The following is a 144,179-nucleotide window of genomic DNA, read 5'->3' as shown; positions in this document are numbered from 1 at the left end:
TCTGTGGCAGGGAGACCACGGCAGCCTCCCACACTCCCCAACTACTGGCGGCAGCTGAGAAGTACAGCTTGTTAGCCCTGAAGGCCATATCTATGGCAGGGAGACCACGGCAGCCTCCCCCACTCCCCAACTACTGTCGGCAGCTGACAAGTACAGCTTGTTAGCCCAATAGGCCACATCTGTGGCAAAGAGAACAAGGCAGCCTCCCCCACTCCCCAACTACTGTCGGCAGCTGACAAGTCCAGCTTGTTAGCCCTGAAGGCCGCATCTGTGGCAGGTAGAACAGGGCAGCATCCCCCACTCCCCAACTACTGTCGGCAGCTGACAAGTACAGCTTGTTAGCCCAATAGGCCGCATCTGTGGCAAAGAGAACACGGCAGCCTCCCCCACTCCCCAACTACTGTCGGCAGCTGACAAGTACAGCTTGTTAGCCCAATAGGCCGCATCTGTGGCAAAGAGAACAAGTCAGCCTCCCCCACTCCCCAACTACTGTCGGCAGCTGACAAGTACAGCTTATTAGCCCTGAAGGATGCATCGGTGGCAGGGAGAACAAGGCAGCATCCCCCACTCCCCAACTACTGGCGGCAGCTGACAAGTACAGCTTGTTAACCCTGAAGGCTGCATCGGTGGCATTGAGAACACGGCAGCCTCCCCCAGTCCCTAATACTGGCAGCAGCTGACAATTTGTTAGCCCTGAAGGCCGCATCTGTGGCAGGGAGAACAAGGCAGCCTCCCCACTCCCCAACTACTGTCGGCAGCTGACAAGTACAGCTTGTTAGCCCTGAAGGCCGCAGCTGTTGCTGGGAGACCACGGCAGCCTCCCCCCACTCCCCAACTACTGTCGGCAGCTGACAAGTACAGCTTGTTAGCCCTGAAGGCCGCTTTGGTGGCAGGGAGAACATGCCAGCCTCCCCCACTCCCCAATACTGGCGGCAGCTGACAAGTACAGCTTGTTAACCCTGAAGGCCGCATCGGTGGCAGGGAGACCACGGCAGCCTCCCCCACTCTCCAACTACTTTCTTCAGCTGACAAGTACAGCTTGTTATTCCTGAAGGCCGCATATGTGGCAGGGAGACCAGGGCAGCCTCCCCTACTCCCCAACTACTGGTGGCAGCAGACAAGTACAGCTTGTTAGCCCTGAAGGCTGCATCTGTGGCAGGGAGAACAAGGCAGCCTCCCCTACTCCCCAACTACTGTCGGCAGCTGACAAGTACAGCTTGTTAACCCTGAAGGCCGCATCGGTGGCAGGGAGACCACGGCAGCCTCCCCCACTCTCCAACTACTTTCTTCAGCTGACAAGTACAGCTTGTTATTCCTGAAGGCCGCATATGTGGCAGGGAGACCAGGGCAGCCTCCCCTACTCCCCAACTACTGGTGGCAGCAGACAAGTACAGCTTGTTAGCCCTGAAGGCTGCATCTGTGGCAGGGAGAACAAGGCAGCCTCCCCTACTCCCCAACTACTGTCGGCAGGTGAGAAGTACAGCTTGTTAAGCCCTGATGGCCGCATCTGTGGCAGGGAGACCACGGCAGCCTCCCCCACTCCCCAACTACTGTCGGCGGCTGACAAGTACAGCTTGTTAGCCCTATAGGCCGCATCTGTGGCTGGGAGTAAAAGGCAGTCTCCCCCATTCCCCAACTACCGTCGGCAGCTGACAAGTACCCTGAAGGCCGCATCGGTGTCAGGGAGAACATGGCTGCCTCCCCCACACCCCAACTACTGGCAGCAGCTGAGAAGTACAGCTTGTTAGCGCTGAAGGCCGCATCTGTGGCAGGGAGACCACGTCCGCCACAGCTGTCCTCGTTGGGAGACACACGTGACCGAACCTCACTGTTTCTGCTATTACCTTCACATTGTCGATGTGGTGACTACACAGGGAAGTGCAGGTGCTGTGCATAGCCACACTCAAGATAGGGTTCAAGTCAGCAGGCTGCTCCGTTGTGAGCTACCACCAGAGGCCAGGTGAGCATGAAAAAACTTGCCTGCATTTACCAGTTCTGTTCTGCCTCGATTGTGTGTGTGTGTGTGTGTGTGTGTGTGTGTGTGTGTGTGTGTGTGTGTAAGCCAGTAGTGGATACCACCGAGTTTCCTTAAATGCTGGTAGTTCACAATGCTTTCATTATCGCAAGAGGTTTATCGACTCCCTATATTGAACTGTGGTTATTAGCAGTTTAGGTAATGTAAAAAAATCAGCGAAGAACCAAGATTTACATAGCTTCATGAACTGTTGTACCTTAAGCAATTCATTCTTTTTTGCAGTCACTAGCTCTATTATACTGCGTATGTTGCAATGTAGACGGCAGGCAGTCTGTTGCTCAGCACAGAAATACACATAAAAGCTTGTACCACTTCTGCCCCCCCCCCCCTTCAGCTCTCTTCTCTCTCCACATCACCCTCTCAACCCCCCCCCCTCTCCTTTTTCCTATACACCCCCCACCCCCACCCCCCACCCCCCCACCGCCAACTCCTTTTCCACACCCTTTCAAGTACCAGCATTACTTATTATTTCAAGTTAACCATCAACCTCTCATCCCAGACATCATATGCCAAGATCAGCCAATGGAAGGAGCAAGAAATTAGCTGTCATAATACTCTCAATACCAATAATCTTAAATGTAACTGAAATATAATGTAAAAAATCTAGTTTTATATACCTGTTAAAATTGCACAGTTAATTTATAAATAAACATTTTACTAGTTTAAGCTAATTTACATTTATTTTCTATGTAATAAAGACAAATCTCTTGTCAGTGTGTGTGATGACTAATAATGCCTCTGGTCAACTTGAAATCTTTGATACTGTAGTTATATTGCAATCTTTGGCTTGTTTATAATGTGTAAATCCTGTATTCGTATCTGTGGCTAAGTGTGTTCAGCGATGTTTACGAAAAACAAGATATATGTTTCCAACAGTGCCTCATAAAAGTAATATACATCTAGTGAAAGTTTTAACTTGTGAAATTGTGAAAAACAAGACACAATGGTTTCAAAAATACGTCCTAAAAGAGATATATATACCTGCAGAAAGATTTATCTGTAAGTAACACCTCAAAACGTTAATTAAACTGTAAATATTTCATGTAACTTACCACATGTAGTGATTATTTGCTCTTATACGTTAAACATAAATTATGCTGTAAATATTTCGTGTTACTGTACCACATGTAGCGATTATTTGTTCTCGTTTCTGTCTAGCCACAGATACTCAACCACCCACACAATGGGTACAAAAAAGCACTAAATGTATATACCATCTGATGAGGAGTTGCTAGGCAGCTCGAAACCGGTCATGGTTAAATAAAATACATCTACATAAAAGGCGACTGGTTGCAGTAATTTCTGAAAACCTTTACACATAGTGATGTTCGCAGTTTGGGTCAACATAAGAGTCGATGTACACCTTGTTACAGAAAGTAGCCTTTAGTTATTCAGTCAGTTGGTAACAACAAAAAGAGAAGTGTAAAAGATAAAATTGCAGCACCAAGAAAAGTTGAAGATAAGGAATACGAACATTGTTCATTTCTGGCACTGAGATCACTGTAGTATGCTGCAACACGAGTCATGAAGGGCAACAAGTATTCACAATTTTCTGTCCCTCATGTTGCCTCATGACCTGTCAAAATGTTCAGATGTAATTAAGCATATTGCTAGTGCCACATGAGTCCAATATTTGTGTCTGACTGTACACATTCTGTGGCCGAGATGACACCTCTGAGTCTGGCTAGAGTTGTGGTACTACAAATCTAATTGCGTGGAACAGTTAAGTTTGTCTAGAGAGAGCTGCAGAGGCTTCAGATTAATGACCAATGGTTGTAGATGCCTTAATAGGTACTTTGATTGCAGGAAAGACAGACACATGTGTCTGCGGTGTAATTATTATTAGAAGCCCAACAGCCCAAAAAATGAAGTCTGGAGGCATAACGAAGCAAATGCAGAACATGTACTTATAGGTAGTGAGGTCTCCTAATCGTGGTGCAAATTACATATTTACATATGACAGAGGAAGAAGCAGATATTCTTTAGTACCAGCATGTTTCGAGAAGAAGAAATATCACTTGAGTTACTCGCCAGCATGTCGTTATAAGAACATACATCCCGTTCCTTACTTCAATGTTGTACGGTCATTATAAAATGTATCTAATCCTTGTGCCCTAGAAGAAAAAAATTTCTATGCAATCTCGATCTAGTCAAAGTTAATATGTAGCTCACTTTAATACTTTTTAGGCTTTTGAAAAGTTGTAATGAAACCTTTTTGGCAACACAACAATCTATCACCAACTTGTCTTGCTGAACTAACGTCTAGCAATCTCTTTAGAGCGTTCTCCTGAATAGTGAGATTCATTCCAGCTCCACTACTCAGAGGTGAACATTCGTCATTTGGAACTCTTAGAATTCAAGTCAACAAAGATGTCATTAACGAGTCCAATAAAATTACTTTCAATGTCTTTGTGAAGAACATACAGAAAGGACAGGCGTTTTTAGAACAGCTAGTATTCAGGCTCAGGCGGTCAGAGGGGGAGGGGGGAAGGGGTGATGGTAACGTGATTGGTAGCTCCTGCCATTTCGTTTAGTCAAGGTCATCAAGCTGCGGATCGTGCAACATCGTGTGTTTAGCTACGATAGTTTTGTGCACAATAGTGACTCTATTGTTGCAGTGCAGCACGAGTTTCGTCGTCATTTCAATCTCGCCAGATATGATAGTGTTCCCACGCGTAACACCATTTTATGTTGCGTAGCATCGTTTCGAACAAGAGGAACATTTATGAACAAAAAAACCATCAGGAGCTCCTCGCTCAGTTTGGACACAAGAAAATGTGGAAAGACCTCGGCAAGCCATACTTCGTAATCCTGGTCGATTTACAAGAAGACACTCGGCTGAGCTGCATATCAGAAATCGCTCGGTAAGATGTATTTTGCATACTAACCTAAAATTTCATCCCTAAAAAATGACCATTGAGCAAAAGTTAAACCCAAGAGATAATGAACAGCGGCTAAATTTTGCCAGAGAAATGGAAGCCATATTTGAGCAAAATGACAACATTATTTTGCTTACAAGTGATAAAGCTCACTTCCATTTGAATGGAACGGTAAATCAGCAGAACTGTCATTATTGGGCCAGTAAAAATCCAAAACTATTGCAGGAGAAACATTACATAGTTCGAAGGTGACTAGTGTGCTGTGACAGGTACAGATGTTATTGGTCCATAGTTTTTCTGAGAAGAGAACGGGGACACTGTAACCGTAACCTTTGAACGACATAGAGACATGAGCACTGAATTCTTCCTACCCGAGTTAAGAAGAAAACGTATTCCTATTCGGCGAGTGTGGTTTCAGCAGGATGGAGCTACAGCTTACACAGCAAGATTGACTATGGAAGCAATTAAGACTGTTTTTCGTGGTAGAGGTATTTCCCAGTTTGGGGACATTCATTTACCTCCTCGTTCCCCTGACGTGTGACTACTTTCTGTGGAGAAACCTCAAATCACGTGTGTACGTGCATAAACCACGTACACTTGAAAAATCGAAGGAAGCTGTTCGTGTGGAAATCGTCCAAAGAGACAGAGGCATGTTGTAGAGAGTTGAAGCTAACTTCCGAGGGCGCCTTGATAAGTGGATCACTGAAAACTGCTGTCGCTATGGAGATGATGTAATCAAGCATTAATTTTGTTAAAGGGCAACATTATTGTTCATTTGAAAACCGTTAATCCTTTAGGCCTCACCCTGTACTTCTAGATCTGAGCTGTTTGTTGTAAATAGGAGTGCTGGCAACCTTACATCCTAGCTTGACTGTCCAGTTAAATTGAAGTGCGCTTTGGTAATGCTGTTTGTTATCGTTTGGACACATTTTTTGTTTTTAAAAGTTGCTGTTCAGCTGCTTTAGTTATTTTGGGCCCATTAGCTACTGTAATGCCTCTATCTTTGAAGCGGTTCTTTAGTAATTTCTAACAGACGTCATACATCAAACAAAACTCATACATCACTGTTATCGTCGGCTGGCCGTACAAAATATGTTTCATCTGTACTGACACAAAGTTACTTACAACCTTCTGTAACTTTTCCTTACATGGCCCATGAATCGTGCCAACTTGGACATTGGAATGTGAACCTACTGGCTTGCCCTCTGCCAAATCTCAACATAATCGACCATCAGCACTCTCTTCATCAAACGTTTGGGCCGTGACTTCAAAGAAGAATCTAACATTACGGTCACAATGCGAAAAAGAGGTTGAAGATGGCGATATTGTTAGAAAGAAAGCAGAAACATTTGTGGCAGATCTAAACATGTGCATAAGAGACAAGAACATTGCTAAGGCACACATGTGAAATAGTAATCAGAGCCAGTATTTTATGAACTGTTGTCTTCTTTAACCCTAACATACAGAGTTGAAATTTCAACAGCTGGTATAATCTGTTCGTAGAGTCACACAAAGTTACCGATAAATGTGGCTGTGTCACTGGACAATAGGTTAGCGAATTAGTTTTACATCTGTTTGCTGGAAAAACGGGGAACATTTGGTCTGTAGAATGCAAAGGAACTAGCAGTAATGTGTCCACGGAACATCCATATCGACAGGTGTAGAAGTGGAATATGGCCAAAGAACACGTGAAAAACTTTCTCAATTTGGTTTTCCGTGAACACTTTGTTGAAAACAGTGTAGTATTTTGTGTGATTCATGGTCAGGACACAAAGACTTTCGTCTGATAAAAGAATGTTTTTCCAACGAGAATACGTTACAGATACTGCCAAACTCTGGATGTATATTTATTTAGACAGTCAAGATTGTTGATTTTGTAGGCTTGCAAACTCACAAATCACAGGTCGCATTACCCGTGAATATTTTGGAAAGTGCCTTCACTCTCTTGTCTACAACCAACATTCCGCACAGATGTAAGACATTTGTGATTATTTGCATTGCCAAGGTCCAGATACGACATTGATACTGTCGTCACTGTGCTTTTGGTATTGGACTATTGCAGTGTGGACACAACGAAGAGAATGTAGTATGTCTACACGTTGCGCTAGTCAAATGTGCATACTGTTCTGTTCTATTGCGTTTTAATCACTTCACTGCACTTTCACATTTGCACTCTGATGACAAATTTTGGAACAACATTACACAACACAGCATCTACTAGTTTGGAAAATATGGACAGGTATACAGTATGGACAGGTATACAGTATGGAGAAAAATGGTGTCACGAAATTTTAACCCTGGACAGCTGATGCCATTAGTAACCAAAATTACTGATGATGTGTAGGTCGACAATGCACCATTTTTAATCTACGGAAACTTGGCGCCACGTGCTCTGTTCGGCCGTGGGATTGCACTGTTGCCGTTCGTCGGTTGACGGGCAGTGCTACGGTTGTCTGTTCACACACAGAAACATCCCTCACCCCGTCACTGCCCCAATGTGAGAGGCACACGTGTCGAATAAGTCTTGCTGTTTGTCTCCACCTCACGTCAGAGGCATTCAAACGTAAGCTTCGCTTTGGAGCACACACACACACGTCATCTGCGATTTAGTCATACAGCAAGCATGGCGGCACAGTATTTGTTTATGCACTAGCGGACGGTAATGTGCTTGAAGCTCAACGGTTGTCTGAGAAACTGTACCCAGCAAGAGGCCACCCACACCCGCAATCATTTACAGCAATTAACAGTGACTTGACGAAACAGGCTCCTCAACGGGATATCGTGGTCATGCTGTAAGACATCGAACGTGACGGGATGCTACATTTGAAGAGAGTGTTCTGGAGTGCTTCGAGGAAACACCTACGACAAATACTAGAGAGGTTGGACACGGCATGGGGGTCACTCATCGGTTAGTCTGGGAGGTTTTGAGGGTGATGGCCAGCTTCCATTTAGTTTCCATCGTGTCCAAAACCTAAATTCTGTGGCAGCCTACGAACACAGGCTATGGCTTTGCCGGTGGTTTCTGCACCGTGTTGTACGAGATCCAGACTTCTGTGCCATTGTGTTGCTTACCGACTAGTGCACCTTCCGACGGGATGGTCTTTACACCACTTGAAACGTTCACTAGTGGACAAGGGGAAATCCTCACGTCATGTACATCCACAGACACCAGCAATGATTTTCGCTGAACTTTTGGACAGGCAACCATCTGCTTGGGCTGGCACGTCTACCTCCTCAACTTACCAGGGAAAATTACCTTCACTATTTGCAAGAAACTCTGTCCCCCCCTCCCTCCCCCGCTGCTGGAAGATGTTCCCTTGACATACGGCTACTCATGTGGTTGCAGCACGGTGAGGCGCCTGCAAATTAGACATGCTGTGCGCGGATGTTTAAATGCACTCTTACGCAGCCGGGTAATTGGCAGAGGTGCTCATAGGAAACGGCCGCCGCAATCACCAGACCTCACACCACCGCACTTATTCTGGTGGGGATTCTTGAGGGTTCTAGTTCACCCACCTGGACACGAACCACCTAGAAATGAAGAGGAACTAATGGATCTCATTCGGCATGCCACCAATCACATCAGGGCAATACCAGGAATCTCTGAAAGAGTTCTGCAAAAGACCTTTCAACGTTACCAAGCTCGTGTCGCATCAGAGGGTCGCCAGTTTGAGTACCTGCTTTAAATAAACAATGTCCTAGCTACAAAAAAGGCCCATTTCAGGCCTGACACAATTTGTAAAAGACACTCTGTATGCGAACTAACAGTTGTCGATGGGTTTGTTCACAGTTCGTATTATCATAAAACTGCAACGTATGTGTCGGCACCCCCGGTGGATTCGCCCTCCGAGTGGAAGACTGGCGCACTATCACCTAGCCAGAAATTGTACATAAATAGTATGTGAGTTAAAATGTAAAGTTGGACACAGGGCGTGACAGAGGGGTCACAAAGACACAGGACACAGCTGGATAGCTGAGGCAGAAGTCCGAACTACAGGGCAGCTGCACCAGAAAAGAAAGCAAATAGCCATAAGCTATAAAGGCAACTGTCTGTTACACAGTATTATCTTATCAACAACTTCTGCGTCTCTACTCTTTAGATTAGCTATCCTTCAAAGAAGATTAATTGTATGCAACTGTGGAGCTTTCCAAGTACGAGGGCGGTTCAGAAAGTAACCTCCGATTGGTCACAGTGCGGGTTGTGGGGGGAGTAGCGACCCCATCTGTGCGTTCACGCACTCAACAGGTCAGTCGGCATCAAGCCGTGGTCGAGTGAATGTCGTACCTGCGCTAGTTTAGTTTTTGTGGCAGTTTGAAATGTGTGCTGCAATAGAAAACCCCGCCAAATGTGAAGTGCGTGCTGTCATAAGGTTTTTTACAGCCAAAGGATATTCTGCAGCAGCTATTCATCGTGAGCTTTGTGCCGTGTACGGACCAAGAGTTATGAGTGAAGGAGTTGTCCGTGAATGGGTACGTTTATTTAAAAGTGGACGAGAAAACGTTCATGATGAAGAGAGGAGTGGTAGACCATCATTGGTGACTGACGAACTCGTTCAGACAGTTGATGCAAAAGTTCGTGAAAATCGACGTTTCTCAATGTCGGAGTTGTCTACTGGTTTTCCACAGATTTCTAAGACTCTCTTGTATGAGATAGTGACAGCAAGATTGGGTTACCGTAAGTTCTGTGCACGATGGGTGCCCAAAATTCTTAGCGACCACCACAAAACTCAAAGAATGGCCTCTGCATTAGACTTTCTGTCACGTTATGAGGACGAAGGAGAACCATTGTTAAACAGAATCGTGACCTGTGACGAAACCTGGATTAAGTACGTGAACCCTGAGACAAAAGAACAATCAAAGATGTGGGCACATTCAAATTCGCCTACCAAACCAAGAAAAGCCTCGCAAGATTTTTCTGCCAGAAAACTGATGGCAACGGTGTTTTGGGATGCCAAAGGGGTGTTGTTGGTTGAATTCATGGAACGTGGTACGACCATTAATCAAGACGTGTACTGTGAAACAATAAAGTTACGACGGGCTATACAGAACAAACGCCGTGGTATGCTGACTTCCGGTATCGTTTTTTTGCACGATAACGCCCGTCCTCACTCTGCTCACAGAACAACGGCCCTTCTTGAGTCCTTCAAGTGGGACGTTATCAACCATCCACCTTACAGCCCAGACCTGGCGCCAAGTGATTATCACCTCTTCATGCATTTGAAGAAATGGCTCGGGTCACAGCGGTTTGATGACGACGAAGAGCTCAAAGATGCGGTCACAGGCTGGCTCCAGGCACAAGCGGGTGATTTTTATGCAGAAGGAATTTCAAAGCTTGTGAAGAGATACGATAAGTGCCTCAATCGCTATGGAGACTGTGTAGAAAAATAGTGCAAAGATGTAGTTGTAAGATGTATATATTAAAATATTTTTATTTAACTTGGTGCATTTTTTAAATCAACCGGAGGTTACTTTCTGAACGGCCCTCGTAAATGTAACAGGCACAACTTTGTATTGTAAACACATTTGCACTCAGTTTTAGCCGTTTAAGCTGGGGTACTCCCATTATAAGTACTGTGCAACTAAATTAATATCTCATTCATCAAATAAATAACAAACAAAAATCATAAAATATCAGTGACATAAATCGCTACCATGACGATTCATGTTTGTGAACTGCAGAGTCACAAAGCAGGCCACGGAGAGTAAGGCGGTCGCATCTGTCCTCACTGTGAGGCTCTCGTGTCCAAACCAAACTGTGGCACCCGTCAATTCCATAAGGGGTCACACCCACCAGGTGATGAACACGCAGAGCTGAGCTGATGGTATGCGTAATTAGCATGAAGACATTGTAGACATCAGCAGGATACTCGCAGAGGCACCACCAGAAACCAGTTGCGCACATGTCAAGACACTTGGTTTCAAGCCTATAGTATTTGCCACCATAAATCGCTAACATGACGATTCGTGTTTGTGAACTGCAGAGTCACAAAGCAGGCCATGGAGAGTAAGGCGGTCGCATCTGTCCTCACTGTGAGGCTCTCATGTCCAAACCAAACTGTGGCACCCGTCAATTCCATAAGGGGTCACACCCACCAGGTGATGAACCCGCAGACCTGGGCTGATGGTATGCATAATTAGCAGGAAGACGTCGTCGAGATCAGCAGGGTACTCGCTGAGCCACCACCAGGAACCAGTTGCGCACATGTCAAGACACTTGGTTTCAAGCCTATAGTATTTGCCACCATAAATCGCTAACATGACGATTCGTGTTTGTGAACTGCAGACAGTCACAAAGCAGGCCATGGAGAGTAAGGCGGTCACATCTGTCCCCACTGTGAGGCTCTCGTGTCCAAACCAAACTGTGGCACCCGTCAATTCCATAAGGGGTCACACCCACCAGGTGATGAACCCGCAGACCTGGGCTGATGGTATGCATAATTAGCAGGAAGACGTCGTCGAGATCAGCAGGGTACTCGCTGAGCCACCACCAGGAACCAGTTGCGCACATGTCAAGACACTTGGTTTCAAGCCTATAGTATTTGCCACCATAAATCGCTACCATGACGATTCGTGTTTGTGAACTGCAGAGTCACAAAGCAGGCCATGGAGAGTAAGGCGGTCACATCTGTCCCCACTGTGAGGCTCTAGTGTCCAAACCAAACTGTGGCACCCGTCAATTCCATAAGGGGTCACACCCACCAGGTGATGAACCCGCAGACCTGGGCTGATGGTATGCATAATTAGCATGAAGACGTCATTGAGATCAGCAGGATACTCGCTGAGCCACCACCAGGAACCAGTTGCGCACATGTCAAGACACTTGGTTTCAAGCCTATAGTATTTGCCACCATAAATCGCTAACATGACGATTCGTGTTTGTGAACTGCAGACAGTCACAAAGCAGGCCACGGAGAGTAAGGTGGTCGCATCTGTCCCCACTGTGAGGCTCTCGTGTCCAAACCAAACTGTGGCAACCGTCAATTCCATAAGGGGTCACACCCACCAGGTGATGAACACGCAGAGCTGAGCCGACCATATGCATAATTAGCATGAAGACGTCATTGAGATCAGCAGGATACTCGCTGAGCCACCACCAGGAACCAGTTGCGCACATGTCAAGACACTTGGTTTCAAGCCTATAGTATTTGCCACCATAAATCGCTAACATGACGATTCGTGTTTGTGAACTGCAGACAGTCACAAAGCAGGCCACGGAGAGTAAGGCGGTCGCATCTGTCCCCACTGTGAGGCTCTCGTGTCCAAACCAAACTGTGGCAACCGTCAATTCCATAAGGGGTCACGCCCACCAGGTGATGAACCCGCAGACCTGGGCTGATGGTATGCATAATTAGCATGAAGACGTCGTCGAGATCAGCAGGATACTCGCTGAGCCACCACCAGGAACCAGTTGCGCACATGTCAAGACACTTGGTTTCAAGCCTATAGTATTTGCCACCATAAATCGCTAACATGACGATTCGTGTTTGTGCACTGCAGACAGTCACAAAGCAGGCCACGGAGAGTAAGGCGGTCGCATCTGTCCCCACTGTGAGGCTCTCGTGTCCAAACCAAACTGTGGCAACCGTCAATTCCATAAGGGGTCACGCCCACCAGGTGATGAACATGCAGAGCTGAGCCGACAGTATGCATAATTAGCACGAAGACGTCGTCGAAATCAGCAGGATACTCGCAGAGGCACCACCAAAAACCAGTTGCTCACATGTCAAGACACTTGGTTTGAAGCCTATAGTATTTGCCACCATAAATCGCTAACATGACGATTCGTGTTTGTGAACTGCAGACAGTCACAAAGCAGGCCACGGAGAGTAAGGCGGTCACATCTGTCCCCACTGTGAGGCTCTCATGTCCAAACCAAACTGTGGCAACCGTCAATTCCATAAGGGGTCACACCCACCAGGTGATGAACACGCAGAGCTGAGCCGACCATATGCATAATTAGCACGAAGACGTCGTCGAAATCAGCAGGATACTCGCAGAGGCACCACCAAAAACCAGTTGCTCACATGTCGAGACACTTGGTTTCAAGCCTATAGTATTTGCCATCATAAATCGCTAACATGACGATTCGTGTTTGTGAACTGCAGACAGTCACAAAGCAGGCCACGGAGAGTAATGTGGTAGCATCTGTCCTCACTGTGAGGCTCTAGTGTCCAAACCAAACTGTGGCACCCGTCACCTCCATAAGGGGTCACACCCACCAGGTGATGAACACGCAGACCTGGGCTGATGGTATGCATAATTAGCATGAAGATGTCGTCGAGGTCAGCAGGATACTCGCAGAGCCACCACCAGAAACCAGTTGAGCACATGTCGAGACACTTGGTTTCAAGCCTATAGTGTTTGCCACTGAGTTTCCTGATATGTGTCTGTGCTGTAAAATACATCATCACTGACAGCCATTTGCTCATATCTCAATGCTTTCAGTACCTTCTCGTAACAGGTTTATCAGATTCCTAGAAGTAACTGTCTATTAGCATCTTGAGACTGAAGCTCTGTTGTCCTTCTTATGGATAAGAAACAGAGCCCAACAGACATCAATACTGGCTTGAAAATTCCCAAATGCAGCAACTGCTCTCCCCCCCCCCCCCCTCCCCCCCCCAAACAGGAAATAATAATCGAAGAAAACTATCGAATACAAAAAGCTATAGTTGAAGGAAGACAAGTAATAAATGAATGCACAGTTCTCTGTAATAGAACACTGTTTCTCTGCCCTCTTAAGTGTTACACTGGGGAACAATTTGTAACTTAATTTCTGTTGACTTCGATTCTTAGGCTGTTTAAGAGGTAAATGGACATGCTGATTCCAAAACTATAATTAGTTTTTTTCCTATCGCGTCCAGTTTTGTTTCTACAGTTGTTCGCATCTGACAGGTAACTTGTTGGTTACAGAAAGCAGTGCTGCACTCTGTCGGCGAACCTTAAACCAGTGACGACTGGAGTGGATAGTGACGCCGCACGACAGGTTTAGATTCACATTGTGCAGACCAGCGTTGCCAACCACACGATAAATTATCGCAATATACAATAATTACAACGTGAACACGATATACGATAGTACATTGCTGATAATCGCGGAATCTACGATAATTTTTGTGAAGATTTAAAATGAAAATAAATTGATACTTGTAGTAGTTTCATACGTTAATAATCTGTTTTCAGGCCCCATTTTTTTTATCAGTTGCTGACCCTCGAATCATGAAACGACGCAGTCATGTTTTCGATTCATGAGGGCAAAGAACGTGACAATCCCAAAAACTACAGGCCGATCTCTCTGCTATGCCATATGTACCAGGTTTTGGAAAGGATGATACTGCACAGAATCACGGACGCCATCGAGCCCCTCCTGATCCCACAACAAGCAGGCTTCAGACAGGGCAAATGCTGCACGTCACAGGTACTAAAATTAACGCAACACACAGAGGATGGGTTCGAGAACAGGAAGATCACCGGGGCTGTCTTCCTAGACCTATCAGCAGCCTACGACACAGCGAACCACCGACTGCTCCTGGGGAAAATATACGCAATGAATAGGGACTACAGACTAACCTCACTGATTGGAAACCTACTCCAGAATCGAAGATTCTTCGTGGATTTCCAGGGACAGAGAAGCCGGTGGAGGATGCAGAAAAATGGCCTCCCCAAGGATGCGTACTGGCCCCAACACTTTTTAATATACAGGGTGATTCAAAAAGAATACCACAACTTTAGGAATTTAAAACTCTGCAACGACAAAAGGCAGAGCTAAGCACTATCTGTCGACGAATTAAGGGAGCTATAAAGTTTCATTTAGTTGTACATTTGTTCGCTTGAGGCGCTGTTGACTAGGCCTCAGCGTCAGTTGATGCTAAGATGGCGACCGCTCAACAGAAAGCTTTTTGTGTTATTGAGTACGGCAGAAGTGGATCGACGACAGTTGTTCAGCATGCATTTCGAACGAAGTATGGTGTTAAACCTCCTGATAGGTGGTGTATTAAACGTCGGTATAAACAGTTTACAGAGAATGGGTGTTTGTGCAAAGGGAAAAGTTCTGGACGGCTGAGAACGAGTGATGAAAATGTAGCACGCATCCAGCAAGCATTTGTTCGCAGCCCAGGAAAATCGACTCGCAGAGCTAGCAGAGAGCTGCAAATTCCACAATCAACTGTATGGAGAGTCCTACGAAAAAGGTTAGTTATGAAACCTTATCGTCTGAAATTGGTTCAAGCACTGTCTGCAGCTGATAAGATTAAAAGAATCGCTTTCTGTGATTTTATCCTTGCTCAAATGGAAACAGATGAATCTTTCATTTCAAAGATTGTGTTTAGTGATGAAGCAACTTTCCACACTAACGGGAAAGTCAACCGTCACAATGTCTATATATGGGGCACTGAGAATCCGAGGGAAACAACTCAGTATGAACGTGACTCGCCTAAGGTGAACGTTTTCTGTGCCATTTCAGCCAATATAGTTTTTGGTCCCTTTTTCTTCCAAGGTGCTACTGTAACTGGACTACAGTATCTGGAGATGTTAGAGAATTGGCTGTTCCCTCAGCTCGAACAAGAAGCACAACAATTCATATTTCAGTAGGATGGAGCGCCACCACATTGGCACTTATCTGTCCGTAACTACCTGAACGTCAACTACCTGAGGCGATGGATCGGCCGCCAGGCAGCCCGTGACAGAGCACTTCATCACTGGCCTCCAAGAAGCCCCGATCTTACCCCCTGCGATTTTTTCTTATGGGGGTATGTTAAGGATATGGTGTTTCGGTCACCTCTCCCAGCCACCATTGATGATTTGAAACGAGAAATAACAGCAGCTATTCAAACTGTTACGCCTGATATGCTACAGAGTGTGGAACGAGTTGGAGTATCGGGTTGATATTGCTCGAGGGGGCCATATTGAACATCTCTGAACTTGTTTTTGAGTGAAAAAAAAAAAAACCTTTTTAAATACTCTTTGTAATGATGTATAACAGAAGGTTATATTATGTTTCTTTCATTAAATACACATTTTTAAAGTTGTGGTATTCTTTTTGAATCACCCTGTACATACTAATGACCAGCCCCTCCCCCAAGGCACCGGAAGCTTCATATATGCAGATGATTGCGCTCTTACTGCTCAAGCAGACAGCTTTGAAACTGTTGAACAGAATCTGTTAGAACCCCTCGAACAGCTTGCCACCTACTATAAGGGGAACCATCTCAAACCCAACCCAGGGAAAACCCAAACCAGCGCCTTCCACCTAAAGAACAGACAATCTGTGAGAAGACTACAACTTAACTGGGAAGGAGTGCCCCTGGAACATTGCAAAACACCAAAATACTTAGGCGTCACCTCGGCTAGAGCACTCACCTATAAAAAGCACTGCACGAACACTAAACACAAAGCAGCCGTGAGAAACAACATTGTGCGCAAACTAACGGGCACTACATGGGAGGCACAGACTGGAATAGTGGGAACCACAGCTCCCACTTTGTGCTATTCAACAGCGGAGCACGCGTGCCCAGTGTGGTACAATTCTAGCCACACCAAGCAAGTGGACACACAGCTTAATGAATCCTGCCGCATCATCAAGGGTGTCCGAGACGAACCCCGAATGGTAAATTGTACTGCCTGGTAGGCGTGGCCCCACCAGATATTAGAATGAAAGTAGCGACCAGGAAGGAAAAGACAAAGGCGTCGACCTCACCTGCCCACCCGCCGTACAAACACCAGCCAGCCCGCCGCCAACTAAAATCTAGAAAAAGCTTCCTGCAAAAAACATCGTCGGGACACCGCAGTAAGTGAGGCTGGCAATGTGGTGAGAAGAAAACGCGCACCTCGGGGAATGGTTAGTCCCAAACAAAGAACTCCCTCCTGGCCATATGGAAGGATGGACGACATGGAAATCTCTTAACAGGCTGCGCTCTGGTGTCACACGATCCAAAGAGAATATGCGCAAATGGGGCCTCTCAAATGAACCGGCGCTGTGTGACTGTGGACACACTCGAACCACCACCCACCTCACGCAGTGTGTGCTGTGCCCAAGCACCTGCACCGTGAAGGATTTGATGAGTGCCACCCCGGAAGTGCTGGACCCTGCTTACATATCTGTATACTTTTATACTCTTTTTGTATTTGTTATATACTTGATATGTATGTGTTAATCATTTTGACCTTATGTACGATGCTTCTGACACGATTAAATAAATAAATAGTGGCATCAATCAAGATGGCGGATTTTGAGGGGAAGCTTGAATTTTGGCGGGAAGAAGGTCAATTGGGCTACCTCCACTAACCCAACACCTCCCCTCCCCTGCCCTGCCCTGCCCTGCCCTGCCCTCCCCTCCCCCTCCCCCCCCCCCCCCACCAAAAATGGCTGGAAGTTCAAATTCCAACATCATAATGCGTCACACCTAGGAAAATGGCGGGAAAAATGGACTTGTGTTTATTATTTAACCAATTTCAAGCAGGTGTTAGTTCATATTGTGGCCTCCAGAGAGCGCCACTGTGACGTCAGATCATGACGCAACTACCGTTATTCAAGAGGGCTGCACCTAGTGTATCCACCACGTGGCTTGGTACACAGAGGACGCTGTCTTGACGTCAGCTGATGACGCGAGTACCGCTAATCAAGAGTGCTTTGACATCCCGAACACGCCACGCCGTCCACCTCGGTCCTGGCATGCTGCTCCAGCGTAACTGTACATCACCTTTTGACTCACGCTATGATTGTAAATTTAGCGGACCACTCGCGCCTACTACCCATCCTGAATACAGAGAACTGTCTACAGCAGCGTAAGATTCTATTCCACATATACAACCGCAATTATACATATATTTTCAGAGCACTACAGGGTGTGGTAGATAAGTAATGAGACTGGCCGCCGTGCGGCGCCCCAGTCGCTCGCAGGGCGGTCGCCACCTGTACGTCACGTGGTGGGGGATCTGAGTTAACAATAGAACCGGTTCGCAGTCGCGTCGGAGCTCTGGTGCAGTGAGGGTCGAGCTTCGCGTATTACGTTGTTTGTGTGCCCGTGACACTTGTGAAAACGCTGAAGATGGATCGCTCGATAGAACAGCGGTATGCAATCAAATGTTGCTTTCGCTTGGGCAAATCTGCTTCGGAAACTTTTGCTATGATTACAGAGGCCTACAAAGAAGACTCCCTATCAAGAGCTCAAGTGTTCCGGTGGTTTAATGAATTTAAAAACGGGAGGGAATCCGTTGAAGACATGGAACGATCTGGACGCCCTTCAACGAGTCGTGTGGATGAAACGGTGGCCAAAGTGAAAGAACTCCTGGACTCTGACCGTCGTTTAAGTCTCAAAATGATCGCCGATGAGGTCTCCGTGAATAAATTTACGGTTCACCAAATTGTTACGCAAGATTTGATGATCCCCCACCCCGCCCCGCAAATCGCACACTGCCTACGAGTGTTGTGAGGCTCCCATTTGCCCCCACTGCAAACAGGCGCACTTCTTCCGGCAGTGTCCTAACCTGGAATCTCCCCCCCCCCCCCATCCTGCAGCATCTGTAGCCTTCCCCACCCTGCCTACTCCCAAAAATGCACAAGGCCCCCCCCCCCCCACCTCTCCTGAATTTACAGTCCCTAGCCGTCCAATAGATGATCCCCTCCTCCCGAAAACACCCTTCGCCCCCTCCCCCCAGATGCAGACGCCATCAGGTTTGTAACCATTGTCCTTCAGAACATCCACCCCTTCCAACGCCCCCATACCCTCCAACAGATCTCCCTAGCTTCCGTCTGTCACCAGTCTTGCAACTGTGTTTTCTTCATTTCTGTGCGTCAGTGTTATCTTCAGTATGCTGCTTTGTTCGAGTGTAAAACTGATTGCCTTCATTTGTGTGCACTTTTGACCTTGTTTACGAAACCAGTGCCTTCCGATGAACGCCTTCATTACTGTTCTTGTGTGTGTCTTCTGTTTTTAACATTCATGTATTTCTGTTTCTATGTCTCCAGGTTCGCTGTACGTTTTATCTGTTGGCCAAAGAGCGGCATCTGTACGCCAATGCCGGCCCATCTTTATGTAAGGAGCAGACAGGTACACCAACGAAGAAAAGTTAGATATGCAGTAAACTGGAGTGAATAGGGACAGCAGTTCAAGAAAAAGTTGTGTGTGTTACTGACGCAACAAAAACTCATTTGTCTATAGTGAGATCTGATGTCCAAAACACCTTAAGAGTTCGTTTCTATAAAATACTTGGTTATCATCAACTTTGACTTATTTCAGAAGTTGGCAGCCTTGTTCAACCCGTCATCTGCTTGTGTTGTTTTTGTTTTCGACGCCACGGGAGAGAATTAATTTGAGGAACAATTGGACCTGGAGACATTTACAAGAATTCTTTCCAAATGATCATAGTGTTTGGCCTACTTGTATAAAGAAAATCATATTATGTTCAACATTTACGTCATCTGAGTGTACTACATTAGCTGCTTTCTTGTATGGTCATGGTGTACATCCTACAGCTGTTTGGAATAATATACAGGGCTATTACAAATGACTGATGCAATTTCATAAATTCACTGTAGCTCCATTCATTGACACACTACAGATATATAGAAAAACTCAAACTTTTGTTCGGCTGAAGCCGCACTTCAGGTTTCTGCCGCCAGAGCGCTCGAGAGCGCAGCGAGACAAAATGGCGACAGGAGCCGAGAAAGCGTATGTCGTGCTTGAAATGCACTCACTTCAGTCAGTCATAACAGTGCAACGACATTTCAGGACGAAGTTCAACAAAGATCCGCCAACTGCTAACTCCATTCGGCGATGGTATGCACAGTTTAAGGCTTCTGGATGCCTCTGTAAGGGGAAATCAACGGGTCGGCCTGCACCGAGCGAAGAAACAGTTGAATGCGCGCGGGCAAGTTTCACGCGTAGCCCGCGGAAGTCGACGAATAAAGCCAGCAGGGCGCTAAACGTACCACAGCCGACGGTTTGGAAAATCTTATGGAAAAGGCTAAAGCAGAAGCCTTACCGTTTACAATTGCTACAAGCCCTGACACCCGATGACAAAGTCAAACGCTTTGAATTTTCGGCGCGGTTGCAACAGCTCCTGGAAGAGGATGCATTCAGTGCGAAACTTGTTTTCGGTGATGAAGCAACATTTTTTCTTAATGGTGAAGTGAACAGACACAATGTGCGAATCTGGGCGGTAGAGAATCCTCACGCATTCGTGCAGCAAATTCGCAATTCACCAAAAGTTAACGTGTTTTGTGCAATCTCACGGTTTAAAGTTTACGGCCCCTTTTTCTTCTGCGAAAAAAACATTACAGGACACGTGTATCTGGACATGCTGGAAAATTGGCTCATGCCACAACTGGAGACCGACAGCGCCGACTTCATCTTTCAACAGGATGGTGGTTGGTTGGTTTGGGGAAGAAGACCAGACAGCGTGGTCATCGGTCTCATCGGATTAGGGAGGGATTGGGAAGGAAGTCGGCCGTGCCCTTTCAGAGGAACCATCCCGGCATTTGCCTGGAGTGATTTAGGGAAATCACGGAAAACCTAAATCAGGATGGCCGGACGCGGGATTGAACCGTCGTCCTCCCGAATGCGAGTCCAGTGTCTAACCACTGCGCCACCCCGCTCGGTAGACAGGATGGTGCTCCACCACACTTCCATCATGATGTTCGACATTTCTTGAACAGGAGATTGGAAAACCGATGGATCGGTCGTGGTGGAGATCACGATCGGCAATTCATGTCACGGCCTCCACGCTCTCCCGACTTAACCCCATGTGATTTCTTTCTGTGGGGTTATGTGAAAGATTCAGTGTTTAAACCTCCTCTACCGAGAAACGTGCCAGAACTGCGAGCTCGCATCAACGATGCTTTCGAACTCATTGATGGGGACATGCTGCGCCGAGTCTGGGAGGAACTTGATTATCGGCTTGATGTCTGCCGAATCACTAAAGGGGCACATATCGAACATTTGTGAATGCCTAAAAAAACTTTTTGAGTTTTTGTATGTGTGTGCAAAGCATTGTGAAAATATCTCAAATAATAAAGTTATTGTAGAGCTGTGAAATCGCTTCAATCATTTGTAATAACCCTGTACATTTCATTCTCCAAATGAATGACGCCAAGAATTACGCTTTGCTTCCTCAGTATGCTACATTTTATCCAGGGACCACTCCAGAAACTCGTTGAAACTCTACCTCAGGGCGAAATGAATATCATATGAGCTGCAGTTCCTGACGAGGAAAAAGGTTTCAACTTTTGACTAGAAAGGGGGTTTTTCCCATATGAGTATGTGGATATTACGGCGAAAACTCAACGAAACCACTGTTGCAACATCAGCCCCATATTCAAACATCACACTACATATTAAGTGGTCAGGGCACTGAATCAGAACTGAGAGGAGCTCCACAGACATCAGCAGTCACTGCTCCTGCAAGCATCCCACAAAGTGCCGACACAAGTGCTGACTGGAAAATATTAAAACTCAGTCTTTTCATCCTTACTATTACTCTAATTACTGAATAAAACTGGTCTGCAATTTTGGAACGAAATATCAGGAAATTGGCAGTGACTTGTGGGTTAAGGGGAGACCCGGGGCAAAAAAATGGATATAAATTCTTTTTATTTTTTGTTTCATTAAAATCTAGAGAATCTCCTGATCATTCTGATATATTATTTATTTGGTGGAAATACTATCTTGTTGGTATTATCGTCCTTTACTGCGCATCTGCATTGTCAGTTTTCCTCCTCGCGACTTACATTGAGTCATTTGAATGGTCATGTTTCCGAAACTATTTACTATAGAGGGCTGTGGTTTTGTTGTTTTGTAGTTGACAGTCTGCTCTACACAGTGTATTGTTTCCGTAGCTCTTTGTTAGAATGGCGCAAAGTGTTTCGTGAATAACTTTCTATTTGGTGGGTTTTAGTTCGCAAGCAGCCATTGACAGCATTTTTCAGAAGAAAAATGACAAAGCCACGCAGAATTTTCAAGAAGCGAAAAAACAAAGGTAACAGGTTTTACCGAAAATGTGTAGCTGATGAAGTTAGTTTGAGTATATAACAAGGAACTACAAGCGACAGCAGTGACAAGAAAAGTGCAGTTGACTTTAGAGTTTTATGAAGAGCTCATTGTAGAAAAAGACAGATACGAATATAACTGTGGAGTTCGGTATTTTGGCTCATGTTCTAAGTGAAGCAGTGAGGTGTTCTCTTTGTGGTGGTGCAGTAACACTGAAGATGAATCAGATAGGAAAGGAATTGTTTGTCATTTATGTATTTCCTGCCACAACTACAAATTCTCTAAATGGTTTTGCACATCAAGCAAGTGCAAAAACAACTTGTATACTAATAACGTAAAATTGGTATATCCTCTTCAGTCCCTAGGTATCACATACAATACCTCCAGGTATTATTTTTTTCTGGGGCGCGTACGCAGCAGAATCTTTTTCGGCCTGTGGTATCGTACAATAATTTGACACTTTTGCTATGGTAATTTTGTTTATATATTTTTAATTGTTTAAATAATATAGTTAAAAATTTTGATACAAAATTTCTGTTTTTACCTATCATGGTATCTACAAAAAAAATGAACAATGTGTGTAATATTTCTGACTGGAATTTTTTTCGAATAAACCATAATGAAACTGCATAGTTGTGTGTATAAATGGCCTGCTCGAGTCCCAGGGTATCATATGTGATACCAAAAAGTGTATCTGTTGAGACACTACAGTTAGGAACATATGACACTGTAATCGTATTTAATAAAGGATGTATGGCAGACAGAGTACTTGAGAAGATGGGAGTGATTTTGGGGAAGCATACAGTGGAAGGTCTTCACAAAGTGGACATCGGAAGAGTGAAAAACCTGAGGTTTCCGTAAAATGTGTGACCAAAGAGGCAAGGAAAAGAAGAAGCCAGCTGTTGCTTGATAGAACTGGTGGTGAAGATGACCTAGAATATGGAGCAGGGTGTTTTTAATAACATCATGTAACAATAAAGGTAAGAAATTTCATATGAAAACTTTAAGCATCTTTTTCTCAGTTTATACGTTTTTCACAACGAATGCCCCATTTTCTCAGAAACTATTCACCCTATTGTACTGAAACTTTTACAGGGTCCTGCACAACTATCCAGTAAGCCACGGATCTACAACCAAGAATATATGTTCAGCTCAGCTATTTTTATGCCGGTCCCAAGCCCGGATGAGAAAGGAGGAGGGTTAGAGGATGGGCCAACCCCCCATCCTCTGTAAAAAAAAGATTCTGGTTAAAGAAAAAGACAAAAGGAAAAACTGGACGGATCAAAATGGTGACGAAACTGGATACGTAAATGGATTTTCTGGATTTAGAATTGGAACATGGAATGTAAGGTCAATCATGACGGGGGGAATGAAACAACTTGGAGGAGAACTGAGTAAATATCAATGCATAGTGGCAGCAATTCAAGAAACAAGACTTCCTCAGGGTGTTATGAAGATTGGAGATACTCACACGCTCTTTAACAGCAATGAGCTAAGCCCAGCCTGGACTTCTGGAGTTGGTTTTGCTGTACACAATAAAATGATATCGGCTGTCAACAAATGGTCTCCTGTAAACGACCGAATCTGTTGGATGATTTTACACGCTAAACCATATAAGATCTGCCTAGTCAACTGTCATGCCCCATCAGAGGATGCCGATGAAGAAACAAAGAATAACTTCTATCTAGAACTAGAGAATGTAGTAGACAAACTCCCAAGACACTCAATTCAGTTGATAATGGGAGACTTCAATGCCCAAGTGGGAAGAGAAGTGCAGTATCGTCCAACGATAGGGCCTGATAGTATCCATGAAACAAGCAACGAGAATGGTATCAAATTAATTAACCTTGCCGATACAAGGAGAATGATCGTTAGAAGCACATACTTCCCCCGCAAAGCAGTGCATAAAGTAACCTGGATATCCCCAGATGGAAGTACGATGAACCAGATCGATCACGTTCTTGTTGACCGAAGACATCATTGTAGTGTCGAGCATGTAAGATCCTTTCGCGGGGCAGATATGAATTCAGACCATTTCTTAGTGGTAGTCAAACTACGTCTGAAACTTTCAACCATGTGGAGAAGAAATTCTGAAATGATGGTCCGCTTCGACAAGAATAAGTTGAAAGATGTAGAAGTGAGACAGAGCTATCAAGAAAAAATTGCAGAACATCTCACAATAACAGAGAACCCTACCAGTGTGGAGAACGCATGGATGCTGCTGAGGAATGCAGTGTTAGAAAGTGCAAATGAAGAACTAGTTTGCGATGCAAAACGAAGAAGTAAACCTTGGTTCGATGAACAATGTCGAGAATCTGTTGAGATTAGATCAGCGAAGAGGATAAAATGGCTACAGCAACTCTCGGAAGAAGCAAGGGTAGCTTACTACGAAGCGAGGCGTAACACGGACCAACTCATGAGAAAGAAGAAACGGGACCACCACAAAAGTCTGTTGATTGCAGTCGAAGAAGCAAAGTCGTCACGCTCGTTTTTCCAGGCCTCAAGATTCGCCAGAGGCGCATACAGACAACGTACATTGGTCCTAACGAATGAGACGGGTGAAGTTGTACCGCCAGAAGAGCAAGCAACCCTATTTAAAAAACATTTTGAAAACCTATTGAATCCCGACAACCCACCAGTAGGGACAACACAGACGGATGCCCGTTTTGACAGAGTTGAAGTCCCTGAACCATCTGAGGAAGAAATCAGTGTTGCCCTAAAAGCACTCAAGAACAACAAGGCTCCAGGAGGTAGTGGTATCACAGCTGAGATGCTTCGCTTGGGAGGGGAAACACTGGTGGGTGCTTTGAAACGATTAATTTCTACCATCTGGGAAGCAGAAGTTATTCCTGAGGAATGGAAGGGAGCAATCATATGTCCCATATTCAAGAAGGGAGATGCTACTCATGTATCCAACTACCGAGGGATTTCGTTACTTGAAATTGGCTACAAAGTTTTTACAACACTGCTACTAAACCGCATGAAACCACTGGCTGAAGGAATTGTAGGGACCTATCAATGTGGGTTCGTTGCTGGACGATCGACAATTGATCACATATTTACTCTGAGGCAGTTGATAGAAAAATTCTACGAATTCAATAAGGATCTACACCTCATCTTCATCGATTTTCGACAAGCTTATGACAGCATTGACCGCGCCACGTTATGGGAAACGTTAGAGGAACTTGGCATCCCATCAAAATACATCCGCTTAATTGCTGCTTGCTACTCTCAGTCTACGGCCCAAGTGCGGTTTGGTAATCAACTATCACCATCATTCAGTATACAAAATGGATTGAGACAAGGAGATCCATTGGCGCCAATATTATTCAATTTGGCCCTGGAAAAAGTAAGCCGTGACACTTGTCGAACCAGAGAGATGGAGATGGTGGGAGCAGACACAATCTTGGCATTTGCTGATGATGTTGTGATCCTTGGCGACACTCTAGAGCAAGTACGCAGGGATACTTCCCGATTCCTCCACAATGCAGAGAAAATTGGGCTGGTGGTGAACGAGGAAAAAACTAAATATCTTGTTGTATCACGCCGCCGAGATCTCCCTCCTTCCATTGATGTCGACAGGCATACCTTCGAACGAGTTGAAGAGTTCAAGTACCTGGGCTCCATACTAACAAATAGAAGTGAAGTAACGAAAGAAGTACAGCAACGTATAACAAATGCTAATCGCATGTTCTTTAGCCTGAACAATCTTTTCAGATCTCGGCTGATATCGCAGAAGAACAAGATCCACCTATACACGACACTGGTGAGACCAGTACTTTTATACGGCTGTGAAACTTGGGCAACATCAGCAACAGCAGAAGAAGCAATATGTGCGTTTGAAAGGAAGGTACTTCGGAAGATATATGGACCCATCTACAATGCCATGGAAGGTAAATGGGAACGAAGAAAAAAAGAAGATTTATACCAGCGGTATGGAAAGCCACACATTGGACGAATATTGGCGCAGAAGAGACTCCAATGGTTTGGCCACATCCTACGGGCAGACGGATCCCTTCCAAACAGAGTCCTCCACTCTCAACCCACAGGAAAACGCCCTAGAGGACGCCCAAGAACTCGATGGAAGGATAGGATAACAACGATCCTGAAAGAAGTGGAACCAGCAGCCGTGGAGGAGGACGCCAACGACCGGATGAGATGGACTGCCATCTGCAACAGCTCCCTCCTCTCGTGTAATTGACAGACACTGCGTGTGTGTTTTTTTTTTTGTTTTTTTTGTTTCTGTAATGTATCCCTCTTGCCTTTTAAACCTTTGATTGAATGCCCTGTTTATTTTTTCGTTTTTCTTTAAGCTGTAATGTACATATGTAACTTTTACTACTGTATAGAGTACTTTTGTAAGTCTTTTTGTCTTTACTTTTCCTTTTGTTCTTCTTGCTGTAGGCCTTAAAGGCCCGATAAGGCAATAAATGATGATGATGATGATGATTTATGTTAACAAAATTTTGTTTTGATGCAAAACCTTCCATCGTAGATCAGTAGAATAAAGAGTTGGTAGTTAATATATGGCAGAAATTTCAAATCCATATCTACAACAGTCTCCGAGATAATGGGTCATTAACATTGGTGAATTAACATGGGCGAGATGGGGGCCCAGGTCTCTCCCTAAGATCTAAAAGTTACCCCCCCCCCCTCAACTTGCTGGAGGTCACGTGTAGTATCATTTGATGTCCCCCTTTGAGCTTACGAACTTGTCTTACTCACTATCGTTACCCAGTGTATAGTTTTCGAGATAATCTCATCCGAAATTCAGATGGACCTTCCTGTGCACTGCACCTACTATAAAATTATATTGTTTACAACAAATGTCGTGTAGCTTTTTGGCAGATAATATCTCATTTGCAGCATTTCTGGATATGCCAGACAATTGTCTGTTACATGGTATTATTTCACCATCAATGTGTACTTCTCTACTCTTTAGGTTACACTTCAAACGTCTATCGGAAGCAACTGTACAACTTTCCAGGTGATGAACACGTGGAGCTGGGCTGATGGTATGCACGATTAGCGTGAAGACTTGACTGAAGTCAGTCGGTTGCTCCACCACCAGAAACCAGGTGAGCACAGGACAACACACATCTGAATTTACCAGGTGTGTGTGTGTGTGTGTGTGTGTGTGTGTGTGTGTGTGTGTTCAAGCCTATAGTGTTTGCCACCGAGTTTCTTGACACGTCTGTCCTGTAAAATACATCATCACTGACAGCCATTTGCTGATATCTCAGATTGCTTTCATTGCCTTCTCATAAAAGGTTTATCAGATCCCCTAGAAATGCCACTGTGTATTAGCATTTATATCCATTAAAAAAAGAAGGACATTGACAAGGTAAGGTTTTTTTTCTTTTTTTTTTCTTTTTTTTTTTTTTTTACACCATTTTGTTCTCTGTGCCTACTGATGATAAAATGGCACCAAAGAAAACAGAACCTACGATCCTGGCAACCAATGAATTGGCCACAGAGAACGTCCACAGAGCGGTCTCGTGCTGTGTGTATTAGAAACAGCCTCTGGTGACCGATGCGTGAAGGCAAGGCAGCTGCAGAGTGACTTCAGTTGTGTATTTGCTAGTGTGGAATAGTTAAAAACCAATTTTTTTATGAACCATCCTCTTTAAATTTCAACAGCCGCAAATGTCACGGCACTTTCATCCTGGGTCCGTACGAGCACACCTTCTTTCCTAACAGAGGCCAGTCCGACTTGCTCGACGTCGCCATCCTGAAAGGCGTCGGGCACTTTACGTCGGCTACCGTCCGATGCGCCCTGTCATCCGACGACATTCCGGTGATCTACGACGTGGACGTCGTCGGCGACTCCCTGCCGCCCGACCGCCGCACCTTCCACGACATTAATGAGGCTCGATTTTGGGCTGAACTGCTCAATCGCTTCGACGGTGCTCCCAACCCTGCCCTGGAGGGGGCCGATGCTGCGCTGGCCTTCTTCACGCGGCACACTCTCAGCGCTGCTGCAGCTGCATCTCCCAGACAGCCGCGGAGGCCTCGCGAGATGTCACGGAAGCTTCCGACGCACATCTTGGAGGCTATCACGGCCAAGAACCGTCTTTTCCACGAGTGGCAGCTCACTCGCCAGCCTGAGACTAAGTGCCAGCTCAATAGGGCACGGCACAAAATCTGGGCCGCTATCAATGAACACCGGAACCGTGACTGGGCTGGGCTCATGGCCACCCTGGACACGACCGACAGGAATGCCTGGTGGACCGCCAAGTGGTTCCTCCGCCGCCATCAGCGGGTTCCTCCGCTCCGCGTCAGCGGTGAGGTTGTCTGTGCTCCGGACGCCAAGGCCAACGCCCTCGCCGACACGTTCGCCGACAACTTCCGCCCCATCGCGGACGTCTTCAATGCCGACCACATTCGTCTCGTGGAAGACCGCCTGCCAGTTTTCCTCGCACCTATCACAGCCTCTGAGGTTGGACTCCAGCTCCGCCATCTCCAACTCCAGGAAAGTGGGTGGCTCCGATGGTGTCACAAACTGCCTCCTGAAGTTACTGCCTCCTGAAGTTACTGCCACCGGAACTACATCAATCGCTGGCGGACACCTTCAACTACGTTCTCCGCTCTGGGACCTTCCATTCTGCGTGGAAACACGCGGAAGTGGTGGCTATCCCCAAGGCTGGCAAGGATCCGCACCGGGCAGAGCACTACCGGCCGATCAGCCTGCTCCCGTCTCTCTCCAAGATCTTCGAGAGGCTGTACGTGGAGCGGCTGTTGCGCCATGTCACTGTCGAAGGGCTCATTCCGGAGGAGCAGTTCGGGTTCCGGAGGGGCCACTCGACAACACAACAGCTACTACGCCTGGTGGAACAGGCGATGCGGGCACTGGAGACACGGGAGTACCTCGGGGCGGTGCTCCTCGACATCTCCGAGGTGTTCGACTGCGTGTGGCACGAGGGCCTCGTGTACAAGGTCCTTGTACACAGGGTCCCATCGTCATACGCCATTCTGCTGCAGTCCTACCTCGCGGGCCCCACCTTCCACATCCGGGCTGCCGGAGGCACCTCCACCGACCGGCCGATTCGTGCACGGGTACCGCAGGGGTCGGTTCTCGGCCCCCTGTTGTACACCTTGTACACCGCTGACGCACCGCGGGTGACGCGCGTGGAGTTGGCTCTTTATGCCGACGACACTGCGCTGTTCACCTGCAGCACTAACGCGGTCGCGATATGCCGCCGACTACAACTAGCGTGCGATGTCCTGGGGGCGTAGTCCACCGAGTGGAGACTCGAGTTTACCGCCGCCAAGAGCCAGGCGGGCGTCTTCACTCGGAGACGACTGCCTCCTGCCCTGCCGCCTGTCACGATCTCGGGAGGCCCCATCCCGTGGCCACTGTCTGGCAAATACCTCAGTGTGACGCTGGACAGGCATCTCACCCGGTTGCCGCACATCCGAGACATCAGGGGGCGAGCGATTGGGCATCTCCGGGCACTCTACCCGCTGCTGGATCCCGAATCCACCCTCCCACCTAGTCACGGCCTGACTGTATACTTGGCCCTCGTCCGGCCGGTGCTCGAGTACGCCGCCATAGTGTAGGGGAATGCAGCCCCGTCGCACGTCGCGATGCTCCAGTGCGTCCAGAATCGGGTGCTCCGACTCACTCTATACGAGCCGCCTCGTTACTCGACGAGGCTCCTTCACGAGGAAGCAGGCGTCCCGCTACTGTGGGATCGCTTCAGGCAGTCCGCCAGGGTGTTTTATGCCTCCGCCAAACACTCTGGCAGTTGTCTTATTCGTGGACTGGGACAACAAGTGCACTACAGGCCGACCACACGCTGGCCTGATCTGCTGCGGGAGTAGTTTCTTCCACAGTCCTGATGATTTCGACGAAGCGCCCGCTCACATAGGCCAATCCCACCCGTGAGGCCAGAAATCATTATTGAGGTCCACACAGGAACAGCAGCTTCGCTGCTTAGCCTGTTTCACTCCTGGTTGACATCACCAGAGATTTGTAGTGCAGTGTACAATATGTTTGTAGTGCTACGCACGGTTACACAATACATGTCACTGTGCTGATAAGACAGTAGATTAGCAAACAAGCTTTACATTTGTTCACAGGAAACACAAGAAACCTTGGGTCAAAAAACTGGCCGGAATGTGTCCACGGAGCAAGCATATTGATGGGATAAAAAATTAAATATGACCAAAGAGCCACGAGGGCTGTGTGTTAGATAGTCACAAAGGTGGCCGTGAGAGTAAGGTGACCGAATCTGCCCTCACTGTGAGGCACTCTCGTCAGAAGCTGGTTATGTCCCTCATCACCTCCATAAAGGCTCACACCCACCAGGTGACAGATATGCAGAGCTGGGCTGATGCTGTGCGTAATTGGCGTAAAGACTCGATTGAAGTCAGTCGGGTGCTCACGAGCCACCACCAGTAACCAGGTGAGCACAAGACAGGACACTGTGTTTATCAGTTCAGTCTGTGTGTTTTCAAGCCTACAGTGCTTGCCACTGACTTGCCTTAGATGTGTGTGTGTGTGTGTGTGTGTGTGTGTGTGTGTGAAGCCATTTGTTGATGTCTCTCAATGCTTTCATTGCCTTCTCTTACAAGCTTTATCAAATGCCTAAATGTAACTATATTAGCAGAGTATTAGCAGTTATGTCAGTTAAAAAATAAAAATATAAACATTGAAGAGCTGTTTAAAATCATGGAAGAATTTGGGATCGACCGAAAGACACGAAAAATCACAGAACAGACACTTACAGGAACAACGGCCAAAGTGAAATTCATGGGCGAAGTATCAGAACCCTTCGAAATCAAATCTGGAGTCCGACAGGGGGACGGACTATCCCCAGTCCTTTTCAATATTGTTCTAGAAAAGATGATCAGGGAATGGGAACCTCATGTAAAGGGTATCCAAATTAGTATCAAGAAAGAGAACCGAATTAAAGTCAAGTGCCTTGCTTTCGCTGACGATATTGCAATTATCACCATTAACAGAACAGAAGCGATTCACGCAGTGGAAAAACTACATGAAATTTCACAAAAAACAGGACTACAGATATCTTATGAAAAAACCCAATATATGGAAAGGCAGCCAGAAAATAAATCCCCTTTAATAACAAAATATGGTAAAATTGCACAAGTCTTCCATTTTAAATACCTCGGTGAAACTATACAGTCCTCAGGATTAAACCTAATTGCCAATGAACAAAGAATCACCAAGCTCCAGAAGGCCTACAAGCTAACATGGACACATTACAACAAGAAGTGCATTTCGACAGACGCAGAATTAAGGCACTATACAACAGTGATTCTTCCAGAAGCAATCTATGCAGCTGAAACAATGGTGACTGATGGTCATTCAAAAATTAAGGAAATAGAAAAGCAGGTAAGAAAAATTCTCAGGAAGATTTACGGTCCAATCAACAAAACTGGCATTTGGATGAAGAGACCACAAAACGAACTCTATAGAAAGATCAACATAGTAACAGAAGAAATCAGAAAGTGCCGAGGCAAATTTTATACACACATCTACAGGATGGAAGACTCCAGAACAGCAAAGAAATTATTCAATATTATAACAAGGAGTAAATGTGGCACAGAATGGCTGAAAGAAGTCCAGAGGGATCTACAGCAGATCATCATAAAAAATCTCTAAGATCACACAGAGTGCCGGCATAAAATCACAAGTGTGAAGTTTGGGAAAGAACATCGCATCAGCCTGGTAAAAAATGGACAGAGGAACGGAAGGAGGAGCGTTTTGAGAGGATGAGGAGGTTTTGGGAAGCAAAGAAGAAAAACATCCGAAGATGAAATTATGAATTCAAGTTCAATCGCTCTGCTAAAGGGGAACAATCGTTATAATAATAATAATAATAATAATAATAATTGAAGTGCTAAGGTGTTCACACCATTCTGTTATCTGTGCCTGCTGATAATGAAATGGTGTCCAAGGACATGGAACCGATGATGCTGGCAGCCAGTGAACTTGCCACGGTGCAAGGTGTGAGAGTAAGGCAGCCGCAGACTGACTTCAGTTGTCTGTTTGATAGTTTAGAATATTCTGCCACATATATACGGTTGCTCGGTTAGCAGTATCTACTTCTGTTTGGTTTCTTGATATACATCACGTGTTGTTGAAGTTTTCGGTTAGCGAGTGGTTTCGACTAGTTTAGTTCTACAGGCATCAGAACACACACTGCTGAGAACCTGGTACAGCCTCTGTGGTATTTTGTTTATGCCCCAGTTTGCCAGTTTTATTCTTTAAATCCACACACTGGGAATTAGTTGCAAACAGCACTATAAATTATTTTAAACTTTAAGCAATCTCTACTTAATTGCAGTCATTATTGTGTGTGTGAACACAATGGCAGATGTGAACATGTTCACAAAAGGCAAAAAACATTATTAAGGGACAAACCAGAGCCATTTTTTTTAACAATCGTCTTCTTTAACACTGTCACACTGAGGCTGTCAATTTCAACAGTCGGTGCAGTAGAGTACATTTGTAGCACCACAGAAGCCCGTGCGGCTCTGTCGACGGACAGTAGATTAGCAAACGAGCATTATATTCGTCAGCAGGAAACACAAGGAACATTTTGTCTGCAGAATGTGAAAAAACTGGCAGCAAATCTCCACAGAACAAGCATACTGATGGGAGTAGAAGTGGAATATGACCAAAGAGCCCCGAGGGCTGTACGTGAACACCACGTAGTGACAAAGGCGGCCATGGAATGTACGGTGGCCGAATCTGTCCTCACAGTTAGACACTAGTACCCAAACGAAATTATGACCACCACACCAACATAAAGGCTCACACCCACCGGGTGACGGACATGCAGAGCTGGGCGGATGTAACGCATAACCAGCCTGAAGACATTGAAGTTGTTGAGTGGTAAATAAATTAGTGAATTCAATGTGAAGTGAAGTAGAAATTAGAAAATAAATGAAAAACTTAATTTAGTTTAGAAGAGTTAAGACGCTGGCAAACAGCGGGCAGAGCAGCAGTGACAACGGCCGGCGCTTGCAAGTCAGCACGTTCAGGAGAAGCCATCGCCGTCCCCACATAAGCGGAAGCTGTCGATTCTGCCGTCAGGGCATCGCCCGACCGGCTCACGTGTTTCTCAATCGTCACACGTGATCACAGGCCCTCACCTACATCCCAAGGAGCCAATGACCGACATTAAGAAGATTCTTCGAGAAGCTTTTCGACTTGACAGAAGAGGCAATGACCGTGAAGTCGTTCACCTCCAGTGAACTGAAGTGAATAAATACGCGAGATGCAGTGGGCCCGAAAGTAGTTTCCAGTTCAGTTACGGTTCGAGTTCAGTTCCAGTACAGTTCAGTCGGTGCTGAAGCCCATCATGCAGGAAGAGACTACATCGTACACAGAAGCACAAAGTCCGCCGCTGTAATGGAACAGCAAGCAGCAGCCTCACCGCCAGAAGATAGAAGTTAGAAGGTATTTGAAGACTGATTTTTACGTACCCGGGTGACTCGAGAGGACGGGAAGGAGACGGCCTCACATCAGCAGTCACCTGTGCGCTGGGATGAAGATCTGACAGCCGAAGACTGGCAAGCTGGAGTCCGTTGTTCAAGTCCGGTACACTGGCCTTCCTCCGCCGCGTCGTTCCGCTGGCCCACGCACTACAGTGACACACACGACCGCATAGAGAAGAGAAACACTGGGACACCACATTCGAAGTATCACCATCCGATTCACGACTTCGTTCTCAATAATTAAACGGGCCGCCTCACGATGCGCGTCTCCAGTCAACTGGGCGAAACGGCGACACGAGATACACACCGCCAGGCGTAATCAGACGCCGCCTCTCACGCAGCAGAAGGCTTCGCAAACGACACAGCTGCTGCTCTCCCAGCCAGAACAGTCCAGTAAGGAAACCGTTGTACAAATCTTTCAATAAAAGTTATCTTAATGTAAAAATGCTGTTTCATTCTAGCTCATACCCGAGCCAAGGAAGAACCCACCCTGCCCACATGTTGTTAAGAGAGAAAAAGTAATTTATTTAGTGTTTTTTACCCTGACATAATGCTTTAGAATCAAATGCCCTTTGCAGTAATGCTCACCCTGACAACTGACTAGCATCGAAAGAGGTTACACAGTTACAAAGTCAATCAGCTGCCTGCTGAGCCACCACCGGAAAGCAGGTGAGTGTAAGACAAGACACTCATCTTCGTTTACCAGTTCTGTCTGTGTGTGTTTTCAAGCCTACAGAGTTTAGCACTGTTGTTTCCTTAGATGTGCCTGAGCTGTAAAATACACCATCAGGGACAACCATTTGCTGTTTTCACTGCCTCCTCATAACAGGTTTTTAAAATCCCTAAATGTAACTGTGTATTAGCAGTTATGTCAGTTAAAAAAGAAAAGAAAAAAGTTGAAGAGCTAAGGTTTTCACACCATTTTGTTATCTGTGCCCGCCGACAGTGAAAAGGCCGCCACGGCGACTGCCGACAGGGCGCTCTCACACTGTGTGTCCAAGCGCAGATAGACTTCAGTTATGTGTTTGCTAGTTTAGGAGCCAAACCTGTTAATATTCTGCCACACGTAACACAGTTTCTTTTTTAGGGATATCTATCTCGTTTTGATTTCTCGTCATATTACACGTGCTGCGGACATTTCTGGCTAGTATACGGTTACGACAGGTTCAGTTCTTGCGGCATCGGAACACTCGCCACTGACAACAGTAGTGTTTTGTTTATCCCCGCAGTTTTCTAGATTTATTTTTTTAAATCCACACACTGGGAATGAGTTACAAAAACTTATCTCTACTTATTTGCAGTCATTAGTTGTATTCCACTGTTTACAAACACATTCTTATTTCAGTTTTGGCATCGAGCATCTAAACAAAGGATATGTCGGAGAGTACAAAGCAGTGAGCACTCTTGCTGTCGTCGTGAAACTGTGCTGGTCAGCACAGAAAGAGAAACAGACACAGAGGTGTGTGCAGTTTGTTCCCTTGTCGCAGTACACGTCGTGACAGAAAGTAGCCCTCAGTTGTTTGGTCAGCTAGTGCTGACAACAAGACAGCTGCAAATGATGTCAACACAACACAGCAGAAGGAGAAGCTGAAGATGAGGAATAAGGATGTCACCGTTTACCGGCACCGGGAACACTACGTAGTACGCTCCTCCACGAGTCACAAAGGGCAGCAGTGTATTCACTATTTCCACTTTCTCGTACTTCCATTCTGTACAAGTTTACTCGTCAAAAATTCCACGTGTAGTCAAAAATTACAGTGTTGCAACATTAGCCACATATTCTGTCGCCACGGTGGTGCCTCAGAACTGACAGGAGCTCCGCAGACATCGGCAGCCTGGAACCTGGCAATCCCTGCTCTCACAAGCGCGCCACAGGTGATCACACTGGAGAATATTACAACTCGTCAAGTTTCTTTTCCATTTATAACGTTGAACCCTATTTCCACATTTCCTGCATTACTTACGTTGAACACCAATTAAAAATCAGTTCCAACATTTTTCTTGTTCCAACAGTTTTCTTGTTACATTCCTACAATTCTACGCCAACAACTACTCTAATTACTGAATAAAAATTACCTGCAATTTTGGACCAGCAATCAGACAATTGTTAGCGGTTTGAGTGTTGAGATCAAAAATAACTCAGTAGTTTATTGTAAGAGTAGATGTTAATACAGCTGGTTCAGGATTTCTATTGCTGCTTCTTCCTTCTGGCACATTTCTTCAAGCTTTTCAAATTACTTTCTCGATTCAGATACCTAACGCTTAAGAATGTACTCATTCTTACGTAAAGAGCAATAACTGGTCATGAATCTGAGGTAACTTTCATTTAAAAATAGAGCACAGCCTCTAGGACTTTTGTTAGTACACTCCAGTTACAGGTAACGTAGGAAACTCTCCTTCAAACTGCAGTACCCTATTTCTCCAAGCTGACATTGGAGAGTAATGTCCACCACAAGATATAACCCGTATCCAATCTGCTTTACACTCTCCCACTCCAATTTTTACTACTGGAAAACCTAACTATTTATGAATGCTTTTGCACTTAAATAAATAGCATGCACAGTATCTGGAAACACTTCCAAGAACACACTTATTGTACTCTGTTACCACAACTGTTAATAAATTTGCCTTAACATACACAGCTTCCGGTATTTCTCGTACAGGCAATTTGTCGACAATTTTTACACAGAGTTCACTGAAAATGAAGCTTAGGGATGCAGAATCCGAGTCGACGTCACCCTGTAAAGACTCTGCATTTAATTCGTCAGTAACCGGCGCGAGCTTACGAACGGGATCTGCGGCTGTGCTCTAATCGAGTTTTTTCTCCAGAGTTTCTATCATAAAGCCGTCGTGGCTCATTTCTGCCAGCTTCTTACTTTGCAGCAATGTGCACGACTTCCAGTTATCTAAGGATGTAATATATTTGTGTTATTCCTGGAATTATTTACTAACAAGGAAAATACCCAGTTCGAATGACTACATTGACTGGAAACGCATTTAAAAATGGGTTCATTACGATAACCCTAAATGCAAAACATCGTGGGTATATCCCGGCCATGCTTCCATGTCGACGGCCAAACCGAATATTCACGGTTCCAAGATTGTGCTCTGCATTTGGTGGGACCAGCTCGGTATTGTGTACTATGAGGGGTTAAAACCAAGTGACACAGTCACAGTTGCTTATCGAACGCAATTAATGGATTTGAGCAGAGCATTAAAAGACAAATGGCCACAATACAGCGAGAGGCATAATAAAGTGATTTTGCGGCACGACAACGCTCAACCCCACATTGCAAAAGAGGTCAAAACGTACTTGGAAACGTTAAAATAGTAAGTACTACCCCACCTGCCACATTCTCCAGACATTGCTCTCTCCATCAGCTGTTTAGATCAATGGCGCATGGCCTGGCTGACCATCTCTTCCAATGTCATGAGGAAGTCACAAATTGGATCGATTCGTGGATCGCTTCAAAAGATGAACAATTTTTCCAATGTGGGATTCGTACACTGCCCAAAAGATGGGCGAAAGTAGTGGCCGGCGACGGAGAATACTTCGAATGATAAATGTGGAACCAATTTGTTTCATTAAAGCCTCAAATGTTGGCGAAAAAACGGCGGAAGCAAAGTTTTACACCTCGTACATCCTGTCAAGAGCAATGTTTTCTGATGAGGCCACATTCCATGTCTCTGCAACTGCGAACAAGCATAACGCTCGAATCTGGGGGTAGCAGAATCCACACAGTGTCGTGGAAAAGGTACGAGATAGCCCAAAAGTAAACTTCGGTGTGGCCTCGTGTGTGAAAGATAATTGTACCATTCTTATTTGCAGCAACAACTGTCACAGGAACAACGTACCAAGAGTTCTTTGTCTTTTCCCAGTTGAAGACATGTAATAAAACCTTTGGTTTGACAAAAGTGATAAAATACCAGTGACATAAACAGCTACCAAAATGATTTGTCAGGCCTCAGGGCCACGAGTGAGCAGCAGATAGTCACAAAGCTGGCAACGGAGAGAAAGGCGACCGCATCGGTCCTCACTGATAGGCACGGTGGGCCCCATCATCTCCATAAGGGGTCACACCCACCAGGTGATGGACACACAGACCTAGGCTGATGCTATGCATAATTAAGGTTAAGACTTGATTGAAGTCATTCGGCTGCTCACTGAGCCACCACAACAAACGGTGGGCATAGGACAAGACACTCATCTGTGTTTACCAGTTCAGTATGTGTTTTCAAGCCTACAGTGTTTGCCACTGAGTTCCCTTAGATGATTGTCTGCTGTAAAATACACCATCACTAAAGCCATTTGCTCGTGACTCACAATGCTTTCATTGCCTCCTGTTGCTGTAACTGTGTTATTAGCAGTTATGTCAGTTAAAAAAAATAAAAAAATAAATACATAAATAAAAGGAGGGAGAGAGAGAAAAAAAAACACTGAAGAGCTAAGGTGTTCACACCATTCTGTTATCTGTGCCTGCCGATAATGACATATTACAGGTGTTGTTGACATTATTGGTTAGTGAATGGTTTCGACTAGTTTAGTTCTTCAGGCGTCAGAACACACACTGCTGAGAACCTGGTACAGCGTATGTGGTATTTTGTTTATGCCCCAGTTTGCTAGTTTTACTCTTTAAATCCACACAGTGGGAAAGAGTTGCAAAAAGCATCATAAATTATTTTAAACTTTAAGCAACCTCTACTCATTGGCAGTCATATTGTGTGTGTGTGTGTGTGTGTGTGTGTGTGTGTGTGTGTGAGAGAGAGAGAGAGAGAGAGAGAGAGAGAGAGAGAGAGAGAGAGAAAACATGTGTCCGTAAAAGGTAAAGGCACCCATGTCAAATAGTAACCAGAACAAATTATTATTATTATTAATATTTTTTGATCAACTATCATCTTCTTGAACACTTACACAGAGGTGAAATATCAACATCTGGTGGATACAATATGTTTGTAGTGCCACACACGGTTAAACAATAGATGTCGCTGTGTCGATGGACAGCAGATTAGCCAACGATCCTTAGATTTTTTTTGCAGGAAACACAGGGAATGTTCCGCAGGGTGAGAAGACACTAGCAGCAACGTGCCCACAGAACATCCATATTGAAGGGAATAAAAGTGGAATATGATCGAACAGCAAATCAAAAGCTTTCTCAATTTGGTCCTTCGAGAACACGTTTGTGAAAATGGTCTGTTATTTTGCACGATTCACGGTCGGGACGCAAAGACTACCATCTGACAGAAGAACGTTTTCCGACAAGAATATTAAGTGACAGACACTGGCAACCTTTTGATTTATATTTCTTTAGACAGTAAAGAGGTCTCGTCGATTTGTGCGCTTGCAAACTGACAAATCACAGGTCACACCACACCGTCAATATTTTATCAAGTGCCTTCGCTCTCTTGTCTAGAACCAACTTTCTGCACCTACATAGACTTTTGTGGACGTATAGACCTTTGTGAATATTTGAATGGCGAAGGTCACTAAACGATGTTGATACTGTGCTTTTGATTCTTGACTACTGGAGCGTGGATACACCAAAGAGAACGTAGTATGTCTAAATGTTGCCCTTGTCAAATGTGCACACTGTTGCATTCTGTTGTGTTTTAATCGCTTCACTGAAACTCCACATTTGTACTCCGATGACAAATTTAGGAAAAACGTTAAACAACACAGCAACTACCAGTTTGGAAAATACAGACAGGTATGAACAGCACGTATTATAAAATCATACAGGGCGATTCATAAAGATATTCCAATATTTTAATACGCTATTCTACAAGTAAACTAAAGAACAAAGTTCATATAAACATAGGTCCACAGATGCTTAGTTACAGCTAATAAAACATTTTGCCTGAAATTTAGCAACTTTGCTAATATGAAGACGTCGCAAAACTGTACGAGGTTAAAGTAAAGCACGATTTCAATTTATTTTGTTGTTATTGGTCTGGTGAATCTAATAAATCATGCCCCAGAAGTGTATCAGCAGTAGTTTTACAGAACATCCAGAGAAGCAAAGATTTTTATACAAGTAAATTTGTTTACTTTCCGTTAAGAATGTAGAAACATTTATTTCATTGTTGGCAACCGTTAGAGAGTTGTTTCAGTTGTTTCCCAACCTCGAAACGAGTTAGTTTTCTGTACTGCTCAGTGAAAGAACATAACAACAACAACATTGTTGTCAAGTAAAACCACATAGTAACTGTTTTAGTTTGTAGATTATTTAAGAAATAGAGATGCCTTTCAAATTTACGACAGAGCAATACGACAATATGGTGTTTATTCGTGGCAATGTGATGGTAATGCTACGGCTGCAGTTGACGAATATCATATATGTTATCCAACTCAGAGGATTCCGAATACATGAACCATTAGCGGAGTATTTCGAATGTTACAGGAGACAGGTTCTCTACCTAGCATTCATAATCAGTACAAGCGCTAGATACATGAAGACGACAATTAGTATATTACGGATGCTGTTCAATGTAGCCTGGGTACCAGTACAAGAAGTACCTCAACGATTAGGCATTTCACAATCTAAGGTATGGCGTACACTGAAGTACAATAATCTGTATCCTTACCATAAACATAAAGTGCATCATTTACAGCCGGGAGATCCTGCCCTTCACTTGCAGTTGTGCAACTGGTCAAATACTGATCGGTAGTTACACAAATACATTATATTTACTGACGAGGCACAGTTAATTCGAGACGTATAAACAATTTACGTAACGAGCACGTACGGTCTGAAGCAAACCCATATGCAACAGTGCAACCCAATTTCCAGCAGCAAATTAGCATAAATGTGTGGTGTGGTATAAGCAACACACACTTTATTGGACCATATATCTTCCCAGTACTTCTAACTGATGAGGCGTACTTACAATTCCTTCACGAAAAAATGGCCCGCTCGTTCAAAGACGTTCCACTCGCTACGCAATTAAAAACGTATTTTCATCTCGACGGCGCGCCTCCACTTTTCACCGGTGCCGTTCCTACACATTTAAATGAACATTTTCCCGTGAAATGGATCGGTCGTGGTGCTACACGTATGGCCACACAAATCGCCTAATTTAACACTGATGGATTTTTGTGTATGCGAATAGTTGAAAGACATAGTTTGTGAGGACAAACTCAACACACGTGAGCATTACTTGCTTGCATTATGAATGTAACAGACAAAATTAAGAACAACCCTGTGAAACTGAAATGAGCAACAAAATCTGTTCATACCCCTGCAGCTAAATGCATTGATCTCTGTGGAGATATTTTTGACATTTATTGTAAATTGTATGTACACTGTGCAACTTCCTTAACACTAAGCTTTGCTTTTTCCAGTTCAACACAAATTCAGGTGTGCTGCGGTATTAATAAAAGCAGTTTATCTGACACCTTCATACAGTTTCACGAGGAGAGGATGCCTACTCGGCATGGCCGAATTTGTCCGAGTTCACGGTACGTGTAGGGCGTGACGAGACACGAAAGTGCCCCAAGTGGGAACTTCAGATGGCCAAGCGTTTAGGAAATAACAGGAATTACGATACAGATCTATCACCACATGCTCCTTATCAATTGTCCCTGTGACAACGTGTTTAGGACGCGGTGTTTGGCTCAGCGGCCCCCTGGAGATGAAAATTTACGTGTACTACAGTGTGACGCTTTGCGTAACTGGCAAGGGACAGTAGTCCTAGGTCAGGAACCCACTATATCACCTGCATCCAAACCAGCAGGCGGTAGAGCCAGAAGCAGCTCCCACTGCACCTGGAAACGTGACCAGAGGTAGAGGAGGACGAAGACGGTGCGGCTGAGGCCCGTCTCGAACCCGATGCGGTGGCAAATCCGGTCAGTCAGTGCCCACCGAACCGAATCGGCCCGTCGTGTCCGAGCTACTGCCGCCACCCCGTGCGGCAGAACGTCGAGCCGCGGAGAAAGCGGCCCCCACCGAGGAGGAATTGCTCTTCGCAGAGACTGCATTCTCTACAGAACGCACACTAAAGCTGACGAGACGTGAAGTTAACTTTCGACCGAGCTTCACCGGTTTCGCCGCTGTGGCGAATGATTCGTGTGCAGTACTGGAGGGAGATAAAATAGTTGTCTGAGGACCTTCCGATCGACTGTATCGATATTATGCAGCCGGCATGTTCCGGTTACGCGTGATTGGGCTCGGACGAGATTTGGGTCACGGCCCAACTGACGTCGAAGTGAAAGTCAGTCAGTTTTATATCGACAAAATGTTCACAATTCCCGAACCTATTTTGCTAGCATTAAAGGCAATCGGGCAAGTCGCGTCCGAGACAGGCGAAGTATTAACTCCTACATTCCTGGCCTCGCCCGACGAGGTGAGTAACACTCGAGGTGTACGACATCCCGCAACTCTGGGTGTTGTCAGTGCTCAAAATCACTGTCGGTATGAAGAGTTGCCAATTCTTGCCACCTTTGTAGAGGCAATGTGACGACGGGGGAGCACGAATGAAGCACGCACATCTTATCAATCCGTGCTAGTGCCAAAAGGTATGACAGTCAACTGGATGTTACAAGGCTTCTCACGACTATCAAGTTGCAGACACGAAGCTGTATCCCAGTTAGATGTAACACTGGATATACCTTTTAGATCAGACCGTCAGACATGTCTGAACTTCAACACGCTCGCGTATATTTCAGAGTTCCTCTCCACACGTGAGAAGTTCGAGATGCACAGTGTGAATCCCAGTACGATACCACCCACCGGGTCCACAGTACAGCTAATCGCAGGTAGACCTGCATCAGATGGACTAGATGTGAAACCTACTGCTGTAGACATGTCCATCGTGCAAAGCGTGTCTAGTGAAAAGGTGCACCGAAAGGGTGTCAGAGAAACGGTCACTGCCAGTGCAAAGAAAATGTACCAGGGGAAGAACATCCTTGGCAAGTTGTACGACCACGGTTGTATATCACATTCACAGAACGAGTACCACCACCTAATGGCTACGTAGAAAACCGTAATGCCAGACGTAACTTACCACCACATTACGCTGACAAAGTTTACTTCGCAACTAGTGACCATGAGGCCCCATACTGTCATATGGTGATCCACAATCTAGCCAAAACCTCAGTTAAACAGGTAGAAGGGTGGTACTTCGAGCAGCAGGCCACGAGCCTTAAGACTTGCACTGGTGCTAGCTATTGCATCTGTAGATCTCGGTTTAGACTGTCTCACTCCCTGTAGAAAGCGAGTACTATTGTTAATACTAAGAATTTTGTTTGTAAATATATTAGAATTAGGGAAAAAGAAAGAAAAAATAAAGAGGAAACAGTTGGCCATCAGCGACCGAGTGGCTAGGACGCGCGCTTGCTGTTCCGCCAATCTAGTGCCGTACGCGAGTTTGCTTACTTTGTGCGAGTGCAAGACACTTATTACGAGCTCACTGCAGTGACGTGGCGAACTCCTTTAGGAAGAACACTATCGAGATTTCATTCCGTGCTGAATACCCAAGATGGCGAGCATACGAAGTAGAAAACTTCTAGTGTGATGAACTCTGTCTAAATCCACAGGTCATAATTGGTATTCACTTTTCGATCACAGCCATTGTAGTCAACGTTAAGATGATTAACGAAGAAGCACGCACAAAGGTGGTTACCGGTGCTGTGGCAAACCAGTGCTGCGGCAAACCACAGTTTGTGCACCGAGACGGACATATCGGCGATGTTACCACTTAACAAGCGGGACTAGGCACGAGGGCCCTTCGGGTATTCGAGCTACCTTTTGAGGTACCTGCCGAGTCAGTTATCTCCGCTCTTAAGCTGTACGGGACTGTCATTAGCCACGTGGCTAAGAAGTTGCAGAGTTTTACAACATATCCCGTACTCAAAGGAGTAAGACAGGTCAAAATCGAACTGACAAAGCACATTGCTTCATACTTAAACACTGCCGATTGTCGTGCAATTATCATGTACGACGGACGACCACACACGTGCTCAGGATGTGGACAGGAAGGTCACGTTCGTTCCGATTGTTTACAGTGACCCATCATCCAGATTCCAACAGGAGAAGTGGTACAACATGTTCCTCAATCGATTTTACCCATTACTTATGCAGAAGTGATGACACCTACGATGTCTGGCGCACAAGTGGAGGCACCTGCAACGTTGGGCAGTGAAGATCGGGATCGGTTACTACTGCAGACAGACAGACACATTACTGGGAAGGCACATACTGTCCACTCTATGCAGACTGAGCCGACAGATAAACCCGAACAGCAACTACCGCCGCACAACGAGCAGACGAATGTTAATAAGTGAGTCGTGCCAAATCGAGCTTTCCTCTCTGAAGGCACAGAGGAGCCAGTTCTACACTCACATTTTGACACAGAGACACACGTCCGGAAGAAGCATTCACCTCGCAAGCACGAGAAACGGCGACAGGTACCGTCTGACGACGGTCTCTTGCGGTCAGATACAGACGATTGTACTAATATCGACAGTGTCGTGGATGCCCGTGCTCCGGAGACATCGATCGACACTACTCACTCTTTAGGAACTGAGACGATGGATTTTTCTTCTCCTGGACAGCCGTGTGGAGATGGAAGGGGCGATGGAACATCATCGCAGGGGCGAGGAATCACGAGGGCCTCTTTGGTAGCTGATGAACCACTCCGACAGCCTCTCACTAGTAACTCGTGGGCGGACAAAGACGAGTCTTTGGGGTACACGTCACATACAGAAGAGGGGGGGGGGGAGGGGTTACATAATCCTCCCCATCTCCTGCAGACAGCACGATAATGGAAATGTCAGGGTGGTGTGGGGGTGACCAAATCTGTCGCCACTGCGTACACCGATGACTGCAGCTGCCTTCGAGGGCGAACGACAGTCGTACCGATTTGCGACTATTAACATAAATACCGTCTGATCACGCGAGAAGCTGTCATTACTAAGCGACACACTATATGCGGCAGATACTGACACGGCCTTATTGCAGGACGTATACGTTCTCGGCTTCCGGGACATCGCCGGGTAGACAAAATGCATATCACATGTCACATATGGGCAGTGGTGTAGCAATACTTCTCAAAGAAGGGTTAATAGCCACCGATATACGTTACCTACCGAATGCCAAGTACATGGCGCTTACTGTTCGAGGGATACACCTCGTCAACGTTTACGCACCGTCCAGTAACTGCAAGTGTGTGAACGTTCACTGTTCTTTACTGAGGAATTAACACAATTATGCCAAAGTAGGCTAGATGACATGGTTATCAGGGATGATTTTAATTTTACACAATCTCCCAAGGACCAAATTCCTCAGCATTCACCACGCCCTGCAATCGGCTCTGTCATTCGCGAGCTCAGTTCGGTAGACACTTGGAATATCATCTATGCTATTAGACAGGGTTTCACCCACTTTTCGGAACATTCATCTAGTAGAACTGATTGGATACGCACATCACACACTCTCAGAAATGTGGTCACAGCAGCCGAGCTGTGGCCAACAGCATTTACTGACCACACTGCTTACATCTGTACCATCACAGTTCGATGCAAACACGTGTGGCGAAGCCGCAGCCCGTGAAAACTTAACGCCACTCATCTGGCTACACCAGAATGTCAAGCAGCAGTGGAACATACATGGAGACTGTGTCAATGACGAAGAGGAGTGTATACATCTGCTTTACAGTGGTGGCTGGCCTTTGCCGAGCCACGCCTCCGATGTACCTCGAAGACTTAGCTCGAAAGCTGCAGCACTACAGAGGTCTACTACGCCATCCCCAGGGAGTGTGCAGTGATGCCCCCATCACCGGAACGCCAGATGACTGTCAACTGAGCAGAAGCAAAGATACTGACATTCACGCATCAACACCTGGAAGAGACCATTATTCGTACACGACAAATGGTCAGAATCGCCAATGAACGGCCCTCCGTGTACCGTATAGCTGTGGAAAGAAAGCGCAGACACAGGACACTGATCCACGAGGTGACGACAGATGGTGACGTCCGTCACGTCACTCAAAAGAGACACAAGCAATGCATACTTTACCCATTGAGATCATTACTGCTGTTGCCGGTTTGACGTACACAACGCTTACTCTGGAATGCCAACAGGAACTGCTAGAACCTGTGACTGAAGAAGTGTTAGAAGCAGACAAAAAGTGGCACCCAATAAATCACAAGGATTGGATGGGTTACCCGCGGAGTTTTATAGGACATTCCAGAGACTATTGGTGTCCTATTGGACTACTATACGTCAAGAGCTCATGACACCAGACGTACAACTTCTGGCTACATTTGTGGAAGGTCTCATCATTCCAATACACTGAACTGTGATCTGAAAATCTTCATACGTCTACCGGCAGCTCGAATTCGCAGTACGACATCCCGTGCCTCACCAGTGGATCAGAAATCGACGGTAGGGACACACAATATGCGCTCTGCCCCGTGCGCCGCTACAGGGACCCGAGTGCCCTCGCTAAGGCGCGTCGCGTACTGGGAGCTCTGGCTGCAATAGGCTCGTCACACATTTGATCGCGTCAGTCATACGTGCTTAACTGCCGTTCTTCGGAATATGCATTACGCAGGAGCTTTTGTCGAGGCGGTACCCCATCTCCGTGTGGCGCGGCATCGAAAAAGCTCGTCAACGGTAGATTATCAAACACCTCGCAAATTCGCCGCTCTGTAAGACAAGTTGCCCATTATCAACAACAGCCTAAGTTTTAGCATTAGAACCTTTGTCGGACTGGCTGTGACAACGCCTCACAGGTTTGCCACTCGGTTGCTTTGTTTTTAGTTGCACCGAATATGCCGACGATCTGACGTTCGCAAAGTTTCGGAATGGTTAGCAACTTACGGTGAAGCTTTGGTAAGCAGTATAAATGTCCATAAATGGACGGCTCTGAATATTGGTAATGGGATGACATCTGCAAGTGTCGCCCCACTCAGATTGTGTGACAAAATCTGCTGTCTCGGTATCAACTTCACGGAAGACATCTCGTGCGCACCGATCACTAATTATCGGAGCCTCCTGCAACAAATCCTGGCCGGACTTGTGGATCGTCGTCTTCGCACATCGGACTTCATCGACTGACCGAATTTGTTAACGTCTATCGGGCATCACAAATTCCAGATATAGCACAAACACTACCGATGCCTAAACACACAGCTCGGAGCATCGTGGCAGCATTGGGTTCCCCTATCAGCACTGGAATGATATTTAAGGTTCGATACGACTTCCACACTCTTCCTAAAGAACGAGGCGGACTTGGCCTCGTCAATGTTCACGATCGAGCAGTACATCTATACGTTACTGTGCACCTCGAGCTCCGGCGAAGATGCTCGACCAGCCTGACTGGCCTACTGATGGAGGCTCTGGCACCGTACTCCCTTCACCCTCTGGTGGCACTTACCGAGGCACCAGTGCCCTTTTCCTACTTTGGGATGTTTTATCTAGAGAACAGCTACGGACGGACATTTTCCCTGCCTCTCACTTACCAACAACCAGTGACATCTAGCGCACACTTATTCGCCTCCAGTCGCCTAATGTCGTCGAACTGACACGCCCTGACTTGCATTGGAACATGGTATGGCACACTGTCGACGCGGTAACGCTCGATTAGGTTGTACGTTCGCCCCGGTACTTGACGGTGAACAGGAAACATATTACTTGAGGGAGACTCCGTAGGATCCATCTCGCAGATTCACCTTTATGTGTGAACTGCAACATCCAGGATACAGATGAACACCGGCTACATTGTGGGCCGGCAGAAGAGAACTAGTATTTTGTGCGTCAAATTTCGGCTCTTTTTACGAATATTGTCCTCTCGGGTCGATCCCTGCACTTTACTCTACCCGGACGATGTTTATTACCTGAGGACAAAACAACTCTGTCACACGGATCAGAGGTCACGCGATTCATTATTTATTTGGAGGTGGTGTCATAGAACTCGTGGACTTTTGGAACTATTAAACGATTGTCACTGTAATTTTGAAGAACTAAAGTACAGTCAATACTTTTCGAACTTCTTGCGGGGCATCTCAACGATTCACCCTGTGCTGGATTATTCATCGCAGGAGATAAATTTGCCACATACACAAAGGAGATGAACAGACAAGTACCTACACACAATTACAGGAAGACGTGCCACGAAAACAGACCGGCGGTGACCGTGGAGTATCGACATCACGTGTGCGTGTTACAGAAGTGTATCCTTTTGTTTATTTTCTTTCTTTCAGAGAAAAGTCACAGGAAAAGTGGATTTATTTTTTGGCAAGGAATATTCTCCTATGGCTATTTACCTTCCCATAAGATCCTTTTTGGTGACGGAGACATCGTGGCGAGGCCTCGTACAATGACCCCTGCCCACTTTGCTTCCGAGACCATTCCTTCTAGTCCTAAAAAAAGGTAAGAATAGATTCGTATTGAAAGGGTCCTGGGTTCGACTCCACCCAGCAGAAAATTTGTTTGTGCTCCTTGGCAAATATTTAAGAAACTGTTACAAGATGAAGACTGATTGCCAAAGTGCAGTATCAAAGTAATTTCCCCCAAATGTATGCCACTAGTGCAACCCTGCAAAGAATATTTTTATAGTCAGGTAAAAATCCTAAAAAAGTCAAAACTGCACTTACCTCATCGAGAAAGAAGAAGACATCACTTCCCGAGAAGCTTGCATCAAACTACGGGTATCACGGCCGGGTAGCGCGCAATAAATTTTGGGTCAGTGAACAGAATCGAAAGAAACATTTTCATTTTGTGATGAAACATAAATTCAAAGAGGAAGACTTCTGGAATAGAGTAATATTTTCTGATGAGAGTAAATATAGCGTATTCAGGTCATATGGCAGGCGAATGGTGTGGCGTAAGAAGAATGCAGAGATGTTGCCACGCAATCTTGTGCCAACTGTTAAACACAGTGATGGCTCCCTGATGGTGTGAGGCTGTATAAGTGCTGCAGGTGTTGGAAAATTACATTTCATAGCAGGTACAATGGATCACCATATGTATATCACCATTTTAAAGGTGAATCTGAATCCTAGAGTCAAAAAATTGGGTCTGCAAGGAAATTACATTATTCAACAAGATAATGACCCAAAGCATACAGCTCTAAATACAAGGTTGTGGCTCCTGTACAACTTGACAACCCTCCTGAGAGCCCAGACATTAATCCTATTGAACACATTTGGACAGTACTGGAAGATAGCATCAGGAGAAGACATTTCTAACAAGAGAGACCTAAAAGAAGCACTTCAAGAGAAATGGGACAAAATTCCAGCCTCTCTGAAGGCAAACTTGGTCAAGTCGATACCCGGACGACTACAAGCAGTAATAGCTGCAACGGGAAACCCCACTATTTTTGTAACAGAAATTATATTTTCAGATTGTAAATTTAAAAAAAAAAAGAAATGAGTGGACAAATACTTTTTGAAGTAGCCCTGGAATAAGTTCTCCATTTTGTCAAATTTGTTACCGCTATGGACGTATTTATTTCTTGTCCATCAGTTAAAATGACTTACCAAGGTTCGTTGCATATGACTGGATGTTCCATTTTATGTTCCCTTCCTTTCACGAGATATACTTAGTTTTTTTTAAATAGACAAATACTTTTTGGACTCACTGTATATGATGTTGCGGTTCACTGTGATGTCAGTAGTGTACGCATTGCCAAGGCGTATAAAAATATTTGCCTCCGGGCGGAATCGAACCTGTGACCCTTTCAATACGAATCCGATCTCTTACTGCTGAGCCTAACACTGCTTCCGAAGCACACTGTCACAGGGACAATTGATGGTGCACATGGTGATAGATCCGTATCAAAATTCCTTTTATTTCCTAAATGCTTGGCCACCTGGAGTTTCCAATTGGGGCACTTTCTAGTCTCACCACGCCCTAAAGGTACCACAAATTCTGACGAATTCTGCGATGACGAGTGGGCGTCCTCTTCTTGTCAGTTAAAGTAATTAAATTCTCTATAACTTCTGTTGAAACCTTTGTGCAATTGTCTGGAAAATAGAAAACAAATTGAACCAAGCATTTAATGAATTATTTTATGAAATTACTTCTTTGCTTCTCTGGATCTTCTGGAAAACTCCTACACGTACACATCTGGGACAGGTTTTATTTGATTAACCAGATCAATAACAACAAAATAAATGGAAATTGTGCATTATTTTTACCTCATACAGTTTTGAGATGGCTTCATGTTAGAGAAGTTGCTAAATTTCAGGCAAAATTTTATGTAAGCCATAACTCCGTAACTAAACATTTGTGGACCTAGGTTTATATGAACCTTTTTTTTAGCTTTACTTGTAGAATAACGTATTAAAATATTTGCATATCTTCTTGAATCACCCTGTATTTTTTTACAGCAAAGTTCGTGTAGCTTTTTGCCAGATAATACCTCATTTACGTCTTTTGTGGATCTGGCAGTTACAACTGCCTGTAACACAGATTTTTTCACAAACAACTTCTGCTTCTCTACTCTTTAGATTACATATCCTTCAAACATCAATTCTAAGCAACTGTGCAGATTTCCAAGTAAATATAACAGGCACAGCTTTGTACTGTAAATGCATCTGCACTCTGTTTTAGCTGTTCCCGCTGGGGTACTTCCCTCTCACGTACTGTGCAACTACACCAATTTCTCATTACTCAAATAACAACAAAAGTGATAAAATATCAGTGACATAAATCACTGCCATAATGGTTCGTCAGCTCTAAAGACTGTGCCTGAACAGCAGTCGGTCACAAAACTGGCCTTGGAGAGTAAGGTGACCCCATCTGCCCTCCGTGTTAGGCACTCGTGTCCAAAGATAACTGAGGCCCCCATCGCCTGCATAAAGGCTCACACCCACCAGGTGATGGACATGCAGAGCTGGGTGTATGCAACACATAACGTACCTAAAGTCATAATTGAAGTGACCCGTTTGCTGTCAGAGCACCACCAGCAAGCAGGTGAGCACAAGACAAATGTATTTACCAGTTCTGTGTGTGTGTGTGTGTGTGTGTGTGTGTGTGTGTGTGTGTGTGTGTGTGTGTGTGTTTTTCAAGCCTATAGTGTTTGCCACTGAGTTTCCTTAGATGCGTCTGTGCAGTAAAATACACCATCAGTGGCAGCCACTAGCTGATGTCTCACAATGCTTTCATTGCCTTCTCTTAACAAGTTTATCAAACCCCTAAATGCAACTGTGTATCAGCAATCATAAAATCGTTGAAGGGCTAAGTTATTCACACCAGTTTCTTATCTGTGCCTGCCAATACTGCAACGGCATCAAAGGACACGGAACCGACGATGCTCGCAGCCAGTGAACTGACCATGGCGGCCGCTGACAGGGTGCTCTTGTGTGTTGTGTTGTGTTGTGTTGTGTGTGTGTGTGTGTGTGTGTGTGTGGAGGGGGGGGGGGGGGGGGGGGGGAACAGCATTGGTGACCACAGGTGTGAAGGTAAGGCAGCTGCAAACTGACTTCAGTTGTGTATTCCCTAGTTTAAAAGTCAGTTCTGTTAATTCCAAACAGCATTTGGGTCCACTGCGCATACTGTGACAGTTAGGCGGGAGGTGAGAAAACTTGAATTACACGGTCGAGCAGCTGCTCGTAAGCCACACATCACACCTGTAAATGCCAAAGGCTTCCTCGGTCGGTGTAAGGAGCCTAAACAATGGATGATTGAACAGTGGAGAAACATTGTGTGGAGTGACAAATCACGGTACACAATGAGGCGATCCAATGGCAGAGTGCGGGTATGGCGAATGCCCTTCGTCTGCCAGCAATTGTAGTGCCAACAGTAAAATTTGGAGGCTGCTGTCGAGTTATGGTGTGGTAATGTTTTCCATGGAGGGGGCTTGCACCCCTCGTTTTGCATGCCACTACCACAGCACCGGCTTACACTGATGCACCTTCTCGCTTCCCACAGCTGAAGAGCAATTCAGAGATGGCAATCACATCTTTCAACACGATCGAGCAGCTGTTTGTAATGCACAGCCTGTGGCAGAGCGGTTACACAGAATAACATCCTGTAATGGACAGGCCTGCAGAGTCCTGACCCGAGTCCTGTAGAACACCTTCGGGATGTTTTGGAGCGCTGACTACACGCCAGGCGTCACCGACACATTGATACCTCTCCACATTGCAACACTCCATGATGAATAGGCTGCCATTCCCCAAGAAACCTTACAGCATCTGACGGGACATATGCCTGCGAGAGTGGAATCTGTCATCAAGGCTAAGGGTGGACTAACACCGTATTGAATCCCAGCATTACCGATGCAGGGCACCACCAACTTCTATGTCATTTTCAACCAGGTGTCCGGATACTTTTGATCAAATAGTGTGTGTATTTTTTATAAATAAAAGTAATTTTTCTCTAGCATATTGATTTTTTCTGTAACATCCCACTCAAATGACTGAGGTTTTATTGCCATTCCCTGTACAACAGGTACACCTTCGTATCGTAAATGCATTTGCACTCTGTTTTAATTGCTCAAGCTGGTGTACTTATCTCATAAGTACTATCCAACTTCTTGTTATTAATAAACTAAATACATAAAAAACGATAAAATATCGCTACCATAACGGTTTGTCAGCCCCCAGGACTGTGTGTGAACAGCAGGCAGTAACAAAACTAACCGTGGAGAGCAAAGTGATCACATTTGCCCTCACTATCAGGCAAATGTGTCCAAACCTAACTGAGGCCCCCATCGCCTGCATAAAAGCTCACACCCACCAGGTGATGGACATGCAGAGCTGGGTGGATGCAACACATAACGCACCTAAAGTCGTAATTGAAGTGACCCGTTTGCTGTCAGAGCACCACCAGGAAGCAGGTGAGCACAAGACAAGACATTTGTATTTACCAGTTCTGTGTGTGTTTGTGTGTGTGTGCGTGTGTGTTTTTCAAGACTATAATGCTTGCCACTGAGTTTCCTTAGATGTGTCTGTGCAGTAAAATACAGGGTGATTCAAAAAGAATACCACAACTTTAGGAATTTAAAACTCTGCAACGACAAAAGGCAGGGCTAAGCACTATCTGTCGGCGAATTAAGGGAGCTTTAAAGTTTCATTTAGTTGTACATTTGTTCACTTGAGGCGCTGTTGACTAGGCCTCAGCGTCAGTTGATGCTAAGATGGCGACCACTCAACAGAAAGCTTTTTGTGTTATTGAGTATGGCAGAAGTGAATCGACGACAGTTGTTCAGCGTGCATTTCGAACGAAGTATGGTGTTAAACCTCCTGATAGGTGGTGTATTAAACGTTGGTATAAACAGTTTACAGAAATGGGTGTTTGTGCAAAGGGAAAAGTTCTGGATGGCCGAGAACGAGTGATGAAAATGTAGCACGCATCCAGCAAGCATTTGTTCGCAGCCCAGGAAAATCGACTCGCAGAGCTAGCAGAGAGCTGCGAATTCCACAATCAACTGTATGGAGAGCCCTACGAAAAAGGTTAGTTATGAAACCTTATCGTCTGAAATTGGTTCAAGCACTGTCTGCAGCTGATAAGATTAAAAGAATCGCTTTCTGTGATTTTATCCTTGCTCAAATGGAAACAGATGAATCTTTCGTTTCAAAGATTGTGTTTAGTGATGAAGCAACTTTCCACACTAACGGGAAAGTCAACCGTCACAATGTCTGTATATGGGGCACTGAGAATCCGTGGGAAACAACTCAGTATGAACGTGATTCGCCTAAGGTGAACGTTTTCTGTGCAATTTCAGCCAATATAGTTTTTGGTCCCTTTTTCTTCCAAGGTGCTACTGTAACTGGACTACAGTATCTGGAGATGTTAGAGAATTGGCTGTTCCCTCAGCTCCAACAAGAAGCACAACAATTCATATTTCAGCAGGATGGAGCGCCACCACATTGGCACTTATCTGTCTATAACTACCTGAACGTCAACTACCCGAGGCGATGGATCAGCCGCCAGGCAGCCCGTGACTGAGCACTTCATCACTGGCCTCCAAGAAGCCCCGATCTTACCCCCATAAGAAAAAATCGCAGGGGGTATGTTAAGGATGTGGTGTTTCGGCCACCTCTCCCAGCCACCATTGATGATTTGAAACGAGAAATAACAGCAGCTATCCAAACTGTTACGCCTGATATGCTACAGAGAGTGTGGAACGAGTTGGAGTATCGGGTTGATATTGCTCGAGTGTCTGGGGGGGGCCATATTGAACATCTCTGAACTTGTTTTTGATTGAAAAAAAAACCTTTTTAAATACTCTTTGTAATGATGTATAACAGAAGGTTATATTATGTTTCTTTCATTAAATACACATTTTTAAAGTTGTGGTATTCTTTTTGAATCACCCTGTACACCATCAGTGGCAGCCACTAGCTGATGTCTCATAATGCTTTCATTGCCTTCGCTTAACAAGTTTATCAAACCCCTAAATGCAACTGTGTATCAGCAATCATAAAATCGTTGAAGGGCTAAGTTATTCACACCAATTTCTTATCTGTGCCTGCCGATAATGCAATGGCATCCGACATGTAACCGATGATGCTTGCAGCCAGTGAACTGGCCATGGCGGCCAATGACAGGGTGCTCTCATGTGTGTGCGAAACAGCATTGGTGACCATGGCTGTGAAGTTAAGGCAGCTGCAAACTGACTTCAGTTGTGTGTTCCCTAGTTTAAAAGCCAGTTTTGTTAATGCTCTGGCACAAATATAGGGTTGCCACAGGAGTATGCAAAATAATGTTAATAGTGGTAGTAATGTGATGGTTATGTTTGACAGTCAACAATGCAGTTAAGGTATGTTTCTTGCTTATTCAGAACGGACTACCATCAGCGCAGGCTGTTAACGAGTAGTGCACACTTCATATTTGCATACAGAGGCTGAGGTCGACATGCAATGAAAGACCTAAAAGAGTTATAAAGAGGGCAGATTGTGGGGGGCCAATTAGCTGGAGCATCAGTAACCAAGACAGCCAATTTCTTAAATGTTTCAAGAGCAACTGTTTCGACAGCCTACACAAAACACGGAAAGAAATCATCGTGTAAATTTAATAGTGGGTGCAAATCAAAACTAAATGACAGTTGAGAACTTTGAGGAGACGGCGTCAATGACAAAGAAGAAAACTGGGAGACCAAAAACTGTGCACACACCTGGAAACATCAAACATGTCACAGTTACCACTGAGGGAAGCCCTCGTCACTCAGCTTGCCGACACAGCGCTACACTTGAGATTTTAAACAATTAGCACTTTCAACCCTACAAAATCCAAATGGTTCAGACCCTTTAAGGAAACTATGTGAGCCGAAGCCAATTCTGCTTAGAATTTTTGGACACGATTAAGCTAGACGAGCACATTGTAGCCTGTTTGTGGATGAGTGATGAAGCTCAGTTCCATTTCTCAGGTTATGTGAAAAGGAGAACTTTTGATTTTGGAGTGACGTTAATCCTAGAGAACTGCACCAATAACCACTGCACTCTGCAAAAGTTACTGTGTGGTGTGCCATGTCTTCATACGCACACATGTTGGAAAACTTTTTTTACTCCACAACTTGCACACTACGAGGTGAACGACGAGACGGTTTCCGGCAGGATGGAGCAACCACCCACATTGCTCGAGTATGCACGAATATTGTCAATTTTTTGTTTCCAAATCGTGTGATCTCCCAAAATGGGGGTATCGCACGGCCCTCTCGTTCACCGGACCTCACAGCACGTGGCTTTTTCTTGTGAGGTTATCTGAAAAGCAAAGTTTATCGAGATAATCCTCCGCGAATAATTGAAGCCCTGACAGGACGGATCCGACAGGAAGTTGTTCAAATCCCACTGGCAATGCTGCGCAATGTGACGAGTCACTTCACGGTCCAGGTGGACAAATGTGTGTGTCGAAACGAATGCCATCTTACCGGAATTATCCTTAAAAAATAACCAATGTTTTAGTATTGCAGAAAATACTTGACGTATTTTAATATTATGAAATAAGAAAGTATTGAAGTGTTTTTACTTAACTGCCTTTTAAAAATTGCTCTTTATTATGCCTCACCCTGTGTAACAGGCACAGCTTCATATTGTAAACGCATTTGCACTTGTTTTAGCTGCTCAAGCCGGTGTACTTCTCTCACGAGACCTGTTTAATCTCTCATTATCAATCAATTAAAAACAAACGAAAGCGATAAAATGCCAGTGACACAAATCGCTACCACAACGGTTTGTCAGCCCTCAGGGCTGTGTGTGAACAGTGGGCAGTCACAAAGTAGGCCACAACAAGTAAGGTGACCGCATCTGCCCTCACTGTTACACACTCGCGTCCAAACCTAACTGAGGTCCCCATCGCCTCCATAAGGGGTCACACCCACCAGGTGATGAACACACAGAGCTAGGCCAAAGGTATGCATAATTAGTGTGAAGACGTGATCGAAGTCAGTAGGATGCTCGCTGAGCCACCACCAGGAAGCAGGTGAGCACACGGCAAGACACTCGTCTGTATTTATCAGTTAGCAACTAGTATTCGTACTTGTGTCGAAATCGTAATAAACTGGTTGCTGCCAGTGCTTGCACACCAAAGTATCATTCAAAATGTAACATTAGTATGTGGACCGACAACTACATCCTCCGATTAACCGTATCGTACGGAACCGTCAACTTTCATTTTGTCGAATGTCGAGACTGCTAGTCCCACTCGGGTAACAAAATCGGGACAGAGTCTTCAATAAATAAGGGATATCTTCGAGAATGTTTCAATTGCTTCATTCATTTCTGAAGTGTTGCCCTGCTCAATGAAGGCATTGCTTGCTTTCGCAAATCAGCAAATGCTTTTGGAATGGAGATCTTAAGGTCAACGCATTGGCAAGGTCCTCTGAATTCTTCCACTTACTCCTTTTGTTTTCATCCAACAGGCATAGCATTTGCACCAGTGTAAAACATCTCGACAAGGTATCCCCAACACTTCCGTGTAATTTGGTTCTCTGTTTCGCAACAGATTACGTTTTTGCTTGCTTTAACAAAACGACACGTTGAAGAGCTTTTGTAACACTTTGTAAGTTCATTTTTGCAAACTTCTTGCTTTGTAGTACAGTGCCCAATGTAATACATTGCTACTGTAGTGTTATCTCGAGGCTGTGAGAAAGGATAACAGGCGTTCCTAGGTGCGGAAGCACTGACAATGCTGAGGACAGACGAAACTAGGAGGGATACTGTTACGTGAAGTAAACAGTAAGTTTGTAAAAATGCAGACGCCCCCAGACGCGGTCCCAGAGCATTAGTTACTCTTCGAGGAATTAACATGTAACTTCATTCGTTGTCTAGACACTGTAGTAGGTTGTCACCATAGAACTTTGTAACCGACAGGCACGTACTAGTGTATAAAGCCAGCTCGATACCAGCCCTGCGAATAGCAACATCAGTAGACCCACAAAGGTTACAAAGAGAGAAGCATGGCAAAAACTGTTGACCTAGCAGTCCCTACTCCGAGGAGTCCGAGGGGCGGGGCTAAATGACGTATAACAATAATGTTGTAAGCCTTATTTGGCAGGGCAGTTACGTTTAGCTTTCCACTGAATGATACCAAATACGGACTTAGTGCAACTACATTAACATCCCCATCTTAGGAGCAGTAGAGGGGACCTAACTAAACCACGATTGGCAGGGACCTGCAAGAGACCTACGGGATTGGCTGGGTGGCTTTAAGTGGCAAAAACAGTGCCCCCATGCGAATCTTTAAAACCCCCAGGCAGAGTTGTCAGTTCAGATGACTTGGGTGCCGAATCTGTGTCCGTCGACTCCAGCCTCGGTCCAGCTCGGCGTAAGTCTGCTCTCTCTCTCTCTCTCTCTCTCTCTCTCTCTCTCTCTCTCTCTCTCTCTCTCTCTCTCTGAGTGCCTCAGTGAACAGTGTCACATGCATTATGTCTTGTTTTGCAACTAAGTTGGTGCCTGCAGATGCTGCTAGTGTTTGCTACTGTGGTTAGCATCCACTCCTGGGACTTCTGCACTGGCTTCTGTTGTATCAGCGCTATTCATGCTTTTTCTAACTCGAACTAGCCTCCAGTGTATTAGTTAGTCCTGTATGGAATAAACAAGTATTTCAAAATCCTGTTTGTCCAAGAGTCTCCACGAGTTCCCTACCGAGTCTCACCACCTGCATTCTAGTAAATGCCTGTACCAGCGTTGGCTCAGATAGAAGAAACAATCAAATGCCTTCACTGTGAATTGTCCTTCCACCTTCTGTTCTGTACCGCTCGGGAGTGCAGACTGACCAGTAACCCCTTTTGCCCTCTCCCACCTATGTCAGGACACGACAACAACAACTTCTGAGATTTCTAAGGAATAAATCTACTTTTTTTATTTCAACAATTATTTACTGAGCACTACAGAACCAAACTGATTTCTAATCATTAATCAAATAAATAACAAAAGCGACAATTTCGATCAAATTTAAAAAGAAAAATTCGAGAAGTCGACAGGATTCGAACCCACAGCATTAAGCATCTCGGGCACAGATCTCACGCACTGGGCTACCCAGTTACGGTGACTAACACAGTTACCACTGAAGGTCCAGAGCACTACAAAAATGTGCAGGTGTAAGAGTTCAGTCGCAAGTTGCACTACATTCTTACACTGAAATAGTTAATGCATCTTGAGAATATGAAAAAAGCAGCTATTACTACAAGAAATAAAGTCACAATATCCAGGAGTAAAAGCTAATAAATCTGAGGATCGATATTTATACCCTATACGAGATAGCAAGTCAGTGTCTTCGATAAAGCCAGTAATAAGTGGAAAAAATGTTGAATTTGTGTAAATGAATTTATTTTAAGGTAATTTTGAGTCAATTTTTGAATTGTAACTTTTTAGTGTTATTTATGTACTGACTTCTTATCTTTTTCGCTTTCATCCCGGCCTTCTCAAATTTTTCCCCACGCCAGTTTCGAATGCTTACACTGGGAACTGCTGTCAGAAGTAGCTTCTTTCTTTATGTTAACACTCTAAGCTCTAGGACACTCCCCCCCCCCCCCCCCTCCCCCTCCCTGCCACCCACAAATAATTTCCACATTTGCAAATTCTCATCTATGGCAAAACCATGAAAAGTAACATTTGTCATGTTTTGAGCAGTTTTAATGCATTGTGCCACAGCAAAATTACAGTTACCGTTGGTCACAATTGAAAAAATTGAATTATTTTCTTCGGATGCACACCACGACTTCAGTGTTTTGCCGGATGCCCGGCCACATAGTCCTCAAAGTGACATCGAGAGTGCGACAGCGTCTGGGAATATTTTGCTCACCAGGAGCCGGAACTGTGTACCTCCTCTTTTCATTTGTCTGGCCTGCTGCAATCTGGGAAAGGTGCCACAGAGACGTCTGCAGTAGGGATACGTGGCCCGTGCTGCGCACGACCGGCCTCTGCCGGGAGTGGTCGTATCACTACCCCTGACAGACTGACCAGTGCCGCTACGCGCTAAGAGCTCCACACGTAGCCACCACATCCCCTCGACTGCTAGCAGCTGTGGACGAACGACGGCTCACCGACCCCGACGACTGCGTGCGAACAGCAGTTAGCCACAGAGCTGGCCGTGGAGAGCGAGGTGACAGTACCTGTTCTCACTGTCAGGTACTCGTGTCCAAATCTGTCTTGGGCACACCCACCAGGTAACGGCCATACAGAGCTGGGTAGGTGCTACACCTAACCGACCTGAAGACGTGGTCGAAGTGAGTAGGGTGCTGGCCGAATTGCCCCCAGAATCCAGGTGAGCACGAGGCAGGACAATGGTCCGTATTTACCAGTTATTTTTACAGGGTGTTACAAAAAGGTACGGCCAAACTTTCGGGAAACATTCCTCACACAAATAAAGAAAAGATGTTAGGTGGACATGTGTCCGGAAACACTTAATTTCCATGTTAGAACTCATTTTTGTTTCATCAGTATGTACTGTACTTCCTCGATTCACCGCCAGTCGGCCCAACTGAAGGAAGGTAATGTTGACTTCGGTGCTCATGTTGACATGCGACTCATTGCTCTACAGTACTAGCATCGAGCACATCAGTACGTAGCATCAACAGGTTAGTGTTCATCACGAACGTGGTTTTGCAGTCAGTGCTATGTTTACAGCTGCGGAGATGGCAGATGCCCATTTGATGTACAGATCAGCACGGGGCAATAGCCGTGGCGCGGTACGTTTGTATCGAGACAGATTTCCAGAACGGAGGTGTCCCGACAGGAAGACGTTCGAAGCAATTGATCGACGTCTTAGGGAGCACGGAACATTCCAGCGTATGACTCGCGACTGGGGAAGACCTAGAACGACGAGGACACCTGCAATGGACGAGGCAATTCTTCGTGCAGTTGACGATAACCCTAATGTCAGCGTCAGAGAAGTTGCTGCTGTACAAGGTAACGTTGACCACGTCACTGTATGGAGAGTGCTACGGGAGAAGCAGTTGTTTCCGTACCGTGTACAGCGTCTGCAGGCACTATCAGCAGCTGATTGGCCTCCACGGGTACACTTCTGCGAATGGTTCATCCTACAATGTGTCAATCCTCATGTCAGTGCAAATGTTCTCTTTACGGATGAGGCTTCATTCCGACGTGATCAAATTGTAAATTTTCACAATCAACACGTGTGGGCTGACGAGAATCCGCACGCAATTGCGCAATCACGTCATCAACACAGATTTCCTGTGAACGTTTGGGCAGGCATTGTTGGTGATGTCGATTGGACCCCACGTTCTTCCACCTACGCTCAATGGAGCACGTTATCACGATTTCATACGGGATACTCTACCTGTGCTGCTAGAACATGCGCCTTTACAAGTATGACACAATATGTGGTTCATGCACGATGGAGCTCCTGCACATTTCAGTCGAAGTGTTAGTACGCTTCTCAACAACAGATTCGGTGACCGACGGATTGGTAGAGGCGGACCAATTCCGTGGCCTCCACGCTCTCCTGACCTCAACCCTCTCGACTATCATTTATGGGGGCATTTGAAAGCTCTCGTCTACGCAACCCCGGTACCAAATGTAGAGACTCTTCGTGCTCGTTTTGTGGACGGCTGTGATACAATACGCCATTCTCCAAGGTTGCATCAGCACATCAGGGATTCCGTGCGACGGAGGGTGGATGCACGTATCCTCCGTAACGGTGGACATTTTGAACATTTCCTGTAACAAAGTGTTTGAAGTCACGCTGGTACGTTCTGTTGCTGTGTGTTTCCATTCCACGATTAATGTGATTTGAAGAGAAGTAATAAAATGAGCTCTAACATGGAAAGTAAGCGTTTCTGGACACATATCCATGTAACATATTTTCTTTCTTTGTGTGTGAGGAATGTTTCCTAAAAGTTTGGCCGTACCTTTTCGTAACACCCTGTGTGTTTATGGCTCGTTTATAGTTTTGACTGGTGCAGTTCTTCAGACAATAGAACACTCGCTGCTGACAACTCTGTACAGCCTGTGCAGAGAGTGCTGTATTCCCCAGTTCTCACATCTAATTCTTTCAACCTTGTACACTAGCAACAAGTTGTTACAACCGTCATACATTATTTCAACCTTCAAGCAGTCCATACTTACGTGCAGTCATTAGTTCTGTTACACTGCGAGTGTTAACACGCCGTTATTTCAGTTTCGGCATCAAGACACTGAACAGAGGATACACCGGGAGTGTAGATGCTCGGCACAGAAAGAGAAATGGAAACAGAAGTGTGTGTAGTCTGTACCCAGATCACAGTACACCTCGTAACAAAAAGTAGCTTTGAGTTGTTCGGTCAGCTGGCACTGACAATAAGAGAGCTACAAATGGTGTCAACACGGCATAAGGAGAAGTTGAAGATGAGGAATAAGGGGAATAAGGAGCAACACCACAAACACTGTACGTAGTGTGCCGTACTACGACTCACTAAGTGCAACAATTTATTCACAATTTTTCATTTCTCATACTGTCATTCTGTATATATTGACACGTCTAAAACTGCAGATGTAGTCAAACATAACACTGTTGCAATATCAGCCCCATATTCTCATCTCTCAGTACACATTCTCTGGCCAAAACAGCACCTTAAAACTGACAGGGGACCTAGCACCCGGCAGTCCCCACTTTTGCAAACATCCCACGAGGAGCCGACACGAGCGTGTGGCATTGCATTAGTACTCGTGATCACGATGGAGGATATTCAAAGTCGACATTTCACACGTGTGAAGTACCTACGGGTGTGAAGTATCAGTCAGCGTAATCCAGAGCTGACATTCCCTTCACCCTCCACAGTGCACGTCTGCTACAGTATACAACTGAGTGCAACTTTTAAGGAATATCAAATGAAATATACCAGGCTCTGACGAGGACAATACGGTTTGCAGTCAAATTGTGTATACGAGACATCCAGTAAAGTGGTGCCGTAAGCACTCGTACACCCTAAACCCACCTTACAAGAGGACAAACCGGCCACGTACCGACACGGCAGTGTAACCGGTTTCACACAATTTTAGGCTTTCCCTTCACATTTCCTTCTCCCTTTTGAACTGTGGCCCAGAATACATATTATAATTTGGTGTCTTCCTTCCTCCGAGACTCCCAGGAATGAGGTGTGCTGTGTAAAACACTGCACTGGATCCTGGAGGCACAGGCATCAAATCTCAGTACAACCCAGACACCAGCTGCAGTGTATACGCCCTGTGCAACTACGATGCTCCTCCCGAGGACAGCTGGCAAAATTTCTGTTTCAGATTACTGTTTAAGCAGCTTGGCTTATTAGTAACTACCACATAACATGCAACACTCAATAAGCTATATATACAGCTGACACTAAAATAGAAAAACTTAAATTTCTCGAAATAAAACCCTCTAGTTGCCAGTGGAGGCAAGTACAGTTTTATACTTTGTTTCACGATCACGTCCTCCACACCACCATCTGACATCCACAAAAATGACGACTGCCAAATCTAAACGAGTTGTACGTCCAAAATTATCAACCTATTACTTACTACAGTTTTATTTCGAGAAACTGAGAATCGACACGAAACTTTGATCGATCTCTTCCGTGCACATTGCAAAACAAGTAATCGGCAATAAGTCCCACTCGATAGCAATTGACAGTCTCGCAACTTTTTCAAATGATATCCTCTTTGTTATTACTTAACAGAATGCTCCCGTTACTCGACTACGAGCTTTACACGAGACAGAGTAAAGAGAAACTGAAATGCATATTGTACCAGTATCAGCTACTATAAAATAAAATCTTTATTATTGCTATCAGTACAGGTTATGAAAAAAAGATTGAGATGCAAGAAGCTTTTGCAATTGCAGAGTTTCTGTCAATAGGTACATACCATACAGTGCAAAATATATGCAAATAGAAACATCTCATAGCAATGTGCAAACGTTGAAGAAATATACAGAAGTCGTGCGTGTAATTCCTTTTAATTACCGACACGTAGGTCTTCTGAAAAAAATAGCTGAGGCTGATACAATACGATTTTCTGCAGGTATGTACAAGTGGTAAAACATAACAGTAACAGCTCGCCAACTTCGTGCCTTCCGGTGCCTCTGCCAGAGTCCACTACGCACACACCTGTGCAACTTCCGGCGCGTGTTACAGAAGAACAGCTCGTCGCAGATCTCCCGACCGCGCCGACTTGCCGGTGTGCGAGCATGCTCGCACGCACAGATGCACCTATCCGAATAACTTACTGCGAATGTGGCAGGTGAACAGCCGCTCCTCCGTGTGTACGCGGACGCGGTTTCGCAGGTAGCCGGACTGCCGCGTTACAGCGGTCGGGCCGATCCACACGTGGTGCGAGGACACTCTCCCGCACACGTCGCAGCTGTAGCTCTTCCCCCTCGTCCCGCCTTTCGTCCTCTTTCGAGTCGTAAGAGAGGGTGAAAGATTTCCCACACTGGCCACGAGTGTGCAGTCCGGCTCGGTGCGTGTAGCAGTGTGCCGCCTCGAATAACCGGCTCGGCCAGAACCTCCGCCACGAGCGTCGCGGAACTGTCCGGAGGCTTCGGCACGGACCTTCCGGTAGCCGAACACCGCGTGCCGTCACGAGAGGACGAGACGCCGTGCCGGGATCTCCGTACCCTGACCTCCTTACCGACTTCACACACTGCAGCTTCAGTGGCACTTAACGAGTCGTCCAGAGAAAACTGTGGACATCTGAAATACAAACAAAAAGGAAATTTCAATAGGCGCTACATCAAATTTGCTAGATGCCTCTTATTCTACGCAAGTAATTGTTGTCCCAGTGCAGAATTAGATGTCATAAAATAAATTTCGCACATTGGCACTACAGAGCACAATTTACAATAACCCTGATCTAGACACCTGTAGCTATTCTAGGATTCACTCATTTGCATCTATTTCTACAAACTAATGAAGTGCATGGCAGTACTGTTTATATTTTATTATGATTTTTCCTATCCCTTTTGTGCACGAAACATGACAGGAATGACTCCTCAAATTCCTGTTTTGCACTGTAATTTTGTCTCGTCTTCACAGTCCGTGCAGAAGCACGTGTAGTGGTTTGTAGTGGATACCGAGGTGCCCAAGTTGAAATCTTTTCTGCCACGTTACAGCGGTCGGGCCGATCCACACGTGGTGCGAGGACACTCTCCCGCACATGTCGCAGCTGTAGCTCTTCCCCCTCGTCCCGCCTTTCGTTGTTAGTAAACTTTCTCAGTATACTATAGTTTGTACGGATCTTCCGTTGTCTCCCTGTTCAGATGTTTCTTCAGCTCTGTTATGCTCTCTGACGGATCAAACAAACTTGTGACCAATTGCGCCGGTATTCTTTCTACATGTAGTATCACCTCTCAGTCGAATTTGGTACAGGTCCCACACACTTTAGCATATTTCAGGACAGGTCACAAGTGTTTCGCTGTCAGTCTCCTTCGTAGACTGACGTCACCATCCCCGTATCCGACCGATAAAGTGAAGCCTGACACCGAGTCCAGCTTTCACACTCTACAGAGTACACTCTTATAGGGGTCGAGCAACACACAATTTCTTTACACGATCGGTATCTGTTGCTCGTATGGCATGTGTTAGAGGGTTCTGGGTGTTGGGAAGCACAGCTGCACAACTGACAGGTACAGGTACTTGCTAGTTCCCTGTTAATCCCTTTCCACACAGTGGTTTCAGGCCGCAGAGGTCCAATGTCCAGTAGATAATATCAGATTAGAATGACGGATAACGTTCTCCGAGAAGTTGGAAGCCGTCGATTTGGTGTGACTTCTTCTAAACACACAGGCTATAAGCATATTTTATACATCTGAGTGGAAGAAAAGTGTTTGGAGAAAATTGTGGATAGAACTTCTGCGTATTCAATGGCAGCTTGCTGTAAATGTGAAAAATGAGAGTTAATCCGGACGAGTACGAAAAACAGTACTATAATATTCCAATACAGTATTTTCGGTGTGCTGCTTTACAAAGGCACACACAATACGTAGGTGTAATGTCGCAAAGTGAACCCGTATTTGTGAGGAACTAAAGATCACTCCTACAGGACAACAGTAAACAGGGCTTGAAAGAAAGCATATACTCTTTCTTCCCTCACTACATTTGTGGACAGAACAGCAAAGGGCACAGCTAGTGGGGATACACGGTACCCTCTGCCGTGCACCATACGATGGCTTGCAGATTACGTATGCAGATGTAGGACAATCACAAGCACACCCTATCCACTGCGTGCACTCACTGTGCGCTTAAGCCGAGCAGCTGGCTGTAGCCTTGAGGCCGTATATAAGTATTTTGAATTCCTGCGTCTGTGAGGTAAGATCGTGTCTCTTGCTGTCCCTCTACTGAAAATGGTTTTATGTACAATGGCTAACACTTTTGTATTTCAATAGGATTTTTGGATTTGTGTTTGCTCTTGTCCATATATTATGATCTTAAGCAAGACATCCAGGGGAAAAAACTCTTATATGTGTGGACTATTTCACAGTTTGCAGGCCTCCAGAAAGGATACTAATCAGTTAGAAAAGGTAGCACATTTGTCTTTTGAAACACGGGGCTTAGAAGCAACAAATTTTTATCAAGATTTTTGTGATTTAATTTCAATTAACTCCCTCTTCCATCTTCATCATGCCATATCCCATTAGCCGCTGCGCCCCCTTCCTTTTCAGCTGCCTCCCAGCAACCTTCTCTGACTAACTGCAGTATAATTTATAAAGTGCCCCATAATAAAATGGTGATAAGATTTCAAAGTGGTAAAAAGTTTAGCAACTTACTTTAAATATCCACAAATGTAAAACTGGGTGCTTCACAAAACACTAAAATAGAGTATCCTATAACTCCAATATTAATGACTCAACTGTAATGAGAAAACTTATACAAATACTTGGGTGTAAATCTGTAAGGATTCAAAGAGGGTCAGTTGTAGATAAAGCAGGTGGTAGCCATCACTTTCCTTGCAGAATAATGGGAAAAACCATCAAAACAAACGACATTGGCTGCAAAAGACTTGTGCAATGTAAACCAGACTATTGCTGAAGTATGTGAGATCTAAACCACATGAGACTAATTGGGGACAATTGAAAGAAAAACAGCACTCGGTCACAATTTTTAACAAATTAACCTGGTTTCACCACTTCTAGGAGTGTCTTCTTCAGAATTTAAAACAAAGAATGGGCTATATTCTATAACATGGTCACAGAATAATGACTAAAAATGTACGATAGGGTAAAAGTACGGAATCATCGTAAAAGACTAACAGTACTTATATGTCATTTATAAAATAATAAATATGCCAAAAGGACATTAGTCACAAAGATATTTAAGATAAAGAAAACTGTGATGGCGAGCTACTAAGGGATGCGTACAGCAGGTTGCAAAACGGACTGAGGTGCCCACATTAAATGCAACCAGGTGAACACGGCACTGCAACGAGCGCGCCATCTGGTAGCCGTAACACAATTAGGCTACTTCACATTGAAATATAGGCAGAAATGGTTATAAATAAACAGTAATTGATACATAATGGAAAGCAATGTTCGTTTGATAGTAGCATATGACATAACATTTTGTCTACATCAAAGCTTATAACAGTAAGGTAAAACATGAAAAAATCATTATGAAAATGTAGATAGGACTGAACGACAACTTGTAGAAAGCAATATTGACGTGAAATGCAGCCAAGAAACATTTGATAATTGAAAATATAGGACTACCTTAGAAGGAAAAGAACATTTCAGCAACCTGCACAAGGAGACCCGAAGTCAGATATCGAGTAACGTCTTTATACTGTTGAAAAATTTTTGTTCCTTAGCTGCAGCTGTTCATTAAGGACGAGGCTATCTTTTCGAGCAAAATGCTTGAAAATCTCCTATTCTTCTAGAATATCTAGTCTACCCCTTTCTTTTCGGTGTGCAAAATGTTGCTATCACAGATGGCTTTGGGTGAATGACCCGTAATTAGAAGATGGTCGGCAAAAGATGAATTTTGGGGGCTAGTGCCATTTTTTCTTAGCAGGTGTTCTTCACAGTTTTCTTTATCTTAAATATCTTTGTGACCAATGCCCTTTTGGCATATTTATTATTTTATAAATGACATATAAGTACTGTCAGTCTTTTACAATGATTCCGTACTTATACCCTATCGTACATTTTTAGTCATTATTCTGTGACCATGTTATAGAATATAGCCCATTCTTTGTTTTAAATTCTGAAGAAGACACTCCTAGCAGTGTCAAAACCAGGTTAATTTGTTAAAAATAGTGACCGAAGGCTGTTTTTCTTTCAATTGGAACTATTCACGGTCTCTGAATGTGCAGCCATGTACAAAAAACTAATTGGGGATAACAAACGTGTACAACAAAGGGCAGCACAAATGGCCGCAAGACTTTCTGACCCGTGAAGATGCTGGAAGACAGACAGTAACGACCACACTAAAAATGTGCTTATTAAGTTTTGAGAACCTACTTTAAATAAGGAATGTACAACCCGCACATTTTTTTTCCCATAGGGATTGTGAACCAAGATGAGACTAATTACAGTGTGGACAACTGAAACAGAGGCAAGGCCCTAAACATGCTTGCAAGATTACACGTAGTTCCAGTTGCGATATGCCATTGGCTGTGGTGGTTGTCTCAAACACAAATATTAGAGCAATAAAACTTACTCAGTTTTGCAATGAACATGTAGTGTTAGTTGAAATACTATTACCACACAGTAGTTTGTTTTTGGTTAAAAAGTATTATCACTATAGACATGACATTCGAGTGTACTTACTGCAACTGGAAGCTATATTATGGGCCCCAGAAGGAAAGCAGGAGAAAGTGATTGGGCAAGACTCAATATCAAAAGTGGGCAAAAAATTATAATAGGATCCTATCAACCATCAGATTCTCCTTCTGATATTACCTCAAAACTTTAGAGAAAATCTCAGTTTGCTAGTACATAAGTTCCCTAATGATACTGCTATCATTGGAGGAGACTTTAACAATCCAACAGTCAGTTGGGATGATTACAGTTTTGTTAGTGTCAAGTGTGAAAACATCCTGTGAAACACTGTTAAATGCCTTCTCTGCCAACTACATAGAACAGACATAGTTCACAACCTCACTCATGATGGAAAATATTGGATTTAATGGCAACAAATAGATCTGACACCTCTGAGGATATTTACACTGAAACTGGTATCAGTTGTGACAACAATGATCACCAAAGTACAAAGGACCACAAGCAGAAAGATGTGTATGTTCAGTAAACTATATAAAAAGATTAGTGTCATGTCTTCATGAGGAATCTGAAACATTCAGCACAGGGCAGGACCATGTAGAGGAACTCTGGCTCCTCCTACAGAAACAAAAATTACTGCATACAGGGTGTATACGTGGACAAGGAAAAAAAATTCCCGGATTTTTCCCGGATCTCTCGGTTAAAACTACACTTTCTCCCGGGTGAAAATACACTTTTTCCGTGTTAAGTGATAGTATACTTTCCCTCTGAACTGTAAAATTGATTAATCATTTGAATGGTTATGGTTTTATACAGTGGTTTATAATTTCCCGGCACTTTAGAAAACGAAACTCAGGTGAAAAAAAAAACCACACACACACACACACACACACACACACACACACACACACACACACACACACCACATTTTGGAAAGTTCTTTGATGTGCGGCAACAAATACACTGCATATTTTCGTAGTACGAAAGCACAAATTCTAATTTCACCAAAGACCTCATGTTACTTTCCGAAGAATTGAAATGGACATTGCAATGTGCTTTTGTAAGCAGTCATAGCTCATGTCACGTGATCTCGCAAGCCGATGACAACGGATATTAAAAACATAGGACACGTGATGTAGTCAGCCAATAGCAGCATCACTGTTAATTAGGGCAAAAACAGGAACAGAAAAAGTTAATGGTTTAAATCAATATACATAGTGTTGCAACAGGAAAAAGCAAAGTTTTCATATAAAATATTTGTCGTGAAGATTAATAAGCTACAAGAGAAGCTAAGCTTTCACATATAGTGTTTATTTTTTTGTGCGTTTGCACATGCGTATGCCCAGATTCCCAACGAAGTAGGCCTCGATCTGATATTAAGCTTTTCAGTGCGGTTTTCGGGATGTAAATTTTCTTGGAGTACCAGCACTGTATTGTCTCATGTTTGGTTCTTTATTATGGCATAATGCCATACGTGCTAGAAGATGAAAACGTGCACTTGAAATGGAGAGAACAGTTGAAACTAGCCAATATTGTGGAATTAAACACTTCATTTCAAACAAACTAGCTGCCTCAGCGGAAAAGATAAATAAAAGCCGAATTTCTTTAGCAAAGCGACAAAATTAACTTCATTGCTCTGCAAGGCGATTAATGCTTGACTTACAGAAAAGTGAAAATTATATAAAACTCTGAAACCAATAACATATTTTAGCCTTCCATAATTAAGTGAACGTATTTTAATTCACATGATAGCTCCCAGCCACAGAAATCACTTTTTTTCATTTGACGTGAGAGCAGTAAATGTAGAGGAAACAGCAAAATCACTAAACGTAAACACAAATCACGTTCCCTTTTGTCTGCAGGAAAGTTTATTTTTAGATGCGACAAGGATTCCCCTGGCAGGGACATCACATACACTACGCACGCATTCAGAAATCAACTTATGATTCATTCAGAAATCAATTTAGAATGTGATAAAAAATGTTGAAAAAGCAATAGTGATGAGCTTCAAAATCATTTGAATAATCGACAGATCAACATGAGCCAGATGCTAGGCGCTTTGTGAAACAAGGTTCCCCCCCCCCCCCCTCAACAATACGAATTTGCCCCCCTCGCCACCGAAATTGCCACCCGGTGCAGGTACTCCGGTTTGCTGCGTAGACAACCAACAGCAACATTTCTGTAGCCAGAAGCGGGAGAAGGTACTGCTCGACGCGTCTAAACTACACATGCGCATGATTCCGCTCGTAACTGCTTAGAGGAATCAAATGTAAACAGTTGTGATGTCATATTCATCGGAAGTATTTTGTTGTTACGAAGCATTGCATAGTCTGCCTAAAGCCTTTCACACATATTGCTGTTGGCAGACATTTGTATGAGCACTGTGATATGACGCATTTCCTTTGAAATTTAAGTTTTATGCTCTCGTTCATATTTTGTTGCTGCAGTATTATTCTGCAGTAGCGGGATACAGTAATATCCTTTGTCAGAGTATCGGTTCTTACCAGTCAAAATAACAAAAAATTAACTGAAAAATAAAACAATAAAAAATTCCCGGAATTCTAAAAAATTCCCGGGTTTTTCTCAGTTTTCTCCCAGATGAAAAAATTCCTGGGTCTTTCCCGGATCTCCCGGTTGTCCCAGGTCATATACACCCTGTGCATAAATGGTGTACAACAAAATGTAGGGCTGAATGAAATATGTTTGGTTGTCAAGAGAGGAAGGCATGATGTCTTCAATGACTACAATACCAGAATATTGCCAAATGATCTTCCACAAAACCCAAGAAATTCTGGTTGTATGTAAAGGCTGTTGATGGTACCAAAGTTAGTGCCCAATCCCTAGCGAATGAGACAGGAAGTGAAACTGATGGTAGCAAAGCAAAAGCTGAAATGCTAACTCCCATTTTCAAATGTTCCTTTAGAAAGGAAAATCCAGGATAATTGGCCCAATTTAATCCTCATACCACTGAAAGGATGAATGAAACAAGTATTAGTGTCAGTGGTGTCGAGCAACAGCTGAAGTCATTAAACTCTAACAAAGCTCCGGGGTGCGATGCAATCCCTATCGTCAGATTCTATATCGAAGTTGTGGCTGAATTAGCTGCTGTTCTAACTAAAATCTATCGTACATCCCCCTAACAAGAAACTGTGCCAGTTGTTGGAAAAAGAGCACAATGTTACACCCATCTACAAGAAAGGTAGTAGAAGTGATCCACTAAACTGCCGACCAATATCCTTGACATCAATTTGCTGGGTAATCTTAGAACATATTCTGAGCTCAAACATAAAAAGGTATATCAAACACACTGACCACCTCTATGCCAACCAGCACAGATTCCAAAAACATCTATCAAGCGAAATCCGGGTCACACTTTTCTCACATGCCATACTGAAAGCTTTGGAGAATGGCAGTCATGTTGATGCAGTATTTCTTGATTTCTGAAAACCATTTGACTCAGTACCATACCTACACTTACTGTGAAAAGTGCGATGGCGAGGGACATCAAGCGAAATTTGTGACTCGACATAGTAGGGATATTCATTTCATTATCTCTGATGGATAGACATCAATATATGTAGAATTAATAACTTTGTTTGTTCCCCAGAAAGTTTGTCGTTATTTATTGTGCAAGTTGTATATTAATGACCTTGCAGACAATATTTATAATAACTTCATGCTTTTTGTAGATGATCCAGGTATCTACAATGAATTACTGTCTGAAAGAAGCGGCATAAATATTCAGTTAGATCTTGACAAGATTTCAAAGTCGTAGAAAGACTGGCAACTTTCTTTAAATGTAAAATTCTGCACTTGACAAAATGAAATATGTGTATCTAATGACTATAATATCAATGATTACAGTTGGAATTGGCCAACTATTATAAATACCTGGGTGTAACACTTTGTAGGGATATGAAGTAGAATGATCACATATGCTCAGTCATAGATGAAGCAGGTAGCAGACTTCGGTATATTGGTAGAATACTGGGGAAGTGTAATCGGTCTACAAAGGAGGTTGCTTACAAATCACTCATTCAATACAGTCTAGAATACTGCTCAAGTGTGTGGGACACGTTCCAAATAGCACTAGCAGGGAATATTGGGTATATGCAGAAAAGATATCATAAATGGTCACAGGTTTGTTTGTTCTGCGGGAGAATGTCACAGAGATACTAAAGAAACTCAACTGGCAGACTCTTCAAGACAAGACAAACTAATACAAGGAAGCCTACTTACAAAGTTTTAAGAACCAGCTTCAAATCATTACTCTAGGAATATAGTATAGAGTTTGCCAGAAAAATGTGTACACTCTGTCAGGCTCTACTGAGATACCAATATTGTCATTCAATTTGAGTTATGAGTGTGTTGTAGTATGGTCTTTGGCTCAACAGATGTTAGTACTTTCATCTCGGGATTGGGGAAACGAGATGGCTGGACCACGCTTGACATTCGAGCAGCGAAAATGTATTGTTAAGTGGTTTTTCAAGTTTGATAATGCCGTTGTGCAACGTCAGTGGAGACGAGACTTCGAAACAGAACCACTAAATCTCCTAACAAATGTATCATCGAAAAGTTTGAATTGCATGGAACGATTTGTGACATTCATTCACAAAGGTAGATCAGGAAGACAGCATACAGCTACAAGTCCTGCTTCATCAGCTCTCGTGTTCGAAACGTCTGTTAATTCTCCACAGAAGTCTGTTACGCAATGTGCACATAAAGTGGGGGTTATCACTACAAGTGTATGAAGACTTCTGAAAGCTGCAAAGTAGGAAGTTTACATTCTACGATTACTGCACACGATTAATGATGACGAGCCCAATTGCCGAATGCAGTTTTCTGAACGGTATCAGCAAATGGTAACTGATGACGAACAATTTGTGATGAAGGTAGTGTGCAGTGACGAGGCACAATTTAAACTTTACAGAACCGTGGATCGGCATAACAGTGTGTACTGGGCACTGACAAATCCGCATGTTTATGTGGATAAAGCAGTTGATCTACCACGTGTGTTGTGGACTGTCATCTAGGGGCTTAGTAGGATCCTTTTTCTTTGATGCTACTGTCACTGGAGAAGTGTACCTGGAAATGTTATGCACACCAACTTTGGCAGGTATACGTGCACTTCATGAAGCTGATGAAGAGGTCTTCTACCAACATGACGGGGCACCACCACTCTACCACCTAGCCGTACGAGCTTTCCTGGATGACAATTTTCTGGGGGCACGGGATTGGACGGAAGAGGGCCCACTGAGTTCCCTCCACGGTCACCAGATCTAGCACCTACGGACTTTTCCTTGTGGGGAACTGTGAAGATAACATCTGTCGACGTAAACTACGCACGCTGGAGGAACTTTGGCAGGGGATTACAGCAATATGTGCAGCACTGTAACACTGACTGACGTCGTTGCGGCGACCGCTCGTCTTTCTGTTGTGTGTATAGCTGACAATGGTGAACATTTTGAACATTTAAAGTAACCGTGTCCTAAACTGAAAGTTGTACAACATGTGTGATCAATTATTAAATGTAAAATACACACATAACTAATACTTTTCATTCCTTAAAGTGTGTATAAATTTTTCTGGTGGACACTGTACAATCATGTATCTCCCATAGGAACTGTGAGATGAGATCATACTAATTACAGCATGGACTGATGTGTTCAAAGCAACCATTCTTCCAACTTTCCACATGTGAATCAAAGGCAAGAAATGCTACATGAGAGTCTCAAGTACCCTCTGCCTTTCACTTCACCATGCTTTGCTCGGTATATTAAGATATAAACAACAGTCAACGTGCATTTACATGTAATGAATTCAACTTATGATTCCATCCACATAATGTATTTTGGGAGAAAATACCTTTGTGACTTTTCTGTCGCAATGGGGGTTAAGGAACTTGAGATGTAAAACTGAACTGTAAATCAAACCATTTCAGAGCTGCCATTAGCACATTTTCAAAATATTTTATCCTACTTTGCTTTCATAATCTTTTTGAAAATTAATGGAGCAATTCTCGGTGCAATCTACAGGGTTCATTTTACCAGAGCTCGTAAAATGATGCCTTCAGCCTAGTCTCGTGAGCACAGAGCAGTGTTTTTGACGCTTTGCCTCCTCTTTTCCCACGCAAAAGGAGCATAGTTTGTCACTCAGTGGTAGCTGTAAGCTGACAGAGGAGTGAGACGCCAGTGAAACACTGACAACTAACATTCATTTATTACAGTTACTGAGATTAGAAAAACTGCCAATGTCGGCAGCAAACAGCCTATACATTTAATTATCAACTAAAGCCTGGTAGCAGTAACACACAGATCTGAAGGAAAGTAATGACATTTTTATGACATACTCGCTGATTCATTTTATTTTTCATCTGATATTTTGACCATGACCATACACCTTTCAGCTATCTTCCAAGTGAACTAATGGATACCGGGAAGTTGTCATCAAAAATAGGGCACACACAGTTTGAATTTAATGTGATATTTCGCTCTCTACCACAGACAGCAGCACTTTCAGGTTCAATTAAGGTTGAACAATGCTCCACACAGCTGAGCAGATTACGCCTACAGTCTACAGACATGTATGCAGTGCTGAACGTACACCCGCCTTTTACTGCACAATTAATCAGCTGTGAGAAAGCACGATCAACACTGTTCACTACACTGTACGATAGTGTGTAAATTCCACTGTCGAGTATCATTCTGAGACTGTGATGAAGCACGCACTCTTAATGCATTTAGCAAAGGATGTTTGTTAATAGACAGGGCTGTTTCATTCTGGATGAAGTGGGGAATTTGGTCCTTTCCTCTATTAACCCGCAATAACATTGCTACAGTGCAGATCCTATCTATGCGTCAATATCCCAGCACAGTAAGAGTGACTGATGGCAGATTCAGTTTGTACAAAGCTATTTGCCATTGAATGACATATCGCCTGTGTTTACAATAATACCTGTGACTGCTGTAGCTTCAGTGTCAGTTCAGAATATGGTCGAAATAATAGTTGGAGAAAAGGAGTTTCTCTAGTCACATGCTTGAAATACTATGAATCTGAGGGAAACTACACTCCTGGAAATTGAAATAAGAACACCGTGAATTCATTGTCCCAGGAAGGGGAAACTTTATTGACACATTCCTGGGGTCAGATACATCACATGATCACACTGACAGAACCACAGGCACATAGACACAGGCAACAGAGCATGCACAATGTCGGCACTAGTACAGTGTATATCCACCTTTCGCAGCAATGCAGGCTGCTATTCTCCCATGGAGACGATCGTAGAGATGCTGGATGTAGTCCTGTGGAACGGCTTGCCATGCCATTTCCACCTGGCGCCTCAGTTGGACCAGTGTTCGTGCTGGACGTGCAGACCGCGTGAGACGACGCTTCATCCAGTCCCAAACATGCTCAATGGGGGACAGATCCGGAGATCTTGCTGGCCAGGGTAGTTGACTTACACCTTCTAGAGCACGTTGGGTGGCACGGGATACATGCGGACGTACATTGTCCTGTTGGAACAGCAAGTTCCCTTGCCGGTCTAGGAATGGTAGAACAATGGGTTCGATGACGGTTTGGATGTACCGTGCACTATTCAGTGTCCCCTCGACGATCACCAGTGGTGTACGGCCAGTGTAGGAGATCGCTCCCCACACCATAATGCCGGGTGTTGGCCCTGTGTGCCTCGGTCGTATGCAGTTCTGATTGTGGCGCTCACCTGCACGGCGCCAAACACGCATACGACCATCATTGTCACCAAGGCAGAAGCGACTCTCATCGCTGAAGACGACACGTCTCCATTCGTCCCTCCATTCACGCCTGTCGCGACACCACTGGAGGCGGGCTGCACGATGTTGGGGCGTGAGCGGAAGACGGCCTAACGGTGTGCGGGACCGTAGCCCAGCTTCATGGAGACGGTTGCGAATGGTCGTCGCCGATACCCCAGGAGCAACAGTGTCCCTAATTTGCTGGGAAGTGGCGGTGCGGTCCCCTACGGCACTGCGTAGGATCCTACGGTCTTGGCGTGCATCCGTGCGTCGCTGCGGTCCGGTCCCAGGTCGACGGGCACGTGCACCTTCCGCCGACCACTGGCGACAACATCGATGTACTGTGGAGACCTCACGCCCCACGTGTTGAGCAATTCGGCGGTACGTCCACCCGGCCTCCCGCATGCCCACTATACGCCCTCGCTCAAAGTCCGTCAACTGCACATACGGTTCACGTCCACGCTGTCGCGGCATGCTACCAGTGTTAAAGACTGCGATGGAGCTCTGTATGCCACGGCAAACTGGCTGACACTGACGGCGGCAGTGCACAAATGCTGCGCAGCTAGCGACATTCGACGGCCAACACCGCAGTTCCTGGTGTGTCCGCTGTGCCGTGCGTGTGATCATTGCTTGTACAGCCCTCTCGCAGTGTCCGGAGCAAGTATGGTGGGTCTGACACACCGGTGTCAATGTGTTCTTTTTTCCATTTCCAGGAGTGTATTTGCTTATTCACAAGGGCACCAGGTATATAAGTTAGAAAAACTGGTGACTACACAGTCAAAATGGTGTGAACTGTTGAAGTTAGGAGTGTGCACCATCCTAGGCTGAGCTAAGCCATTCATCATTCAGACAACCTCACAAAAACACATGTGTCAGGTTGTACTTTATCAAATAGTAATGTGTAAGGCAGTGAGTGTGTGTGTGTGTGTGTGTGTGTGTGTGTGTGTGTGTGTGTGTGTGTGTGTGTGTGTGTGTGTGTGTGAGAGAGAGAGAGAGAGAGAGAGAGAGAGAGAGAGAGAGAGTGCAATGTACTCATCAAGGTAATGATGGACTTAAAAGTAGTTCGGAAGTGAGATTAAAATTCAGGGTAAGAGGATATCAATTATGATAATTGCTGATGGCATTGCTCTGTTCAGTTTTGTGCACAATAATTACATAAACTGTTCGATGAAATAAACAGTAATAACCACACAACACGCAAAGAGTAAACCACAGAAAGGCTAAGTTGTGAGAAGCAGCAGAAATGTGATTAGTAATAGTTATCAAAATTGGGAGCAACATGGTAAATAAAGCAAAAGTATTTTGGTGCAGTTGAGTCTCAATCATTCAGAGTTCAAGAGACCTAACATAAAGTCCAAGTACCTGAAAGTTTGATTTAAAATGGCACTTGTTTTAAAAAAAAAATCTTACAAATGGAAGCACATAGTAATAAGTGAAACTCAAAAGAAAGTTGTCTTATCATTTCAAATGACAAACACAAAAGTTCTAAGAATACATACAAAAACATCAATCGCATTCATTTTCAACGGTGAATGAACTGTGTCAACACTAGCATTTCTTCCACAAAAAGTTTACATCTCTTTTTAAAACGGTTTGTGTGCCATAATAAACTAGCAGCTAAGCCTCAGTGTCCAGACTAACAGTGAATGGCATCACTGTTCTAAGCATTGTAATCTTCAAGAAAATGATAAAATTGGTACAAGCCGACCTTGGGGAATGCCAGTTTGGATTCTGTAGAAATGCTGGAACATGTGACGCAATACTGACCCTACTACTTGTCATAGAAGATAGATTAAAGAAAGGAAAACCTATGTTTCCAGTGTTTGGAGACTTAGAGAAAGCTGTTGACAATGTTGACTAGAATACTCTGTTTCAAATTCTGAAGGTGGCAGGGAGCAAACAACTATTTACAACTTGTATGGAAACCAGATGGCAATTGTAAGAGTCGAGGGGCATGGAAGGGAAGCATTGGTTGGGAAGGGAGTGAGACAAGGTTGTAGCCTCTCCCTGATGTTATTCAGTCTGTACATTGAACAAGCAGTAAAGGAAACAAAAGAAAAATATATTTAAAAACAAAGATGATGTGACTTACCATACGAAAGCGCTGGCAGGTCGATAGAGAAACACAAACAGACACATACATACACACAAAATTCAAGCTTTCGCAACAAACTGTTGCCTCGTCAGGAAAGAGGGAAGGAGAGGGAAAGACAAAAGGAAGTGGGTTTTAAGGGAGAGGGTAAGGAGTCATTCCAATCCCGGGAGCGGAAAGACTTACCTTAGGGGGAAAAAAGGACGGGTATACACTCGCGCGCGCACACACACACATATCCATCCACACATATACAGACACAAGCAATATGTCTGCTTGTGTCTAGGAATTAAAATCCAGGGAGAAGAAATAAAAACTTTTTGAGGTTTGCCAATGACATTGTAATTTTGTCAGAGACAGCAAAGGACCGTGAAAAGCAGTTGAACAGAATGGACAGTGCCTTGAAAGGAGGATATAAGATGAACATCAATAAAAGCAAAACAAGGATATTGGAATGTAGTCTAATTAAATCTGGTGATGCTGAGGGAATCAGATTAGGAAATGGTACACTTAAAATAGTAGGTGTGTTTTGCTATTTGGAGAGCAAACTAACCGATGATGGTTGAAGTAGAGAGCATATAAAATGTAGACAGGCAATGGCAAGGAAAGCGTTTCTGAGTAAGAGAAATTTGTTAACATCGAGTATAGATGTAAGTGTTAGGAAGTCATTTCTGAAAGTATTTGTATGGAGTGTAGCCATGTATGGAAGTGAAACATGGACGATAAGTAGTTTAGACAGGAAGAAAATAGAAGCTTTCAAAATGTGGTGCTACAGAAGAATGCTGAAGATTAGATGGGTAGATCACATAACTAATGAGGAGGTACTGAACAGAATTGGGGAGAAGAAGAATTTGTGGCACAACTTGACTAGAAGAAGGGATCGGTTGATAGGACATGTTCTGAGGCATCAAGGGATCACCAATTTAGTATTGGAGAGCAAAAATCATAAGAGGGAGACCAAGAGATGAATACACTAAGCAGATTCAGAAGGATCTGGTTGCAGTAGATACTCTGAGATGAAGAAGCTTGCACAGGATATGGCAGCATAGAGAGCAGCATCAAACCAGTCTCAGGACTGAAGACAACAACAACAACAACAACAACAACAACAACAACAACAACAACAACAACCGTCAAGATATACGTTTTGTCCTCCACACTGCCTAAGACAATTCAGTATGTATGCTTTGAGAGCCAGAACTTCTCACAGCATCCATCAACTTCCTCCCTGCTTATGGCCTATTTTAGCAATCTTATCTTTCAGCTTCAGAGCTGTTGACAGCCTGGATGATGGAGTCCCACTTTTCATTACTTTTCCACTCCTTATTACATGGCCTCAATGATGCATTTCTTTTCTGAAAACTGTCAGACAACTGTTTCTTTGAAGTCATTTTAACAAACGATTTATATATTCCACTGTTTAGAAGACACAGCAATGTTGCAAAGAGATGATCGACAAAACTATTATTTCAATAACTGACAATTTTAATTACCGAATGCAGATAGGTGCTAATTTCAAATTACAGTGTGCTGTGGAACATTTTGTTATGACAACCACTTCAATTTCTTGGATGTACCAAAATGTAGAATTCCATTATTCATTGGTCTTTAAATATGTCTGCTTGTGTCTGTATGTGTGGATGGATATGTGCGTGTGTGCGAGTGTATACCTGTCCTTTTTTCCCCCCCTAAGGTAAGTCTTTCCGCTCCCGGGATTGGAATGACTCCTTACCCTCTCCCTTAAAACCCACTTCCTTTCGTCTTCCCCTCTCCTTCCCTCTTTCCTGATGAGGCAACAGTTTGTTGCGAAAGCTTGAATTTTGTGTGTATGTTTGTGTTTGTTTGTGTGTCTATCGACCTGCCAGCGCTTTCGTTCGGTAAGTCACCTCATCTTTGTTTTTATATATAAAAATGTAGAATTTGTTTGATTTATTGAGGTGTTTTCAAGGGACTCTTACAAAAAGTCTGATTTGTAGATAAATCAACTTATCAACTGGCGAAGAGTTCTCGGGCTTCCAGCCGGGTGGCGGTGTCTTCAAACTGCGACGTTTCGACGAGTGACATACTCGTCATCTTTTGGCAAAGTGCCGAGACTTGGCGGATGCCGGTCCCTTTATACCTGCGGCGTGCCCCCCACCACCTGGCCGCGGGAGGCTGGATCCAGTGGAGCCGGCGGGCGGGGTGGAGGGGGAAGCGGGTGCGCTGTTCGTGTCTCCGTCAGAGCATTCCGGTCGCGTCTCGTGAGCTGGACGGTTCTCGGTGCGTTCCTGGCGTATTGCGGCTAATGCTGGATTCCAGGCCGTGCTCAGTTGATAACCTTCGTCCCTGTTCACAAGATTCTCGTGGACCCGTATTTCTATCGATACTTTAATGACACAGTCCCCATAGCTTCCGGCTCGGCACAGCACCCTGGTGTTCTCAAAATCAAAGGTGTGGTTTTCTTTGATGCTATATTCCGTTATAGCAGATTTCTCTATCTGTCCAAGTCGGACACGCCTGGTGTGTTCCTCGCACCTTTTCGAGATGCAGCCCTGCGTTTGTCCAATGTACTGTACACCACATTCGCAGGCAATGCTGTATATACCATGTGTGTTGAGTTTGAGCGGATCTTTAGCTGAGCCCATCAGCTCTTTCGTCTTTGGCAGTGGTTGGAAGACGGTATTTATGTTTGATTTTCTCAGTAGCCTCCCAATTTTGGCTGATATGAGCCCCAAATATGGAAGAAAGGTGAGTCTCTTGTTAACTTCCTCTTCTTCCTGAAATTTGTCAGCCTGTCTCCTCTTGAAGGCCCTACCAATCTGTGATTCACTGTACCCGTTTTTCCAAAATACCTCTCTTAGGTGGTGTAATTCATCTGAGAGGCTTTCTTTGTCACAAATGACTGGCGATGCGCTGGATGGTGACAGCTGGTTGTATGGAGGTACAGGTCTGTGTGCTTCTTCATTCTATATACTGAGTGCCCCAGCTTGCCATCCGCTTTCTTCCTGATCAGGATGTCCAGGAATGGAATACAGCCATTCTCTTCTACTTCCATCGTGAAGGTGATATTCTCATGTATGCCATTTAGGCGCACTTTGAGCCTGAAACAGTAAAGCTCTTTGAATATGCACTTACGACCACCTACTTCAAGTGCAATGGAGAGCATTATGAACAAGTGGATGGAGTGGCCACGGGATCTCCCCTTGCTCCAGGGATTGTGAATCTTTATATGGAACACTTTGAGGAGGTGGCACTACAAACTGCTGACCGTAAACCCAGGCACTTCTTCCGCTATGTGGACGACACTTTCGCGATTTGGTAGAATGGCAGGCTGGCACTGGAGGAGTTTATGGACCACCTAAACAGCATACATGAGAATATCATGACAGTGTAACAGAGACATATATATCATATATACTTAAATATCTCATGAAAATACCTTCTCTGAGTTTTAGGCCGTTTTCAGTAGTAGAACAGAAATTGCCCATTTTCAGTAACTGTTTCATTATTGACTTCACACAAAGAACTAACTGATAGCACAATAGTAACTATATAATGGCTGCTAAGCTGTAAGGCTCATGCATTATTGTTGTTGGAGTGGAGAGACACAAAGAACTGGCAGTATGAAGTCCTCCAATTTCTGCCATTTGATTTTCAAACAATAATACAGCACAGACATTTTAATTTGGTCAATTTCAAACAGGACTGCACAGGATGTGAGGCAAGTGTTTCTAGGAAGAGGAGTGCTACAGAGGAAGCATGTTTTGTAACTAATGTCCACCCTCTATTCTCAGGATGAGTTGTAGGTAGCACTCATAATGGATTCAGAATTCCTTCATCATCCCATTAAAAAAAATTTTTAAGGGTTGTTGGAATTAGGCAGTACCATTTATTGCAATGACTCATTAGGTCATGCTTTAACAAAACACGTACAACAGCTAAATATTTTAGCTTGCATCTTAAAAATAAAACAACTGTTCAAAGAAAGTTCTCTTTCATTCTAAAGTTTAGTTAGACACTGTTGTTGTTGTGTTGATGATGATGATGATGATGGGGTGGACAGGGTCTCCAAAATGATGGAATGATGGGAACCACTGCTTTAGAGGTTCAAGGAACAGTCAACACTGAATGGTACATGACAATTTGTTTCCCTCAGTTATCAACAAAATCAGGAAAACTTATACTGTCACCTCCCTCATTTTTAGTGTCAGCAGTCACATAGCACATCAAACAATTGATTATTTGATGGAGAAACATCGAATTAATGCCTCATTGCCCACGTTCACCTAATTTATGGCCTAGTGACATTTGTTCCTCATTTAAAAAGGTGTGTGGACAGCTATGTTCCTCAACTCTAGCAGTTGCCATATTCTTCCAAAGCAGGTACCAGCAACAACACAGAAGAAATGTTTCCAAAATCGGTTCCAACATGAGCGAATGTTTAGAGAAGCCATAAACCATTGTCCCAAAACAGTTATTTCCTTGCTTCTGTGAACACTCAAAAGGTAATTATCATAGTTTGTAACCTAGCATTTGCAGTATTTAAAACAGCGTACTGTATGCTGGTGGTGACCCTACACTATGCATCATTTCAGACATCTGATGATCATATAGATCACAAACTGGGTATAAAATGAAAGCACATTTATGAAATCAATGATAGTTTTAAATTTAACAAATTTTAAATAATGGACTGCTGTGTCCTTTACTACGATTGTGCCATATTTCACCCTGTGAGTACTGCTGTTCTAACAATGTTTTTTCACCTTGCATGTAGGGTGACTGGCAACATCACCCCTAGCTTATCAGCACAAATTCACCCACTGGCAACTATTGTTCCTTATGTCTACTTCTTTCCCCTGTCTCTCCCAAGATCCTCAAACTTCAAACCACACTACACGGACAAATTTCAGGCTGATAAGAGTACCCCTCAACTCCAAAATATCTCTTACAATACAACTTCACATTCAGTCACCTCTGTAGTATTTCCCATGACGGATGGGGCAACAAACAGGCACAAAGCACTATGAAGTAGTCTTTCTTGTACATGTTGAGTACCATGAATTAAGATTCAAGTTTATAGTGTAAACTTTGGTTAAATTCCTTGTAAAACATCCAATGCCTCACACTGCCTCCGCAAAAATTAAGTCTGGTGGTTACACCAAAACTTTTATGGCTTTGATCAGTTTGATTGTATACGTAGATTTCTAGTACAAATTGAACTTCAGTACCAGTTAATTTCACATTTTAGCCTGTTGTAGAAAACCTGATACAAACTTGACATGCTACAGTCTGCATATCACATACCACTACAGCCACCTCTTCCCTTCACCCACACTACCTTTACTTCTTGCCAACAGATCAAAGTGACATCCATAGCCTACAGAATGGTATCGATGCCTGCTCCACTAAACTAACTTCCACTAAAATCTCTTTACACCAGACAGGTTCTCAAACCCTTATTACCTGCCCTAACCATTAGATTACACTATCTCATTTCTAGGTCTGAATCAAGTGTGGACTGTCACTGATTGATTTATACATCTACATACGTACTCTGCATACTACAACAAGCACTGCTGATGGTACTTAGCACAGTACCACACGTCTCATTTGAATCACATACAGAACACAGGAATATTGACAGCTTTAACACCTCTAGTCACATGGCAGTTAGTCTGATGTCTTTCTCAAAATCCTCATGCGAGTAAAGTGTAGTGGCCTGGAGAATATGCCTCACCTGAAGCTGGTTCTTGAAAGTGTGTAAGGATAACTTCTGTATCTTTAAGTATCTGGTTTTTCAACATTACAGTGACACACTCCCCCAGAGGCAGTAAAAGTGTGACCATTCACACCGCCCATGTTAGACATATTTGGTATAGATCTCTCGCACTCTAGGAATATTCTGTGATGGATAGCAAAAACGTTATTTCAACCCATCTCCTTTGTCAACTTGTTGCATTTTCTCAGGATAATAACAAAGAACTGAAGTCTGCCTCCTGCTTCAGACTGAGCCTACACGATTGTTACACGTCACCCCTATCAGTTGTAACACCCAGGTATTTGTACAGAATCCTCTTACTGACTTTCTTGGTTGCTGGATAATCAATTTTTATTTACACTTCTATACATAAATTGAGACCAATATGTCCTAAGCATGCACCGGAAAGAAATGCACAGCCGTAAGCTGGCGCATATCAGGCAACTTTCAAATGACAACACACCTTGTCTGCAAAATGAAGCGAATCCAAGTCACTGACAGCACCACATCAATGTCACAATCCTGCAACAAATAAGAATATCTCAATACCTCTAACAACTAAAAATTAAATACTGTGTACTTCAAGAAAAACACAAATTAGATGTTTAACATATCTGAACTACTTAAGTGCCACGTACAGTGTGAAAAATTTAAAAAGGGGCCAAGATTTATTTTTCCTGAATGTAAACTAAACCGTATGCCTTAGGTGACCATGTTTAGTTTTTCCTGGCAAAGAATTCTGATCAAATTATTGTGCCAAAATAGAGTGAAAGTCAATTTCACAGGGTCGTCCCAGCTGTTTATGTGACGTGACACTGGTGTGTCACTCAATTTTCCCTTCTAGAAGTGTTTCCTTCTGGCTCTGCATGAAACAGACTTCCACAAATGCATACCATTTGCTGATTTAGCACATCACTACAAAAGTTACACTGCTTTCCTCAAAGAATAACTAAAATTGTACTGAAAGGTGGCCACAAAAATTGATTCCCAAGAGGATAGTAAACATACTTCAATCATAGATGAACAGTTACCAGGTGTCAGTATCAATCATCACAATATTTACACAATTACAACAGAAAACATCCTACTGTCCAGAAGACATTGGCAGGCACAGAAGATATAGATGCAACGAGTGTTATGAAAGGAGTAACTGTGAACCAGGAAGACAACAAACTGAAAGCCAAACTTCACTCAACATTCAAATGCACAACCGGCGATAAAATCTTCTGTTTGGATTACTCCAAGTGAGACTATATACAACCTGGCAGATTAAAATTTTGGGAAATGTTCAATACATATTAAAGGTGCAAAAATGTCTCTCACGGTTGGATACAAATCGGCAAGTGTACATTAAAACAGAAGTCCTTGAACACCTTCATAAGTTGAAAGATTAAAGGAAAAATTGAAATGTGATGATGAGAACATAGGTTTGATGTGGAGCTGCAACTTTTGGAGTGAATGCCATTTGTGGCCGCCATCTTGAAATCCGCCATTTTGGATTAAAGTCATTTTCTTTAAATGGGAAGGAGGTATATGACACATCAAACAACACTCGCTTGAGCTCTGGAATTTAATGGTCTAATTTGTTTTTGTCTATCTTGTACAGTTTAGAGGTTATTAATGTTCAAAGTTGGGGAATTACCTTCATACCGACTGCTACAACACCTGTTCTAAGTGTTGTCCATCCCGTGCGATGCACAACTGTAGTCGCCGCAATTTGGTCACAGGCGTGTTGCATGCGTTCCCCCAGGTGTCTCAAATCACGGATGCTCTCAGCATACACTATCTGCTTAAGATGTCCCCATAGATAAAAATCGAGGGGCGTTAAGTCAGGGGATCTGGGCGGCCACTCCACGGGACCACGGCGACCGATCCACTTCCCTGGCAGTCGTTCCTCCGACAACTCACGGACACCGATGCCACAGTGCGGAGGGGCTCCGTCGTGCTGAAAATAAGATGGGAAAATGCTGTCAGTGTTCAGTGTGGAAGGGAACACGAGGTCCTGCAGCAGCATCAGATACTGTGGCGCAGTTAAGGTGTTGTAAATGAAATATGGCCCAATGATGCGGGTGTCCCATATGCCAAACGGCACCGTCACCTTCGCTGGACTGTGTTCTCGAATTGGGGCAATTTTCTAATTTCGTAATAATCTAAAGAGACGAAAATGTGTAAGTAGCCCGGGAAGCTCTATATGTGGATAGTATTTTGTGAGATACCATTTTGGTCTATGACAGATTTCCACCAATCAAAATGTCAAGCTGCTGGTTAAGTATATTTCTTTTTAATCTGATTTGATCCATTATTAATGGTTTTTGAAAGCCTGCGACTGTAGATACAATAGGTTTGTTTATAAATAAATAAATCTTCTGCTACCAGTCACAATTTTCTTTATTTTACTATTCGCACGACGCGTTTCGAGAAATAATTCCCATTTTCAAGTGCGTTTTTTTGATGTGTGTTAAGCCATTTCTTTTGATGTTGTCAGTGTGTGTGAGTCTGCTTCATTTTGTCGACTTTTACTGTAATACATAAGAAACGCGATTTTTAGTTGGGTATCGATTCTTCTGTGAGGTTAGTGGCTACAGTTTGAGAACAATTTGTACTTACAGTTTTCTAATGATCCATTTGTGTAGAGAGTCACACACACTTAACATCACACACAACTTGTACATCTTACACATCGAAAATATCTTATATAAACAAAACAGTTACAAAGCTCTTCTTATAGGTTGTTCACAGAGATAACATTATAGGTCTTCCACAGATTATGATATGCTTTTGTACAGAGGTTAATTTATCTTTACAATTTGGCTCATGAATTACTTATACTGATTTTACAATTGTGCTTATTTCTATGTTTTACTATTTTTATTTAAGTATATTATCGAAACATCTGAAGAAATTCACTGATTCACTTTCAAGTTTTTCATTTAATATTTTATCTTCATATTTTCTGTAATGTGAATATATCTACAGTTCTTCAAGCAAATCCATTTTATGTCCTTTATTTAGTCGGAGTACTTTGACATTTTGCTCTATTTTTTCCAAATGGGTGTCCTGTATTATATATGTGTGTTGCTATTGCTGATGTAGTGTGTTTGTTGTGTGTGTATGCTCTAATGTGCTCTGTGTACCTGGTGTTGATATTTCGGCCTGTTTGTCCTACGTAGAACTTGGAGCATTCCTGGCATGTTAACTTGTATATTCCAGAGTCTGAATATGGATCATGATTACACTTTATATTATGTATTAGTTTTTGGTGTAGTTTATTGGATGTAGAAAACCCAATTTTTACTCTGTGATTTTTGAAAATATTTGCAATCTTCTGTGATACATTGCCAATGTATGGAATGCTAGATATATATTTGTTTCTCTCTTTTTCTTCCGTGGTGCAGTTTGTACCTGGGTTTCTCTTCACTTTGTCTAAGATTGTGTCAACCATGGAAGCATTGTAACCATTGGCAACTGCAATCTTCTTCACTGTGTTTATTTCTTGTTGCATATTTTCTTGGTTCAATGGTATTTTTGTTGCCCTATGCAGCATTGACCTGTAAGCTGCCTGTTTATGAATATTTGGGTGACATGAGGTTGCAGGGATTGTGGTGTCAGTCATTGTGTTTTTCCTATAAATTTTGAATGTGCATGTGTTGATGTGCCTTATAATATTTAGGTCCAGAAAGTTGATACTTTTATTTTGCTCATGTTCCACTGTAAATTTGATTTTCTCATTTAGATTATTGAAATGATTAAGAATGTCTGTGATGTCTTTGGTATCTCCTTTCACTAACAGTAGTGTGTCATCTACATATCTCCTATAAAATTCTATTTTCCTTATGCAAGGTTCTTGGCTGTCAAATAATTTTTGTTCTAAGTGATTTATGTATATGTCAGCTATGGTACCGGATATACATGATCCCATTGCTAGGCCATCTGGTTGCTTATAAATGTTGTCATTAAAGGTAAAGTAGTTGTAACTTAGGGTTAGCTGAAGGAGTTCCATAAATTCGACAATCTCTGTGTATGAAAGTTTCTTGTGTTGCATAAGGTTCTTTTGTATTATCGTTATTGCCGGGTGTTTGCTTCCAAATGTTTCACGCAGTATATACCGAAGGCCATCTAGCTGACAGAGTGTAAAACGGGACATGGAGTGTAAAACAGGGTTCATCTGAAAGGGCACCTGTTGCTACTCAGTGGATGTCCATTTATATTATTGGCATACGAGTTCCAGCTTTCGTCACCGACGAACAGCTGTCGGTACCGGTGTGTGGACCAGTTGCCTGCTGCGGAGGCCGGTACACGGCAACGTTCACTAAATAGTCAAAGAGGAGACAGCTGTCTGTAGCCCCTTCATTCATTTGGGCAGACAGTTGGTTTGGTTTTGGTTTTGTTTTGCTTTAGGGTCCAAAAACCAACTGGGTTCATACACGCCATAGTCAAAACTATAAAATAAGAAGACAGAGAGGAGTTAAAAAAATTACTGTGTGTCAGTCCCAACTGACTTAAGAGAAAACAGCTAAAAACAGGGGCGTGGAAAAAGGACTAAAAAAAGACACCGTACAGAAATGGAGATCTGAAACTAAAGTTTAAATGTCCTTCGTCATACTGCTTCGGCGGATAAAAAGTAAAATGCGGTCGACAGCCTGTGCGTCATTTTGTAAAATGGCCGGTAACTCAGATGGCAAACCAAAATGGGAACAAACGTTTAAAAAAATGGCCATTCCGTTAGGAAGTGCCGGACAGTTAAAACTCGGGCACAACGTGTAAAAAGTGGTGGGGTAGCACCCCTTATCAAATGACGGTGGCTAAAAAGGCGGTGCCCAAAACGCAGCCCAGTTTAAATGACCTCTTCCCGCCGGGAGTGCCAAGAGGAGGTCGTCCGAGCCACTGGGACGGGCTTACTGAGACAGAGTTTATTCCGGTGAAGGGAAGACCACTGGTGATGCCAAACGAACACAACCTCTTGACAGATGGCAATACAGATCGTCGTAGGGAACACAGGAACTAACAGGCTGAGGTATGACGCAGCAGTGTCGGCAGCCTCATTTCCTGGCAGGCCGTCACAACCAGGAACCCACACAAACATCACAGTGGTTCCACCAAGAGTGAGCAAGTGAAAGTTTTCCTGTATCCGCTGCACTAAGGGACGAACAGTGTGCAGCGCACAGACTTTGGAGGCCCTGAGAGTATCTGAGCAGAGGACACGACTGAAAAGTTTGCGTCGCCAGCTCGTTATTTGTTTTTTTTTTTTTTTTTTTTTTTTTTTTTTTTGCTCACAACTACAGTAGTCACTAGCACCCAGACTAAATTATGAATGCACTGCAAGGCACAATGTTAAAACAGCAACTAAAAAGGACAACACTGTAAAAGGCACATTAACAGGCAACGGATTAAAAGAAAACAGCATAATCAAATGTCCTTAGACAGGTTTGTCAAGTGGATAAAACGAATAACGTGAGCAGCTGCTCCTGGGTCATCCACTAAAATTGCATCCAGAGTACACGGCAGGCCAAGATCAATGCGCAGTGACCGTCAGCACTTGCCCACACGGGCAGAACGGCGCAGCCGTCAGCAGACGGTGGTGGCCGAACCGGCAATGTCCAATCCGTAACAGGGCCAGAACGACCTCCTCCCGCCGAGAAGGGCACGAAGAGGTCGTCCGAGCCGTGGGGAGAGGTTTCGAGGCCCCAAACTCATTTTCATTAAGTGTAGACCAATCGGCACGCAACAGCGATAAAATGCGCTGACAAATGACCCTGCTAAAATCAGACGAAGGGACACGACAAGAAGCTGTCCGAGGCCAGAGTACTGCAGCCTTGGCCGCGCCACCTGCAGCTTCGTCCCCGGGGATACCGACATGGCCGGGAACCCACACAAAGGTAACCGGAGAACCGTCGTCAGCCAGCTGCCGAAGAGAGCGTCAGATCCGGTGCACGAAAGGGTGAACCGGATATGGATCACCGAGGCTCCGGATGGCACTCGGGGAATTGGAGCAGACGACATAAGCAGAATGTCGATGGCGACGGATGTAAAGAACAGCCCGATAGAGGGCAAATAGCTGAGCTGTGAAGACCAAACCGTGGCCACGGAGCCGGTATTTGAAAATGTGTGCCCCGACAATAAAAAAACACCCGGCACCGTCTTTGGTCTTAGCAATCACATTAACAAACTTCGAACAAAGTTCGACAAACTGTGAGCGGTATACCGCAGCTGGGGTAACCTCCTCTGGGAGTGAGCCAAGGTCAAGGTGAACGAGAACCTGAGCCCGGAGCCAAGGGGGCGGTCGGGCACTCGCCCACTCTAAAGGTTGCAGGGAGTGAAAAATCAAGGTGCCGAATGAGGCGACAACAGCGAACTCCAGAGGGCATTGCCAGATGAACACCGTGCCCTGATACAGGGTGAAGAGCTCAGCTGTAAATACTGAACAGTGTGCCGGAAACCGATATCTAAAGAGACGGCTGCCAATGATGCAGGCTGGCAGACAGTTGCTCAACAGTTGCACTTCTATGCACACGTGGTCACCCTTGCAGCTGCCACTCATCCCTATCCCTGTCATCTGTAACTCACAGTGCACAACAGCTGCCTCGGCGCCGGTTTTATACAGTGCCATTTTGCCGCGCACGGTGGCACACAAACAGTCTACGAAATTAACTGTTTCAGAAATACTTCCACACTTGGCCCAAAAGCCAATGATTGTGCCCTCCTGAAAGTTAGATAAATCGCCCCGTTTCTGCATTACAACTACTACTGCGGCATTTTAAGTGTCCCTCGACATGCTTCGTATACCCTCCACTGTTAGTGCTGCCACTGCTTTCTGTGGTTATTGCATGCTGCTGATGAATATACGCAGGTGGTCATATTAATGTGACTTGACAGTGGTACTCAGATAAATGAGAGTTGGTGAGTTCTAGTATTTTCGATTAGTACAAAAACGTACTGCACTCGTCAAACATGATGTAATAAAAATATGACTGATTTATCATAACAACATACAGCAATTATTCCTCCTGGTTTCATAATGTCTGACATACTATGATCATACAAACCCACAGGGCACATAAGGTACCACATTTTTCAAACTCTGTAAGACACGAAATTTAAAAGGAGGTATGACAATATTACAAATAGGACAATATGCTACTCGTCATATAGAGGAGATGTCGAGTCACAGACAAGCACAACAAAAATACTGCTAAACATGTGAACTTTCAGCCAAAATGCCACCTCCTAAAGACGACACGACACGCGGTCACGCACGGGTGGCATACACACGCACATTATCTCTGGCTCTGGCTACTGTGACTGAACTGCAGAGAACTGTGCCTAATGGGAGAAACGATCTAGCATGGGTGGTGGGTAAGTAGGAGACTGGGACAGGGAGGGGGTGGGATACCAGGATATGATGGGTGGAGGTGATTGTGCTGCTTGCGAAAATGTAAGGACATGGTGAGGACAGGGTAGGGCTACTAGGTACAGCCAGGAGGGTTCGGGGGGGAGGGGGGGGGGAGGCAGAGGAGGGAAAAAAGTTGGAGGAGGGAAAAAAGTTGGAGGAGGGAAAAAAGTTGGAGGAGGGAAAAAAGTTGGAGGAGGGAAAAAAGTTGGAGGAGGGAAAAAAGTTGGAGGAGGGAAAAAAGTTGGAGGAGGGAAAAAAGTTGGAGGAGGGAAAAAAGTTGGAGGAGGGAAAAAAGTTGGAGGAGGGAAAAAAGTTGGAGGAGGGAAAAAAGTTGGAGGAGGGAAAAAAGTTGGAGGAGGGAAAAAAGTTGGAGGAGGGAAAAAAGTTGGAGGAGGGAAAAAAGTTGGAGGAGGGAAAAAAGTTGGAGGAGGGAAAAAAGTTGGAGGAGGGAAAAAAGTTGGAGGAGGGAAAAAAGTTGGAGGAGGGAAAAAAGTTGGAGGAGGGAAAAAAGTTGGAGGAGGGAAAAAAGTTGGAGGAGGGAAAAAAGTTGGAGGAGGGAAAAAAGTTGGAGGAGGGAAAAAAGTTGGAGGAGGGAAAAAAGTTGGAGGAGGGAAAAAAGTTGGAGGAGGGAAAAAAGTTGGAGGAGGGAAAAAAGTTGGAGGAGGGAAAAAAGTTGGAGGAGGGAAAAAAGTTGGAGGAGGGAAAAAAGTTGGAGGAGGGAAAAAAGTTGGAGGAGGGAAAAAAGTTGGAGGAGGGAAAAAAGTTGGAGGAGGGAAAAAAGTTGGAGGAGGGAAAAAAGTTGGAGGAGGGAAAAAAGTTGGAGGAGGGAAAAAAGTTGGAGGAGGGAAAAAAGTTGGAGGAGGGAAAAAAGTTGGAGGAGGGAAAAAAGTTGGAGGAGGGAAAAAAGTTGGAGGAGGGAAAAAAGTTGGAGGAGGGAAAAAAGTTGGAGGAGGGAAAAAAGTTGGAGGAGGGAAAAAAGTTGGAGGAGGGAAAAAAGTTGGAGGAGGGAAAAAAGTTGGAGGAGGGAAAAAAGTTGGAGGAGGGAAAAAAGTTGGAGGAGGGAAAAAAGTTGGAGGAGGGAAAAAAGTTGGAGGAGGGAAAAAAGTTGGAGGAGGGAAAAAAGTTGGAGGAGGGAAAAAAGTTGGAGGAGGGAAAAAAGTTGGAGGAGGGAAAAAAGTTGGAGGAGGGAAAAAAGTTGGAGGAGGGAAAAAAGTTGGAGGAGGGAAAAAAGTTGGAGGAGGGAAAAAAGTTGGAGGAGGGAAAAAAGTTGGAGGAGGGAAAAAAGTTGGAGGAGGGAAAAAAGTTGGAGGAGGGAAAAAAGTTGGAGGAGGGAAAAAAGTTGGAGGAGGGAAAAAAGTTGGAGGAGGGAAAAAAGTTGGAGGAGGGAAAAAAGTTGGAGGAGGGAAAAAAGTTGGAGGAGGGAAAAAAGTTGGAGGAGGGAAAAAAGTTGGAGGAGGGAAAAAAGTTGGAGGAGGGAAAAAAGTTGGAGGAGGGAAAAAAGTTGGAGGAGGGAAAAAAGTTGGAGGAGGGAAAAAAGTTGGAGGAGGGAAAAAAGTTGGAGGAGGGAAAAAAGTTGGAGGAGGGAAAAAAGTTGGAGGAGGGAAAAAAGTTGGAGGAGGGAAAAAAGTTGGAGGAGGGAAAAAAGTTGGAGGAGGGAAAAAAGTAGGAGGAGGAAAAAAGATAGTGTGTGCATTGGTGGAACAGAAAGCTCTGTATTGCTGGAGTGGGAACAGGGTAATGGATAGGACGATGAAGGACAGAAACTATCAAACATTGTGGTCGGGGGAGGGGGGGGGGGGGGGTTGGTGCGGTACAGGAATGTAGGATACATTGAAGTCACAATGATTGATTGAGGAGCTTTTGGGACTAAACACTGAGGTCATCAGTCCAGCAATTCAAAAGTTACCTGTGTAGGGGTCAAACTATAAAGCAATGAAGTTAAAAGCACACACAGCAAAAGGCATAAAATGGCAGGTGAAATCTAAAAACTGGAAAAACAGCAGTCTTTGCACAGGGGGATGGCCACGGGTCCCAGACCCGGAAAACATGAAGGGGCCCCAACCACAAGGACCCTGCCCCTACTCCAGGAAGTAAGCAAAACCTTACAACTGAAAATATGAACAACTTTCATGAAGGAAACTGAAAACCAGTTCAACCATTTGTGAATTGTCAGCTAATATTAAAGACAAGGAATTTGGAAGGCTATACTTGGTACAAAGGGCCAAAACAGAGGGAAATTCCACCAATATATTGGACCCCGTCAGTCTGGTTTCACAACCACATTGTGGGGTGGCTCGTTATGCAGGAGAAAACAATGGGTGAGCCTAGTATGACCGATGCGTGTACAGAGAGAGAGAGAGAGAGAGAGAGAGAGAGAGAGAGAGAGACTGACTTTATGTGAATCTGCGCATATCTGCACCTGGAATCATAAAAAGGAAATGGGGGTTAAGTATCTGCCTCTCTAGCCAAATGGTCAGCCAGTTCATTCCCTGCAGTACCCACGACTCGAGACTCAAAGACAACTGAGCAGGCGGCACAACCATGCGCAGAGAGGTGGTCAGGGATAGCAGAGACCTAAGGGTGACAAGATAGGATTGGTCTATAGCCTGCTCAATGAGTCTGTACATACTAAAACGCTGTTGAGGGACGCCTGAGTAACAAAGTGGAGGGCCCTGTTAATGGCTAGCAACTCTGCTGTGAACACACTACACGATTCCTGCAATAAATAGTGTCCCATGACAGGAGACGTAAAAGTGTATCCCATCTTGTCTACCATTTTAGAAACATCAATGTAGAAAATGACAGCACCTTGGAACTCCTCAACAATGGAATGTACAATACACGAGATACGACTGGAGCGACAGAGACCTTAGGACTCTGGAATAGGTCAGTCCAAATCTGCAGTCGAGGCAGTGGATCTGAGGAGGGGTGCAGGAAGAAACACAAGGGGCACTTTTCAGGGAGTGGAGATGGAGATTCCGACACAGGGAAATGAGATGCATTCCAACTGGCAATCCTATCCGAGGCAAGGTATCAGGAAGGAGACATCCCTCATTTGCAAAAAGGACAGGGTACACAGGATGGCCATTGAATATTAAGAAACCAGGAACTGGTTCCATCGTATTTGTTAAGGGGCAGTCCCTGTTGCCGCGAGGAGGCTGTCGACAGGACTTGTGCAAAAAGCACCTATAGCTCGTCACACTCCACGATTATGAACAGGATCGAGTAGTTTCAGAGTGGAAGGAGCCGCTGAGCCAAAAAGCTGACAAACCTAATCTAGTCTGGACAAAACCAGCACACAGTTCAGATTGAGGACAACACCACAGACTGCACCCTGTGAGTTAACAAGCACTGCGCTCTCATTTAAATATACGGCCAAAAGAGTCGGCCTTCAGGGATTGTGAAATGAACCCTGTCGTCCAGGACTGGACGCCCCAAACAGCGCAAATTCACCACGAGATGGGGAAACTCGCAGGTGTCTATTGTACATTGAGGCCTTAGCGCTGTAGTGTGCGAGTGAGACAACTACCTACATCATAGGGAAAAACAGTAGAAGGTTTTCGTGGCCAAGGAGATGTAGCACTGTTAAATATGGCGAACCAAAGAACGGCCATAAAGGGACACATTTATGAAAACTATTTAGTTCTAAAGTAGTGCAGGGAATGAAGTCACAATAATTTTAATCTGCCATCTTCCATAAATTTTCATAGTGATCCCAATAAAACTTAAATATTGATCATATCTACAATAGTTTAGGATTTACTGTTAAAGTGAAATTAACAAGTTTTGTAACAAAGACCTGAAAATCCTCACGTCTGAACACTTTGGTCGATCTTAACGATTGATATTTAATATAGAAGATCATCATTAAAAAAACAAACATTGTAAATATCAACTCTGTAACTATTTGTTTAAAAGATATACTACACTTAAATTATCAGTATTTTCAGTTAAGCATCAGATCATCATTTCCTCCACAAAACACATTGAACAATGACAGCATGGCTCCTTATTGAATCAGTAGGTAATAGAATACTTGTTGCAAAGTTTAGTGCATAGTAGTTACTTTTGTTCTTTTGTTTATTTATCAGAAAGCACATTGATGCAAGGCTACTAGACATGGCATTCAAAGCTAAGAAGGAAATTGTATTGGTTTTATGTAAAAGAATTTAACGTTTATTATGTAATCAATATTATTGTTACTTTATTTAGAATGTGAAAGTGGTCAAGCTTTGATTATTTAAATACGTTATAATGTAGAATAAGCTGTAGCCAATCAGACTGACGGCTTCAGGAAAGGGAACTGCCCTAGTCAGTTGAGTGAGGATATTTGGCACGTGAGAAACATGGCCGGGGAGGGGCATAGGGAGTGCTGGCTCTGATGCGAAAGCAGACAGTTCAGGTGGAGAGACCGAAGGGTACAATTCGGATTGAGACACAAAAGCGGACAGTGTCTATAGACAGCTAGGAAATGAAACGACTTATAAAATTTTGCGTTGTGTGGTATTGGGGGACTTCGTCTCTGAGCGGTGAGCAGCCACTCACATGGAGTGAAGTCTTAACTTTTCGTGTGAATATCAAGGTGGCACAGTGTGCTTCGCGATGAGGTTGTGAATAGTCGAACTGCGTCAAATGGATTTGTGTTCGGGTGTAACAGTAACTCTAAATACGACCACTTTCACTATTAGTTTGCTTTCTGAATAAACATTATTCTAACCAAATAACAACTGTGTGGCCTACATCATTTATGGGTCATTAATTTAGTTCAGATAATATTATTTCTGTTATTGTATGTTATGTTAACTTTGTATTTTGCAAACTTGCTGGTCAGAAGTGCAATTTACGACGTGTAATGCGACACGTGTGGTTCAATCCCTACGCGAGTTTCAGGGAAGACATTTCGACGAAGAGGAACCGCATGTGAGCCAGAAAATCTTTGGGATGTTTGCTCGCAATTGGGGGCTCTTCCGGGATAAGAACATGGGAAGCGTTAATTGAGGGTTAAGAATCTTGCAAAGTGTTGGAACAGGATTGGATTTTGGAAAGTGTTAGCTGCGGAATACGAACTCTGGAAAGTTTAGAATTGGATTTGAATCCTGCAAAGTGTTTCCAAAAGCATTATCAGAATGTTGATAGGCAGGCCCTCTCGCAAAAGTTAAATGTGAGATTGGTTAAGGACTGAATATAAGGTTTCTTTAATAGTTGTGAAATTACATTTGTAATTCTCACAGCTAGCGACATTCTGTGACCTAGGTCCCAAGTCTGTGGCGGTTTAGGCAGTTTGCGTGGGGGCTCTGGCCTAGGAATTTTGCAACAGTTGTATGCACCGAGTTTTATCAGAGGTTAGTCGTGATAAAAAAGTAACACGGAAGAAGAGGCAACATCGAAAGCACGTGGTTACAGCCAGCAGCGGCACCTTCAACGGCAATTCATTTCACAAAGGCGGTTGTAATACCACAGCAGAGGCTATGAGATCTTTAGCATCGGTTTAAACTGCAACATCGGCAGCAATACCGTAGCAGAAGGATCCGGCACGACAAAGCTAAGTACCTGCGCTGATAGCAAGATTATGTATATTTCTGTAGTTCAATCGTCAATAATAGACGTCACTAACATTAAGCAGTTGGCCAGTTTGTGTGGGTCCGAAAAAATACTAGCAAGCTGCTTAGCCCGAAGTTGGAGTGGGAGATCGTGATCAGCGGAGAATTTAGTTGGGCAAATAGTCCGAAATCAGGCAAGGGAGATGAATTTGGGGGAGACATGACGTCACAATTAATGCAAATGATAAGAGGATTGGGTTACAAAATTGGGGTGACGTAAATTTGAAAACTGATGCGTTTCAATCCGACATAGCTTCGGTTGTGAAAGATGAAGTAGGGAAAACGGCTAGTGGGATCAAGGAATTGATAGATGGAAAATTAAAAACCATTCGGGACGAAATGGGCAAAATTTCTGATGAAGCTGTGATACTTGACTCTAAGGTAGATCAAGTGGAGAAAAATTTCAGTGATGTGGTAAGGTGGAGAAGTTGCAGGCCGATCTGGGAGGCACCCTAAGAAATCGTATGAGTAGGCAAGCTGCTCTAATGGCGGGGATGACAGAGGCTATTAGCAACTTATCCATTCGAATAGGTAAAGGGGGAAAAAGTAGATAAAATAAAGGAACATGTAGAATCTGGCATTAAAATTGAAAATAGTGAAGTTAAAAAGCAAACAATGAAATAAAAAGTGAACTGAATTCTTTGGCTGCACATCAAACCTCTACAGTGATCAGTGTTCTGCGGATGAACTCTGGATCAGTCAAATGTTTTGCAAACGACGGGAAATGCCCAGTAAATTTTCTAGCAGCATGCAGGGATGGTTTCATACGCTAAACGTCAAACGAGGCACATTAGCTCGCAACCTCGAGATCTGTGGGCCAGGCGGAGAGCATTAAGCTTCTGCACGCATGTAATCTTCAAGTGGCAAATGGGGGCAGCCACAACCTCTTTCTATCAAAAAGAAGGCCCAAGAAACAGGACTGCTACAGCAAGGTGCTGATCGCCTAAATTAAGTTCTGGATTGTGTATTGCAGGTCTATGCCAAAAGTGCATAACCTGTGTTTTAGAGGGAGAAAAGTGGAAACCGAGGGAAAGGGCCCACGCAGAGGCCCGGTGTTGGCAAGAACAATCCAGATGCGCGCAGGCTGCGAAGCAGCCACTGAAGTAAAGAATGCCGTATTGGGAATGTACTCAGTAAGTGTGTGTTGCAGCTGTACGTTCGCCGTAGTCTGTCGGTGACCGTTCGTGCTGACAGACCGCTTGTCTATTGTCCAGCCCACGATGGAAGTAACCATTACGCTGCCCCTCTCTCCACCCCCCCCCCCCCCCCATCTTTTGTTGGATCCTGCTGGCTCATTTGCATCTCATGTTCAAGCAGAATGGCAGACAAACATCCTTCTTGTCTGAGTTTGGACCTACACCAAGACCACATGAAGTTTCATACAGATCAGTTGCCTCTCTACCATATGCTGGAGTCATATCTTCAGAAATGGGAAGAATTTTAAAAAGGTATGCTCTCAAAAGAGTACTTGTCTGCCAGCCAAGATTAGTGGACACCTCGGCTCAGCGAAACAGGACCTGGGATTAAGGAAGCATGGTGTTTATAAAACCCCTTACCATTGGAGCCGTTGTATGTTGGCCAGACAGTTTGCAGTATTCAACACAGCTATTCAGAGCACCATCATGTTTGCTGGTGTCTTAGAAATCTGCTGTGGCAGAGCACTGTCTTAATGACACACACACACACACACACACACACACACAGTGTTGTTTAATATAACAAATAGCTGCTCCTGAATGTCACTATTGAGACTGTGTTAAAGGAAGCTACTGAAATTAGACTGGCACACAACATTATAAATAAAGGCAAGAGTTACCCTTTAAGAAAGATCTGAAGTCCTGTTTTATCCGATATTAGAAAACAAGAGTCATTGACAGGCAGAATATATTAATAGTGGTACTCAGTAACAATTCATCTATTTCTGCCAGCTTTCAACAGTGGGGCACTGTACGTTCTCAGTATCAATCAGTTTCAGTGTGATTAACATACGGCCTTCTCACCAGAAGATGGCAGCCAGGTAGACCCCAAAAATATTGGTTTCGGACAAGTGCTCAATCTGGCTGCAGACCTCAGAAGACAACCACCAACTAATACACCGATAAAGTGTAGGTAGTTACTACTTCTAACTATAGATTGCAACAAAAATAATCACCTGATAAGATAATGTAAATGGATAGATAAAAAATCTACTTACCAAGTGGCGGCATGGGAACATACACACAAAAGGGTTTAACTACTACAAGCTTTCGGAGCCAGTGGCTGCTTCTCCTCGAAGAAGAGTTGAAAGGGAAGGAAGAGAAGTGAAGGAAAAGGACTGAAGAGGTTGGGAAAGGGGTACAGTTCAGGAAAGTCACCAGTACCCCAGGTCAGGGGAGGCTTATTGGACGCCATGAGACCAAAAATCTTTCCTTCTCATCCCGTCCGGCAAGTCTCCCCTGACACAGGGTACTTGGACGACTTTTCTGAATTGTACCCCCTTTCCCTAAAACTCTCCAGTCCTTTTCCTTCACTCCTCCTTCCCTTTCAACTCTTCTGCCAAGAGAAGCAGCCACTGGCTCCGAAAGCTTGTAAAAGTTGAACCCTGTTGTGTGTGTGTTCCCCTGCCGCCAATTTGTGAGTAGACTTTTTATATATCCATTTACATCCATATTGCGTCTTCCATCACAATTTGTTGATATAAATGAACACTGCACGTACAATTATAATGTGTACATTCAACATCTTTGACCACAATAAATGACATTCTGCCCAATCTGACAGGTAATGAGACCCTTTCTTGTTTTTTTGTGACATCTTTATTGTCACGGTGCTTCTTCCGTCGAGGGCCAGCCTGCTCCTCCGAACTGGAATGCCACAGCACAAAGAAACTGTCAAGCGTGCAGGTATTGCAACATGTAAACTGACACTGCGATCTCACACATAAGATACTTGGCATCCATCCCTGTCATTTACATGCACAAACAATAACAAACTGATGAAAAGTTGGCTATTTTAAACTACTCAACTAATAAAATACTTTCAACTGTCGCACTCAACATTCATTGGTTAGTCGGGCATAGGATAAAACATCATTTTAATAAAGTGACGTATTACACCACACAATGTTGTCCCCCACCACCAATAATTTATAAGTATTGTGTAACTTAGTGGTGTAAAATAGGCCACTGACATTACAGTGCACACTGTACTATTAACAAAATTTATTGTGACCTATACTATTATAAGCATACTGTATCACATTACCTGGAGCAGAATTTAATAAAAGGAGTAAACAAGTAAATAAAATAAAAACTGCAAAATGTAGGAAACATAGGACCATTTACAATTTCTTCTTTGATTATTATATGTGGTGACACTTTATTGTTCTCGCGGATAAAAGCTTGCAAACAGTAAAATCTGTGAGTATGGTCAGCTTGCTTCTTGGGAGCTTCTTTAACTGAACTGGAACCTATGGGTGGAGCTGTGGTGACGTACTTATCTACAGCTTAGAGCCTAGGTCGGGCTGGGAGATGATCATTTGGTTTGTGAGTTGAAGCTAAAAACTGAAATGCCAAATAAAGTTTGTTAACCTAACGCCTAGACTGCAGCCAGCACTGGTCTGGCCAGTGTCTCCCTACAAAACTATAATTCTACATCCCAGAAAAACTAATTAGATAATGGACAACACTCTGGTAAGTATTTGGATTAATGTATTACGTTCCTACATCATATGTAAATAACGAACACAGCAAGAGCCCGCCATGTAACTTATCACACCAATCTACAACAAACAAATTAATATCATTCTTATGCGCGCGCGCGCACACACACACACACACACACACACACACACACACACACACACACACACACACACACACACACACACACACACACATTCCGGATCTGCAAGGAAAATAGCTTACCTTTTGACAATTTGTATCAGCTGATACATTCTGCAGACCAAAGAGCCCTATCACCTTATCTCCAAATTCCTGTAACAAAATGCCTTTCCTTATGTTGGCTACTATCTGATCATACATTTGACAATATTTTAATGTTGTATTTTCACAAAATACAAACAGTTCTGTTGCAAACGTTCCCTGCCTAAGGCAAATGGACAAAAGCGCAAAACACGTCTTATCTGTCTTTCACTATAAACCATTGTGACAGAAGGTGACCACAAAAAGGCTAACTCAATTGGTAAAACTTTCAGGAGTCGAGATTATGTGGGCCTCGCAAACCGAGGTATAAAGTATCCCACCGTGCTAAGCAGGATGTGACAACTATCAGCTCACAGATAAAAGACGGTGTGAGTAGGTTCCTGTAAACAGTGCGTCTTTTATCTATGGCTGGTAACTGAAACCATCTGGCTCAGCATGAAGGAGTACTTCATACCTTGGTTCACAGAGCCCACATCATACAGTTCTCAGTTAAAATAGTCCATCTTGGGGTCACCTTTCATCAGAATTGTTGTAGTGAAGGACAGGTCAGACAAACATTGTGGTACAGACCAACTGTGCACTAGGTGAGTGATGATAATTCTGAGGTGGTAATAAAGTTTACGGTCTTTTTGCCTTATGCAAGGAGTATTTGCAACAGGAGTGGTCAGTTTGCAGAAATGTTATTTGAAATGTGTTAATCTAAGATCAGGGTCCTATGGCAGCACGCTATATATTGGTCAGACTGACAGGACTGTGGAGACCCAGTGTACTTAGCTTCAGCGTCACACACACTAGCATCTGAGCAAATCTGATATCGCAGAACTTAGTCTTGGCATTGGTCATCATATGGAATATACCAATACTGAGAGCCTGGTATAGGCTCTGCCAGCTATCAATTAACCTTATAAAAAGAGAGTGCGGTTTTTGTTTAAATTCTATTTGGAATCATGCTCTCTCCTTTGCCAAAAAACAGACAGACAGTGTTAATACTGTATTGTCTGTTGGCTATTAATTTTCACTACTAATAACTTCTGACATCTGTCATTTTCAGAGCTGCATGATGGCAGAGAGAGAGAGAGAGAGAGAGAGAGAGAGAGAGAGAGAGAGAGAGAGAGAGAGAGAGAGAGAGAGAGAGAGAGGGGGGGGGGGGGGGGGGGGGCAGGAATGTGCACACGCACAGGATGAACACCTGAAACCTAGTGTGTTTCCTTTCTTTTTTGTGTCTGTCAATGGCTCAATGATTCTACATTTCGGCAAGTGGTCTCTTACCCTAAGGTATCAACGTTTCCATGTATTTACGATAATATTATTTCCAGATATTAATAATACATATTTGATTCATGTGATGCCTACAATGATTGTGACAACCCTGTATTGTCTGTTTCACTTACCCAGACCATTGCAGTCTGAGAAAATCTACATGATTACAACTCTCAGTTAAGTTCTGGCAATACAAATATCGCCTAATGCCAGCAATTATGAAATGATGGTAGTCACAGTGTGAAGATCTTCAGGTATTATTGCGAAAATAAAAAATAAAATTTACTAATTGTAATCAAACACTGTAATAAAGAGTAAAGGAACAATATTTCTCTAATCCTTTACACTGCACATTCATTTAATATGATCTTTTGTTCTCCACACAGATTTCAAAGCTTACCAAGTATATAATTCCTCTTTAAACTGGACATTTTTAAGTCATGTGTCACTACATTCTACATTACAGCATTTTGAATTAAAAAAAAACCATTTTCATTACTAAAATTTTAGTATCGTTCTAGCAAAATTGTACTGCATTGTGTGATACTACTGATATAAAAAAAAGTTAGTTCTGGATACATTTATCATCATCCTTGTTCCATAGATCATGAATAAGACATTTCATAATGATGAAGTGTCACTTTAACATATGCAATGATTTAACAATAGCTTATTTCAGTCTATCTGGAAAAATGCCTTTTCAGTGAGCTACTACATATGTGGCTGAGAATCCTACTTATTTGTTGAGAACAAGCTTTTAGTACTCTGTTGGAAATGCCATCAGTTCCATGTGAGCTTCTACTTTTGAGTTAATTTATTATTTTCCTGATTTCAGTAAGGGAGTTGGGTTGAATTTCAGTTTTATCAAATTGCATAGGTACTGCCTCTTCCATAAACTGCCTTGCATTTTCTAAGGAATAGCTGGACCCTATTTTCTCCACAACACTTAAAAAATGATTATTAAAAATGTTTTCTACTTCTGACTTCTTGTTAAACTTTTCATTGAGTTTGATAGAAAAACAGTCTTCCTGTGCTCTTGGTTGCCCTGTTTCCCTTTTAACAATATTTTTCTGTTTACAAGATATTTTTATCCCTTTTATCAACAAATACAAAAGGTTCTAAATGACTTACCCAACCAGAAGTCCACCTGTTTCTCAAATTCTATGCTCTGATGCATAGCGGAAAAGTAGTAAGACTCAATTTACTTCATACAGCTGTAGTGCAAGGTAGAAATGGGATGTTTCAAATTATGTATTTTTGAAATAATAAGTTTCAGAATATTGTTTTAAGGTTTTATGTCTTGCAAAAACTTTTTAACATTCAGCAATTTCTGGTATGACTCGACGGAAAAAAAAGTGAGCAGCATTTGTTAACTTTTATGAAAAACAAGAATATTTCTCGAACACCAGAGGAAGTTTGAAACGATCTATACTTAATTTCACAATCACACGTTTTTCAGCCATATTACATGAAGTTTCTGAATGAATTTTAGTAATATAAAAACTGAGTTGTGGCTTTTAATGTTGTGTGTATAAGGTTCACTATGTCACTGACTATAAATAAAGAGTTCACTATTTAATTTCTCGAATTGCAAAGGAGAATTTTGAGGTTACGATAAATGAAAATCTTGACGGCCAAGATGACCCCCACAACCAATCTCAGCAAATCAATATCCATATGTCGAACAGGCGGGCATTCAAAAATTTTCGTGGCTCCTGCGGCCTCAATAACTAAGCCATACATTTATATTAAACAGCTTCGGGCCACTATTAACTGTGTAACAACATACATTGTTCTGTTTGACGAAATCCATATGACCCGTAGCTCAGTTATCGGTCATACATGCGTGGAACTTTCTGGAACACAGGCGTAAGTTTATAAATGACTTACAAATATCATCTACTCATCTCCACGTAGATACACTACAGTAAGTAACTTATATGACATGTTATAAATATATGTTATAAATATATAACATGCTGACTGCAACCTCCACAAAACAATTATTGATTTACCTGACGGCTAAAAACCGCTTCCTAAGAGAACGCTGGGGTAACTTTGGCGTCTCACTGCTGCACCACATTTTGTCATTCACTGTTTAAATGTGATTCTCAAACGTCAAGAGCCAACTACAGTTACCCGCAATGAAGAATACTATGAAACAGTAACCCCGAACCTTCCGTTTGCAACGCTAGAAGAGCCCAACTCCTTCCGTGACCCGGGTCCCGGGGTCTAGCTATATCCCCTCCATTCCATCTGGGCTCCAAGCTACCGATCAATACGTGCATGAGTAGCCAGAACTGGGCGTAACGGTATCCAATCAGATACAGATAAACGCTGTATTGATTTGCCGGGATGTAGAGATGAGCCAGTGCCACCTAGGAACAAGGCCGCTGCACTGCGTGTGTGACGTCAGCGTAAGAACAAGAAAAAAGAGAAACGCAACTCCCGTGTTAAAAGTGGGAAACAGACCGACAGCAGCGCCTCAAGTGGTATGGAGATAAACTAAAATATGGAAACATTGCGGGTTGCATCCCCCCTAGTTTACTTACGTTGTAGGTTTTTATTTTTATTTTAATTCTATTACCTTATTTTTCTGGCCGTGCTATGTAATTATTTTGGCTGGCATAATAATAAAATAATTGAAACACAGCTGTACTACAGCAGAAACCTTTTCAGTAATATTTTCAGTCTATCTTTGACGTTTGCATCTGACAGACAACTTGTCTGTCAGAAACATAATAGGAGCAGCGACTGTCAGGCGCAAACGTCAAAAAATAGACTCTTAAATTGACATGCTTATATTGTTATCCATCAACATGTAAAAGCTCCAGCATGTTTTATGGCCCATAAGAACTACATGCAACACTTGAAACTGAGAGTAAGTCGAAACAAGCTTGTAGTGCAAATAATTGAAGCAAAAGAAAAATAACACTGTAGCAGCAAAATGGACTACAAATATTCCTGAATAATGTCATAATTTTTACGTCATACAAGCTGCTGGGTCAATGGAGAAAAAAAGCCTATTATTAAGAGAATAAGCAGCAGTTAAAGAGGTTCAATTAAGAAATATTTATCACAGTATTAATTAATGAAGAATTCTAACAATTGTTACAACTATGTTTCAGGACTATAAGTTCTGAGTAACTGCCCAGCAAACTTGCACTACTGACCATTAATTTCTTAAAAAGGTGCCTACATCTTACTACTGTAAATGTTTCAACACAAAAAAGAAAACATCAATACCAAGTACCAAAAGCAGGAAAGGTGGATAAAAACAGTGAAATGAAAACAAAACTTACATTTTATTTCTCAAGCACACAAGAAAAATTTTCTTTTAACTGTTATAAAGCTTTAAACCGTTTACTGAATTTGTCTTGAACAATATCAAGTCTTTTATTACTGATGGTGTGTTTCCAATCTTTCACGTACTTGTAAATCAATAGAGGTATACATTATCTTAAAATATACTGTTCAGAAAAATGGGCCTTGCAAAATGTTATTTCCTCTGGAAACTTAAACAGTGAATAGAATGTATTCTCCAATTGTTCCTGATGTCCACATTTATCTAGGAATGCATACAACTGACTATGAACATTTTCTACAAAGGACATTAAGCTGTCACTAGCATACAATAATTTTGGGTTTAAAGCATCATATTCTTTGAATCTTGTAAATAAATGATGCTCTGTGGGTATTGGTGAGAACAGAGTTGTTTTACAGTCACTACAGTTGGTTTCAGTTGTTACACCCATCTTTCGTAGCATGTAGCCAGCGTCATATGCTATTGCTTGTCTGTCATTTCTTACATCAATCCCACCACTACCAGCAGCATTCATTATCAGCAAGGGTACAATATAAAGCACTTTGATCTATAATGGAATGGTCTGTTGTGGAGTCAAGAAAGTTATCATCACTAGCTCCCAAAAATTGCCTTAAATTGTTTAATGGCATGCATCTATCATCCTCACAATTACCTAGTGACTTTGTAAGTTCAAATGGTTCAAATGGCTCTGAGCACTACCACACTCAACTGCTGTGGTCATAAGTCCCCTAGAACTTAGAACTACTTAAACCTAACTAACCTAAGGACAGCACACAACACCCAGCCATTGCGAGGCAGAGAAAATCCCTGACCCCGCCGGGAATCGAACCCGGGAACCCGGGCGTGGGACTTTGTAAGTAACGACATGTTATTGACTATAACTGTTTCCAATGCTGCTTTGAACTGAAAGCAAGTTGGGTTGGTGTTTGCAGCATCATGCTGCCTCACACAACAAAATACATTCTCCACTGGGTCTCGATTGAAAGCCCTCATGCTTAAAAAATTAAAGCCATTTTTTTAATCTGTTCCAAATGAACATCAGTGATCTTATTGTAGTTTGCCACCCACTTATGAGACTGAACATATTTGTCTTATCTCTCCCTGTGCCTAGCTCCAACACTTTCCAATTTTCCATTTCCTTTAACAGACTGTACCACATTTCAATATGTGGGGACTCTGCAGACAGGGCACACTTATAAGACTTGCCATCTTGTGGATAACAATAGGAACTGTTCAGTGAATCAAATAAACAATCCATCTTTTCAACTAATTCTGCAGTGTATATTGCCTCAGCAGGTAAGATATTAAATGTCACGTAAGTTTCAACAACTGCAGCAACTGTATGACTAAGCTGGGCTGCAGCTACCTTGACTTTCATTTTAGTAAAATAATCCTTTAATTCAAAATGATTTCTATGTAGTTTTGGCAATGTCTTAAACATCTTCTGCTGATCCAGAAGAAAAGACCTGTGAATATATTCAAAACTGGCCTCTTTTTTTTAAACCCAAACTGTATTTTATTTCCTAGCAGAGCATTTCTAGTATTTTTAATAGATGCGGGACATCATAAATGGCTGCAATAGGTTCATCTCTGACTACTAAATGAAATGGACTGGACTCAGTAGATTTCTCTCTGGTTGGTTGCACCCTGGTCACAAACTGTACAAACTACCTTTAGCCCTAGTCTATGGGTCCAACAAAATTTAAAATGGGACACACATATAAACAACTTATCAAAGAAACTCTCATCATTGTGCTATGGACTAAGAATACTAAAATCTACTACAAGTAAATCCACACTAATGCAAGCATACCACGCACAGTTCCACTCATTGCTCCGCTATGGAATCATCTTTTGGGGAAATTCAACTCACAGCACAAATATATTTAAACTACAAAAAAGAGCACTGAGGATAATCTGTGACCTCAAAAAGCTGGAATCCTGTAAATGTCAATTTATAAAACTTAATGTTTTAAGCATCCCATCCCTCTTCATTCAAGAAACAATCGTATTCACCAGGGAATACCTCTCAAGAACAGGCAAATTAATCCAAAACAATGATATACACGCTCATTATACCAGAGGGCAATCTAATATCCATCAAATTTTTTGAAGGACATCATCATACCAAAAATATATAACTCATCTGGGTGTCGTATTACACAATAAAATTCCAGAACAAATAAAAACTGCTCCAGATCCAATATTTAAAAATAAACTAAAGGCATTTCTGACAAAGCACTGTTTCTATTCAGTACAAGAATTCCTGGAAATGAAAAATTGTAAAGTTCCTTTGTAAAATACTGTGATTAGAGTAAAACATTCTGTAGGCAAAATAATAACCTAATTTCTACTATACACAACTATGTTTCAGTTTCACTTCCCAAAATTTTTCAACTCGCTTTTTGAATGTACAAGTGCACATTCTATTAGTATTAAAACTTAATTGTCTGTGAAATCTGAATGTTAATTTCATGTTTAATGTAGTTTTTAAATGACATTGTCCTTCTGTTGTGTTTCCAGTTCACTATTCTGTAATCTCAGTGGTTATTTGTGTAAATTTAAAGTAGCACTACATTGCCTACATGTTTCTTAGTTCCCCATGTAAATTGTTTGTATTCTCTGTATGTGAAGTTACTATATTCATCAATGAACAATTTTGTGTACATTTTTTAAATGATATTTGTTAAGAAAAATGACTTGTCCTATATCATGTGTACTTTGTACAATATGTGATCCACAGGATAAATAAATAAATACAAATATTTCTTGCAATTGCCTTATGAAATAGGTAATAGGACTTTTTAAACTGATACTTGAAACTGAGTTGCGAGTGAAATAATAAGCAACAACCTGCTTCCAGCTTTTATGTATGCCTCTAACCATGAAAACTAATGCATGATTTGCATGAACATTTGACCTCCCTAAATGCCCTAAATCTTGAAACCCTGAAATTTCTTGTTTGCTTGCATTATAATACAACCCTCTTTCTAAAGACATTTCATCAAACAACAAAGCACAATATTTGTCACTGTTGTTCATTACTTCAACTTCTGCTTTCATTACATTCATGACCGAAGTATTCAATCCTGGTTCAAAAGGTATAGAAGACAACAGACATTTCAGATACCTCACAGAAGGAAGACAAAAATGAACTGACAAATATTTGTATAGGCGGGGACTTCGTTTGTATAAGGATAAAGCAAATACTTTATCCTCGGATGTCCATCGCCTTGCATTTGCTGATCGACGAGCATTTCGTAATTGGCTGTTTATGAAATTTTTGGCAACAGGGTTTAAATTAGATTCTATGACAGAGAAAGTATTGCTGTCATATAAATCTTTAAGTGCTTTCAGTTCTGATTTTTCATGATGTAACTTTGCTTTCAGTTTTGATAGCCTTGTTAGAGTATTCCTATGAATCTTGTACATTTTTGATTTTGTTGGAGTTAAGTCTGCTTTTGAAAACCCTGTACCTAAAACCCCACTTTCCTCATTACAAAATGTTTCAGATAAGAATGTGTACTCACTATCTGCAGATTCATTTTGAGGAGAGATAAAAAATTTAAGAGGTGCATCACTCGATGAACTACTCTGCTCAGCCAAGTAGTGGTAGGTAATTCTCTAACACCAGTTTCACCTCTAGTATTGGCACCTGTATAATAAAGATTTTCCATGGTACCACTAGTGCTTGGTAAGTCTAATTCACTATTAACATCTGTTCCACCTGATCCACTTCTGGTACGAACACCTACACGAGAACTACTTGCCACGGCACAACTAAGGCTTTGTAGTTCATTAACACCAGTTTCACTTCTGGTATTAGCAGTTGCCATAGCACCACTAGTGCTTGGTAGGCCCAATTCACTATTAACAACAGTGTCACCTGATTCACTACCGATTTTGGCAATTTCACAAGGAACACCTGTCACATGTTTTGGAAACACAGCGCTGTTTAGCCTATGCCTACTTTTATTCATAAAATCTTCTTCGAAAAAATGATCTTCACAAAGCACAGTTCACATCTGGTGACAGTTTACAAACACTCTTCCACTTTAGAAGCAACTCTTGAGGTTGTTTTGGAAACCTGTAGAAATGCTTGTTACAAATTTTCTCTGTTGAACCCAAGTAATAGCCAGATGAACAGCCGACGAACTTGCAGGAGTATTTCAATGTCAATCTGTTTGTCGAATATTCTGAAAAAAACATAAACGTCTTCAATAAATAAAACTACTACAGACATATCAATGTTATTTAAATAAACAAACGGAAACCACACTGCTTAATTCACAATAAAAGAGAATACATTTCATTTATAAGCTACGAGATTATTTAATGAAAAATTAAATGTCTTACCTTGCAATTAATTGTGGACGTTTTTCAGCAGGAAATTTCTTCAATTCCATGGTGAGGTGTATGAATTTAAAGCAAAAAAATCTGATTATAATGAAGATAAGTAGTATGTAAATATGAAACAAATACAAAGACGACTGTAACCGAGGACCACAGACTCCAGTGCAGAGCCCTTTTTTTTCCATTATTGTTATTTTGCACCTCATACAAGGTGGGCTGGATGCGGAAAATTTTACTCCGCTGTTCAGCCGCAAGCAGTACAATAAAAGAGAAAATGAAGACAGAAAAGTAACAGACTCGTGGTTAAAAAACAGTAGATACAATAATTAAAAACACGAAGCCATTCACATCATCATCATCATCATCATCATCATCATCATCATCATCATTTAAGACTGATTATGCCTTTCAGCGTTCAGTCTGGAGCATAGCCCCCCTTATAAAATTCCTCCATGATCCCCTATTCAGTGCTAACATTGGTGCCTCGTCTGATGTTAAACCTATTACTTCAAAATCATTCTTAACCGAATCCAGGTACCTTCTCCTTGGTCTGCCCCGACTCCTCCTACCCATTCACACTCGACGAAAAAACAAGGAAAACTGTCAGCACTGTGCACAAACACTGATGATTTAGACGGTACATGAGAACGAAGGAGTGTAGGCGACGAGAAACACTAAATCACAAACACGACGGCACACACGCGAAAAACTGATGGCGATGATCTCTGGCGTGTGAATGTCCACTGAACGTTTGCAAGTCCCGGGACCAGCCAAGAGGGGAAGAAGGTGGTGGGGGAGGGACAGGGGAGAGCAGAGATGCCAATGGGAGGGGAGATGGGGGAAGGAATGAAGGTATGGGGGTAGGGGAAGCTGAGGAGAGGAAGGGAGGAGGGAGGAAAGGGAGAGAGGGTGCCCTGAGGAAAAAACACAGGAGGGGAGAATCAAAGTTGAAAGGAGGGGTAGATGGAGGGGAGGAGGGCATCATCAGGGAGGGGGAGTTGGCGGAAGCCACCTCGGGAGAGGGTAAGGAGGGTGGAGAGATGGAGAGCAGGTAGGATGTGGAGATACAGGCGCGGCAGCAGGCAGGGGTGGGAGAGGATGGCAGAAACAAGAGGGTGAGGAGGATCGAGGTTACGGGAGGTGTAGAGGATCCGTATCTGTTCGAGGAAAAGGAGGAGGTGGGGGAACGTACTAAGGTCATACAACATCCGCGTGGGGGAGGGGAGACGGATGCGATAGGCGATGTGAAGAGCATGGCGTTCGAGGATCTGAAGGGTTTTGTAAAAGGTAGGGGGAGCGGAGATCCAGGCGGGGTGGGCGTACCAGAGGATAGGGTGGATGAAGGATTTATAGGTGTGGAAGATGGTGGAGGGGTCCAGACCCCACGTACGGCCGGAAAGGAGCTCAAGGAGTCGGAGTCGGGAGCGTGCCAGGGCTCGGATTGTCCGGAGATGGGGGGTCCAGGAGAGGCGACGGTCGAGGTGACGCCGAGGTACTTCAGGGTGGTGGTGAGGGCGATAGGACGGCCATAGACGGTGACATAGAAGTCGAGGAGGTGGAAGGAAGGGGTGGTTTTGCCTACAATGATCACCTGGGTTTTGGAAGGATTGACCTTGAGCAACCACTAGTTGCACCAAGTGGTGAACCGGTCAAGATGAGATTGGAGAAGGTGACAGGAGCACTGCAGGGTGGGGGCGAGGGCAAGGAAGGCGGTGTAATCGGCATACAGGAGAAGGTGGATGGGGGATGAAGGCGGTGGCATGTCCGCCGTATACAAAAGGTACAGAAGAGGGTAGAGGATGTAACCTTGGGGCACACCGGCGGAGGGGAAAAAGGTGTAGGAATCCGTGTTGTGGATGGTGACATAGGAAGGACGTTGGGAAAGAAAGTACCCAATCAGACGGATGTAGTTAAGAGGAAGGGCAAAGGATTGGAGCTTGAAGTGGAGACCGGAATGCCATACACGGCCATAGGTGCGTTCGAGGTCGAGGGAAAGGAAGATAGCGGAGCGACGGGAATTGAGCTGTTCCAAGAGGAGATGAGCCAGGTGAAGGAGAAGGTCATCGGTAGAGAAGGACGGCCGAAAGCCACACTGGGTAACGGGAAGGAGGCGGTGCTGGCGGAGATGCTGGTGGATGCGGCGGGTGAGGGTGGATTCCAGGACCTTGCTGAAGACCGAGGTAAGGCCGATGGGATGGTAGGAGGAGATGGCGGACGGCGGTTTGTCAGGTTAATGAACATCAGGATGTGGGAGGTTTTCCACAGGTCGGGGTAGTAGCCGGTGGACAGGACTACATTATAGAGCCCAGTCAGAGTGTAAAGGAAGGAGGCAGGAGCTTCACGAAGGTGGCGGTAGGTAACACGATCGTGACCGGGAGCGGTGTTGCATTTCGTGCGGAGTGTAGCAATGAGATCCTGTGTAGTGATAGGGGCATTGAGTTCAGTGTGTGCAATGTTGTCCAAGTACTGGAAACCAGGAACGAGGGGAGGGACAGAGGTGTCAGTTCGATCACGGACATCCGGGAAGAGGGAGTAATCGAACTGGGGATCGTACGGGATGGTAAAGACATTGGAGAGGCAGGAGGCAAAGTGATTGGCCTTACTGAGGCCGTCAGGGAAGGGTTGATTATCATGAAGGAGAGGGTAGTAGGGAGGGGGTTTAGATCCGGTAAGGCGGCGGAAGGCAGACCAGTATTTGGACGAGTCGATAGGAAGTGTAGCAGTAAGATGGGTGCACGTTTGCCGCCAGTCCTGGCGTTTCTTAGCCGTGAGCAAGTTTCTTACGTGTCGTCGTAGTTGCCGGTGGCATCGTAGTGTGCCCGGGTCACGCATGTGAAGGAAGTCACGGTAGAGATGGTGGGATTCACGGAGAAGGAGGACAGCCTGTGGGGGTAAAGTAGGACGGTAGGGGTGGACGGCGACGGAAGGGACATGGGCCTCCACGGCCTCAGACGAGGTCTGCCAGAGAAGGAGGCGGCACGGGTAATATCATCAGGGTGGTGGTAGGCGAGGGGATGGCTATCGAACTGGGTTCAGTGCAGAGCAAGATGATTGAATATTTCAAAACAACCACCATTGTAGTTTAGACGGCTCTCATTGGTCAATTCCAGCTTCGTTTGACCCCCTAGCACCTCTAGTGGTCTGGAATGGAACTACGTGGCTTGTTGCCTCTTCACCCATATAGCTTTCACCCCCGTAGTGCTTATGTCATGAGCCTTGTTCCTAGGTGGCACTGGTTGAGCCAAATGCCCAAAGGCCAAATGTATTTTGGTTCCAGTTATTTGTTTATAACCGTTAAGTTATTTTTCACTACCGAATGGTGAATACTCCGATGGAGTTAAAGTTAAATAACGACGTAGGTGGAATCTATCAGTTTAGTTATCAATATATATGTGAGTAATGCGAAATGGCAGGAATGTAGTATGAACCATAACATAACCTTAGCTAATTAACTGCGGGTACATTTTAGTTGAGGTTTGAACGATTATTATTAGTGTTTCATATTATATGTATGTAGATTATCGGTCACTATTAGAAATATTATCCTCGCAGCTGCAACAGAAACTTCACCACGGCACTGTTTAAGTTAAATGTTAACAAGACGTGTTTTTATGTATGAAGTAACATGTAAGTTGAAGACTGTAGGTTAAATTCGGAGCAAAAGTTCTTGTGCCATTCACTTAATAGAACAAGTGTTAAGCCTTGTAATACAACACAAAATATACTAATGTGATAGATTCGTATATAACGTATGAAAACATGCAGATCGAAAAGGTTGACAGTGTTAAATTTCTGGGATCACAACTCTATAATAAATTCAGTTGGGAAGTTCATACCATAGAATTGCTGAAGCCCCGAAACAAGTCCGTATTACCAGTGAGAATGATGTCAGATGTAGGATAAGATTAGATTCAGTTTTCATTCCATAGACCCAAAAAACGAGATGATTCACATAGGTTGGAACTTGTCCCATAAATGTAAAAAAGCTTACATACCTTCATTCCACTATGTCATAAGGGATCATATTTTGGGGTAGGCTAACTCATCAAACCGAGCAAAAGTTTTTAGCATGCAAAAGCGTGTAGTAAAAATCATTTGTGGTATAAATTCAAGAATATCATGTAGAAACCTGTTTGTGGAACACCGTATTCTAACCACTGCTTCCTAGTACATTTATTCCTTAATGAAATTTGTTGCAAGTATTTCCAACCCATAGGTCAATACATAATATCAACACTAGGAATAAGAACAACACACTACATAAAGACCTAACATCACTTACCTTGGTCCAAGAAGGGTTCTAATATTAAGGTACACACATTTTCAATAAATTGCCAGCAAGTCAGCAACCATTAAAAACTTGGTTTCAGATAAAGCACCATTCACATAGAGTTTGAAAGTCTTTTTAATAGGCAACTCCTGCTCTATAGATGAACATCTTAACAGGGACTGTTAGACCAGCTTAAGCAAAAATTCTGCTATATTTCAGTTTTGACAGCATTTGGCCAAACAGCTAAACTCAGGTATTCTGTGTATGATAAATTTATTAAAAGTGCATAAATATATTTTATTCTGGCAGAGTATTAATTCTGTAAATATTAGCAGCTCCAGTTTACTGTAATATATTCACATATTTTGACTTTCTCCTAACAAATGATGAGGATAAGAAGTATTATATTCAAATGTTTTATGTTATACTATCTGACATGTTATTTGCCATCCCATGTTTTATCAAAGACTCAACAAATTTATTAACTAATGATATGAATATAATAGAAGGAAACATTCCACGTGGGAAAAATATAACTAAAAACAAAGATGATGTAACTTACAAAACAAAAGCGTTGGTATGTTGATAGACACATAAACAAACAAACACAGACACAAAATTCAAGCTTTTGCAACCAACGGTTGCTTCATCAGGAAAGAGGAAAGGAGACATATGTGTCTGCTTGTGTCTGTGTATGTGCGGATGGATATGTGTGTGTGCATGATTGTATATCTGTCCTTTTTTCCCTCTAAGGTAAGTCTTTCCGCTCCCGGGATTGGAATGACTCCTTCCCCTCTCCCTTAAAACCCACATCCTTTCGTCTTTCCCTCTCCTTCCCTCTTTCCTGATTAAGCAACCGTTGGTTGTGAAAGCTTGAATTTTGTGTGTGTGTTTGTGTTTGTTTATGTGTCTATCGACATACCAGCGCTTTCGTTTGGTAAGTTACATCATCTTTTGTTTTTAGTTATAATTTATCAACTAACATTTACTACACTGTAAATGAGTATTTGAAATACTTGTGGACAACCATGAAGTATTCATCAGTGCTACGTAACAGCATGTGCCATAATCAAGAATGTCAGCCTAATTACAGAAGACCAAAAAGTAAGAAACTAGGGGTCAATGGAAGCATCTGATTCCACCCGTCTGCTCTGATCTGTGACATAAGGGTGCTGTGGTGTGTGACGTTTATTATGAGATAACTAAGATGTCTGGATCAATAAAAACAGGATTTTATAGCAACTTTTATGGAACATGGTAAAAAATTTTCTTTAACTTTTTTTTAGCTACCTATTTAAAAATAAATATTTTTCAAAGTTGCATTAATATTGCAAAAATTTTGGTCTTATGACTTAACTTTTTGCTGTGCAAAGGTAATCTCATCAGAAAAGACCAACCAAGGCTCAATAAAACCATGTCTAGAGTTTCGCAGCTGCTGACCAGTATTTTGGTGTATTACATTTATGTACATGATTTTCTTTCTGAAACTTTATTTCCAAAGCACACAGAACATTTGTATGAGAGGTCAACATATGCAACAGTACCTATGGTAATTTTTGAAGCATTATCCTGGATAAAAATTAGTAGCATATAATAAAATACATTTTATCCCAGTTTTGCCAAAATATAATTCCATGGCAGCAACCTTAAGTTACTGTAGATTAAGTAAGCCAAACCAGTCTAATTAGTGTATTACTCTTTCATGACCTTTTTACAGTATTAAATGGTACTATTTGTCTGACTCCAGCTTTTGTAATTGTTTCTAGGTCCCTACATAATTTTAGTGCACATAGGGTATAACATGGACACATCAGCGAATGTACCTATGTTTGCTCCAATAGAAGATGAATTTTGCACAGTCAGTCATTATATATTAGAGAAATTGGCAGTACCAGATTTCAAAGGCATTTAAGGCACAGTAAAATATACTTACCATTGGCCTGTTGAGTTGGAAGCCTAGGATAGGTAGACAAGAGGAAACGTAACTGTCCTAACCATTATAAACAAGGATAGAATGTAATTATTTTCAATACATTTTTTTAGTCTAATCTGCAAAAACATTTACTCATGTAAGAGGTTTGGCTAACCTCATAAAAGTACATTCATTCAGGTCCAGAAATGTTGCTTGTGATATTTTTATACAGGTTAAAGAATTTTACTAAATCAGTTCAAGAGTAATGGAATATTTTTTGATAACATCAGTTACCTTTGATCTTAGCAAAACTTTTTCACTGAACAAAGGAAGACTTTTCAAAAGGTAACAACTTTTGGATTTAAAAGTAAATATGCCAGGCTGGATGCAGAGTACACATTAAGGTCTGGCCTGTCAGTTTTTTACACCCCCATTGTTGTTAAATGATACGGAGGTATTACATTTGTCCATCTTTTGTCTACCATTGTCCATTTTTACCTCAACTTTGAATCTAAAAATGGTCACTAATATTTGTTTTAACAGTATTATACTACAAATAATTTTAAGAACAACAGAAAATGTGGAAATATACTTTTAGTTACTTGTTCCACTAACTGTCTCAGATTTAAAAATCACATCTATCTGGGACACTTCAGAAGTTTGTGAATTTGTCTAATATTACTCCATACAGCAATAGTGCCTTTTTCTGTTTGCATGTGCCTTGAAGACAATATACATGCACATTCCAAGCACAGGTTTCCTAAAATATTATCACATAACTGATGGCTGAATGTTTATTTACAAAGCAGATCACTTTGAAAATTCTCAGAGTAGTGTAACATGCACTCTACCAAAATGTTTGCATGTTTTCCCTGTTCCAGCTAGCAACACATTAATGCCCACGAATTTAGTCTGTCACATATTTTAATAGATCATTGCTAACCATTAGACAAGCCTGACTATGCTTTGTATTCGACTGGAAGTTCATACAGTTAGTTTTCTTTACGTTCAGAGCCATTTTGTCTTTCTGTGATGAATTTTAAACATCTTTGAGACATTCATTTGGTTTCTCTGTCAACTGGCTTGGATTTTTAATCTGTGATTACGCACTATCATCATTAGTGAATGGAATTTATCCTCAATGCGTGACACTTTGTGGAAAATATAAATGAAGAAACAGATTGTGTATAATACAGTCCCCCGAGTGACACTCACCTACTCAGGTCATAAACAAAATTTTAACATGCTGTAGTCTAGAAGGGCTACTATGTGAACTAAATAGCCTGTTGGTTAGTTAATTAGTTAGTAACATGTTCCAGGGATCATTTTGCATGATAGGGTGAAGTGATGTGGAATGTGTCATTATACATTGACATCGCAAATTAATTTGTGCATACGATTACATTCTGAACATTTTTAATTTTGCATCTTTGTTATTAGTAATACCCGCAGGCCTGCTACACCCAATAATATCATTAAAGTTGACCATCATTTCACTAGTCAAATGGCAGTGAGAGATGTATGTATAATAAGCTTGCTGGCAATTTAAGGGCAATGATGATTGGGGATTTAAGGGCACCAGGCATCTAAGTCTAACAGAGCTTGGTATGGATTAGGGCAAAGTCCAATTTTACGCTGGAAACACTACAGAAGATTATATGAAATCCCAATTAGTTTAAACAACACAATAGTCCTTATCACAGTATAGCCTCATTTTTTAAAAGATTGCTTTATGTGAATAACCACAATTTTGTTTTACTGTTAGTGTTATTTTGTGGCAGAATGTACAAATTGTAATCAGTATAGTCAATACCTTTCTTAAATTGGTTTCTTGAATTTAGTAAATGTATGCCAATGCTGTATTTATATTCTTATTCTTTGTCCATGGAGTTGGACATTAATATGTATATGAAATTAAACAAATGATTACTCTCTCCAGTCCAGTTGAATAGTTTTCTGTAGACTAAGCAACCAGAGTGATTTGAAACACCCAGTTAAATTATACAAATTGACTTTCCTCTACCTACCCCATGCCAACTCTTGTCTGCAAGTTGTTTACCATACAAGCATAGGTCTTTATGGACCCTGATTATCTTATTTCCTTCTCACATATTTCACAATTTTGCCACACTCCTTTGCTTTTCCCCTTTGTCTTCACTTACCAGAAGCAGAACATTGTGTGTCACCAAAGGCTGGACATAAAAATTCATGGTGAGTACACTTACCCTGTTCAGCTCTCTGTCTGCTATTCAAATAAAAGTTTAAAGAGATTCACTGTCCTTTTCATTCTCATGATATTAAAATCTCACAAACTGTAATATAAGGACATGTGCAATCTGACTAGTTGGCTTGGCATTCAATCACAAAAAATAAAGTTTTGTAACAAGTTACTGCAATTTTCTGGTTTAGGGTGGTTGCCTGAAAGAAAGGCTTTTCTCCCACTGAAAATTAGCAAAAAAATTATTTACTTCCTTTTTAGTTAGGTTGAGATGGAAACTTTTTGTTTAGACTTCACATGTCAGAGGAAGCTATCGCCATAAGCAATCCCTTAACTCCAGCCTTGGTGTAAATGGGGGCAATTTGTTCATAACTGACTGCACGTCGCTCGGCCAACAGCAGCCTACTGCAGACCGACACTTAAGGGACACCAAATACAAATCGACATTGAGAGAGAGGCCCTTTCATATGGCTTTCACGGTGTATACGCTGAAATTAAATGTAAATAATATGTCTTCTTTAGTGCGTGTCACTCTACTGCAGTGTCACACATGACAAATAAGTAGGAAAACAGTAGAACGTGTATGTAGGGCCGTGTTTCTACCTACACTGTTACTTGGCTGAAAGTGTATAAGGTGCTGTGGCATCATGCAAACACAGCCAGATCATCACAGTGGCTGTGTATCTCTAACAAAGTCGACTTTGTCCTCACCTCGGTGACGATTAAAACGATTTTGCTCCTGGGTGGGCTCAAACCACCAATCTTTTGGTTAACAGCCGAATGTTTATATTAACATTGCAAAATATCTTCACTTTATTTTAGAAGAATAAGTTTTCATACCAATTAAGGAGATAACAGTTCATTCCTATCAGTACTAGAGTTGACTGTTGCCAGTAGATATTAACATGCAGGAAACATTTTTCATTACCAGCTGACATGACTACTTCAGAAAGCAGATGTAATATGGACAAACCAAATAAGCTACATGTAACCTGAAGGAACAGATGTTAATCAAAAAAGTCAAATTTTGGAATATAAAATGTACTTTATATTTTAAGAAAAGAGCATTCATATTTCCCAGAAACATGTGCAACATACACAATAAGTATCCACATTGTTGGGATATCCCAATTTAAGGAAAAACGTTTATATTTCAATAATCGGTCTAGGCCCAGGCTTTAAGAAAAAAAACTTACGTACTTCAGTAATTGGGTTTGCCCCAAAGTTAAAAAAAAAAATAATTTCAGTAATCGGGATAGACTCGAGCTTTAAGAAATAACTTAATTATTACAATCATTCCCTTAATATTGTCATTGGGTTTGATCCCAGATTAAGAAAATACTACACACTATGGTGTAGTAAGCAGTCGTGCACCTTCTAAACTCCAAAGCTGATTAGGATGATTGCATAGCTAGTGATGGAAAGGTAGCCTGAAAAGAAATTAAAATCCACATTAACATTACTGTAAACCTTTGTTTCTAAATTATGGATTACTAAGTTTGTTGCACTAATACTGGCTCAATGTTGGGGGAAAATGTTTGTGTAACATGGCTTTTTCTATCCATTTTTGTATGCAAATATTATTCAATTTTTTTGGTATGAATTTTGTTGTTTTGTATTGATTAAAAATGTTCATCATAACACTTGCCAGAAAAGTTTTTCACATGCACTAAACCAAGTCTTTGCCATAAAAGAACATTGCACTAGTGTTTAACAAGCAATTAAATTAATAACGGAATGAAACTCAAAGTGGATCCACATTTGTGTGTATTTACATCTTTATATTGTACTGTAATTAGATACTTAAATTCAACATTTATATGCCACACCTTTCAAAAACACTTAGATAACCAATAACAGAAAAAATACAGGCCTAGTTTAATGTTACAATTTAGGTGTTATCTAATGAGAATTATACCGTGCATGCAAGACACACTGGACCAAAGAAATGAAATGCCATGATGTTAATAACCTAACATCTAAACAAGATTAGCAAACAGTCTGAAGGTGAGTAACATTACTATGGGTGATAATCAATAGCAAGTGTAGTTTTCCTGGCTAGATGGTGTAGTTGCAGCACTCAATTTGGGATAACACCTGAACAATTTTAAATCTCCCCCCCCCCCCCCCCCCACCTCCATCCACAATGTTCTACATAGGACACAGCTTCTATAAAAGTAGTGCACCTGACCACACTCCTTTCAAACAATGAACTATATAGTGCGACATCCTAGTGTCTGTATCATTGTCAGGATGGAGATTTTGAGCTAGTGGGGGAACTTGAGGCAACTGCGAATCAGGAAGTTGTGTTAGCACAAAAATTATTGCTTTTACACATCAGCAATTATTCCATAATGTACCAATGCCACTGCTTTGGAACAAGACGTGTTGTGAACAATCATATTTGCTTGACAGTAACAAGCAGAGGTATATGGAAATATACAATGCTGCTTGCACAGAATTTAATCTCCTGTACAGTCATCAAATAATATTTTTTTTCGCAAATGAAACAGAATGTACAAACACTTTATGAGTGATTTGCAGTGTATCATTCAGCTGGTTTGTCATGTAATGGAATAATCCACACCGAGTTCAAGATGTGGAGTGGCTTCAGTTTTTTAAATAGCAATGTCTACAATTTATTCCACTTGACAGTCACATCAAATCATAAACAAGTATTTTGTTTGTCTTTAATTATGGTAATAGAGTTGCCTTCAGATAAGAATTATTTTTAAAGTGGTGCCTGAAACATGTATGCTGTAGCCTTTATCAATAGTGGATTTGGGGTCAGTCTGGAGGCAGTTTTCAGTTGCAATTTCTCATTTCTTTTGTGGATTAGTTTTGGTGGTTACACACCCATTAGCACACAGTATTAAGTTTACACAAGTTAGCCAACAGCATTGTACGTTCAAAGGTCAACACTGGAAGAAACATTGGAAGCGGTGCTAGAAGTAGCGCCTCAAACTTACAAATGTTAAACAAATAATAATTATTTGATTCCTTATATATGCCCTTTGGGGAAAGGAAATTTGCTAGATAAATTTCAAAGTGCCACACTTACCATTTCAGAAACTTCTGTTTTTACAAATTCCTTGCTTCACTTAGAGTGTGGTCACGGTCTTCCCCCCAGATGACGTCTGCGACCTGCCAGCTTGTTCGTTCTTCTGCTAATTGCAGTGGGCTGAATGGGAATATAGTTACCACAATTTTTTCTTGACTATCCTGTAACAAATATGAGAATTCATATAATATTGAATTACTTTCTCTCCATAATGTATATTTAAAAGTATGTTTTACTTACCTTCAACAAAATTTGCCAAATAAGATGTGCATGCAGATGGAGTTTCAGGCTTGCTCAATTTTTTGCACATGGCTTTGAGCCCTTTCCTCATTTCCTCAGGGGATTTATTTGGAAAAACTATGAGACGAGCTTATATTTCTTCTATTAAATCATTATTTCCTTTGTCTCGAACTGTCTCCATGTCATCTCTTCATGGCTTTCACAGAGCAACCCTGTGTCCATTTGCTCCAAACGTTTAGAAGAACTTGAAGCCATTGCATTTTGAGAGCTATACAGAGGTTCTAGCCATCCTTCAGGAGGTTGCTCATTTGTAGCAATAAAATAATACAGTCTACGTATACTGTCATTATCCGTCGCCTCCCTGTAGTTTTCTGATGGTAAAACAGTACTGCCCCAGTCTATATGTTTGCCTTGGCAACAAGTCCAAACAAGAACAACCATATTTACAATGTAATAACGGTTGTCTCTTTTTTCAGTGGGGACCCAGCAGAACATCCTCATCCACTGTCTGATTTTTGCTAGAATTCCTGTGAAGGAGCCTTTATAGGCCTGGAGAAAGGCTTAGGACTTGCTCCACTAGCAGCATCAAGAATTCTCCTCTGAAAATACAAATTCACCTTTGTGAGAAAGAAGTCTACCATCTGAACTACATTGAAGGCACACGCCCTCTCAAAAATTCTGTCCTTCAAAATTCTCACGAAGGCCTCACTTATATTATTGGTGTTGTGCCCTTCTACAGGGTGAAAAGTATTTAAACCGACAAACTCTAGCAGGTTGTAGGGGACATCAAAACGAATATTTTTCCCTAATTTCATTTTTCCATATGAGGATTATTTAAACCGGTGGAGTCTGCTCTTCAATTGTGAGAGGCCGTATTACGATCTTCAGTTGTTAGAGGGCGTATTACGCTCTTCAGTTGTAGGCAACTGCTGTCCACCAGTGTAGTAGTGCATTGTCTAATAGAGCGATACACCTGGAGCGAGTACACTGGTATGGTTGGTGCGTACTACGAAGCACCACAACGGACGAGCTGCACAGCGGGTTTATCAACAACAATATCCTAATCGCCATATCCTGCATCAAACGACCTTTGCTGCTGTGTACCAATGTCTGCGTGAGACCGGGTCATTTAGCAGATTACCTGGACAGGGACGCAGTCCCGCAGTAAGAACGCTGCAATTTGAGGAAGCTGTCTTGCTGCATGTGGAGCAGGATCCTTCAGTCAGCACTCGTGCAACTGCACATAACATGGGGACGAATCAGACGAATGTAAGAACAATCCTTCGACAGCAATTGTTACGTCCATTTCACTTATAGCGTATCCACAACCTGGAACCAGCTGATTATCCACTCAGAGACAGTTTTTGCAGTGGTACCTGGAACAGTGTGAAATTCATCCTACATTTCCATCCTCTGTGTTCTTTACCGATGAAGCAACGTTCGGGGAGTCTTCAACACGCACAATTCGCATGTTTGGAGTGAGGATAACCCACATGCCACAGTTACTAGCGCTCATCAAGTGCGGCTCTTCGTTAATGTGTGGGTCGGTGTTGTTTGGGACTGTTTAATTGGGCCGTATCTGCTACCTAGGCCATTAAATAGCAGGCACTATTACAATTTCCTCACCAGAATTGCTGGAAGACATCCTGCTCCCTACAAGACAATGCACATCGTTCCAACATGACGGGGCGCCGGCACATTTCAGTCGTCGTTTGTGTTGATTCCTGGACCGACGGTTCCCAGAAACTTGGATTGGCAGAGTTTTTATCGTGGCCTGCTCGATCCCCAGATATGCCCCTCTGGACTTTTTTGTGTGGGGAGAGATGCGCAACCTTGTTTACGCAAATCCTGTTGCATCAAAAGAGGATCTGGTTGCCCAGATAGTAGCAGCAGCAGGAACAATTCAGGATACTCCTGGGGTTTTTGCCCGTGTCAGACAGAACACGATCTGACGGTGTAACCTTTGTTTATGTGTCAGTGGAGGCATTTTTGAAAATCTACAGTAATTGAAATTGGGTTGTGTTAATGTGTTGTCTCTTGGTCATAAAAAAAAATGGAAAAGTGTTTGTTGGTTTAATTAATTTGCCACCAGAGAAATCTTCCTCTACCACTTTAAATATTCCTCATAGGAAAAAATGACATTAGGGAAAAATATTTGTTTTGATGTCCCCTACAACCTCCCAGAGTTTGTCGGTTTAAATACTTTTCAACCTGTATAAGCACACCTCGATTTGAAATGGTCCACAGTTCTCGCCTATCCCGAGATCCTTCCAAGTACTTCAATAATTTTTTGTTTTCACCAATATTCACTCTTGTTACATTATAGTTCACCACTGCTTAATTTTTTTGTTGGTGTAAACGTAATTCTTTTAAAATTGTGGAAGAACTCGCACTGTTTTTACTGTGGTATCGAATTTTTTGCTTTGAGAAGCCAGTGCAACACTGCCTATGGGACATGAAATATACACAACAAAGTTTTTGTGTTTGGGAAGCTCCTTCTAATTGCATTTTGGTCTCACTGGCTGTCATCAGTCAGAAACACACTTGGGCCATAGATGTTTCCCCCAGCAATATTTTCCCCTACTGTCTCTTTCAGTAATTGTAATCCCATTTCTATAAATCTGCAGCTTTCTGAAAACATAATCAAAACTCCAAGTGGTAACAGTGACAAAAGTTGTAATCAGAACACTTGCTTCTGTCTGCAAGGACTAAAGGGTAATCTGAACAATTCAGCTGAATTTCAACCTAAATCGCCTCGAGTGCAGTGGCTGGTGAATGATCTCTTTCAAACAGGGAGATTAATTTTTCTTTGACATCACTTGATGATTGGCTGAATCTTAAAGCAGCAGCACTCCCAACATTGTAGTTATGACCCAGCACCATGTTGATCTCACACAGCATTTCTTTATAGCATACTGCTTTCTCTACAGAATTACCTCTGTGTCTTGTCATGCACAGCACAAATTGTCACTGTATTTTTTGATGGACAGTTGGTGTTTTTTTGTTGCCATTAGCACTGAGCCATGAACTTTTACACTGCGAGTATTGTGGTGACAGACCAGCCTTCGTTTAAAAACGACGTACTTTCCTGATGCGAGTTCAGTGCCCCTTCTTGTATATGCTGTTTTTGTTATGTTTTCAAACTGTGCCAACCACTGTCCAAACTCCTGCCTTGTTTTATCTTCATCAAGAACATTTAAAGATTTAATTTCTTGCACATTACAGTCATTTCTGTGCAGCTCCAACACACGTGTTTCCCACTCTGGAAGAATTTCCTGTTGAGAGAAAAGCGCATGTATTACTATCACTTCTTCACTTGGCTTTATATAAATTATTTCAGAATTTTCTTCCCTACAGTGATATACACTTGATACGAGAAGTGTAGCAGGTATGTACACACATGATAGACCACACTGCGATTTGATATTTACCCATTTTACCTTGGGTAGGGAGGGGTAAAAACAAAACAATAATTAAACTTTTGAATTTTTTGGGTGAAAAACTTTTGTACTCTTCAGAATATGGTTAAGAATGTTTCATATTCACACAAACATTTCACTGGAAAAAAAGATGATGTATTAACTAAATTGAAGAAAGTACCTACACAGGTGATAGGACAATAAAAGGATGGAGCAGGATAAAAAGAATTCATATAATGATCTATTAGACATTTCTATGTCCCAACAAATAAATTTACCCTTTTTCTCAAAATTTATGTTAGATTTTCATGCAGGGGAAATATTAAGTATGTCCATTAACGTTACAGACTGTATGTACACTAACAGTTCTAGCCGTAACAAATTTGTTTGTACAGTTTAGTCTGATAGTTCCAACTCCAGATCTTATAGAAAATCTTTTTAAGACAAATAAATGGATATGTTGGTGTGCTACTGCAGATTATTTAAAATTTCTCAAGTTTCTGAGTGATTAGCTCTAATTTTACTAAACACCCAGCTCTGGGTGTTTAGTAAAATTTGAAAGCCAATCCTTACCAGCAAAACTTCTTTTCACTGGTAAATATGCCTTTTGTAGTACTGAGCTGAACATACTCAGCAACAATCTGCTTTACCTTGAATGAAGTTAAGGGAAGGACCATTTAGCCAAGCAAGTATATTCATCTTCACTGAGAAGAGTTTTTTTTATGTTTTCAGACCTTTTCGGCATTACTCTCAAATACCAGTGATATGTTTAAATTACAATTTTGAGTAACGGCTTTCATTTAAACCTGGCATTCATTTTAAACTTCCACAGCATACTCTGTGTCTGTCTCTTTAAGGTTTCAGTTTAATGTAATTTCTAGGCATTCTACACTACTGATAGTCTAATGATTTCCAAACTGAAATAAGGAGAGTAAATGAGCTAGTTACTAATTATTTAAAAAAAAAAAAAAAAAGAAAAAAAGAAACACTACTTATGATGAAACTGAAGTTGGGAGGCAGTCAGCTGCTCAAGATATGATTGCCTTTTTTATTCTACTTTTCTTTACCTTTCCAAATAACAGAAAAAAACAGCTCAAAGTGTAGCACACAAATGTGTCTTATAATACCAGTCCACAATTTTGAAACTTTTTACACATATACATGTTTCATATATATGTGAAACCTAAGAAAAAATGGACTATGAAAAAAGCTTTCCTTCAAAGTATCATTAAAAGTGTATGTTACTAACAAGAAACACAACATAAAAACCAAATTTATACAGAAACATATGAAGTGGTAATTTTCCAGTACTGGGAAATGAAAATAGTTATACCTCTGTATTATATTACGATTAGTGCACACTGTTTCATGCAGTTATTTAATCTCCTGCCTACTATCACATCATTTAAACTACTGGAGTTCACGGCAAGTTTTTTAATAATAAGGTAAACAAGTTGGCTTTATCTTAAACTTATTTCTTCCATTGTTTACTCCAACTAACTATGCCTTTTTTACCTGATCCTGCTTATCTCATTTTTACCCTACCCATACTCCCTGTCTTTCACATTTTATTTGATCCCCGAAATTTTATAATAGTAAGTAGCCGATATTACCGACATGCCGATAACAACTGGCAGGTGAGCAGTCTGGGTCCGTAGTTTCAAAAATGCAGACAGGGAATATAACCCACTCGAGAAATAGTAACAAATACTATTAACTATTTCACTCTTTTTTTCATTTGCTGAAGCCTTATCGTGAAAAGTAATGAATTTAAAATTGAATGCTTAAAAAAACTCTAAGTTCAGAAAATTAATATTAAATGCAGTACTTACAAAGACTTCAGTCTTTCACTCGTCCACAACACTTCAGGCTTTCACTCATCCACAACAATATCTTAAAACGAAATCATTTTTAAAGTAGAGTGCATAGAGTGAGTACGGACACCATTTTCTCATTGGTAGTCGTCTGTGTGTGTGTGTGTGTGTGTGTGTGTGTGTGTGTGTGTGAAACATACACACAAAATTCAAGCTTTCGCAACAAACTGTTGCCTCATCAGGAAAGAGGGAAGGAGAGGGAAAGACGAAAGGAAGTGGGTTTTAAGGGAGAGGGTAAGGAGTCATTCCAATCCCGGGAGCGGAAAGACTTACCTTAGGGGGAAAAAAGGACGGACTTGTGTCTGTATATGTGTGGATGGATATGTGTGTGTGTGCGAGTGTATACCCGTCCTTTTTTCCCCCTAAGGTAAGTCTTTCCACTCCCGAGATTGGAATGACTCCTTACCTTCTCCTTTAAAACCCACATCCTTTCGTCTTTCCCTCTTTCCTGACAAAGCAACCGTTGGTTGCGAAAGCTAGAATTTTGTGTGTATGTATGTGTCTGTTTGTGTTTCTATCGACCTGCCAGCGCTTTCGTATGGTAAGTCACATCATCATTGTTTTTTTATATATATATATATGAGATTTCATTCCCCTGCCCCATACGGGCAGGGGAGGGCTGGCAGCGACACAATCTGCCACTCTTCAGCCGAGTGACGTGAAAATTTATAAAAGGAGAAAACTGTACATATAAAGATGATAAAAATGGGGACATAAAAACAGAATAAGTGGAGACAATGAGGGTTAAAATATACACTGACACAGAGAGAGACTTAAGAAAGTCGACATAAAGTTAAAAGACACAGTTGGCGATCCTTGGAGCACATAAAATACAGTGAAAGTCGTGTGCACAGGTAAAAAGTTGGTCAAGGTACTAAGACACTCCAGAACAAAGACACTTCGAGACCAAAGCACACACGATGAAGAATAAAGACTGCTGTAAGAGACCTGCTGGGGGAGAGGCCTGAGAGGAGGGAAAAAGAGGGAAGAGCAAGGTGCAGTGGGGGGAGGGAGTGGGATGAAAACAAAAGGGGCCACACTGAGGGGCAGGAGATGGGCGGGGTGGGAGACGGAGAGGGAAATAAAGTCAGGAGGGAGTGCAGAGACACAGAAGGGGTGCACTGGAAAGGGAGGGGTGTGGATGAGGGAGGAAAACTGCTCAGAGGAGGGGAGAGGGAGCCCTGAGGAGTAGGAGGGGGGAAGGTAGGGTTAGAGTTGGTAGGAGGGGTAGATGTCAGGGTAAGTGCTGGAAGTTGCATTGGGAAAAGATGTGGAAGGTGTGGAGATGGAGAGAGGGCAGGATACGACGGTAAAGCCACGACAACGGGCCGGGGTGGAGAGGAACAGAGACACCGAGGAGTGAGGGGGATTGAGTCAACAGACAATGTACGAGGTGCAGATGTGTTCGATGAAAAGAAAAAGGTGAGGGAAGTGGTTGGGGTCATAGAGAATGCGTGTGGGTGACGGAAGGCGAGGTGGAGTGCACGGTGTTCTTGGATTTGGAGAGCTTAGTAAAATCTGGGAGGGGTGGAAATCCGAGCGACGCTGGCATAACAGAGGGTGGGGTGGATCGAGGATTCATAGGTGTGAAGGATGGTGGAAGGATGAGGTCCCCGTGTCCGTCCAGACAGGAGTTTCAGGAGGCGGAGTCTATTGCGAGCTTTGTGTTGGTCCGTCCATAGTCCATACTCCATTGTTATTAAAGGCTTAAAGTCCAATCTCTTTCAGGTTAGCCACACTTTCCGTTTTAAATTTCACCTTACTTTCCACATTTCCTCTTGTATCAAAAGTATAAAGTACTGAAAGAATCGATGGGACATTGATGTTTAGTGTTCACAAGAACCAGAAATAGAGATTTAATGATACATCTGCTGAAACTGAACTATCAAATAATTTCACGCAGTTAATTTTTTAAAATTATTATTATTTTTTATATATATCTTCACACCATGAAATGTTGAATGTGGTGACAGACTATTTTACAGCGTATGTGGAGTTCTATGTTACTTTGGAAAGGTGAAACGTTGTTTGCGAATTAAAAGCTATGGCAACAGATTGGCCTGTGGCGTTACCTGATGATTATGATCGTGCTATATTTAACGCATTTTGGTATATTTGATAAACCTTTCGTCACAAAAACTGAAATTGTATAGCAAATTCCGAGAACCCATTTAGATAATGGACATGTCAATACGCAAGTATTCAGATGCGTGTTATGTACATATATGTTACATGAATTGCGAAAGCTGCAAGGGATGGTGGGATAATGTGTAAAACGAGTAGTCCTAGTGCTAGTGACCTGAAATCTAGACCTCGGGCAAAGCTACTGTTGGTTGGGTTGTTTTGGGGGAGAAGACTAGACAGCAAGGTCATCGGTCTCATCGGATTAGGGAAGGACGGGGAAGGAAGTCGGCTGTGCCCTTTCAAAGGAACCATCCCGGCATTTGCCTGGAGCGATTTAGAGAAATCATGGAAAACCAAATTCAGGATGGCCGGATGCGGAATTGAACCATTGTCCTCTCGAGTGCGAGTCCAGTGTGATCAGTCTGTCATCGCAACCAGTCTTCATTGCCAACTAACAGCAAAACTATGAATATATATCCACCAAAAGGTGATGTGACATCAGCCATAAACACTGTCAGTGGCCAAAGACAATAGACCTAATGCATATCGAACATTCCTCTTGACTATGCACACTAACATGGAAATAATGGGAGAACTTTTAACTTAGCATTTTATTCTTAGATACTGTTTCGCTGTCATCAGAAAATGTGTTGGATTTCACTACTGAGAAAGAGAATTATGCATTCATGTTTGACAGAAGGCAGGTATTCGTATGAATCTATTGTGTTGCACACACGCGATGTGTAGTGTCGCGGAATAGTAAAGAGTTGGAAACGTGGAATACTGTCAAAGTTTCGTTGCCTATGCCGAGAGCCAGAGGCAGTAGGTTAGCCAAGAGGTAAGAGGATTGCACACGTATCGGAATGTGTCGTCACGCACGGGCAATGGCCCGGTTACACACAACAGGCGAGAGAGAATTGCTTAGTACGCGGGTTTGTGTTAGACGGAGACTTTCGTAGAGTGTAAGACAGAGGTATAGCGTCAGCTGTACTGCATTTCATAACTTCGCATAAGTCTGCCGTAACAACACGTAACTCTGTCACAAGAACACCTAAGGGGCGAGTACGACAGATGAATCGGCAGTATAAGTGGAACGAATGCATTCATTACAAATGAGCATGACGTCAGGACGTCGCTCGTGCTTCCTTTAAATACGCCAGCTTTGACAGCAACAAGGCACTCGCAGTTAGACTTGCAGTTAGATGTGTACTGGGTCGCTGCATAGCGCTCAGCTCGGTGATCGACATGTTAATCTTTATCAAGGAGATGTTGCAGTAAGGGCGGCCCATCCGGCAGCAGACGTGAGGGGGCAGTACCAGCTCTGGTCCTATCTGCTGCCACTGTCAATCATCGACCCAGGATTAGCAGACATCGCGGCAGACCCGCTCGCCGCCAATGCTGACCACATCAGTGAGCTGTTGTCGAGATCGTGCGGGGCCTAGGCCCTGTGCATCCGCTGTCACGACCGGGTGAGCCAACAACTCTGGGGGACTGCAGCCCGTTCCGCCCGTCCACTGCGGATGAGCCACCAGGAGAAGCAGGGAAGCAGACAGGGTGGGATGGAATACACTCCGCACTACGAGAACGCTTCTCCTGCCGACAGCGCCGGGACTCCAACCTGGAGCCTCCCACACGCAGTGGCCTACTGTCCGCCATCAAGCCGGCCGGCCAGCTGGGCGTCGCTAGCCACGTGCGGGCAAAGTGGGGGCATTCCATGCTACGTCACAGCACGTGGCACTGCGCTAGCAAAACTGGTGCGGCCCGGAGCTGGTGTCAGCGAGAACTCGGGGAAGGGCGTCGATATCACCAAGCTTAGCCAGACTGTGTTATGCGGGCCACATTGTACTCGGCAGGAATAAAGGTGTCACGAATTAATAATGTTTCTTTGGCATTTCTGACGCGTCCACAGTCATTTCCTAGCATCCTGACAACTGGAGAGGTCACCAATCGGCTTCCAGTCCACCGTAGGTGACCGGGACCACCGAGACGCCTACATATTAAGTGTGGCACATTACAGTTGCATGCGTAGTGAGAGGTTGTGAGGATATCATGTTACTGCTGATTTAAGTTGTGGATATTTAAGAGTCTACAACATAAAAAAGCCTCTATAACTGCAGTGCCTGTGAATTATCTTTATCACTCTGGCATTCGGCAGGTCAACAGTATGGCTTTGTACAGCTTTTTGACATGTAAGCTCGGCAGTGAATTCACATATGCTAATGGATGGTACTGTAGTTCAGTCAATTAGACTTTTACAAACCTTAAACCTTAGCAAAAAAAAAAGTATAATGGTCATCAAACTGAATCACCAACCTGATGGCGCACTGTAATGTTGTCTGATGATTGTACAAAAGTAAAATTGGTTGATACAACTGCCTTCTTTGGTGTGGTGTTAGACATCTCTGTTGGGAACATCACATTGATTCTTTACATCAAAAATTAAGAAAATGAATTTATACAATGAGAAAAATGTCAAAAATTCTGAACTGTGAGCAAATCAGTATGGGGATGTGCTGTTGCCAAGCATATAAATAGAGCACGTATACTGCAATAAAAATTAGGAAGGATTCTGTGCAACCTTAGTTATAATGAGAGTAATGTAAGAGATCTTCAATAGAATTGCCTAATTCTGCCATCAATGTTGTTGTCGTTGTTGTGGTCTTTAGTCCAGAGACTGGTTTTATGCAGCTCTACATGCTATTCTGTCCTGTGCAAGCTTCTTCATCTCGAAGTACCTACTGCAACCTACACCCTTCTGAATCTGCTTAGTGTATTCATCTCTTGGTCTCCCTCTACGATTTTTACCCTCCACGCTGCCCTCCAATACTAATTGGTGATCCCTTGATGCCTCAGAACATGTCCTACCAACCGATCCCTTCTTCTAATCAAGTTGTGCCACAAACTCCTCTTCTCCCCAATTCTATTCAATACCTCCTCATTAGTTACATGATCTACCCATCTAATCTTCAGCATTCTTCTGTAGCTCTTTTCTCTTCTTACCTAAACTACACTACTGGCCATTAAAATTGCTACACCAAGAAGAAATGCAGATGGTAAACGGGTATTTATTGGACAAATATATTATACTAGAACTGACATGTGATTACATTTTCACGCAATTTGGGTGCATACATCCTGAGAAATCAGTCGGCTGGAAAAGTTTTTCTTCCATTTATTCATAACATCATGGACCGTAATGGGAAAGTTTTGGCAGAGTTTCAAGTGGAGACAATCTTTCGACCTACCAAGAAAATTAGTGAAAGTTTAAGATCGGTGAAAGACGCGCGACATTTCTTAGCTACCCCAGGTGTGAATAAAATTCCGTGTAGCTGTGGCATGGTTTATATTGGAACAACTAAAAAGAGTGTCAGTACCCACCTAATGGAACACAAAAGGAACTGTAGATTGGGACAAATTGACAAATCAGCTGTAGCAGAACACGTTTTCAAAGACGGTGATCACGAAATAAAATTTAGTGAGACAAACATGATAGCTAGGACCTCACATTATTATACCCGCATGTATAGAGGTGCTATAGAGATCTACAAGCACGAAAATAATTTTAATAAAAAAGAAGAAGGATTAAAACTAGACAAGATATGGTCGACTTTGTACCAACAAAGTGACAATCGATTACGAGTAATTGAGAGAGATGGCACTAGCCAGAGAGAGTTCTAAAGTCGAAAGCTCGTGATGAGTGGTGGCGCCATCTAAGCACTCTATGTAAGTGGGACCTCCAGTGCCTAGCAGCCAGTTGCCGACTCACCTCAGAAGATGTTGCCCACAGTAGGCAATGAAACGTCAGGAAGGAGAAGAAGTTTTATACATGGACCACGGTAATTCAGCCCGGAAGTTTTAATTAATGAAGACGCCGGTCTTGAAAGCTTACATGTTGTGAGTATTATTAAACATATATTGATGGCAGTGAAGTTCGGTGGCAGGTTTATAAATACAAAATCAAATAGGGGTAATGCAGGAGTAGGTTTAATAATGAATAAAAAAAATAGGAGTATGGGTAACCTACGACAAACAGCATAGTGAATGCATTATTGTAGCCAAGATAGACACGAAGCCCATGCCTACCACAGTAATAAAAGTTTATACACCAACTAGCCCTGCAGAGACAAAGAGATTCAAGAAATGTATGATGAGTTAGAAGAAATCATTCACTTAGTGAGGGGAGACGAAAATTTAATAGTCATGGGGACTGGAATTCAATAGTAGGAAAAGGAAGACATGGAAAAGTAGTAGGTGAATATGGAATGGGGGTAAGGAATGAAACAGGAAGCCATCTGGTAGAATTCTGCACAGAGTACAATTTAATCATTTCTAACACTTGGTTTAAGAATCATGAAAGAAAGCTGTATACATGGAAGAGGCCTGGAGAAACTGGAAAGTTTCAGATAGATTATATAATGGTTAGACAGAGATTTAGGCACCAGGTTTTAAATTGTAAGACATTTCCAGGGACAGATGTGGACTCTGACCACAATTTACTGGTTATGAACTGCAGACTAAAACTGAAGAAACAGCAAAAAGGTAGAAATTTAAGGAGCTGGGTCCTGGATAAACAAAGAACCAGAAGTTGTAGAGAGTTTCAGGGAGAGTGTTAGGGAATTATTGACAAGAATGGGGAAAAGAAATACAGTAGAAGAAGAATGGATAGCTTTGAGAGATGAAATAGTGAATGCAGCAGAGGATGAAGTAGGTAAAAAGACCAGGGCTAGTAGAAATCCTTGGGTAACAGAAGAGATACTGAATTTAATTGATGAAAGGAGAAAATATAAAAATGCAGTAAATGAAGCAGGCAAAAAGGAATACAAATGTCTCAAAAATGAGATCGACAGGAATGCAAAATCCCAGAAATCTAGGTTGTGGTGACAGGCTGATCTGCAGTCAAGCCCAAGGCAAATCTGTGTGGTCTTGTATTGCCAATCATGAGAGGACAACATGCCTCAACAGTAAATAGCAACTTCGTTATAGTCTTGACAACTCTTTTTGTGCTTTTCTTGTCCTTCCCTGGCTCTCTCAAAGATTCCAAACAGGGTGTTTACAGTATGTAACAGCAAGGTTGGGTCTTGAAGGGATAGTCTTGGGTGCACTGTTGATGTCTGAGATACTCATTATCATATATAATAATTATGCTGGCATGCAGCCTTCAATGGAAAATATGTAGTAAGGCACAAATCAGTTATTGAGTTTACTTTCTTCAGATTTAATCATAGTTATAATGAGCACCAGCATAATAATTGGTAGTAAAACAAATATCTGTGAAACCCCAAACCTTCAATGTTCCAAAGTCTCTCCAAAAGAGACAAAGCCAAATTGTCTGTTAGTTGCATCTCATACGAGGTGTGTCAATAAAGTAGTGAGAACGGTGTGAAAAAAATGTTGCTTACCATTTTAGTCAAGTTTAGTGTTGTCTCCCTCAGAGTAATTCCCTTCTGATTGCACACACTTTTTCAAGCACTTCTGCCTTTGATGGTAACATTTCTCAAACTCACCATCTGTAATATCCTCCAAGAACCTCATCACAGCTTTTTGGACATCTTGTGTTGTTAGAAAATGGTGTCCCTTGACCGCAGTTTTGACTCTTGGAAATACAAAAAAGTCACACGGAGTGATATCTGGTGAATAAGGTGCCTGTGGTAGTACTGAAATTTGTTTTGAGGTTAAAAATTCCTGTACTGACAGAGCAGTAAGGGATGGCGCATTATCGTAATGCAGAATCCAATTATCAGCAATGTTGGCATGGACACAAAGAACTCTTTTTAATGAAGTCTTTCTAAAATTTCTGTGTAGTAATATTTGTTAACTGTTTGTCCAGGAGGCACCCACTCTTCATGAACAGTTCCTGTGGAATCAAAGAAGCACACAAGCATGCATTTTACTTTTGACTTTGACATGCGAGCTTCTTTTGGTCTGGGTGATGCCTTTGAGCACCATTGCGAGCTTTGGCGTTTTTTCTCTGGATCGTACTGAAAAAAAAAAACTTTCATCACCAGTGATAACACAGCTAAACAATTCTGGATTGATTTCCATTTGCTCTAACAGATCGGCTGCGACATTTTTCCGTGTTTCTTGCTGTTGTGGTCTGAGATTTTTGGGGACCATTTTTGCACAAATCCTTCTCATACCAAGATCTTCAGTTCTTCTGCAGTCATTTTCATGGATAATCTTCAATCAGATCGTACTGAGTTCACGCAAGTTGGCTGAGTTGACATCCGTCCGTGAGGTTGATGGTTGTCCACAGTGGTCTTCATCTTCAACATTTGTTCTGCCTTCACTAAACATTTTATGCCAATGAAAAACTTGAGCTCTTGATATAACCTCCTCTCCGAAAGCCTCCTGAAGCTTACTGTAAGTTGTCGTCACGTTTTCACCAAATTTAACATAAAAAGAAGTGACATACTGTTGCACAATATTATGCAGCTAAATTTCTGTGATGAGAGACACAAACACGTGTTAACTTATTACAGCACAACTCACAAATGAGCAGTTGCATCGATGTGCCGCTTGGACTAGAAGCAATTTATAGACCAAGGTCAAAGATATTGTGCCTACGCAGGCCTGCAGGGTTGCAACATCTTGCAAAGAAAATCAGTCTCATTACTTTATTGACATACCTCGTATACCTAGTTTTCATGTCTGTACAGGTATCAAGGAACTTGCTGCAAGCACACAGATCACTTCGTTATTGTGACCTAGTGGCTAGGGTAAAAAAAATTAACTTTTTCTAGAAAAACTACTAAATATTGTGAAGAAATTTTACTCTGATTATTAATTTAGGAATAATAACAAGTGAGGAAGTTTCATGAAAATCCAAAACATGGGGTGTCAGGCCTGGATGAACTCAAGTAAAACTGTCTTTTTTGTGTGTGGACAAAACATTTGTACGATTTCCAATTTATTTGGGTATCAATTCACAGGAAAGCCATTAGTATATTATTAAAAAGCCAAAAATTTTAGGAATTATGTAATACCAAAGTTAGATTCTAGGTTGGGGGAATGTGCTACAAGCATTTTTCTATATCCTTGCAATTTTTCCGTAAACCAGATAAAAACATATATAATTTTTTTAACTTCACTACTCAAAGAGTATTTTTGCAAATAAATATCACTTTGTATGGACTTGTGAGGCAAAGGACCAAATTATCAAATCATCGCTACAATGAAAACTCGGTATAAAAATTGTAGCCTGAGACCAAAAGTAACTGCAGCTACTCTTATAAGAACATGTACAACATTATGTGAAAATTTAAGGCAGAGGATGACAAATAATAGAATTATTGGATGATTTAACATGGAATTACCCTTCGGACAAAAAGAATTGTTATAGTCCAGAAGCAAGACTTCTTGAGCTAATACCTTGATACTCTTGCAGTGTATTACTTAATGAGCTAGGGATTCTTGCAATCACATCTTAATAATCTATGCGATTTGAAATTTGTGGTGGTCAGCATTGGCTCCTTTAGAAAGGACGGCAGCATCAGTTCATTCGAATGTGAGGGAGAGTAATTATTAGTTCACATTCACAAAAATGAATTTGGCAGTTTTACAAACTGGTCAGATTACTGCTGGTAACATTTTTCATTTATGCAGGGTGTACATAAAGTCCAAGAACACTTTCAGTTATTTATTGCACAAGAACCAAACATTTGTCATTTCAAAGAGAAACTCTGTAAGTTCTTTTTCATGTATACCACCACAGCATAATTTGGTAATTTGTTGATAGCGTTAGTCGCAAACATGGCGAGTTCAGGTGTGGAGGTAGCTTTCTGTGGGTTGGAGTTCAACAAAAACAAGTGTGCTACAGTTGTTCATCAGGAAAGTGAACAGGCATATTTGTTGAATCTGGGGTACAAAGATCCACACGAATGCATTGAATTTGAGCACGATTTCCAAAAGGTAAATGTTTCTTGTGTCTTGTCATGTCCAAAACTGTACGGGTCTTTCTTCTTCACCAAGAGCACTGTCACTGGATATTCCTACTTGGACATGTTGCAGCAATGGTTGATACCTTAAATGCATTTTGTTCAACACAAACAGGTTAATTTTAAACTGACTTTCATACTGCAAATAACTTTATGTTAAATATTCTAATGAGCAAACAGCCCACTCCAAATTGTGAAAAACTTCAAAATTGATTGTAAGAAAAATACTGAGAAACCCAGTGTACACAATCTGAAATTTGTTCTCTTCTAGAATCTCCAAAACGTAATAAACTGAAGTTTGGACCCAGAAATATTTTAAATAGCTACCTAGACACTATAGATTTACTTTGTGTAGCTGAACTTCAGCTTATAGATGGTAAAGTTGCTAACTTTCCCCTTCCAAGCTACCACACAGTAATTTTTGTAGAACTAACAAAAGAGCGATGTCTGTGTAACAATACTACATAATGTAACCCCACAATTAAAACCAAATGAATCACAAGAAACATTTTCCACGCATTACAGCAGACATTACATTTCTTAAGCTTTTAGCTATACAGCGTCTCTCTCCTAAGAGACGCCAGGCACATTTTCTCGGGAGTTTTGGAGACATTTGCAATTTTGTTTTTTTACATTGTGCAGCTCGTCAACTCCAACAAATACTGCTCATCAAGTCTTTCATGTGACACCCATTACTGATGGACAACATCTGCTTTCCACTACAAACAACACAATTTTTCAGTAGAGTCTGCCATCATATGCCTGATCCTCTGTCAAACAAACTGCTCTGTATTGTTAGGTCACCTACCCAAAAGTTTCAAAGCAGCCAGTTGTACCTCTGTTCAAAACAAGTGAGCGGAAAGATTTTAACAACTGCAGGCACAGCGCCATCCTATCAGAAGGGCTTCAACGGTATAGAACACTTAACTTTGTGGAATGTATCTGCTTGTTAAGGTTCCACCAGTCTTGTTCCCAGAAAGGGAGATCAACAAGTACACCCTTGTATTGATTTTAACAACTTCTTTACTGCACCCACTGAACAAAATATATGGCAGGCGTATTTCTAGATTTCAAAAAGGTGTTTGATCTTGTCAGCCACAGATTATGTTTGGAAAAACTACAGCACTATCAAATTAGTGAAGGTGCAATAATTACTTCAAATATCTTTTTGGACAATGTCCAAAAAAAAGTGCTAATCATATGTATACATTTTATTATATAAGCCTTCAGTCACAGAAGTAAGTAGTAAAGCATTATTCGTGATTCCAGCCTCTTTTCCCTTTTGTTTGTTATATTTACCGATGATATACCCCAAATCCATTCAGAAACGTCTACTAGTACCAAGTGTTGATATAAATACACAGTTTTCACATCACCGTACTCATTGATTCCCATGCTGATAAAAACTGGAAGCTAGTAAATTGATAACATAGAAACAAGCTACCTTAGAATAAGACAAAACTATGAACATAAACTTTTGTTAATCACAAAAGGTAACATCAGTGATGTATGATGTCAAGGACTGAAAATGTGCCATACATTGGGAACTGACAACAAAGTTCTGGGTGTACGGTTGATGCTCTGTATTTACACATACCTAAAAATGAAAACACTGAGCAGCTTTCACTATGCTTTCAAGTGCCATCTTTACACTGTACATTTCATAACCACATACTGTATTCCATTCTGGTGCATCTCTCACAAAGATATTTAGTACAATGCAGGAGCCAAAAATCAAGGTAATTCAAAGATCCCTCTTCCTTCTACCATATCTACAAATAGTGTAGCTCAATATCTTATCAGTGTCATATTACATTCACAAGACCATGTGCTGTACATATGACAATTTTTCATACTTTTACAAAAAATAACTGTGTCTACTATCATCAGACCTGCTGTTCCTGACATGTTTTAGTTTACTAATGGCCATCTAAAAGTCAAAGTGTGGTGCACAGTAGGGTACACTCTTCCAAAATAAAATTTATGGTGCAGGAACACTTCTTATTCTGCATAAAAATTTATAAATACTAGTAACAAATGAAGGTGACCATCCCTTACATACGAATGTGTGTTTTAATTTTTCCCCATTTTATTTGTTTTGTGTGACATATACCTAGTTACATGACATTTACAAATATGGTTACTGAGTAACTACTTTTATGAATATAATAAACTACAGTAACATTATGTCTGTCATGTCTGATGCTTTCACAGAAAACACATTGTACGACTAACGACTCATTATTAGTCATGTATCTTACATTACTAAATAAAAAAGTATGTATGTTTAATGTATGTAGTTCTTGTTGATATATCTCATATCCACCTGTAATTACAGATTTCTGGCATTAATAAAAATCAGATCTTCCTTAATCTTTGTCCTCTAGTTTTCATTACATTTTCAAAATGTCTTACTTGCTGCCTCACAAACATGATGAATTCAAAACACTGATACCTGTGGCTAACTCGCAATGAACTGCATCAAAATCCAGTCAAAACTGAATTAACATGAAACTATGTTTTCAATAAAAAAGTGAAAAGTTTCTCAATGTAACAGAGGTATCAACATTAATCCAAAATCAATGAGGAAAAAGAAAGTTTCAAAAGTAGTAAAAACAAACAAATTTCAAGAGTGACCATTGTACAAAATACAAATAGGATTTATTTTTCACAAAATTCTGTAAACCACAGGCATAGGAAAAACTCCAGTACATTATATTCAAATACATTAAACAAAAAAACAGAACAAATGTAATGAAACATTACTTAATTTAGTAACTAGAGACACTGTTTACAAGCCAACCAGTGAAAACAAAACAGTGTAAGAAACTGCAGTTCAAAATAACAGCAGTGTTCTGGAAGATAACGAACTGAAGGATGTAACTGAGTGACAGTCGGGATACAGGTGCTGTAGAAACATTCTGGGGAAAATCTAATCAGAATATGAGATTCAAAGTTTTATCAAGCCAGTGCTCCCCTCTAAAAAGTGTTTAATAAAAACGATGAATTAACATTTTGCACCCCCCCCCCCCCTCCTGGTTTCTGCCTCAAACCACCAATTTAATCTTTTCATATCGAAGTATCAGTGCCTTTAGCACGAACCACTAATGCTACAAAATCTATGATTTAGGGCTCATATGGTGAACAGAAGGATTGATTGTGAGTGATACTGTAATATTAATGGTTGGGTCAAACAATACTTTAGATGTTTATAAGGACAGTCTTGGAAACACCGATAAAATCTTACCAAGTGTTCATTTCAGTAACAACACAAATTAACTTAACATCTGGTCTTGGCAGCCACAAACAGTGGTTGTGTGTGTTTTTGTCTATCTGGCAGAAAGCTTACACATTTAGTAGTCTTTTTGTTGTGCCTGTCTGCAACTCAACATCTCCGTTATATGATGAGTAGCAATCTGTCCTTTTCATAATACTGTCATTATTCCACCCTGGATTTTTTTCCAAAAGCAGAATATTCATAAACTATGAAATGGCAAGAAGGGAAAGCAGAAGGGTGGAAGGAGTATATAGAGGGTCTATACAAGGGTGATGTACTTGAGGACAATATTATGGAAATGGAAGAGGATGTAGATGAAGATGAAATGGGAGATACGATACTGTGTGAAGAATTTGACAGAGCACTGAGAGACCTGAGTCGAAACAAGGCCCCGGGAGTAGACAACATTCCATTAGAACTACTGACAGCCTTGGGAGAGACAGTCCTGACAAAACTCTACCATCTGGTGAGCAAGATGTATCAGACAGGTGGAATACCCTCAGACTTCAAGAAGAATATAATAATTCCAATCTCAAAGAAAGCAGGTGTCGACAGATGTGAAAATTACCGAACTATCAGTTTAATAAGCCACAGCTGCAAAATACTAACATGAATTCTTTACAGATGAATGGAAAAACTGGTAGAAGCTGACCTCGGGGAAGATCAGTTTGGATTCCGTAGAAATATTGGAACACGTGAGGCAATACTGACCTTACGACTTATCTTAGAAGAAAGATTAAGGAAAGGCAAACCTACCTTCCTAGCATTTGTATACTTAGAGAAAGCTTTTGACAGTGTTGACTGGAATATTCTCTTTCAAATTCTGAAGGTGGCAGGGATAAAATACAGGGAGTAAAAGGCTATTTACAATTTGTACAGAAACCAGATGGCAGTTGTAAGAATCGAGGGGCATGAAAGGGAAGCAGTGGTTGGGGAGGGATTGAGACAGGGTTGTAGCCTCTCCCCGGTGTTCTTCAATCTGTATATTGAGCAAGCAGTAAAGGAAACAGAAGAAAAATTTGGAGTAGGTATTAAAATCCATGGAGAAGAAATAAAAACTTTAAGATTCACTGATGACATTGTAATTCTGTCAGAGACAGCAAGGGACTTGGAAGAGCAGTTGAACGGAATGGACAGTGTCTTGAAAGGAGGATATAAGATGAACATCAACAAAAGCAAAACAAGGATAATGGAATGTAGTCAAATTAAGTCGGGTGATGTTGAGGGAATTAGATTAGGAAATGAGACACTTAAAGTAGTAAAGGAGTTTTGCTGTTTGGGGAGCAAAATAACTGATGATGGTCGAAGTAGAGAGGATATAAAATGTAGACTGGCAATGGCAAGGAAAGCGTTTCTGAGGAAGAGAAATTTTCTAGCATCGAGTATAGATTTAAGTGTCAGGAAGTCGTTTCTGAAAGTATTTGTATGGAGTGTAGTCATGTACCCAAGTGAAACATGGACGATAAATAGATTGGACAAGAAGAAAATAGAAGCTTTCGAAATGTGGCGCTACAGAAGAATGCTGAAGATTAGATGGGTAGATCACATAACTAATGAGGAGGTATTGAATAGAATTGGGGACAAGAGGATTTTGTGGCAAAACTTGACTAGAAGAAGGGATCGGTTGGTATGACATGTTCTGAGGCATCAAGGGATGACAAATGTAGTATTGGAGGGCAGCGTGGAGGGTAAAAATCGTAGAGGGAGACCAAGAGATGAATACACTAAGCAGATTCAGAAGGATGTAGGTTGCAGTAAGTACTGGGAGATGAAGAAGTTTGCACAAGATAGAGCTGCATCAAACCAGTTTCAGGACTGAAGACCACAACAACAACAAACAACGAAATGGAAAAACTATTATGTGATAAATTCACATATCACAGTTTTCACTTGAACACGAAGGGGTAATGGAAAGATCAAGTATGCAATAGGTTCTCTTCATTAATTAAAATTAGCAGCTGTACAAAACAGGTGCATTCTCCTTCAAACTGAAAAGTTTGCCTGAAGACATCAGTGTTCCACCAAAAATAAAAACAGCGTGAAAGCCAGTGACGTAAAAGTGCCTATGATGAGACAATTGATTCTCAACAAGTGAGTTACCATTAGAAGTACCGAATCCAGGGTACCAGATGGCAGGAAGACATTGCCCCACTCTGGAAAAAGAGAAGAAATTTTCATTTGTTACAGCTGACAATGCTAGATCTAAAAAAGAAATAAGTAGTGAAGCAAAAATTGAATTATACTTGATCCTATAGGATTACATGGTGTACAGTGAATGTACGTGTAATATAGGACATGTCAAAAATACGAAAACCTACATTTTCACATACTTCCTAACTATTCTAACATCATGATTATAATTAACAATATTTACAGATTTAATGTGAGCAGTACTCATCAACACTGTAAAATTCCTTTTCCACGAGATAATCCTTTAGGTTCTTTGAAAACTTAGTGTCATGTACATTGTCATCAGTTTTTTAGGCAGACTTCTTAGTATTCCATTAAATTTCGAGCATGCAGGTGTGCAAATAAAATTTCTTCCACCGATATGTCGGCTGCGTATCGTCCAGCCATCGTCAGAGTGAGTCGCAAACTGACGCCAAAGTGCCGAGCGTGGCCTGATATGCTCCCTGCGGTGGTGCTACACATGCAGGTCACAGACGCTGGTCGGTGGCAGAGAGATACGGTTACACACACACCACCCGTGGTGAAGGTGTACAGACATTCAATTCACTTATCGATGTATGTTTGGCAGCGGTGACATAGTGATGACTTATCTGCAGTTAATTCCACCAAGAGTCGAACTTCACGCTTTGTCCAAATTAAAACCATTATCTCTGTTTATTAAATTATTAGCTAATCTAATGTCAATAAGATGGAATGAGGAATCTTTTAAGAGTCAGGCTGTTAGCAACAGAATAGGACAAGCCCACCATTTCAAAAGTTATATGAATATGGTATCTGTTCTTTTGGACATGTCCGAAAGAACAGATACCATCTTCATATAGTTAAGGCTAACAGGCCATTGACCTTCTTCTTCTGTGCTGGATGCACACGCATTGCCCAAACACTTACAGGACTCGATAAGATGGTCTGCCGCAAGTAGTGAGTGTAATGGGCAGCGGAACTACAAATGTAGTGTGTGGACATTAAGTTGGGAATGTGGGTCTCACGGGGAGTATGGAAGGGATAAATCCCTGCAGTCGCACTACCCTCTGTGCCCTCAGTGGTTTAGATGGATGCACAGTCAACGTGGTGTAGTGGTTATGATACTAGACTGTTTGCATGGAGGGCTGCGAGTTCAAAACTGACCTGAACAGTAAAATTTTATGCCGGCACGGTAGCTCAACGTGTTTGGTCAGAGAGTTAGCTACCTTCTGTAATAAAAAGACCTGAGTGAACGTATCAATCAACAGCCTGAACAGGTGTCATCGGACGTCCGACCCAAACAAATTCAACAAACTATATAGAACATAGCGAGATAAAAAAAAGGATGGATAGGGCGTCTGTCATGTAAGCTGGAGATCCGTGGTTTGAGTCCCGGTCCGGGCAAACGTTTTCAACAGTCCCCATTGATGTATATCAATACCTGTCAAGATTGCGAGTATATGCACTGCAATTTGAAGACTTTAAAGGACCAGTATTTACAGGTGCACTTTTCTTATTTTTTTCCAAGTTTGGAATGTATATATGTGCTACTCAGAGTTTTGCAGTCTTTGTCTGTCGCACTGAGCCAAACTGTACAGACTTTCTCCCCTATTGATGCCAGTTTCTCTTTTCTGGCTTGCTGAAATAAAGCAAGAGATGCAATGAAATCAAACATAAGCTTTCGTAACTAAGGCATTACGATACTGATCAAAAATCACTGTATAACGTTATATGCATGTTACTCAGAAAGAAACAATTGCCGACGTACCTTATTATGATATAACGGGTCATATATACACTTTTCCTTGCTGTATGCCCGAATTAAGATGCTTAACGCCTGTTTGCAACATTTCCTTTCTAGAATGAAGCAATCGATTAAAAAAATGCTTTCACAAAAATTAAGTATCAAAGAGTCTACTGCGGAAAAGAAGTTTTTTTCTGCAATTATGAAACTTACTGAAAAAAATGCGGAAATCCCCAACACAAAAATATGAAATTAGCACTAGCCGCCCAACAATAAGCAAATAACAAGCAGAAAGCACTGTGGTATCCCCGTCTGCGCATGCGCAAGTTATCATTGCCTACCGGGCATGCACGGATTGACGACAGTTTAGAACTGCTCTGTATTCTGGTGCGTGGATAATGTGTCTGCTAATTTTCATAGTTTCATCTGTTCTACCGCTAGATGGCTGTTGCGCTAGACCAGAACCTTTCGCGGCGGATTGTCATGTAATACCCACTTAAGACGATACTTCTGTTGGGTATACAAATGGTCCCTAGACCAAAGACTATCCAAAATCTTTGGCCCTACTTTCCCATCACCAACAGAACCCAAGGTATAATCCCCGGAAGAATACCGTTTTTATGCACGGCATTTTGGCACATTGTAGACAGTGCTTGCTGTTGCATGTGTACCAGTTTGTCAGGGCAAGGATGTTGGGGCAAAATATGAGGGTCATCCACAGAGTAAGTTCCATTTGATTTTATAAAACAAACGTGTACAGATAGTACAAAAATCTACAACTGTTAAACTACTTTTCTACATAGCTTCTGAAATTTTGTAGGCACTTGTCATAGTGTGGCACAAGCTTCTGTATGCCTTCTTCACAGAAGATTGCCGCCTGTGTATTCAGCCATTTGGTAACATGTTCTTTCAGCTCATCATCATCGTTGAACTGTTGACCACCAAGGACAGATTTTAGGTGTAAGAAGAGGTGAAAGTCGCTAGGAGCAAGGACCGGGCTGTACAGAGGATGATCAAATGCATCCCAGTGAAGTTCCTGTAAAAGTTGTTTGGTCACATTCGCCA

General features: G+C 42.6%; 1 protein-coding gene and 1 long non-coding RNA gene across 2 annotated transcripts; both read right to left on the bottom strand.

Moving 5' to 3' along the window:
• Positions 1–62,637: 62,637 nt before the first annotated feature.
• LOC124720308 lies at positions 62,638–103,584 on the bottom strand. Its single transcript, XM_047245616.1, has 5 exons — positions 103,228–103,584; positions 103,002–103,068; positions 84,682–84,984; positions 83,503–83,561; positions 62,638–63,419 (listed from the first exon to the last, which is right to left on the bottom strand). The coding sequence occupies exons 2-5, from the start codon at positions 103,023–103,025 to the stop codon at positions 63,029–63,031; spliced, it is 777 nt and encodes a 258-aa protein (XP_047101572.1). The 5' UTR covers positions 103,026–103,068; positions 103,228–103,584; the 3' UTR covers positions 62,638–63,028.
• A 15,015-nt stretch (positions 103,585–118,599) lies between these two features.
• On the bottom strand, positions 118,600–121,381 carry LOC124720504. The gene is made up of 3 exons (XR_007006181.1): positions 120,592–121,381; positions 120,352–120,512; positions 118,600–118,720 (listed from the first exon to the last, which is right to left on the bottom strand). It is a non-coding gene; the product is annotated as an uncharacterized LOC124720504 (long non-coding RNA).
• Between the last annotated feature and the right edge of the window lie 22,798 nt (positions 121,382–144,179).

This window comes from Schistocerca piceifrons, chromosome 11, assembly GCF_021461385.2.
Source record: "Schistocerca piceifrons isolate TAMUIC-IGC-003096 chromosome 11, iqSchPice1.1, whole genome shotgun sequence".
In the NCBI taxonomy this organism is placed as follows: domain Eukaryota; kingdom Metazoa; phylum Arthropoda; class Insecta; order Orthoptera; family Acrididae; genus Schistocerca; species Schistocerca piceifrons.
This window is presented reverse-complemented; position numbering and strand designations above follow the sequence as displayed.

Excerpts from the sequence above, each read along its gene's own strand:
- LOC124720308 (XM_047245616.1), bottom strand. The coding sequence starts at position 103,025 with ATGGATTTCGTCAAACAGAACAAT. Across the intron at positions 83,562-84,681 it reads TTGTAGCAGTCGGTATGAAG|GATTGTGACATTGATGTGGT; the intron begins GTAATTCCCCAA and ends TATTTGTTGCAG. Across the intron at positions 63,420-83,502 it reads CGCTTCATTTTGCAGACAAG|ATGTCCACAGTTTTCTCTGG; the intron begins GTGTGTTGTCAT and ends TTTGTATTTCAG.